Genomic DNA, 134,757 nt, shown 5'->3' with positions numbered 1-134,757 from the left:
TTCCGAGTTCCGGCCTGTAAGGCGAGGCTTCTCTTCCGTGTCCGTCACGTGATCATGGGAGTGTTTGGGACAACATTGACGCCATGTTTGTTGTGGCTTACAAGATACTCTTGATAATAAACACATTATTATTACATTACTTACAATACTTGTGTGTAAAAAAAACCCACTGCGGCGTCTTTATACCGAAAAAAACACACTGTAACCGTCAGCAAGGGCAACGTTACATGTAATGACGTAACATCAAACTAACCGCCGGGAGGCGCTGCAGGAACCAAAGTGTTCAGTAATAAATCAGTCCTCCTGTTGGACCAGTTATCAACATTTCTATATTAAAAAGAATTAAATAAAAATACGGGTTACTTTTCCAACCAAATTACCGAGAAAATAACATGGATGGTTCCAGGTTCTCAAGTACAGTTAATGATCACTATTACTGTCATCGAATTTTGGGTTGTTTTATTCAATTTTGTAGCATTTGAATGAATGAAACTGTTTCTAAACAGTATTCTGACTCAACTTTGAAATGCACTTGTCTGATTATCCATCAACATACATTCCTATAATATTAGTCAAAATAATAATAATAATAATAATTTATAATTTCAGTTTTTTTGACTCAAAAATTAGGTATAATTTAAAAATCCAACGAGGTTTATTGACCATGAATTCCGAAAAAGAAGTGTAACACTAGTGGTAATAAGTGGATGTCCGTGGCGTGTAAAAAACACAAAAAACAAGCGACAAAAACATTGAAAAAAGTGTCAAAAACGTCAGAAAAAAAGTTAAAAAAAAGGGGCAAAAACGTCAGAAAGAGGGTTTAAAAAAAAAAAAAAGACTAAAACATAAGAAAAATGTCAAAAAAAGAAAAACGTCAGAAAATGTGTCAAAAAAGGGACAAAAAAGTAAGAAAAACGGTCAGAAAAAGGGTCAAAATCACCGGGAAAAAAGCGAAAACAAAAGTGTTAATTTTCTATTTTGACCGAGAGGACAACAGGTGCTTGGTCGGCAGGGGAAGACAACACGAGGGTTAAACATTCATACAAAGTTGTTAACTAAAATAGTTGACTGTGAAATAATCCAATACATCTTAAAATCAGCTTCATTTTCTGAAAAGTTTGTTCATTGATCTTCAAAATAACTGTTTATAAATATAAAAGGAGGTCATTTCAGTTTTAATCCAACGGTTTCTTTCTTATCTTCAAAATTTCCCGTTTGCTCAATCAGATTTCCTGATCGGTCGAACGAGCCCGTTGTTTGTCTCGAGAGTCCAAGGTAAGAAAACTACCACACTGTTCGGAAAAATGTTACAAATGTATTTGCACAAAAGAAGACGTTCCACATAGTTTCTTTACATACATATTTACAAACTCCTGGGATACTTTACACTGTTACTTTACAACCTTGTCCATTATACAAAAACACAAATGTTTGTATAACACCTCTCAAACACATTATTCGTTTTATAAAGATTAAAGTTAGGAATCATTGAGTAAGTTTACATGCACGCTAATATTCCACGATTATTTCACAATATGACAATCATACAGGTCACGTAAACAGCATATTCGGTTTGGATATTCCAAAAAAAAAGACCTTTTTTCCAAATATTTTTAGATTAAGACGTTTGATATTCCGATATTATTCATTCTTTGGACATGTATACAGCGTATTTAGGATATTTGTGTCAATCAGAGGTTTTTAAAACCACAGTTTGTGACCGTTTACGGTCTCTTGTGCGTTTACGGCTTACGGTGAGCTCTGTGCGTTGCTATGGTTACTGTACATAAACCAACCAAAACCAACCAGCCAGAGGTGTATAGTCCAGGTGCCAGAAAGTAGAAATCCTGTCCAGCAGCTGTCCCAACCATCACTAAACCAGCTCCTCTACCAGGTAGATGAGCTCGTTAGTGAAAACACCTGTTCTAGATGTAGAGGCAGATCCAAAAACATGGCAGGATTTTTACTTTCTGCCACCTGGACGATACACCTCTGCAACCAGCCAAGCGTTTGCAAGGTTACGGTAGAGAGGCACGGTCAAAATATGAAGACAGAGAAACACAGCTACTTTTTGAAACGGTATGAAAGACTTGGGATATCTACAGGTTTTTGAATATGCGCACTCATCACATCGTCAACGTTTTCAAGAAGATGGTTGAAGGGATCAAACAGGGAGGCTGTGTTCACGCTCTCCAACAAGCCCGCCACCGGTGGAACACTTGGTGAAAAAAATCCTATTTTGCACGGCTGCATGTAAGCAGGAATATTAGTTTTCATTAGCCATGTGAACAGCATATTCGGAATGGTGTCTTTTTTCGTATTAAGGGAAAAAAGCGCAATATTATGTGCATGTAAACGTAGTCAGTGAAGAAAAAACTAAAGAAGAGAAATTAAAGAAAACAGACTAAAGAAGATACCTCAGGGAGATGATCGACTACATGCCACTTTAACATTTCACACCATTACGCCCTTTTTCCACTCATGCATAAAAGTCTGTGAGGTTTCATAGCTGAGCTTCGGTTACTGGAAACAGCTACCAGATCTATCTGTGGAAAAAGAAACTTTCTTTTGGGACTGATTGAGTCGCAACATTACATTAGAAAGAAACAAAAGAAGAAAAAAAAACTGTTATTTCAGTTAATATTTCAAAAAGACTTTTCTATCAAGTTGCTAGAATAATATATATAATAGCATTAATAACAATGCAAACATGTTCAAAATCGCAGAGCTGCACTCTACGATTCCTCTTCTTTAGACAGCGCCTGGGGACGAGAAACACGACATATGTGAGAATTGGTGAAACGACGATAAATAATGGGACTATTCAGCGTATTTCACTCAAAATTCAAGTCACCTGTTTGAGGAACTGTCGCCCAAAATAATTTGTAGCCATATTCTTTAAGCTGGTCCTGCTTCCCACTTTACAGCGCACGTAGCCGTAGAGGTTGGCGCCTTGCAACACCACGCCCATGATCACCACAGGCTGCATGGGGGGGGGAGACAGTCAGTCAGGGTTTAATAGTTAGGATTTGAAAACACTGGAACATTACACACTCATAACGCTCTCTTTAACTTCCTCCCCACTGCCATCACTCTCCTGAACTGAGGATAAGAGGAGTCATCCCCACTTTGGCCACTCACCCACTTCTACACACATTACATACTTATCATACCAATATGCATCTTGTTATTTTTGCGTTCTAGCTTTGATACATCTACAGACATCCATACATTACTGATCAACTGATTTCACGTTTATCTTTGTTAATTTAAATAAATTTGATTTAATTGAACAAACATGTGTGTCTCCACCTTTTGTCGTGCCTTTGAGCCAGGTCATGACATACACTACTTTTTGCACTCTACATCCCACTCCATGTGTACTTGTCTTGATATTATGTCTTCTTTGTCTATTTGTATATTATGTTGATATGTGCCTATATGTATATTGTTGTCTCTATTGTACAGTATGTGTCTATATCACTAGTTGTCTACTGAATGTTTACTACTACATGTCTATTTGTTGAATGTATATAGAGTTAACACCTACCAAAGTCAAATTCCTTGTGTATGTAAGTATACTTGGCCAATAAAACCGATTCTGATAAAACTGATTCTGATTAAAAATGGCCCGGTAATATTCCATATTTCTCTTATCAATAGGTCCCATCAAAAACCAATAATGAATGCATCTACTAACAAGTATTGTGTTTGTATAAAGTCTGATATATCTTCTTCACTCCTCTGTGCCATAGAGCTCCATTGTTGTCCAAAAAACTGTCCAAAAACACATTAATGAGCCACACTGTTGCACCGGGGGACATGTTCCTTCATCACCATCAGGGTTCAACAGTAAGGGTAGCCTGATGGCCCGGGGCAAGTAAAACGCCACGTTGGGCAAGTTAATACAACAACCGATAAAGAAAAGTTTCAATCATTTTCCCCCTGATCATTATCTTATCATAAATTAACTTATCGTTCTCTGTCCCTCTACGAGGCTTTTGTGAAGTCTGAGTCCAAGGCAGATAAAAGTGGTTGATTTTTCAAAGGAATTTCTTTCATTGAAAATAAGAAAATGACAAAAGAACAGCAGTTTAATCCTTTAAAGTCAAGAACTTACCACCCATTTAATCTTAAAGGAAAACAGGGTGCTGAAAGCAAAGACGACCCAGAGGACCGGACAAACAATCAGTCCGATCCAGAAGATTCGGGACTCAGAATCTGCCGCCTGTTGCTTCCCGGTACCCTGAAGAAAACAGGATAAACACAGTACTATAAAGCCTGATGACAAGTAAACAAGGGTATCTATCAACTCCACACAGTACAACAGGTCATGTGAGGTTTAGGATCCCCTTGTTGGACCAAACGACTACTGCAACACCAAAGCAACATGGAACGAGCGAAGGAGCATCTTACCTTCCTAGACTCAAACACCCAGTGGTTGCGTCCGTCATCATCCACCTGGTTCCACCACCGCAGACTAACCATCAATCTCCCAGTGATGTTCTGGAAATACATCAGGGTTTCCCCCAGAAAAGTTGTTAGGCCCGGTGGCAAGTGGCTTTTTTTTTTTTAAAAGAGGGCCCGGCCCGGTGCCAGTCATAGCCTGATGGCAGCGCTAACGTAGCATGGCTCCAGAGTCAGGCTAACTTTTTTCACTAGGAGCACAGTGGCCTAGCCTCGTGAGACCGTCCTGATCTCGCGAGCTCCAGTTTTCCACTCGCAGATCAGTCTGGCATCTTGAGATAGAGAAAATTTGGAGCAGTTCGCCAAACGAACGGGCCAATCAGCGTTGTTTTTGAGGCGGGTTAGGTGGTGATAGACAGATGGTTTATCCAATCAGCTAACCAGGATTTTCAGACAGCGGTCCGGGAACCTGAAATGGGGTCTTTTATTCCTAAATTCTCGTTACACAAACGGCAAATATCCTTTACCGACATGTTGCTTGCATGCTGAGCTAACGAGCTATGCTTTGCCTGCAGCAGCAGGGGCGGGCTTGTGGTTGTATTTTCATACGCTTCGTGGATCTGATTGGTTGATTTGGCCCGTCTATCACCAACATAGGTGATAGACAGATGGTTCATCCAATCAGCTAACCAGGATTTTCGCCCCTTCCCAAAAGTTCTCCAACGGAAAGTTCCCAGATGGATATGCCGAGCAAATGCGAAGCAATCCATCTGGCGGAGTCAGGTTAACAGTGGCCCCCAACTGAAAATTTTAGGGGCACAACCAGAAAATTTAGGGGCACACACCGTAAATCAACATGCAAAATATTCACATTTCTACTAATTTCCACTGTGTTACTAATAAATACTTAGATAATAGATGAAGAAATTACAATGTGCTGTTTCAAATTCAGTGTCACTTTTGAAGATGCAACATATAAGGTAAAGTGACATCCCCATCGCTGTCATGACAGTAAAAAATATATATTTTGTTTATTATTGTATTTGTATATTATTTTTTAGCCTGTTTTATTTTCATCATGACCGTTTTTAATTGCTCTTTAATGTTTCATGTAAAGGACTTTGAATTGCCTTGTTGCTGAAAGGTGCTGTAGAAATAAAGTTGCCTTGCCTTCCAACCTCAGCCTGTCAGACAGTCCCCAGGGCACAGAAACCACTGTTGTGCCTGGCTGCTCGTCTCCGAGGAAGTGTAACATCAACAGCACCGCGACTGCTTTCGGCTCGCCATTAATATCATATCACAGCAAACGCTGTCTGTGTGAAGTTATGGAAAACTGTAACCACTTTATCGGCATTAATGTGACTCACTGTGACTTCAACAAAACTGCCGAGCCGATGTAGTTTGCATCGTCTGCAGCTCTGCGTGTGTGCGAGTGTGTGTGTTTGTGTCAGAGCTCTGCTCTCGGTCAATTTTCAGAGGAAAGATAAGCTTGGCTTACGCGCTCTCAGGTACCGACATTTCAACGTTTAACGTCTAAAAAAGGGGGCAAATTTACTGGTCGCACATGTGCGACTGGATGTAAAATTCAGTCGCACACTCTCAAATTTTGGTCGCAAAATGCGACCATTTGGTCGCAGTCTGGAGCCCTGCGTAGAGCCCAATAGTTTCTGTGACAACCGAAACATGGATGGAATCGCGTAATTGAGAATTTAACAAAGCTATAAGACAGATTCCACAGGGCTCTACATTAAGTGCTAAAAGCTAACTGGAGATGTGAAAATATGACTACGTCTAAGTTTCCAAACGAGCCGCCCCACTGTAACTAGTTTAAAGATATAGATAGAGATATGGACTATTGGATAGTATTGTTTTTGTTTTGTTATTTAACATTATAACAAAATAAGGAATGTAAAATGTTTCTGTTTATTACAGTGTTTGTGTTTCTTAAAATTAAAACAAACAATGGCTATTTGTGGAACACCGGTACTGTGCCTACCTGTTGTTCTTTGCTGAGCCAGTAGGCTACACTGTTGGTTCAATTTAAGGCTCTGGTCAACAGGATTTGGTAATCCTGAAATTTGGTATTTGGATCACAGTGATCCAATCCAATGTTCCTTTTAAAAAACTGGCATAAAAGTAAGACTGATCAGGTGATCCTGGATAGCAAAACATGGGAAATCAATATTGTCCAGATTAAAGGTTTTGAAAAATAGTCCTACTGAGAGATCCAGAGAGAGTTGTGTGGAGCTGATAGTCTTAATTAGCTTTGTAGCAACTCATTTGGCAACGGCTTGAATGTAACGGACGTTCATTGATATAAAACAGTTACGCACGAAAGCTTTAAATTAATACCAGCATTGATAAAAAGAATTCCTGTTGTTGACTAGAGAGAACGTATCATGTAAAATAATAACAAAAAAAACACACCTTCACTGTCCAGAAGTCACAGGAGAGCAGAAGGATAATTGTGACCATGCAGGCGATGAAACTGCTACTAAAAATCTCACAGAGCAGGTACACGATGATGGCACTCACTCTGAAGAACAGGTGAAAGAAGGACGCCACTGGATGCCTGGTAACAGAACACATGTAATGCAATGTTGAGCATGTTTCATCTGCATGGTAGAACAACTCATACTGTACCGCAGGGCTGATACTTATTATTTGCATCATCTATTATGACAACAGAGACGGTCACAAAATGCTTTACAGTCAAAGAAATCAAATGACATCTAATAAAGTAAAATAAACAAATCAAAGATAAAACACCAGACAAAATATACAAGAACAAACAAGACAAGTTCATAACAAATGCCATGACTGAATCAGAGAATTTTTACTTTTTCCATTTAAAAAAAACAAACACCAGACTCAAACCAATTATTTGATTCTTAAAATAGTCCCCAATATTCATTTAATAGCTGACAACTACTTGATTAATAGATTCAGTCTGCAGCTCAAGTGCGGCGCGGTCGCTCTCTTGTCTTGATATTAGTATAATAGTCTTATTTTTGTATATTATGTTGATATGTGCCTGTATGTATATTGTCTCTATTGTACAGTATGTGTCTATATTACTATTTGTCTACTGAATGTTTACTACTACATGTCTATTTGTTGAATGTATAGAGTTAACACCTACCGAAGTCAAATTCCTTGTGTATGTAAGTATACTTGGCCAATAAAACTGATTCTGATTGCATTCAGCCTTCTTTCTCATGCAACAGTTACTTTGTTTGCATACATTGTTTTTTCTGTATTTATTGTTAATTTCATATTCATGTTTGTGTATGTATGCGCCTTTCACCAAGGTAAATTCCACATAGGTGTACTTATTGTGGCAATAAAACCTTTTCTGATTCTGATATCATATGTATATATACAATTTTTTTTTAAATATGCACAAATGTATGTCCAGTGCACCGCATAGTAGTCACATGTTTTGTTTACCTTGTTCAGCTTTGTTGTCCTTGTTATTTGCGGTACGTCTATGTCTAGCCCGAGTTAAATCCCTTGTATGTGTTCACTTAACTTGGCCGTTAAAGCGGATTTGAGAGCGTTAAATCCACATGTTAACTTACCTAATATTGGTTTTCTTTGACCTTTTCCCTGCATCCTCCTCCGCGTCAAACAGAGACACGTCTTCGTCATTGTTATCCTGAGGGATCAATGAAGGAGATGCTAAACCCTCAGAGACTCGGAACACCAACAAAAAACATTTAAACTAAACCTTCATCTTTGTTTACATACTAGCTAGTCACCTTGCTATCGTCAGCTGGCTATTTGTGACAGCAGTTTGAATGCATGCAAAGTTATACAAGCCGAAAGTAAACACTGTTGTGGGTGTTGTTCAGAAGAAAAAAGAAAACTTCACCGTTGTACGGTTTTGGGAAAAGGGGGAAGCTAAATTAACGTTAGCTAGCTGTGTACGTGAGAAATGTAAATAGCTACAAAAGCTAGCGTGCTAGCTAACTACTTAGCAACATTAGCACGACAGATGTTCACTTTAGCTGGAAAATATTTTGTTTTGACGAGCTCATGTACTGTTCTTAGCTGTATTAGATGACGCTACTTTGGACGCTTGACATATTTCTACATAGCAGATAAAAGATAAACACGAAAAGTGTCACTTACGTCTGTTAGCATGTTGGAAACTGAGCAGGCTCTTCCTGGTTACGTCCACGGAAGGCAGAACGTCATCGTTCTACTGGTTACGTCTTCTTCTTCTTTGGGGTTTTACGGCAGTTGACATCCTATGCGTTGCATTACTGCCTCCTACTGGTCATTACTCGTTATCTATTATTCCATTTCATTATCATCTAAGTAATAATAATAATAACTTTATTCAGGACACAAATGGAAGGTCCATAGTACATTAAAAATGAAAATATTTACTAAGACATATAGCAATAAATATACAGTACAATTAATACAAATTAAAAAAAGGTCAACAACCTTCACCTGTAACATACTGTACAAACAGGAGCGCCAATGTCTCCACACTCTAGATGCAAACCTGACAGAGCTAAAATCAATGTGGGCTAAAGCTTGTATAATTCTGTTTTCTGAGACAGACATTCTACACTATACTATCAATACGTAAAATACGTATAAGTAGTCCGGTGCTCTTCAAAAATGTAAATATGTTTCTATTTACGGAAACCCCACTTTCAAGGACGTCTTTGAACCTGATTTCCACTGGTCCTAATTTATGTAATACTGCTAACATCAGCCCATATTCTTGATTGTATTTCCTCCATGAAATCAGGACATTTCTCAGGACTTTTCCTCACACAGACTGCAGTGCCCTGTTTGGTGTTTTCCTATTATAAAAAGTGTACTGTTCAATCTGCTGGTACCAATTCTCAATTTACTGATAATTACTTGCTCTTTTGAGTTAGGCCCACTGTTTCTCACTCCTTCTTTATTTTATATTGCATGCAAGTGTCTTTGTGCATGTTATAGGTTTACAAAGTGAAAAAGCTCAATGTCTAGCCCAAAGGGACTTACCATCTCCAACAGAAAACACTGTTCACCAACTGCTCCAAACAGCTCTATTGTAGTCCAGCCTTTACTTCAGAGACAGACGTGGTCACTTTGTAACACACGTTATAATGCTCGCCTAGCTGCTAGCATGGCACGCCCTCATACTCTGCTTCTGACTGGCTAGTAGTCCTTACTGCTCATGTGCGACTCCCAACAAAGATGGAACAGAAGTGAGATGCCTCACTCTGTAGCTAAAACAGAGAGCTCAACACACAGGGTGAAAAGAGGAGCTGCAGCAATGTGCAGTAAAACTAAAATATGGTGTTTTTTGAAAATTAAACCATGTAAACCTATTCTGATACAACCTCTAAATACAATGATGAACCTGAAAATGAGATTAATATGGGCACTTTAATGTTGTGGGGAAGCTCGAACTATGAACAAAAACAGTCACTTTTTTGTGTGCATGAAGATACAAAGTTTTATTTGCATACAGAAAAATGAAAACACCTTTAAATTCACAGTGGGATGAAAAGTAACAGTAGGCTAGTCCCAAAGGTACAACGGAGGAGTAGGCTATAAATATGACTTGAGCCCAAATAAACATTCATAATTTATCGCATTAGTTTTACAAAGAACAATTCTGCTGTGAACAGGTTTAATGTGGGAAGACTGTCCATTTTTGTTTCACATAATACGCATTTTGTCGCGAGACAAACATTTCATTCAACAGGGCCAAGCCACCACAAAAACAAAACAATAAAGACAATAACAACGACATAATTGTTGGGTGGTACAGATACATGTTAGCGATGATGGTGCCAGAGCTGCTTTTTATTCGCTTTCGTCACAAATTCATCGTTTCTAGCGCCTCATCACCCCAGGCAATAGAACAGCTTCTGAAATACTCATATTCATGTAACAAACACTACACAGTCAAGTTGCTGCTCTACTGTTCATATATTCTCTGAAAGGAGCCCAAGGGGTACCTAGACCACGATCATAGTCTGGAAGGGTTGAAGCTGCATTCTCCATAGAAAGCAAGTCCAGAAACTCCTTCAACCAGTTCTATTTCTTATACCAGTCTAATTTGCATATTTTCCAGTTCATGAGTATAATCCTGTCACTGCCCGATGTGAGTCGAGTGCAGAGGTGAGTCACGCATGCTCAGATTTAAACTGTTTACAGGCATAACGTGCCTTACTGAAATTTGTGAAATCCATAAAATAATAAACTTCTCTTTACATACAATAAGAGAAGATGGAAATCATTTCAAAAAACGTTTTAGCTATCTATGATTGTTAGATTGCTAACGTTAGCTCAAAACGCCATTCAAGTGACAGCCTTTGTTGTGTTTGATTGCTAACTTGTAGCCAGCAGCAGCAGTCAATTGAAAAACGTTTTAGCTATGATTGATTGCTAACGTTAGCTCATAGACTGTGCGTTAGCTCAAAAAGCCGTTAGCATCTTGGAGGCTACTTTTCGCAAAGTGACGCATGCGCAACTCACATCTGCACTCGTCGCAAAGTGACGCATGCACGACTCAAATCTGCGCTCGATTCACATCGGGGAGTGACAGTCCTCTTCACGGAGAGAAAATGTAGTGCAACTGTTAGCGCTTTTCCACCACATGGTACCTGCTTGACTCGCCTTGACTCTACTCGCCTTTTTTGGTTTTCCATTATGAAAAAAAGTCCCTGGTACCTACTAACAGGTAGGCTACTTTTTTTAGTGCCAACTCAGTCAAGGCTGCAAGCGAGCTGAGGTGATACCAAAAGGTGACGTGAAAGCGACAGAGAAGGGTGTCCTGAACAAACCCGCCATTTTTTAATAGTTTAGCCAGCTGTGGTTTTGTTTTCTGCTGCCTCCAGCTTCCTTTGAAACTAAATGTGTCTTCTGGCCGTGGCGACAACAACACACCTTCGACGTTCTGTGTGTGTGTCGCGTTAGGTCACGCATGGATGATTAAGAGAACGGGTCACGGCAGTTTACTGCGGCGCCGCTATGACGACCAGCCACGCTGAGGCCATTTTCAAATCGGCAATGGAAAACGGACGCACAGTGCGTTGAGTCGAGACGAGTAAAGTCGAGGAGAGTTGAGCGGGTACCATGTAATGGAAAAACGCTGTATACACACTATCGGTCAAAAGTTTGGGGTCACTTACACATTTCCATTCCACTCCATTATAGAGAGAATACCAGCTGAGATCAGTTGCATTGTTTTTTTAACCAGGGCAGCAGTTTTCAGATTACATTATGTGCTTACATAATTGCAAAAAGGTTGTCCAATGTTTTCTCAGTAAGCCTTTTAAAATGATATCAGATTAGTAAAAAGAATGGGTCTTTGGGAAATGGGATGAATGGTTGCTGATAATGGGCAATGTAGATATTGCATTAAAGATCAGCCACCCACTCAGATCAGCTGGTATTCTGTCTTTAATGGAAATTTTTTTGACCGGTAGCGTATGTTGTACAGGTCTTGCTTGTATATTTTCCAATCTGCTTCCCAATGTATATACAATAGGGCATTTAGGAATATGAACATTTAGAATCATTTTTAAACATCTATTACCTCTGTCCAAAATCTATTTAACAATGGACAGGGCCACAATAAATGCATAAAAGGTACCACACCTACCACAGCCAAGCCAGCACAGTTCTGATGCATTGGGTCCATTTCTTTTACACTTATGTGGTGTAATATAAGCCCTATGTAGGATTTCCATTTGTATAACTTTATACCTTACACAATTGGACATGGATGTAGTCTTATAATGTTTAATTGTCACTTAAAAGATTCAGGAAATAATCGGACTTCTAATCATTGCTGTGCTGCCGTTTCGGAAACAATAGCTCTAGTCTCAGGTGGGGTGGACGGAGAGGGTTTTTTGACCTGCAACGGCTCCCCTGGGGCCACCAAAGCAACTAGATTCTCCTTCTTGGACAACCAGAAAGCCGGGTAAAGAGGCTCCAGGAACTCGGCCTTGTACTGGTGGATGGGCGTCATGGTGTCGTCCACACCGTAGAAAGAAAGGAGGCCTTTGCTGTAGTCCAAATAAACGCCGATACGAGTGAACTTCTCCACGCTGAGGGGGATCTCCACGTCGCTGTGCCAGGCGGAGAAGGTGCGTCCGTTCCACTGCAGACACCAGGAGAAGTTGTTCCCCGTGATGCAGCCGTTGCTCTCGTTGCCCTTGCGGTCGATGCTCTTGTAGGTGAGACCGATGTGTGTGCCCTCGCCGCTGATGTCCGCCTCAAAGTAGTGGCGCCCCAGGTAGAAGCTCTCCGTCGCCAGGACCTGGCGCCAGTTCTCGAACCTCTCGGGTAGATCGGGATAAGGATGCTGCCAGGGCGTGGTGTTAGTCACCTTCCGGTTATCTTCTGTCAACCGCAGGAACTTGTGAGCTGTGTCAGCATCGAAACTCACTTGGGCGGCATCTGGGAGGAGGAGGAGGAGGATTGTGAAATGTTAGTTTACGTGTGATGTAAGGGTTACATAAGACTGCGGTCAGGAGTGCAAATAGCACTGAGGTCTCCGAGGGCATAGCCTCCATATTGTTTCTTTTGTTTGCAGCCACTACTACACACAAATGGGTTACGCTCAAAAGAAGAAAGACAAATATATAGAGTGCTCAGCATAAAATCATCTTTTGGAAATTGATCTTAATGCCTTAATTAAAAAAATGAGGACAAATCCGACCTTTAAGGACACCAATTTTCTTTGTGAATGAATAATGTATTGTAAATAAATAAATAAATAAATAAATAAATGTTCTTCCTTAAAATACAGGGGGCTTAAGTAAGTACACCCTATGTTAAATTACCATAGAGGCAGGCAGATGTTTATTTTTAAAGGCCAGTTACTTCATGGATCCAGGATACTATGCATCCTGATAAAGTTCCCTTGGCCTTTGGAATTAAAATAGCCCCCCCCCCCACATCATCACATACCCTTCACCATACCCCCACATCATCACATACCCTTCACCATACCTACAGATTGGCAAATCAAACCAGCTATTAGGCTAACAAATAATAATGCAAGCATGCAGCCCAAAGTGCTTTACAGAACACCATTAAAACACAGATGAGAAAACTAATAAAACTAAAAACATGTAAATAAAAAAAAGACAACAATAAAAAAAATTAAGAAGTGAACCAAAAGAATACAATAAACCCAGGGATAAAAATGAAATAAAAACCAAACACTTATAAACTAATGCTACATCACAAACATTATTCCAAACTAAGACTTGTATATACCTTGGCCTGCATAATAACATATAACAAACATACAACACATGTGAGACTGATGATCTCAGCATTTCTAAAACGCTATGACTGCAGTATCTCAGCCTGATATTCAGAAAAAGACAACACTCACACTTGAGGAAGTCGGCATGCGTCACTGGATCCGGTATAGACATGTTCTGTTTGGCTGCAGCAATTTCACGAACTGTTGTCTTTATCCCCGTTTTGTCTGCAAAGGAAGAAAGTATATTTCATTCTCTGAAAACATAACCTGGATCAACAAAAGTACAATTCCGGGATAAAGCAACGAGGTAACTTTGGACTCAACTTTGGGGGAGGCTTGAGATCTCCACTTTTGAGGAAAATTGAAAAAAAATAATTCCATTTGCTGCATTCTGGTGATTTTTTTCTGCAACAATTTGTTCCTTTTCTGCATCAATTTATGGTGCAAAGGTCTTTAATTGTGTAAAGGGAAATTATTATTAGATATTTGGGTGGGTTGTACTTGCCAGTTTTGATTATAACTGTAAATTACACCTACGGGATAAAGTCTGTCATCATTTCAGGCTTTGTCCCTCGGGGTGCAAATGTTCCACCAAAACAAGTTCCTTCCTGAGACTATTTAGCAGAGCCACTGTCGCTGCGTTGTGCCATTGTGATTGGTTTAAAGAAATGCAAATAACCCAGAGTGTTTTTTTCCCTCCTATCCCAGAATGCATCGGTGGAGTAGCCAGACCTTACTCCACAGCGCTGTGAAGACCGGTCTGGCTACGCGACACTACAGATAACACATCGCAGTACAGATTTGTATAAACTCCGTCATCAGCTGGCACAAAGATGCAGCACAGGGAAACAAATATGTGCTGTCTTTTTAGCTTCTGTAGGTGACACACAAAAGAGGTGAGTCATGTAGGACACAGGTGTTTTTGTAAGCACATTTTTTGCACACACACCACGGCACACCTGAGCTCTGAAGTGATGACACACGGGCAGAAAATTCTTCACATGTGCGAACATGTCCCAGCAGGGCTGGACTGGGACAAAAAATTGGCCCTGGCATTTTTGGCCCAGGCGGCCCACACCCACCGTGATTGGTCAGACACATTCCCTGCAGACAGTCCTCTTAAAATATGCGTGCATGCTATGATACGAGTTGCCTAGTGTTCAGCGTTCATGTGATCGTTTTGGATCCTTCAAGAGGGGTGTCAAGACTTATCTGTTGGTCTTACACTTAAATAATTCATTCATTCTTAGAGTTATGATTTGTATATTTATGGTATTTTTATTAGTTTTTATTATTGATATTGTATTGTCATTATTGATATTATTACTGTTTTGCTTAATATTGGCTTAGCAACTTTAAAAACTGTTTACTGTTAATTTTTAACTATTTTTAACTATTGTAAGATTCATATTTTGTCACTTTGGACATAAGTGTCTGCTAAATACTATAACCATAACTATAACCCTTCCCAAAAGCTACAATAAAGCTGAAAGTAGTATAGTATATGCCCTGGAAAAGAGCACCAATGCAAGAGAAGCTATTTAAGCTATTCAAGGAACACTGATGCTTGTATCAACACTGATTTTATAGATCACACAGACTCTTCAGCTACCCAACAGGCCAACCGTCAGCATTTTCAATGTAAGCTTAAACAGTTAGGTTACCTGACAGCTACTAACTTTAATGTTACAGCCAAACTGCTTGTTATCGTTATGACGTGCGCACGTACGAACACACACACACACACAGGCACACACACACACACACACACACACACACACACACACTCCCTCCCTTCATGAGAGTCCCTGTTGATTTGCCTACTCCTTACCACATCGTCATCTACTCTCTCTTCCATCTTTTCCTCACTCGCTCCCATGGCCCTGTCATGGTCACTCGGCTTCTTCATGATCATGTTGTTTCTGCTTCTCTGCCAGCCACCTCTCCTCCTCCTCCTCCTCCTCCTCCTCCTCCTCCTTCCTCTACTTCAGTTAATGCTGATGTTGAAGAAGCTACTACAGCCCCAAACATGTCCGAAATTTTTGAGGAATCCGCCTGTAGATTCTTAATCTTTTTCTCCTCTAATTTCTCTGCACCTCCCTTGCACTTTGGTGGTCGTTTGTCCATTTTAACGTGAATGCTAAACTTCCAGCATAATATTACAGCTTCGTGTCTCAGGGCCGGGAGGCGTGGCCATAGTGGGATTCGTAAATTTGCGGCCCGGAATGGGGAAGGGGGATCCTGGATTTGATTGGGTCAGGCCAGTGCCAATAAAGAAAATTAACCAATGGGCCGCATTGAGTTCTTTAAGGGCCGGCCCGGCCAAAAAATAAAAAAAGGCCTATTTATATCGGCGGTTCGGCCCAAAAGTCCGTCGGCCCACCGGGAAAAAGCCCGGTATGCCAGATGGCCAGTCCAGCCCTGTGTCCCAGTCAGCTATCTGTACTATCTGTTGGTTGTGTGCTGGAGTTTAGTTTCACCCTACAGCAGGGTCATTTGTGCCAGTTTTTCTTACCGTTCTTGCACGTCTCTTTAACTTTCTCTACGTATAAAGACACGAGCATGGCACACAGCTCCCGCGTGGAGTCGACGATCACGCGGCTGAACGAATTCAGGCGGTCCATCAGACCGATGTAGACCCCAGGCAGAGAGATATCAGTGGCTTCTTTCTTCCACTCTGAATACTCCTGTAGAACAAACACAGCATTCAGGAGCAAGTCAAGTCATCTTTACATACACTAAGAAATATCTGGGTGTTAACAGTTTGACTGTAGGCGATATTTTAACAGAAACTGTCCATAGAACGAGATTCACAGTTGTATTTTTTTGTTTTAACATTTCGAAATGCATCATTTGTGCTCCAACAACTTCTGTTGGCCATGAAAAAAATGTAAAATACAGACGCTTGGGCAGTGGCTGTCAGCATACGATACGACCCGAAAAATCCCCCTTTAACGTGTGTGCCGAACGCAACAGGCAGAGCAGCAGCTACGCGGCGCTGTAAGAACGGTAGCGAGTAGAATGAAAGCATGAAATTCCGCGTAGGGCGGCCAAACAACACAGGGCTTTCACTCAGGAGGCCGTGGTTCGTGTCCTGCTTGTCACGTTTCCGAAAGCTAACTGTTGCCTTCTTCTTTTCCTAAACCCAACCGTCCCGTTCTTCTTTTCCTAAACCCTACCGTCCCGTTCTTCTTTTCCTAAACCCAACTGTCCCATTCTTCTTTTCCTAAACCCAACTGTCCCATTCTTCTTTATCTAAACCCAACTGTCCCATTCTTCTTTTCCTAAACCCAACTGTCCCGTTCTTCTTTTCCTAAACCCAACCGTCCCGTTCTTCTTTACCTAAACCCAACTGTCCCGTTCTTCTTTACCTAAACCCAACTGTCCCATTCTTCTTTATCTAAACCCAACTGTCCCATTCTTCTTTTCCTAAACCCAACTGTCCCATTCTTCTTTTCCTAAACCCAACCGTCCCGTTCTTCTTTACCTAAACCCAACTGTCCCGTTCTTCTTTACCTAAACCCAACCGTCCCATTCTTCTTTTCCTAAACCCAACTGTCCCGTTCTTCTTTACTCCCTTCCGTTCTTCTTTATCCACTTCTTCTTCCATTCTTTCCTATACCTCCCATTTTCTTTCTCCCCTCCTTTCTTTTCCTCCCTGTCGTTCTTCTTTTCTACCCTGTCTGTTCCTCGCTGTCCCATCTGTCCGTTTTCTTTACTGCCACGCTGCGTTCTTCTTTTCCTCCGCTTTTCCATTCTTCTTCCCTAACCCAACCTGTCCCATTCTTCCTTTCCTACACCTGTCATTCTTCTTTTTCCTATTCTTCCACCCTTCTTCTTTCCTCCCCTGTCCGTTCTTCCCTGTCCCTTCTTCTTGTCCGTTCTTCTTTTCTCCTTCCTGTTCTTTTTTCCTTCTCCCGTTCTTCTTTTCTCCCCTTTTGTTCCTCTTTCTCCCGTCCGTTCTTCTTTTCTCCCCTGTCGTTCTTCTTTACTCCCCTGTCCCGTTCTTCTTTTCCTCTATCCACTTCTTCTTTACTCCACTGTCCGTTCTTCTTTTTCCCCTCCGTTCTTACTTCCCATTCTTCTTTCCTCCCCCTCCTTCTTCTTTTCCTACCCCGTCCGTTCTTCTTTCTCCCACTTCTTCTTCTCTGTCTACCTTCCATTCTTCTTTCTCCCCTTCTTCTTCTTTTCCTACTGTCCGTTCTTCTTTTCCTTACCGTATTCCGTTCTTCTTTCTTCCTAACCCAGCTGTCCCGTTCTTTTCTACCCACTGTCCCGTTCTTCTGTACCTACCCACTCTCCCATTCTTCTTTACCTCCCCTTCCATTCTTTTCCTCCCCTTCCCTTCTTCTTCTTTCCTCCTTCTCATTCTTCTTTTCCCCCCTTCCCATTCTTCTTTTCCCTACCCTCCCCTTCTTCTTTTCCTACCCCCCCCTCTTCTTTTACCTCCCTGTCGTTCTTCTTTTCTCCCTTCCCATTCTTCTTTTCCTCCCCTTCCCATTCTTCTTTTCCTCCCCTCCCCCCTTCTTTCCCCTCCCCCCCATTCTTCTTTTCCCTCCCCCCTCCTTCTTCTTTTCCTCCCCTTCCATTCTTCTTTTCTCCCCTCTCCTTCTTTACTTCCTCCCCCTCCTTCTTCTTTTCCTCCCTCTCCCTTCTTCTTTCCCTCCCTTCTCCTTCCCCCCTTCCCATTCCATTTCTTTCCATGCATGTGTGTGTCCATCCATTCATTTCCTGTCATTCTATCCAGTGTTTCCTGTGCTTTCTTATCTTTTTCCATGTGTGTCTCTTCCTTTCCAGTTCTCTTTCTCATTCTGCTTTCCTATCCATCTCTGTCCTGTTCCTCCTATTCTTTCTTTCTTCTTCTTCCTTCTCTACTCGTTCCTTCCTCCATCTTTTCCATACCACCCCTCTTTTCATCCACATACTTCCTTGGTCCTTCCATCCTGTCCTCCTATTCCTTATTTCTTCTTTTTATTATATTTCTTATTAGTGTTTCTACTTCCTTGTATTCCTTTCCTTTTCTATGTGCTTGTCTCGTTAGTTCGTTGGTGTCGGTCTGTGTATTCCATTTGTTCTTCTCTCCATCTTGGTCTTTCTGTGGATGTCATGGGTCTCCATGTCCTATGTCCTTCCTGTGTTCCACTGTGTCGTCTGTGTCCATAGAGTGTCATGTCTTTCCTCTATGTCTGTGTGTCCTCAATTCTGTGTGTTCCTCATTCCATGTATGTGCTTTCTAATGTGTCTCTCTCTCTCTCTCTTTCCTCTCTTTCTCTCTTCTCTTTTCTCTGTCTCCTTTCTCTCTCTTCTTGTCTCTCTCTCTCTCTCCTCTGTCTCATGTCTCTCTGTGATGTGTTGTATGTCATGTGTATGTTGTATTGGTTATAGTTCATATTTTTATTCAGACCTCAAACAAAAGGATATAATGTGGGATTTTTGTGAAGGATCAACACAGTTGGTCAATTATGGGAGTGGGACAGGGATTCATTGGCTATTCAAGCTTTAACAAATACTGAAGGGATGGATAGTGTTCACCCTTGCTCCAGTTAACAAACTCTCAAGGTTCAGTGGGGATCTTAGGATGATGCAATGTTGACCCTAAATGACTAATGTCTGTATGTATCCATCCTTCTCCTCCATCTCACCTTTATCCCTTCGATTTCCACTTTCTCCAAACTCCCCTCTATTGGTGCCCCGTTCCACTCTTTCCTCCTTTCCAGCTCCTCCATCCACCATCCTGTCCACCCCGACTCCTTTCCCCCTCTGTTCCCTTTTAACTTTCTATCCACCATGTTCTCCTTCTCCATCTTCCTCCTCCCCTCTTCCCTTTCCCTTTTCTTTTCGCCATCCCTCCATCATTTTTCTTTTGTGGTGCTGTGGTTGCTTTGGTTATTATGTTTCTTGTCCATCTCTTTCCTTTTCCCCTCCCCCTTCCATTTTCGTGTAGCCTCCATCGTTCTTGTGGGTCTTTGTTATTCTGTGTTACAAGTCCACTGCAGGGCCGTTTCTTTCCTATCCTGTTCCTGTTCTTGTGTTTTCCTTGTTGTGTCCTTCTGCTTTGTTCCGCCTCTATTCACTCCATGGCTGGGGGGGGGGGCTCTTCTTTATTTCCTCCACTCTCTGTGTGCTCCTTTTCAGTTGTCTCCTTCCACCCATTCCTTCCACTCGTTATGTCCACTATTTTTATTTCCATTTTTCTTTACTGTTTTTTCACTACTGCATACCACCTACATGTCTCTCTCTCTCTCTCCTCTCTTTTCTTCTGTCTCTCTGTTTTTCTCTCTCTCTGTTTTTTTTTTGTGTGTGTGTGTGTGTGTTGTTGTTTTCTGTGTTTCTCTTGTTTCTTGGTTGTGTGTGTGTTTCTCTTTGTGTGTGTGTGTGTTTTTGTGTGTGTGTGTGTGTGTGTGTGTGTGTGTGTGTGTGTGTGTGTGTATGTGTGTGTATGTATGTATGCATTGTGTATGATACATGTATGTATTTGTGTGTGTATGTATTATAAAGGATTTTTTGGGGCAGTTGGCTAATGGGATGGGACAGTTGTAGACAGGAAAGGGGGGAGAGAGAGAGAGAGGAGGGAAGACATGCAGCAAAGGGCCACAGGTTGGATTTGAACCCTGGGCCGCTGTGGTAAGGACTGAGCCTTGGTACATGGGGCGCACGCTCTACCAGGTGAGCAAGCAGGGCGCCTCCCATTTTTATTTTTACTAAAGATTAATTTTTTTGGCATTTTTAGGCCTGTATTTCTGAAATAAACAGGGTAGAGAGAGGGGGAATGACATGCAGCAAAGGGCCACAGGTCTGATTCGAACCTGCGGCCGCTGCATCGAGGACTGAGCCTCTGTATATGGGAGTGTGCTCTACCAAGTGAGCTACCCATAACTACTTTTTAATAAAGAAACACCTACACATTGAATATTGAATAACAGAACTAAATAATGAATGACTGATCAGGCTATTTATACGCCCATCGTAGGTCTGTTTCACCCTAGGCCTCCTTGCATAATGGGATATAATCATTAGCTCGTTTGGCGACCACTTCCTGCAGAAGTACCTGCACTTCACTTTGGAGCCTTTTGTGTGGGCATTCTTGACTTAATTCTCTTAACTTTCAATCTCTGTGTGTGTGCACACGGCCCTGAGGTTTCACGCCCTTTCATGTGGATCGACAGGGCGTTTACGTGCTACTTTGAATCTAACTGGCACATGCTTTGAATTTACCAGGACAATGGGATTCATCATTGTGAGGACACAGGTGCGACCAGTTCTTCTGTTTAAGAAAAACGTCATAAATCTGATTTCTTTGGAAGAAAAGAACAAATTCAGGAAAAAAAAAAAAAAAAAAAACTTGGCCCATTGTGTGGGTCCAGCCCATATTTTGCATTCTGAATGTCGGCAGTGATGCACAAGCCCCGATAACAGATAACAGGTTGGGAATGCATCGGGGTCACATGAAAGGAATGCTTTGTGCAAGAAGGAGTGTTACAGCAGCAGTCACTCTTTATTAACATCATAACGTAGCACGGCTAGCTGATTCTGCCACATGAGCCACAATACAATATTACAATATTCTGTACTCTTTACTTTTTAATGTGTCACCTCCCGCTGTGTAATATCCCACTTCTTATTCATCTGCACCTTATCTCTGTACACCTGTATATATACTGTATGTTTATTATGTTTCACCTCTCTGTATATAATAGAGGTGTTTATAGTCTACATATTATTAGTATTCTTACTCCTATTCTTATTCTATTTCTATTTAAAGTGTATTTTTTCTTTTTCTGTTGTGTTTGAATTTTTTGAGCTGCTGTAACAGGGGGATTTCCCCAGTGTGGGATCAATAAAATCTTATCTTGTTGCCTCACCACCACCACCTTTGAACCGTGGATTTCCTCCCACGCCTCAGGAAACCTGTCCGGCAGATTGGGTGGCTCCAATACCTCAGTGATTACTGGCTGCTCAAGCCAAAAATAGCAGCTGCTGACAGCTGTTATCTATTAAGTATTGTGAAATTCATATGACACACAGTGAGCTCATTCCAGATTAGTCACACAGTGTGCAGGGGCGGGACTAGAAGGAGGGCATGGGTTGGCACCGGTCCCCCTTGAAATATGATTGCCTCCCCCCCCCCCAATCCATAGGGCTAGAGTGCTGTCAATCTGACAAATGCAATTCCCATTGGATCAGAGCACAGCACTGTTACTTGGCTGCCTGTTCTGCCAAATCTCCCAGCCCTTAGCGGTGTTCGACACCGTTCCCTCAATCACTCACTATTCCCTATTTAGGGTTTATTAAACTATATAAGGAACGACCAAACAAGATTTCGGACACTCACTGAAAACACGCCATTGCGTGGCTTCCGTCAGGAGATGCGCCGGTTATTTGTGTGACAGAGGCGGGTGCGCCCAGCATCATGTAATGACTGATTATTGATCCCCTCCCTTGTGCCAAAAAAAAAATCCTGGAATCGCCCCCGACGGTGCGTTTACCTCAATGTTGACTGTGTTGAGTTGAAGCTTGTTGATGGCGTTCTCTGCTGCCGTCAACGTCTTCCCCATCTCCGTCTGCTTCTCCTTCAGTTCCCTCTGTTGAGAAGAGAAGAGAACAGACTTCAGCTCCACACAAAACACACAAAACACACACACACACACACACACACACACACACGTCATGCTGGAAATATTTCAGATCCTAGCCGACGCCAAGTACTTGAGCAAGTATTTGGCAGATGTCAACATTTAGGGCTGCTTCTTCAGGAAAACCGTGTTGTTGTCCTAGTTTCCTCTACTCCCTGCGGGGGCAGTCACACATCCTATTCTTCTTCACTCTTGACATTTTGAAGCTTTAAAAGCGTGAACTTGTTTTTAAAGAATCCAGTCTGACTACTCAGGCAGGCCCAGACAACTCGGGAGATGAATTGTTTTCCACAAAAGGTTCGACCCTGAGGGCAACGCTACAAATCCCTTGTGTGAAACTGAGTGAAAGAGGATCAAGTCCTCATGTCTTTATTAGGGGTCGACCGATACTGTTTTTTCAGGGCCGATATCGATACCGATTATTAGTAGTTAATGAAACCGATAGACATTTGGCGCCGTGTTGCATTCACAGTAAAAATTTAAATCTTTGAGTCAAAATTAACATTTTGGAATGATACAAACTCCAGCACAAAAGTTTGATTAAATGCTTTAAAGCTTTAGTGCATAACTTTTTGATATTAATGAACGTCCGTTACATTCAAGCCACTGCCAAATGAGTTACTACAAAGCTAATTAAGACTATCAGCTCTGGAGGAGGTGAGGGATTTGGTGCATGGTCACGGAAGGCTTGTATCATGTGGACGCTCCAAGAGAGAGAGATAGAGAGATAGATAGATAGAGAGATAGATAGATAGATAGAGAGAGAGATAGAGAGATAGAGAGATAGATAGAGAGATACACACACACTGTTTGCTTCCTTGTTTTCTTATTTATTTAATTCAATTTGATATGAGGGATTGTTTCTGTACAGCTGCGATGATAAACTGGGAGTGTGCGAGCGGCGTTTGTGGTCTTTTCACCGACATTCACCGACATTACGAGCCTCCCTGCACTGTTTGCTTTACAGCGTTAATCAGGCAGTTTCAGGTTTTGCAACACACTCTGCAAATAACAGGCGTGGGCTAAAAGCTGCAGAACGCTGCAGGAATTCGGTCTGGAGCGAGTAACACAAGGGTCACGGACCGTCATAAAGAAAGACAAATAACACTGTAGCTGTGGCGTGAGCCTTGTCTGCGTCAGAAGGGCTAAATCGAGTTTAGTGTTGAGTGTCCAGCCTGCTAGACAGCATAATTATCCTGTTAATCACACAGATTCCCTTTGCCGATCTTTACAGTGGATATGAGGTCAGAATTACTATCCTGACTGGGCTTGAAGAGATCAGAGCTGCATTGTCTGTCGGACATATGAGAACAACTCTGTGACGTACGAAGTACTTTGAAGATACAGCTCATCCCCTCTCCACTGGTGCTGAAGGTTACGCCCATCAAAGCATCTAAATATAGCTATATGAAAGCAGCAGTGTGGATGATGATGATTTAAGGATTATTGTAAATTCTTGGCACGTGTGCTGTTACATTTTGTTCTTTTGACGTTGAAAAACTTGATTTATTACTCAACAAAAAATGATTTGAGCCCTGATGGGTCTGCTCAAACTTTCATGGACTCTACCTTTGCCACTAGAGCTGCATAGATGAATAAGTCAGTTTAGTCAACTATTAACTTAATCGCCAACTATTTTGATAATCGACTAATCGCTTTGAGTCATTATTTTATGAAAAAAAAAAAAAAAAAGTATGAATTCTTTGATTCCAGCTTGTTAGATGTGAATATTTTCTAAATTTCTTCTCTCCTCTGTGACTGTGAACTGAATATCTTTGAGTTGTGGACAAAACAAGACATTTGAGGATGTCATCTAGGGCATTTGGGAAACACTGATCCACATTTTTCACCATTTTCAAAAGCATGGTTCATACAGCAGCAGCAGTGTGATCATGCCATATGAAATGTATAGCTGTGTGTATGTGAGATGTGCATCTGTGTGAGTTCGAGTGAATGTGTTTATTTACTATACTTATTTTTAATTTTCGCTAACTGGTTTCTGGACATTTTATTGTATTTACTGTAAAAATGTGATTCCATTATTGTTTTAACTGTTAAAAGCCCTTCTAGGGACAGGTGTTGCGAATTAGCCATGGCTATAAACACTGTGATACAGGCATTGGATTGTTCTTTATGTAATAATCTATGTTTTTGTAATAATCTATGTTTTTGTATCTGTCCCTATTCAAATAAACAACAAATAATTAAATAATAGTAATACTAAAGAATGACAAAAACATCCTGCGACAGAGTCAGATACGATTGATATTTAAATGACTGTTAATCGATTACTCTAACACTTGCCGCCCTAGATGTCTATATTTAAAACATGCACTTTTTGACTGAAAGGAAAACAAAACAGAGCATCTGAGAGCACTCGCCTCTATCCGACTGCGAGCCTCCACCACGGGGACGGTGTTGTGGCCCTTGTGCTCCTCCGTCACGCAGTCCTGGCACACGCAGACGGCGTCGGCGCAGCAGAAAAGCTCCAGGGGCCACTTGTGGCTCTCGCAGGTCCGTCTCTCGATGTCCCTGAGCGGCTCCACCAGCCGGTGGTTCTGAAACTTGGGCTTCTCCAGGTGAGGCCGCAGGTGGGCCTCGCAGTACGACACCAGGCAGGTGAGGCAGGACTTGAGGGCCCTGCGGGGGCTCTCGATACACGAGTCGCACACCACGTCGTCGGGGCCCAGTGGTTCCTCCTTCACCTCCTCTTCTTTCACCTCCTCTTTTACTCCATTTGTCACAGGTTCTGTCAGCGGCTCCCCCTCTTGCTTCCCCTGCTCGGGCTTTTCGGGGTCCTCAGCCTCCTTCAGGTCTTCTTGGATTTTGATCTCCTCTGTCGCTTTTATAACATCCTGCTCCTCTTTGCTCTCGGTCCCAGGGACTTTAGCCTCTGTCCCGTTCTGTTTGGGACAGTCAGCAGGTTCACGCTTGTCCTTCTCGGGGCTCTGCAAACACTCGGGACATCCTTTATGTTTGTCCCCGAGGCAGGGGCCACAGACAGAGTGACTACAGGCTGCCGGCATGTCTCCGCTTAAAACACCTGAGCAGACACCACACAGCTGCTGCTGCTGCTGCTGTTTGGAGATGTGAGCTGCTTCTTCAGCGGCCGTGTTTGCCATGTCTTCCACTCTCTTATGCTTTCTGAAAAATAACTGGCTCGGCCACTTTTTTTTCCTCAGCCCTCTAGTTCCTGGAACACATCGAAGAGCCTGGAAAGCCACACCTAGAGAGGATGTGAACACTAGTCAGGGCCCATAGTTTGAGTCAAAAAGCTCTCCGCCCCTTCAGCACTCACATGCCACCAGGCAAACATTGATTCACCCTGACACACGATCACTGCCCTCCCCTTTTTCTGAAGGTGAAACCACAGGGAGGGGCTGGGACTGCAGAAGAGGAACAGAGAGGTGTAGAGTTGCATATATTGTGTCTGAACAACTGAAACATACAAGTTTCATTGTTAGCAAACTTTTTTTTTTAAATCTCACCCCACTGACAGACTCGTTACCTCATGTTACAGCATTATTGTTGTGATTAATGTCACATTTCACGTAACATTCTGTCAAAACTCTGAGGAAAGTCGCTCTCATCTGATTTTATTTATATCCTATATTGCAACACTGTTTTCCTATCGGTGTGAACAATCCTTGGGACAATCCTTCTGCCCATCCTGACTCTTTCCTATCTCACTAAACTCTACTGAATGAATGCAGTGATAGTTAGAGTATATGTATATCGCAGTTTTCCATGGATTAGTGTGTCACCTAAATCATGGTTGCAGCTGCCGCCGTGGTCCTGCTCAGTGCCCTGCTACATCCTGTAACTCCTTGCAGTGCCCTGCTACACCCTGTAGCGTCCTGCAGTGCCCTGCTACACCCTGTAATGCCCTGCTACATCCTGTAACGTCCTGCAGTGCCCTGCTACACCCTGTAATGCCCTGCTACATCCTGTAACGTCCTGCAGTGCCCTGCTACACCCTGTAATGCCCTGCTACATCCTGTAACGTCCTGCAGTGCCCTGCTGTCCCCTGTAATGCCCTGCTACATCCTGTAACGTCCCCCGTTCCGTCCTACACCCTGTAGCGTCCTGCAGTGCCCTGCTACACCCTGTAATGCCCTGCTACATCCTGTAACGTCCTGCAGTGCCCTGCTACACCCTGTAATGCCCTGCTACATCCTGTAACGTCCTGCAGTGCCCTGCTACACCCTGTAGCGTCCTGCAGTGCCCTGCTACACCCTGTAATGCCCTGCTACATCCTGTAACGTCCTGCAGTGCCCTGCTAAACCCTGTAATGCCCTGCTACATCCTGTAACGTCCTGCAGTGCCCTGCTACACCCTGTAATGCCCTGCTACATCCTGTAACGTCCTGCAGTGCCCTGCTACACCCTGTAATGCCCTGCTACATCCTGTAACGTCCTGCAGTGCCCTGCTATACCCTGTAATGCCCTGCTACATTCTGTAACGTCCTGCAGTGCCCTGCTACACCCTGTAGCGTCCTGCAGTGCCCTGCTACACCCTGTAATGCCCTGCTACATCCTGTAGCGTCCTGCAGTGCCCTGCTACACCCTGTAATGCCCTGCTACACCCTGTAGCGTCCTGCAGTGCCCTGCTACACCCTGTAATGCCCTGCTACATCCTGTAGCGTCCTGCAGTGCCCTGCTACACCCTGTAATGCCCTGCTACATCCTGTAACGTCCTGCAGTGCCCTGCTAAACCCTGTAATGCCCTGCTACATCCTGTAACGTCCTGCAGTGCCCTGCTACACCCTGTAGCGTCCTGCAGTGCCCTGCTACGCCCTGCTACACCCTGTAATGCCCTGCAGTGCCCTGCTACGCCCTGCAGTGCCCTACAACTACTAGTTCTAGTCATAGTTCAATTATCTTTATTGTGACTATTATCGCCACTGTTCATCACACCCCCAACCGGCACCGTCAGACACCGCCTACCAAGAGTCTGGGTCTGTCCCAGGTTTCTCCCTAAAAGGAAGTTTTCCTCGCCACTGTCACACTAAATGCTTGCTCTTGGGGGGGGGGAAATACTGGAATTGTTGGGTCTTTGTAAATTATAGAGTGTGGTCTAGAGCTACTCTATCTGTAAAGTGTCTTGAGATAACTCTTGTTATGATTTGATACTATAAATAAAATTGAATTGTGTGTCTCGTTAAACCTTTAGAACACTGTGAACTGAACCCTTGCTTCGTGTTGCTTTGTTCTCCGAGATCTCGCCACCGCTTTCAGAATCAACTCACGGGGGTCAAGCCAGCAGATGATAGGATTAGAACCCCAAAACCCCCCTGATTGGATTGTTTCACACCAAAGATTGAACTGTCTTGATGACGGAACTGACATAACCAGGGCAGCAGCCTTTAAGTCTGCTCTGCCTCTCTGGCGTCATGTGAGCACATCTCTGCTGCTCCAAAGTTCATGTGCAAATGCAAATATTGAATCAGCAAGATCCCAAAGCAAAACCAGAGCAGATACTGCCACCCAGTGTCCAGAGCCTGGTTATCACCAGCGTTTTCCCTGCCAATTTTAAGGTTTAGGTGCAGCACTAAAGCCCTAAGAATGAATACAAGTAAAAGGCTTTTCACAGATCTAATTGACTGATTGTAGATGGACTTTTTTGGCAAGTTTTGTTTTAAAGTGCTCATATTATGCTTTTTTGGCTTCCCCCCCTTTCCTTTGTGTTATATATCTTTTTTGTGCATGTTATAGGTTTACAAAGTGAAAAAGCCCAAAGTCCACCCCAAAGGGACTTACCATCTCCAACAGAAAACACTGTTCACAAACTGCTCCAAACAGCTCTACTGAAGCTCAGCGTAAATTATTCCATCACCCATAATGATCAGGGGTCTCATTTATAAAACTGTGCGTGTACGTGCGCCCAAAAGCCCAAATTGGCGTACGCCGAAAAAAAGTCAGATTTATAAAACCGTGTGTACGTACACCTGTAAGCAATGTTCCCTTTATAAATCACAGATTGACTACAAGTGTGCGTAAGTGGATCAGCCTCTTATCCCGCCCTGTACACGCCCATTTTTAACCATAAATGTAAAGCACCTCGTGAATGCTGATCAGTATGTTAATGACCCTGGCAGTTGTTCTTCGTTACACCGAAACATGCCGAATCATGACGACGGGCGGAGAAAAAGCAAAAAAAACTCTCAGACGCTCGGGAGTTGCTGCAAATTGAATTATAATTTCGGCCTGTTGTCGCACAGCGTATGGAAACCGGATCTATAGACTACCTTTATTAATAAAATCTTCCAAAACGGCAGGCATTACGGCACTGGGGGACAGCTTCGATATACCAGACGTATATAATAAGATTTAACAGAACTATATATTATATCCAAACAAGCCTTAGTGATGAAGTTGAAGATTATATATAATATTTATTTAAAAAAACACTTAGCTGTCTGACATTTCCCTCTGGAAACAGCCGGTTTCACCCAGAGTGGCGAGGACCTGTATTTGGACCGGGATGGCACGGTTCCGGCGCCTTGCCCTCTCTACTGGACCCAATTCAGTACACAGATCCAAGAGCGCAGCTATATTACTATTACAGCTATATTAGGGAATTTAAATCGGCATATGAGCCAGTCATCGTCATGGTCCCTGAAGTCTCTTTCTCTCCTGATTCTTCCATTAGGGGAGTCCTCCTGCGGGGCCAGCAGTGCGTCATGCAGCATTACGCACGGGTTCACCGCAGTATTTATTTGTTTACAACAATTTGGGATAGTTAACACCTTCACAGCAACAACTAGTGGTATCCTTCACCCCGAGATACATTTAAAATCGAAATGTAATAGGCAAACAAACTTTTCTTCATGCAGGTTTTGTTATGAACAGTATTAAAGTTCGGACTGATAACGAGGACGTAGAGCGTAACGATTGCGCGAGAGCTTAACGGCTGTATTTCCAGACTTTGACATTTGATGATATATGCACAAAGTTTTAAAGACATATATTTAGTTATTTACACAGTGTTCTGCAGCTATCTAATGCTAGGGTATTTGATGCTATCCTGCATTCCATGGAGTCGGGCCATCTCCTCCTCCTGCGCTCCGTAGCGGACAATGTGACGGCGAGACAGCGCTGATTAAATATTAAGAACGAGTTTTGATTCAAGATTTGAGTTGGAGGTGTTCATGGAACAGTTATCACTCAGTACAATTATCACTCAATTATCACTCAGTACAATCTTCATGATATGGTGTGAAAAAATGTGCGTGAGGCATTAATACTTAAACATATTAAGAGTAGCCTAATCGTTATTCCCACATGTACTTTCTGCAGTCTGACTTCAGTTCACCACCTCACCATCTGCGTCGCCAATTCCTATTTTGTCTCCAAAATGTGCGTATGCATGGATCAGAGTTTGCGTGGAGGACCGCACATTCTCCCGCCAAGTTTGTTTTTTTTATAAATCACAACCTTTGCGTGGGAAGTGGCGTACGCACATTTTCAGCCCCGTTTTGTGCGTACGCCACGTTTATAAATGAGACCCCAGCTGTTTCATGGTACGTCACTTGTCAGTAGTAATCAGATCCAGCTGTGTCGTTGTTAGTTAAACCAATCAAAGTCAGCCATTTGTCACGAGCCTATCACAGCATGACATCCTGCTTTAAAGCTGCTCTCTCTTCCACGGTTGGCAGTTGTCGTTTCAGGAAATAGAGTGCGTCCCGCCTCCTCCCCTTCTACCACCGGTGGTCACGCCCTCGGGTGTCGTCTGCGCTAGGCTGTCGATGGTTCCTCTGCTCCTTCATCGCCACATATGTCACTTTGTAACATACGTTATAACGCTCGCCTAGCTGCACACCCTCATACTCTGCTTCTGACTGGCTAGTAGTCCTTACCTAGGTACTGCGCATGTGCGACTCCCAACAAAGATGGAACAGAAGCGCGATGCCTCACTCTGTAGCAAAAACAGAGAGCTCAACACACAGGGTGAAAAGATGAGCTGCAGAAATGTGCAGTACAACAAAAATATGGTGTTTTTTGAAAATGAAACCATGTAAACCTATTCTGGTACAACCTCTAAATACAAATATGAACCTGAAAATGAGCCTAATATGAGCACTTTAACCCTTGTGTTGTCCTTCGGGTCCCAGTGACCCGAAGGACAACACAAGGATTATGTACTTCCGTTTACTTTGTTGAGAATTGCTCTCTAAACCCTGTTTTTTGTAAAGTAAGTAAGTAAAGTTTATTTCTAGAACACATTTAAACACAGTTTAAGCTGACCAAAATGCGGTACAAACAAGAACTAAGGTGCTGTATTAACCCTTGTTTAGAGAGCAATTCTCAACAAAGTAAACGGAAGTACATAATCCTTGTGTTGTCCTTCGGGTCACTGGGACCCGAAGGACAACACAAGGGTTAAAAGCTTCTTGAGTGTGAATTATTTATTATCTGCTGTAGCTTTTCCAGTGTTGTAGACACAGATCTTGCGATAACGGTCTAAAACGATATGAAAAAAAGATGCAAAAACTACCACAAAAGGACACAAACCGACTACAAAGAGACGCCACATGACCACATAGACCCAAAACAACCCCAAAGGAAATAAAAATGACCAAAAAGAAACACGACTACAAAGAGACAAAATCCCACAGAGACACAAAATGTATGAAAAAAATTAATTTTTTCATGCACCCAAGTCTTCCACAAAGCTAGAGTAAACACTGATTACGTCTGTGTGAATAAGAACTCTCTACTCACAGGAGGAACATTTAGAGCAGCGATACACAACCAGGGGTGTTAGGCCCCAGTCTAGGGGTGCCTAGGATGAAACATGAAAAGGACCCATCTTCCCCGTCTCCCAAATAGCCACAAACAATTACTTGTTTAAATATCAGAAAACCTCATTTAACAAGAAAGAAAATATATAGATAAACAGATATAGGTAACTTATACAAGACTTCAGGGTGACTACCACCAAAATAACAAACAACACAATTCTAAGTAGGAGATAAGAAACTAACCTAACTAAAAGAACGACAAAAGCCTTACCTCCCTAACTAACAAAACAGGAGAAAACAAGATTAACACACCTGGCAGGCCACCCTTACTAAACAAACAGAAACAATATCTAATCTAAACCAAAGTCACACAAAGCAAAAGTGTGGCCAGTTGGGAGCTGAGGAGGATGAGGAAATGCCTGCTGCTCACAGACATGCTCCCATCTTGGCTCCTTATATCAGGTGGTTTCCCCAGCTGCAGCCAATCACGGATTTGGGCATGAGCGCTTCCCACCAATGAACTCCCGGCTATGGCACACACCTATTTGCATGAGAAATTGAAACAAAAGAATAAAACCACAGGGCACACAAACACAGCAGACTGAAGGAACAATATGACCACAGTCATAACCAGGGGGCACGTAGAAAGTTTGTAGAGTAACTCAACGAATTTGAAAAAATAAATACAAATTTAAATTATGATACGATTAAAAAATATATAAGATGTAAGACCTGAACACTAGATGTTGCAGTTATGTAAAAGTGCTTGAAAACTAGTTAGCAAGCGAGCACAGAAGTTCAACTAGTTAAAAGTAAGGAATAAAAGTTAGGAATAAATAGCTAAAAGTATTGGCTGAACCAGTTAAAATAATTTGCCTAAAATATTGCATAAGAGGCTGAAATGGTTAGCTAAAAGTAATGGATACATGGTTTAAACAGTCAGCAGTCTAAATATTGACAGTTCAACAAGTATGGAAAAATCTAATTAGCAATATCCACTATTAAATAAGGAATAGTGTTACACATTTGGAACATACATTATGAATGGATGATGGGGTACATGAGGTCATATGACAGGACTGGGGGTGGGGGGACCTGTAATGGCAAATTTACATTTAAGCATGATTCTTTTCTTTTTTATGTTTTATTTCTGTTTTAGTTTTTCCCACAATACTGAAAGGGGGTTTATCTCATTCCCAGATGCTGATTTTGATTCTGCTAAACTAAGGAGCCACCGAGTCTGAAGACGAATGCGTACGGCCTTTTGTTTGAACCGATAAAGGAACAAGGTCACAGTAAATGATCTCTCTCTGCAGATTCAGTCCTCCCTTACCAGTTGAGATGTACGGGGCATGTGACGTCAGGGTGAAAGAAGGGCAGGGGGGGAGAGAGAACGAAATGGCTCCATGATGTCTCTTGAGCTTTAGCATTATCTTTATTGTCTAAAGTTGCCTGTAAGAAATGCAAAGTCATGTTTAGACCAAGAACGTGTGTAATTATCACTCCCCTTTTCCTGTTGTGCATTTAAGCTCAGTGTTTTATGTTCACTCATTGAAAAAACTTTTCCACACTGAGCTGATGTGCTTTTTGTGAAACTGTATTACTCCTATATTTGCAAATATATATAATAAAATACAAAAAAACAACTTGGTTTAGTCTTCGACTGTCTTATTTGTTTCACTTTAATAACTTTCAAAACTTTACCCCTGCTGCAAAGGACAACTTCCACAACAGACCTCTGACCAAAAAGGTTGGGAAGCACTGCTCTCATAATCACGTGTGTTCAGCCAATCAGAGACCTCTGTCTGCCCCATTCATTCATTTTTTTTCTAACTTAAAGGTACAGTAAGCGATGTTAATCTAATAAACCTTTTTATCAAATTCAGCGAATGTCTCCTCTCGTCACCTAGCTCTCTATTTTCTGTGTGCTGAAAAAGAATCCGGTGTTAATACCCAGCCCTGGCTGTGTGTAACTGTGTGTACATCTAGGCCTATATCAGTTTAAGTGTACGCTATATTTAGAATATTTTCAGTATTTTTTAATTCACAGACAATGTGAGTGAGTGTGTGAAGGATTTTTACTCTTGTCCACATTTTGAATCACAGCTATCTGTAGCCTACTGTATGTTTCAAAGAAATTATGGATGGTGTAATTTTTCAAATACACAATCATTTATCTAATCAGGAATGCCACTTAAAAAATGTAATATAGGCCGCACAGACGATTGAAATATAAGACAATCCAGATGTGTCAATAAAGGCAATAAAACAAAGTTTTATTCATGGAAATTCCAGTTAAAATGTGTTACCAGAAAACAAAGTCATTTGTCAATGTATCACAGTTAGTATCACCATCAAAACCAGGGGCCTGTCTCACACTGCAGCAGCAGAGGGTTGAGTAATTATACATTTATGATAATTTTTTTAAACATGTGTCCCCTGCCTCTTTACATCCTAGTAAAGGAATAGTTCAGCATTTTGGGAAACACACTTATTTGCTGAAAAACAGCCCTGTTTCCAACTTTGTTACGATGCACTTTCCAGCTGATCCTTGAGGCATTTCTCAAGACTTTATTTAGCTTAAAAAGGGAACACTTCATCCTTCAGTTTATCACAAACATTTAACATCAACACATCTGGAGATACGTGGTTTCCACTGGACAGGACGGGGATTAAAAAAAAATAAAAAACTGTCATTTGAACAGTAACTAAAGCTGTCAGACAAATGTAGTGGATTAAAAAGTACAATATTTTCCTCTGAGATGTATAGTAGAAGTATACAGTTGCATAAAATGGAAGTAAAGTACCTCAAATCTGTAGCCTACTTAAGTACAGTATTGAGTAAATGTACTTAGTCGAATCCAGGACCAGCAGATGAGTTAAATCTACTTCATGAGACAGACCTCAGGTCAGTTCCCCCTGTGATTAATCCCCCCCACTGGGACTTTTAATATAGCACCCATGAAATCAACTCAGCTTTTGGGTGAGCGTTTGTCTTTGTGCTATTTATTAAATTACCTCTAAAAGTGTAGAACATTCATTAAGTTCATATGTCTAAAAAAAACATTTATTAGGTTTAATTATTGTTACATATACATCCATCTTTAATGTGTTATTGATTATAAACCTTATGGAGCTCAACAGAGTGTTTCCGGACGTGAAACTCACGTTCATTTTCTCCATAAGGGTTTTAAATATCAGCCATAATGTAGCTACGAGATTGTGAAACAAATGTTTCTGCTCCTGCACTCTAAGAATAACAAACAGTAGTGGCAGCTCAATACACCGGACTTTACCCCGCAATTACAAAACGGCAATTTTGTGCGTAGCTACAGTTAAAATACAGAACATTTTCTGTTAGGACCCTATACAATTCTCTCATACAAGGCTGCCCAAAATGTGGGGGAAAAAAGCTGGCCTTGCTCCGCCCTCCTACGTACTTCTGCTCAATTTTCATTTTGCCGGTCCAATCAGCGGACAGAGGGAGGGGCTGAGAACGATGACGTTGAGGTTCGGTAACCTTCGGTCTGTTCCATAATGGCGGCGGAGAAAGATGCGAGCGAAGCCATTCGGTCCGTTGTGGCAACGTTGCCGATTATCCAGAAGTTAAAGCCCGAGCAAGAACAATCTTTGCTGAGTTGTGTTGGTGGCCATGATGTTGAGGCCCTCCTCCCCATATGGTTCGGGAAAAGTTTGATTTTCCAGCTCGCTCCGTTAGTGGTGAAGGAGTTAGCTAAGGCTAACGCTAGCGATGCTAAGCCGACGTCACGACCAAACGTTAGCGATTGGTTATGGCAGATCCAGAGTGGCTCTGGGCAGATCCAATAGTTTTAAACTTCAACAGAGGACCCGCCTTCAAGGAAGTTAACACTTGTCAATGTAGAGTGGCCAGACTCTCTGGACCAATGAAATGTGCCAGAGTCTGGTAGGACCAGGCTAGTGTACCAGAGTCTGGTAGGACCAGGCTAGAAAAAAGCGCCAAACATCTAAAAAAATTGATTAACGTCGGAAAAATCAGAAACATGCACTTCTATAATCTCCCAAAATCAATATCTGTGGCCTACAAAAGTTGTCGGAGCACAAATTATGCAATTCGAAATAAAAATAAAAAAATCAAATATAACTGTAAATCACATTCTACGAAACAATTTGTTAAAATATACAGACATACAACTGTTAATACACAGATATTTCTTACAGTGTGTAGAAGCTAGAAGTTGGTATGAAACCTTGTTTTAAAAAAAGAAAAACAGGTTTTATTTGCGATCTTATGGAGAAAAACTACACTACCCACAATCCTAAGTGTAACAGCGATGTCTCTTGATTGGTGAAGATTGCTGTTACTATGGAAATGTTAACCGCAACTGTGAACGGCTAGAGTGAGCTACTACCATTGAAGTTTATGATAGCTTGTGTACACTGTGTGTGCAATACGTAGGCTATTGGGGTTGTGCAATATGTTAGTTGTGCAATATCTCATTGTGAAAGGGCTGTGCTACACTTATTGCGGAGAATGCAGCCGACAGGGTTGTTCAATTAAAAACGAGGCGTTAATGTGCTTACTATATAGGTACCTGTCTAATGTATATGAGAGCATGAGAGTATGTGTTGAGAGATGCTTATTTTCTGTATTTTGTGTTGTCTTTGTAAAGCTGCGAAACGGACAGAGTCCAAAACAAATTTCCCTTCAGGGACAATAAAGTATATCATATCATATCATATATATATAGATACAGACTTGTACTTTTGGCTTTTTTAGCCGTTTTCAAAATTTTCTTTTGCGCCGAATCAAATGTTTTAAGGTCACGATTCATCTCGTAGCTAGTGGCTTGGTCTCAGGCTTAAAACTCTTCATATCAGCATTTAATGAAACGTCAATGGAGATATTGAACGGGTAAAATCACTCAGGAACCAGAGCTGTTCAAAAAGTGGGCGGTCACTGTTGTCCACCTTCCGGTGGACCACCATCGGACCTAATTTCGGAAGAAATATGTACGGTAGTGAATGGGGAGAGACTAATCATTTTTTGATCCCATTTGAGTTGAGCCATGAATTACACATATGATGTTCGTCAATTTTAAAGATAATGTTGCAAGTGACTGTGCAACTGAAAAAAAGCAACAAAACGTTGAAAGAAACAGCAAAAATTTCAGAAAAAGCAATGAAAAAGGAAGAAAAACTTCGGAAAAAGACCAGTTTTGATTATTAGGGGTGGTTGTAATCCCCCCCATCCCCCCTGTAAATAACGCCTATGGGTAAGCCCACTCATTTTACCTGTGCTAGCTAGCTAGCGAGCAAGCCGAGCATCAAGCAAGGTGACGTATTTTGTGTGAGACGAGAGATGTAGTTTACTGAGCAGTTTCACATAAAAGTGGTACTACGACAAACTGAGACTTTCTTCACTTGCAAAATTCTCTTTTAAACTGATGAACATCATATGTGTAATTTGTCTCACAAAAATACGTCGCCAAACTTGATGCACGGCTTGTTCGCTAGCTAGCTAGCTTAGCTCTGTTCCACAACACACGTAATGTTATCTCACCTGATGTGTTTTATCAAGCTTTTTTTTTTTTTTCATCAGCCGGGAAGAGAAAGAACGAGCAATATCCGTTGCTCGTTTGAGTAACGTTACATCCTGGATACGAAACACACACACAGACGCCGTAGCTTCAGCGGAACGTCACCCATGTGATTTTGAAGTGTGTGGTTTCTAATTAAGTTTTTTTACCATCTTGTATGTCAACAGTTTTACGACAAACTGGGACTTTCCTCACTTGCAAAATTATCTTTTAAACTGTAAACTGTAATTCATGGCTTAATTCAAATGGGATCATAAAATAATTAGTCTCTCCCCGTTTACTACCACACATATTCTTTCTGAAATAAAGTCCCATGGTGGTCCACCGGAAGGGGAAGGACTTGGCCACCTACTGAGACTGTTCAAAGCTGGAGCGTGGCGGTTGTAACATGTCACTCAAACACTGAAGCTTTTCGAGCAGAAACAGTGCTCATTAGTTTTTTCTGCTTCAGTGCTTCCTTCATCACTGCACCCCCACCAGCTCGGTGATCGGCGGGGCAAACACCATCAGCTCCTGGTATTTGTGGAAGAAAAAGCGCAGGCGGTTGAGGTAGCTGTCCTCCTGGTACGGAAGCTGCTTTTCAGTCAGGTACCTGGACACAACAGGCTTCACCTGGAAGAGAGACACACAAAGTAATGAATGCAGTGGGCAATAAAGTAGCTTCCTGTTTGTTCCCACCTCTAAACAATTCTTTCTGTGTTGTGCCATAAAGCAGAAATCTCCCTTTGTGCTGCAAAACAACCCAATGAATCTGCAGTTAAAAATCTACCCAGTATAGAACTGATAATATGTGACGATTCAGGGTTCAAACGTTACCTTTAGACACATGTTATCAGACAGAAAGGGGAAGAGATGGTGCTCCACGTGGCAGTTGATAAGCGAGTGTCCAAAAATCCAGTCCAGAAAGGGGTTACGAGGCAGGTTCAGGACTCCGTGGGTCATCTGGTAGATCCTCTTTGGTCGGTTGTTCGGAGAGAACATGTGGAGGCCGATGTGCTGCCAATTACACACAGTTTTATTATGGTTAACTGTTGTGCATCCCTTTAAAAACTCTGACGTCCTTAAGAATGACAAAAGTCTGCATCAAAATATTAGTCCATAAAATACTAATATTATATTAATACTTTTACTTAAACGTCCAATATGCAATTTTCTGCCGCTAAGCGTCTCTCGATGGAAACCTATGGGTGTAAATACAGACTTTTGAGGACAACGTGAAGTTGCGTGGGATAATGGAAGTTATTGTTATAACGGTCGAATCATCCGTTTTCCCCATCAAGTTGTGTTAATGTTTTATCTGCATCTTAAACGTCTACAAATGTCAACGAAATATCAACGGTGAATAGCGCCGAATTACGGAGAGGGCTAGCCGACTGACGGGGCAAAGAAACGTCGAGGCAAGGAAGGCAGGTAAGCCCAAGGGCTTAACTTTGGGTTGAACATTGGGGGGGGGGGGTTGAGATCCCGGGACATGTCTGCATGTATTGATAAAAGCCCAAAAACATCAAAAGTTGGTGACAAAAAAACATCAAAGGTACAAACGCGCCTGGCTTTTAAAGGGAATGGGAGATGACATTCTGATTGGTTTATTGCACGTTACGCCCAAAACACACCTATGATTAATTAAGACACTAAGTACAACCCTTTTGAAGCATGTGCCTGGCGAACGGACCCTTTTTCCCGCCGTTAAACTAGCAAAATTCATGATTTCATACACGCCCTAAACACACCTGCGCCAGGCGCTTCACGCCCTGCGCTTAGATCGTTAAAATAGGGCCATCAGTCTATAAATGACACATCAGAGAAAAGCTTATCCACGGCTAGAAGTACAGGAACACTGAGTTTAGGGGGAAAAAGATAGAACGCTGGCCAAAAACAGCAGCAGGATCCAGGGGAGAACAGGTTTTCAGTGTGAACCCCCACAGAGAACAAACATTTTTCCCTTTGACTTCACATCAAGAACCTGTGTTTTCTAATCCGCCTTCAAAAACACTTTGATCAGAACAATGCACAATGAGCTGCAGCGCTGGGAAAATCATGCATGAATTGTTCCTCTTTATCCCTCTTTATCAGCTGATCCAGACTGCTGCTGCCAGAGAAGGCTGAGGATAACTCCAGCTCTCAGATCATTACATTGGCTACCAGTTCCTCACAGAATCAACTTCCAAATTATATTGCTTGTCCATAATTCACTGAACGGTCCAGGTCCAAGATACAAACCTGGCATACCTCCCAGGTCGGCTCGCTGTTCCCAGAGTCTGAACTAAACCCAAGCTGCCTTTAGCTTCTATGCAGCTCAAATGTATAACACATTGCCAAAAGAGCTTAGACTTGAGACAATGCTGATTTATTTTAAATATAAGCTACCTTTTTACCATGGCTTTTAATTAATTATTTTCTATGTTTTTATTCCATGTGCATTTGATCGTTTGTTTCTTTTTTGATTTACTCTTTGTAATCTGTAAAGCACATTGGGTTGCCCTTGAGTATGAAATGTGCTATATAAATACATAAATACATTTGCATGACCTTTAGTTCACCAACTGGTCTGATCTACGAGAACACAATGTTGCATTATCATTTGGTGCCAGCAGTCTTTACCAAACCTGTGAGAGATCAACACATTCCAACACAAATTTGTGTTTCCTAGAATGGCAAAATGCATGTCCCGCCCTGTTCTGCCTTACTTTGCCTCTGACTGGCTCACCCTGGTATTTTTACCCTAACCATAGTCTATATCCAAGACGACCTTCCACTTCCGGGATTGCTCCGGTGCCGCCGGAAATTCTGCCAGATGTCACTCTTTTCGGCCGGATGTACGTCACCTTCCTTATTCTTATTCTTTATTTTATAAAGGACAGCACACATTAATAAACATTTATGTAAATGTGCCAGTGTTAGCCAGCCGGCTAATTTTCAACTGTAGTCCTTTGGCCAGATGAATTTAGACCAGAGCAGCAAGAAGCAGCAAGACATTAGTACAGGTTACACTCTACAGACAGAAGTCAACAAGACATTAGTACAGGTTAGACTATACAGACAGAAGTCAACAAGACATTAGTACAGGTTAGACTATACAGACAGAAGTCAACAAGACATTAGTACAGGTTAGACTATACAGACAGAAATCAACAAGACATTAGTACAGGTTAGACTATACAGACAGAAGTCAACAAGACACCACACAGACAGCTAGAGCAACAGATAAGCTGTCTCAGTTTGCCATGCAGAGCTACAGGAAGCAGCAAAACATTAGCATATCTACACATCAAACAGTATCCACATTCAGTATAAGAAGCCATGCAAACATCGAAACACAGCCAAGCAACATTGGCCATAAGCCATCTTCTAGCACCGTTCAACCATGCAAAGCAGTAACAAGCAATAATGAAAAGATGAAATAGGCTACATCCTCTGTCTTTGTGTTGGCGTTCTAAACTCCGGTGGATTTGTGAGGACTATGGTTAACTGCTCCTCAGATCTCTGCAGGGTAAATCCAGACAGCTAGCTAGACTATCTGTCCAATCTGAGTTTTCTGTTGCACGACTAAAACTACTTTTGAACGTACACACGTTCCACCAAAACAAGCTCCTTCCCGAGGCTATTTTGCAGAGGCACCGTCCGTCCTGCGCTTAGCGCCGCCTATGAAGATTGTGACAAGAAATGCTGTGTGGACTAGCCAGACCCTCCTCCGCAGCGCTGTGGAGGAGGGTCTGGCACTGCCTGACTTAATCCATCTAACGAAGCCAATCAGAGTAGAGCGTGTCATGCCATCCTAGGAAACGCAAATGTGCTTGCCTCACAGAGCTGCTAGCATGTCTGCAGACTCTCGTTCTTGTTTGAGAACATGTCGCTGCTGTACACGTCTGCAGGTACGGTATATCTCACCTGGAAAATGTTGACATGGATGTAGGGCACAGAGAACATCGCTCTGCACACAAGCATACAGAGCAGAGCGCTGAGAGGCGACAGGAACCCGGAGACGTGGATCAGCAGCCAGTACTGTGAATACAGGCCCAGTGTTACCATCAGGACGGTCCGGACCACGAGAGCCAGAGAGTGTCCTTTGAGATGAGCTGCAAAACCCAGAGAACCACATGGGTGAGAATAAAGTCACACCTCTAGAGCTGCAAAGATTAATGGATTAGTTGTCAACTATTAAAATAATCGGCAACTATTGTGATATATCGACGATGAAAATAATCCTTGGTTGCAGCCCTAAAGCTAAACCTGCTCTGTATTTAACACACAGACATGAGAGTGATATTGATCCCTCTCTCAGAAATAAAGCAAATATATTCCCAAATTGTTGAGCTATTGCCTTGAAATCTGCTCTCTCTCTCTCTCTCTCTCTCTCTCTCTCTCTCTCTCTCTCTCTCTATCCCTCCGTCAGCTTCTGTCCATCATGTCTCCATCTGTTCTCATCATCTCTCATCTCCCCCCATCAACATTTTGTGTTGTGTTGTACCAATTGTCAACCGTACAATATCGACATCGAAGCATTTGGTCAAGAAAATCGTGATTTGTTTTTCTCCACATTGCCCCCAGCCCCAGAATCACATTTAAAGTTCAGTATTTGAGTGAAGCGTCTGTCTCTCTTTGGCCCCTTTGGCGCCTCTTACCGAGTGCAACAAGTGGCGTGATGATGGGCACGGCCAGGGGAGCTATGAACAGGTAGATGGTGCGAGGCAGGAAGGGCACCTTCCACACGCTGGAGTCGCCCAGGCCAATGACATTAGTATGAGCATGATGCATCTTAATGTGGCCGTGAACGCCGGCTTGCGCTGAGAATGAACCACAGATCTGAGTGGATGAACACAAGGACAGATGGGACACGTTTATGAACATTCAAACAACAAAACTGATGCAACACAAAAACCAGGAGCATATATGTTTATATTGATGGACTTTCCTGACTTCACCATGTTTTTTTGAATACTGAACCTTTTTATTAGAGCTGTCTCCATTGATGATTACGGCATGGGCAAAGTGGGCACGTGGTCATGGTAACCCGTCCCCGGCTGTCCCCCCACTTAAGAAATTCTTAGTCATGATTTTGTCGACTAATCAAGTAGTTTAATTGACTGATCTTTAGAATCTAGAGTTTCTTCACAAAGAATCAATCAAAAGCATCTTCCTTTACTTGAGATGTGCTCATAAGTTTTTGGGAAGTTAGTCATTCAGCCAGCGGTGGCCTGTACATACAGTACAGGCCAAAAGTTTGGACACACCTTCTCATTCAATGCGTTTCCTTTTTAGTTTCATGACTATTTACATTGTAGATTCTCACTGAAGGCATCAAAACTATGAATGAACACATATGAATTATGTACTTAACAAAAAAGTGTGAAATAACTGAAAACATGTCTTATATTTTAGATTCTTCAAAGTAGCCACCCTTTGCTTTTTTATTAATAGGGGGAAAAATTCCACTAATTAACCCTGACAAAGCACACCTGTGAAGGTAAAACCATTTCAGGTGACTACCTCATGAAGCTCATTGAGAGAACACCAAGGGTTTACAGCGCTATCAAAAAAGCAAAGGGTGGCTACTTTGAGGAATCTAAAATATAAGACATGTTTTCAGTTATTTCACACTTTTTTGTTAAGTACATAATTCCATATGTGTTCATTCATAGTTTTGATGCCTTCAGTGAGAATCTACAATGTAAATAGTCATGAAAATAAAAAGGAAACGCATTGAATGAGAAGGTGTGTCCAAACTTTTGGCCTGTACTGTATAGCTAGCTAGCTAGTTACCGTTAGCCCCCAGTCAGCTATCAGCCAGCTACTTTCATTACAGCAACCCCCCGGCCAGAACTTATCTCCAGTGCCTGGTGCTTACGACGCTAACGGCAGTTTAATTAAATGTCGGGAAACGGACCATATCAGACCCAGCACCGAGTCACAACAGCGGCCATCCATAGCGTTAGCTACATCTCCGTAGCGCTACCGGTGTATGTGCCGAAAATCTCCTCCCTGCCGAATTTCTCCCCCCTTCGCGTTCAGCTGTCTTTACGGTTAGCTAAATTAACCCGACAAAAGGTGGGTTAAGCACCAAAACGAAAAGATAAGATTACTGAAAAGTAAAGGGGAGATAACTCAGCTGGGAGATGTTCTGCTGCTGCACAACAGGCATCGAACGTCCTCGCTGTCGCGGAGATTTCCCCGGCAATCCCCACCCACACCTGTCTCTCAGCCTCGTTTAGTAGCTAGCTAGCGTTACAACACACCCCGTCCGCCCCGGTGTTGAAACCATCCAAAAGGTGACATTGATATGTGAAATATTTTGTGTTTTAGCTGCTGGCTACGGTTAGCTTGCTAACTGGTCAGCTACAAATAAAAATCTAATCAAGAAAAATTTAATTATGTTGAGGAAACTGCAGCTATTTTCTTAGAATAACATGAATAAACATAACGTGAATAAACTTGAATGGGTAAACTCGTCCGTGAACTGATGCATTCTAACTGGCAGCAAAGGTCTTTAACACGAAAACTCCCATAATTCCACACAACTTCCCAACGTCATCAAAAGTCCAGTTTTACCGTCCATTGTTTTGGTTGAGAGACCCCTAGCGGCAGAAAGTTACATATTGTATGTTTAAGGTTAGGATAGCTGATTGGTCAGGGGATAGGACCTGTAAAAATGGGGTTACGTTACCTTGCGTAAGCATGGACGCCTGGCCAATAGTAGTGTGTGAATGCTATTGAAAGGCGGGTCTTGTTCTGGTCTGTTTTAGTATTTCTGTCTTTCATGTGTTAATCATGAAAGCTGAGTGACCTTGCAAAGGGCACAGGATGTATCCCGAGGGCAGGTGCCGGGCCTGACCAGAGTTAAGAAGAAAAGCTACTGATCGCATGAACCGAATGACTAACTTGACTCCCAAATCCTTTAAAAAGACACTGTTGTGAACAACCTACAGTCACTTTCTGTACTGACGCTGAAGTGCTGTAAACTGACTCTACTCGCTTAAAGTAACCAAACTTTCAAGAGAACTCCAGTGATTGGGTCCATTCTTTGATAAATAATTATACTAACAGCGAGCTAACACACAGCTTTAATAACCTGGTAGTCAAACACGTCACTCAGCTTTAAAGCTCACTGATTAACACTTATCATCTTGCTCTGTTTGATTTGTACAAACAACAAAGCCTAGAAAAGACAAGTAGTGGTTTTACGAAGGCTTATTTTTCTATCAGTGACTTCCTGGAGTCTTGTCGCTGTTTGTTTGCCAGACAACCAGCTGAGCCATTTATGAGCCATAAAATCCCCCGTAGCACGCACGTCTTTTTGTGTGTTTGTACGGATTAAACACACGAGATAGAGCATGTTATTGATATTATTGAGCTTTAAAGGTCCTGGTTGGAGGATTTTGTTCCCCCCTATAATTATGTTTTCAGGCTTTATGCTAAGCTAAGCTAACTGGCTGCTGGCTTTTAGAGAGCGGTATCAATCTTTTCCTCTCGGCAAGAAAGGAAATACATTTCTTAATAATCTTAATTTGTAGAGCACTTTGAAAAAAGTGTTTCACAAAACAGCATGGTGGCCCAATGCTGATGGTGGACCCACCACCAGGTCCTCCAGTCAGTGGCCTTGATGGCTCAGATCTGGAGTTGGTCCCCGGGCGTTGTAAATGTAAAATGTAAATGGCTGCCCTCTGCTCCCTTGAGGGATGGGTTAAATGCAGAGAATGAATTTTGCTACAGTACCTTAAAGTACCTTTAATATTGGCTGGTGATTAAAAAAGTTAATTTAAAGCTCTGGTGTTATCTATTAGTTTTTTTTTTTCCTATTCACCTGCAGGTGTCTCCCCTTAAAAATAAATAAAAGACAGTTCAAAGGAGGTTCAAGCTCAAATAAAATTGGGAAAGTCTTCAGTTTGTTTTCTGAACATCTCACCTCGATGAAGAAGACGGCCCAGAACTTGCCCCAGGCCTGCGACTCGCTCAGCGCCCCGTGGCTGGCCAGATGTGTCCCTTTAACCGTGATGGCGGCGTGAGCCACGCCCATCAGTAGCATCCCCGCTGAAAAGCTCAGGAGCTGAGAGGAGCCCAGCAGAAGGAAGGCTGCAAGACACAACACAGCAGGGATTCAGTCTGAATGCGCTCATTAGTTAGGGGTGTCAAACTCAACTTCCTTAAGGGCCACACAGGAACATGAGAAGCACATCAAGCGCCAGACATGTAGAGTTTATTGCTTTTATTTAATCAAAATAATCAAATATCTTTGACTGTATCATTGCATGTCTCATACAGTCTACTCACTTATACCTTGGTAGACAAAAATGTAAAAAGAAATGCCAAAAAGCTTAAAAAACGTTGACTAAAGCAAAATACATACCGTAAAAAGTGTCGCAACAAGCGTCGCAAAAAGCGTCGCAAAAAGCATCAAAAAACGCGGTAAAAAAAACGCGGTAAAAACCGGCAAAAAGTGGCGTACAAAATTTCATAAAAAACCTCTGAAAAGTAAAAAGTGAAAACGACAAAAACTTGGTAAAGAGTGAAAAAAAAACAGGGCGGGCCAAAATTTATTGTGAATCTAAATATATAAGGGGGCTGGATCAAAATTTACGAGGGGCCCAGATTTGCGCCGCGGGCATTGAGTTTGACACGTGTGGTCTAGATCAACGGAAGGACGTTTCCAGGATAAAGCCTGGACATTGATTGTTCGCTCTCTGTGTTGCCGTTAGCTACGGGAAACACCAACAACCTGCGAGCTACCAAGCTACCAAGCTAGTTTTGATGAACATTTGGATGGTGCAACAAGGCCGGCCTGCTTGGATCTTTCAGGGAATGATTGTAGAGATTTACTAAGAATATGTTTAGGGTGTTTCCTCTTTAAATGGGACGTTTTGGGGCCGATTGGTGGGATTGCTGTGGACAAAGTACACATGGAGATACACTGGTAAGAGCCAATGAGGTTTCACCATGTATCAGATAATTTAAAAAGCTCACGTGACTGTATTGTGTCAACAGTTAACTACATTTAATATTGTATGTGACGTTTTCTTTCACAGGGTGCAAATGTTCCACCAAAACAGGTTCCTTCCCGAGACTATTTAGCAGAGCCACCGTCGCTGCGTGCGGAGCTTAGCGCCGCCCAACAGGATTGCGATTGTCCTATCCCAGAATGCATCTGTGGTGAAGCCAGACCTTACTCCACAGCGCTGTGGAGACAGAGCTGGCAATGCGAGACTATTAATGAATTAATTAGAGGTATTTGACTCTTTGCCAGTGGGGGGGTCAACTGACCACACAGTGTTGTATCTGTTATCTGTGAGCAGCAGCGGTGTGGCTTTCAACCATGACACACCGGAAGATCAGGTGAAAGAATGAAACGTGATCCTCCAGGTGACTGGGGGGGGGGGGCGTTCCTCGCATGATGACATCACCCGTACTTTTTCTAATTTATTAAAATGTATCTGTTTGGGTTCTTCTCTTACGCTTCCATCAAGACAAATAAATACTAGGTCATTCATTTGATACTGTTACTCGCTAAATTTCATATTCATAAGACTACATTTTGCAAACCACAAACCATCTTTTTTTTAATATTCGAAAATGACCTCAACATTACATTTCATCAATTCTATATCCTGAAAACAAAAAAGCTGTTAACCCTCTGAGGACAAAAAGACGCACCGGTGAGTCCAAGCGATGCTCGACAACACTCCTACTCGAAAAGCGATATTACAACATTTCATTTTAGAGATATATTTACTATTTCATTCATATATTACGCTGCTATTGTGAACCCAAGACTTATGTAAACTCATTCCAAAACAATTGAGCGTAGGTATGTTTTCACAAGAGATTTGAGAAATTTTAACAACCTTTTAGATTTAGGGCCAAATTATCTCTTTAAACAATGCCCTGGAACAAATTTTGGCCTCACTTTACAGAAAGCTGAGTTTGTTCTGAACATTTTGATATGAAACACACAGGGATCAGTTATATGCAAATACCCTTAAAAGGAGAATTCAAGAAGAATATCTAAAAACTCCCTTAAAACCATCAATCTATGTACTATATAAGATCTTCGTAAAGTGATGTGTACTGCATAGGTTATGTGGAAATGTGTCATTTGTGCTATAGGCTATTTGGGTTGTGCATTATGTCATTTTTGCAATACGTAGGCTATTAGGGTTGGACAATATATTAGTTGTGCAATAAATAGGCTATTTGGGTTGCGCATTAGCTCAGTGCAGTGTCATTTGTGCAATATGTAAGCTATTGGGGTTGGGCAATATGTTAGTTGTGCAATATCTCATTGTGTAAGGGCTGTGCTACACTTATTGCGGAGAATGCAGCCGACAGGGTTGTTAAATTAAAAACTGCCACTGAAAGGAGGAGTTAATGTGCTTACTATATAGGTACCTGTCTAATGTATATGAGAGCAGGTTTTCTGTTGCATGAGAGTATGTGTTGAGAGATGCTTATTTTCTGTATTTTGTGTTGTCTTTTTAAAGCTGCGGAACGGACAGAGTCCAAAACTAATTTCCTTTCAGGGACAATTAAGTATATCTTATATCTTATCTTATTTGTTATTTAATTGCAACCCCCCCGGTATAATGTATATTCGTGTTATGTTTATTTATGTTCTGACTGCCTTTGTCTTTGAATGTTTAAATAAAGACCAAAAAACAAAGTATCTGTTGTTTGCACTTGACTTAACTTAATTTTTTTTTGCTGTGCTGTTTCTAATGTTTTGAGTTTGTTTTTTTCAGCTTCTGGTCCAGTGTAGCAGGTGTACCTTCTTTTGTGGTGTTGAATTTTTCTGTATTTGTCGCCATTGCCAATATGTTGCGTTTGTCGACATTGTTGGGATTTGATGCCTGCTTCAGATCAAATTCCTTTCTGGATGATAAAGTGAAAGTTGAGCTGAAATTAAGCCGTTTCTGCATTTCAATTCTGAGGATCTTCTTGCTTAACTTCGTCCTGCATTCGACTCTGCCTCTGACCACATTCACAAACATTCAAATATTTATACGAACAGCTGAACTTCCTGTCAGCAAATTCAGGTCGATGATAAAATGACCTCACTCTGATCACATTAAATATGAATGAAATGCAGCACTGATGTGGATGGTTTTAACTGCAACAACTCTGCAACCCAAGCAACCAGTAAGGCTTCTCTGGCTCGGCCTTGCAGCCGGGTTTTAGATGACACGTTTCCTCCCTAACCCAATAAAGCAGTGCTCATATACTGCACCTCCTATTTCAAAGCGAACTATTTCGAGGAGATAAGTCACAAGCTCTCATATACCCAAAGACAGATGCTTCCTCAGGCGCACTGTGGGACTAAAGTGAGTATTTATTAATCACCCTTATACAGTCAGGGATATACTGTGTGGCTTCAAATTATAAAAGAGCAGCTGCAGTAGGAATCTGTTGAAGGGAAAACTGAAGCCGTTATCTCTGCTCTCTTCAAAGCCACCAGACTCATTTTACCTCGCAGAACACGGGAGTTGCTGCTCTACCGCTGCCTCCATCGGTTAGTTACTCACAATTTAAATGGTAAAGGGCCATGTGCAATATTACGATACGAGTACGATAGACAGATCATTAACTGGAAACAATTTTGATTATCTATCAATAATTTAAGCACACTTTCACTAGTTTCAGCCTCCGAAATGTGAATGTTTCATGTTTTTTTTAAGTCTTCTGTGACAGGAAACTGAATATTTTGTGGTTTTTGACTTTTGGATCGGACAAAACAAGTGAACTGAAGACATCACATTGGGCTACGGGAACTTATGACGGTCATTTTCCATTTCACATTTTATAAAAGATCAATTGAGAAAATAATTGGCAGATTGCAGCCCCATTTCAGACAGACTAATTATTTAATTGGGCTCCAGGAAATTTTCTGACAGTTTATAGTCTCAATAATGTATTCAGTTGAAAATATTTATTGACAGATTAATAAAAAGTTAAAGCCCTGTAGATATAATTATCTTATGATGCATGGAGCAGTTTAAATTCCACATTGTTGTGGCAATATAATAAATATAACTCAACATGATGAAAAGGTTAATAATTTTCATAATTTAATAAAAAAATGTTTTATTATAAATTACAATTTACACATTGTTTGTTATAAATCACTACACACAGGCCTGAAATACACACACACACATGCTCAGGACCTATTCATGCACAAATGGAGAGATGTCAGCGTGAGGGGGCTGCCAGTGCTGGACCAGCGACCTGAAAGGCTGGGGGGGGGGGGTTCGGAGCCTTGCTTAAGAGCACCTTGGCAGTGCCCAGAAGGTAAACTGGCATCTCCAGTCACCAGTCCACACTCCATACTTTGGTCCGTACAGGGACTTGAACCAGTGACCCACCGGTTCCCAACCCAAATCCCTACGGAGCTACTGCCACCCCCAAATATATATATAGACCCTGCATAAGATAACTCAGAGACATAAACAATGGTGTGGATAAAGAACGGAACAAAAGAATTGAATTGCAAATACTTTATATATTTTTTACATTCTGCACTCAACCCATTCGGCCTACTTTTTCTAACGCTTAATTTTGTATACATTTGTTTCTGTTTCAGTATTTAGTGTTTATTCTCATTAACCCTCTGAGGACGAAAGACACACTGGCGTGTCCAAGCGATGGTTGACAAAATTGTATTTAGAGGGTGTACCTGAATAGGTTTACATGGTTACATTTAAAAAAAATAATAATATTTTTGTTGTACTGCACATTGCTGCAGCTCCTCTTTTCACCCTGTGTGTTGAGCTCTCTGTTTTAGCTACAGAGTGAGACATCTCACTTCTGTTCCTATCTTTGTTGGGATGTGCAGTACCTAGGTAAGGACTACTAGCCAGTCAGAAGCAGAGTATGAGGACATGCCCTGACAGTACCTAGGTAAGGACTACTAGCTAGTCAGAAGCAGAGTATGAGGGTGTGCCCTGACAGTACCTAGGTAAGGACTACTAGCCAGTCAGAAGCAGAGTATGAGGGCGTGCCCTGACAGTACCTAGGTAAGGACTACTAGCCAGTCAGAAGCATAGTATGAGGGCTTGTCCTGACAGTAGCTAGGTAAGGACTACTAGCCAGTCAGAAGCAGAGTATGAGGACATGCCCTGACAGTACCTAGGTAAGGACTACTAGCCAGTTAGAAGCAGAGTATGAGGGTGTGCCCTGACAGTACCTAGGTAAGGACTACTAGCCAGTCAGAAGTAGAGTATGAGGGCGTGCCCTGACAGTAGCTAGGTAAGGACTACTAGCCAGTCAGAAGCAGAGTATGAGGGTGTGCCCTGACAGTAGCTAGGTAAGGACTACTAGCCAGTCAGAAGTAGAGTATGAGGGCGTGCCCTGACAGTAGCTAGGTAAGGACTACTAGCCAGTCAGAAGCAGAGTATGAGGGCGTGCCCTGACAGTACCTAGGTAAGGACTACTAGCCAGTCAGGAGCAGAGTATGAGGGCATGCCATGCTAGCAGCTAGGCGAGCATTATAACGTGTGTTCCAAAGTGACCACGTCTGTCTCTGAAGTAAAGGCTGGACTACAATAGAGCTGTTTGGAGCAGTTGGTGAACAGTGTTTTCTGTTGGAGATGGTAAGTCCCTTTGGGGGGGGGGACTTTGGGCTTTTTCACTTTGTAAATGAGCCATGTCCACCATTGTGCCAGCATCCATCAGACTGTTGAACAAACAATTATCACCCCCCATCGATCGATCCAGACTTTGACCTATTCTCCCTATACTACCCACCCCTCTACTCCTACCCTCAGGGATTTTAGTTTCTTTTAGTATTTTAGTAATTAGCATTTATTTATTCTCTGGTATGATTAATACGGACTTTGTATTGTTGTATGTTGTGTTTGAATGTGCCTGACCACAAACGAAGTGCCCTCACGGGAAAAATAAAGTTCTTTTGTTTTTTTTAAACCTATAACATACACAAAAAAGATATATAACACAATAAAGGAAGGGGGAAAAGCCCAAAAGCATAATATGAGCACTTTAAATGACGAAATATGGACAAACAAGATTTCTGCCGGACAGAAATGAATAATATAATTTGGTAATAAGCCTCTGTCGTTGGACTGGACTGTGTTTGATAGGGTAAGGAAAAGGAAAAAAGCATAATATGAGCACTTTAATCAATCAGGGACATTTATTATCATCAATATGACGTAAATGTATTTATTTTGGATCTGCTTTTTATCTCCTTGAGCCGGTTGGGTCACAGTAACTAGTCCACAAAGACATAAACAATAACTTAAAGTACAACATGTACTTTTTTAGTTTCTGTAATAACTTTATATCAGTTAGGACATTTGAACTGTTAATCCCTTCTGTTGTCTTCCCGGGATCCAAATTGAAAATAAACTATTTTTTATTGCTTTTTCCAATGCTTTTGGCGCTTTTTGTCACATTTTCAATGCTTTTCTTGTTCATGGTCAATTAACCTAATTTATCTGACATTATACCTAATTTTTTACTTAAAAAAATCCCCAGAAATGATGAATTATTTGAACTAATAGCTAAGATCAGAGGATGTTGAGTGGATCACAGACTGGTATCTGTCGAAGTTTAGTCAGGATATGTTTTGAAACCATTTTAAACCTTTGTTTTCAAATGCTACCAAATTTAATACAACACCTAAAGTTCAATAGAAGTAATCATTAATTTTACCTGCCAAGCACATCCATGCATCCATGTTATTTTTGGGCAATTCGGTTAAAAAAGAAACCCATATTTCTGTTATAAAAAAACGGTTACACTTTACTTGAAGGTATCTACATAAGAGTGAAATGACACTGTCAGGAACGTGTCATAACCATTAAAAACAAGTCATAAATGTTTATGACATAACACTTCTTTTAGTAAGTGTCATTCAGTTTTTTTAAGTTAGGGTTAGAGTTAGGGTTAGTGTTAGAGTTAGGGTTAGGGTATCTACATAAGAGTGACATGATGTGTTCATGACACTGTCATGTCACTCTTATGTAGATACCTTCAAGTAAAGTGTTACCAAAATAAACGTCAAAATTTGACCCGAAGACAACAAAATGTTTAAAGAAAAGCTGTATACATTCCCCAGTGTGTGCGCGCTAGTCTTACCCGGTGGCAGACAGAGGAAAGCTGCTGCCAGGATGCTGCAGTCGACCCCCCTCCTCTCCCACCAGCTGCTCTCCTTTATTATCTTCTGCACGCGCCTCGTCAGCTCCATCATCAGCGACTCCTTCTCCGCGACTTCCCCTCCGCTGCCTCCGTTCTTCTCCCCGTCTCCCTTCATCTCGGAATCCACTTTCCTCTTGACTAAAATCTCCCCCATCCTCCCATCCTCTCCTCCTCCTCCTCTCACCTCCCGTCCTTCCCTCCACTCCTCCGGTACATTCTGCATGTCAGCTGCCGCCCGTGCTGGTAAACCGGCTCAAAACAAGGTCACCATGCGGTCTGTGTCGTCCTTGCAAGCCGCCCGGTGCTTAACGCTGACTACACACTGCACCCTGAGCGTACAGTCCACATCCTTATTGAGGAGAAGCATTGTCAGAGGCCCAGCCCCCTTCCCTGCTGCTTCAAGAGCCCTTTTTCTGCACCCTCCTCTTCTACCTCCTTGTCTCACCTACTCTGTTTCCCCTTTTGTCCCCCCCTGTCAGCTGACTCCTGATGCAACCCAGAAAGCAGTGGAATTTTGTTATCCCACGACCCAAAGATGTAAAAAAAAAAAAAAATGTGTGTGGAAATGATGTGATGGAAATCCTCACAACAAAACCGCAGCAGCTCCGCTCAGAGTCGCCTTCTCCCTCCTCTCTGGTGTCTCATGTATTCTGCATGTCGCTCACAACAACCCCCCACACACACACACACACACACACCCCACCCCCCCTGTTGTGTTCCTTTGTGTCGCTCCACTCCCCTCCCCTCGCATCTCTGTAACCTTGGCAAGTGTCCTGGGAAAAGAGAGGGAGAGAGAAGAGCAGAGGAGTGGCTAAACAGTGGCCGTTCTGTTGTTTCTTCACCAAGGGGAAAGGTTCAAAATTTAAAAAAAAAGGAGAAGATGCTGCGTGCACGAGTGTGCCCCTCGCAGTTGGGGTGTGTTTTTAAAGCTGGGGTAGGGGAGAGTTTATGTGTGCATATATATCTGGTGTCAGCGCTGCTATTTCTTCTGGAGACAGGCCAGTGTTCTGGGTTTGAGGCCATGCTGACTATTTAAAACATACACTGTGTATTTTACTCTTAAAGGACTGCAGATACTGCAGAGAAAGAACCAGGCGAGGCAAGGCGGCTGCATTTTGTATAGCACAGTTCAGCAACAAGGCGAGTCAAAGTGCTTTACATAAAACATTAAAGAGCTGTCGAAAAAACATCAGTTGAAGAGAATATAGAACAGCTAGAAAAAGACAGGTATGAAACACAAGAATAAAAGTCACAGGGCAGTGTAATAAATTAACAATTAGCGTCACAAATAGGGTTGCAAAGGGGCGAAAATTTTCTGGTAAATTTTTCGAAAACTTTCCATAGAAAGTTGAGCTGGGGAATTTTGGAAACTTTAATGGGAATTAACGGGAATTATCGGGAATTAACCGGATATTTTTAATACTGCTTTCCATGCAAAGTTTAGCTGGGGAATTTTGATTTACTAAGGTTAGTGGGCTATACAATTAACACAGATACAGTAGGTTAATAATAGCAATGGGTTATGTATTACCCACCCCCCAAAAACAACTTTATATATATATATATATACCGTATTTTAAAACTAAATTTTGGCCAGTATGTAGTAGCCTATGCTGATTACTGCGTGTGTGCATGTCATTGACGAACAGGGAGGACATTCAACTGAAGTTGCATTAAATCAGGTTGTTTTAACCAAGATTATGCTACAATATGGGTTTCAACTACATTTAAGTTCCCTGTTATAGACTAACAGCATTATAACAAGCAATATTAAAAATATCCACTTCATTCCCATAAATTCCCGTTTATTCCCGTTAATTCCCATGGAAAGTTTCCAACTTTGAAAATTCCCGGAATTTTGCAATCCTAGTCACAAATAAAAGTCTTCTGCTGGATTAAAGAAGTGAAAAGATAAGGTTAACCCTGTCTGGTACAGCTTACACATATGAAAGGACCTGGAATCTCTTCTTGTCACATGTCAATAGCACAGCATGTCCCAATATTTGGGATTAAGCATTGTACTGGATTGCCCTGTTTTATCCAATCCATGGCTTTCATTTTGTGTGTTTGCTCTTAATTTATTAAATGTATCTATGTATAAACGCACAAGCATGGATGTCTTTTGAATATAGTATTACTACTGACTTTCAGAGGGGAGGTGGGGCATTGGTGGATAGAGGAGAATTATGGATGTGCAGGCACACACATGTGTGTTTATCCAGTATTTGTGGGTAACAGTGTGTATGTAATGCATGGGTATGAGGATGCTGCACGAGTTCCCTTTTTGGCTGCCTTTTATTTGTTCTATTTTATTTCATTATTATTTTATTACACATTATTGTATTATATTTGTATCATGTATATATGTGTATGGAGTTGGGTCTGAACTGACAACTGTAACCATTGATTGACAGATTTAAACAGTTTTTTTCTACATTGAAAATCAATAGACTTTTTTCATGTCATAGTAGGAAAAGCACAGGTGTATTCAAACCCATTACTGATGGCTGCATTCCACTTAGGAGAGGTCCTGGTATTAAACCATTACTGATGGCTACATTCCACTTAGGAGAGGTCCTGGTATTTAACCATTACTGATGGCTGCATTCCACTTAGGAGAGGTCCTGGTATTAAACCATTACTGATGGCTGCATTCCACTTAGGAGAGGTCCTGGTATTAAACCATTACTGATGGCTGCATTCCACTTAGGAGAGGTCCTGGTATTAAACCATTACTGATGGCTACATTCCACTTAGGAGAGGTCCTGGTATTAAACCATTACTGCTGGCTGCATTCCACTTAGGAGAGGTCCTGGTATTAAACCATTACTGATGGCTGCATTCCACTTAGGAGAGGTCCTGGTATTAAACCATTACTGATGGCTGCATTCCACTTAGGAGAGGTCCTGGTATTAAACCATTACTGATGGCTGCATTCCACTTAGGAGAGGTCCTGGTATTAAACCATTACTGATGGCTGCATTCCACTTAGGAGAGGTCCTGGTATTAAACCCTTACTGATGGCTGCATTCCACTTAGGAGAGGCCCTGGTATTGTGCATGCTGACTCACTGAAATAGCTTACTGGGACACTTGTGCTACATTTACACGTGGCCGGCTATTTTCATAAATGGACATTTCAACCTCTCCGATTTCAAAAATAACATTGTGCACAGCTGTCAGTTTTCAGAAAAGTGTTCGTTTACACGTACCACGTGTATATATGCCGTCAATGCCGTCAAGAGCACGCCAAATCTGTAGGTGGCGGTGTAATGAGAAGCTCAAGCCCACGTTAGCCAATCAGAATCCCGAAAATAGCAACAACAGCAACGAATCACTTCCTCTTTCTCTCTCTCGGCTGCCTAAACCTCCGTATTTCTCAGTTTACGTGCAAACGAAGATTTCCAAAATCTCCACTCTGGCCGGAGTTTTTAGAAAGACTCGGTTTCAGAGGCGAATTCTCCGTTTGCGTATAAACGAAGGGCACAAACGAAGGGAAATGTCTCCGTTTGTAAAAATAAGCATGTACGTGTAAACAGGGTCTTGATGGAACTGAGGGTCAGTTTCAGCAAATATGATAGAAAAACGTAATTCAATGCATAATCAGCCAAAGTCCGCATATTTATGCAGGGGGGGTGGGGGGGGGCGCATTTTTACAAATCCGCCGCACTTTCAGCGCATAAATTGCAGATTTCCGCGCAAAATATGCGGGGCTTGCATGATTTCATAATCCCCACATTTTCGTAGCAAAAAAGTTACATATATCTTTTTAAGATTATTTTTTGGCATTTTCAGCCTTTATTTATACAGGACAGCAGAAGACATGAAAGGGGAGAGAGAGGGGGAATACATGCTGCAAAGGGCCGCAGGCCGGAGTCAAACCTGGGACCGCTGCATCGAGGAGTAAACCTCCATATATGGGCGCCCGCTCTAACAACTGAGCTATCCAGGAACCCAAGTCACATATATCTTAACAGAAATTTGAAAAATGTTGCGTTTACTTCACACAAGAGCGGCCATTTTCCCCGGTTGCCATGGGAACGTTATGAAGTGACGTAATTACACGACGTGAACATCTTCGAAAAGCAGGGTGTTGGTGGGAATCACTTTTTCTTCTCTTTTTCATCAAACCGCAGTTTTTGCAAGTTCCCGCAATTTTTGCAAGTTCCCGCAATTTCATCGCATAAAATTGCATAAATATCATATATAGCATATTCCATCGCATTTTTTAAGAAAACGTGCCGCATAATCAAGGATTTTTGCCTGCAACAATCACAAAAAAACTCTGGAAGGACTGTTTATAGTGCAGTATTAGTACTTTTACTTAAGTAAAGGACCTGAATACTTCTTCCACCGCTGGAAATCAGCATATATTTTGAAATCAGTTCTTTGAGAGACAGGACATAAGAGCACCAGGCGGTCTGTCCCCTTCCATATCCTCCCACAGCCTTGAGCTTGTTGTTTTTATTTATACTAAGCCCTAATCAGCCGTCGGTGTCACTCATTTTGCCGGAGAATGGCACGTGAAGGGTGCAAGGGCGAAGCTTACATTCCAGACTGATCTCATGAAGTGGCGTATACATGTACGACACGCCAATTCGTATGCCATTATTGGCGTGTTATCAAGATGCATACTTGTTTTTTAGCGTGTTTATCAACGCAGTATGGCCTCCATTGACTTACATTACCTTACGATTGCGTGTGAATTGACGCCGTAGCGAGTAGTATGAAGGGGCGAAAATCTTAAACACCCAGGAGACCAGGGATCGCGTGCTGCATGTTAATTTTGGTTTTCCTGAACCCAACCACTTCTTCTTTTCCTAAACCCAACCAGTTCTTCTTTTCCTCAACCCAACCAGTTCTTCTTTTCCTAAACCCAACCACTTCTTCTTTTCCTGAACACAACCAGTTCTTCTTTTCCTCAACCCAACCAGTTCTTCTTTTCCTCAACCCAACCAGTTCTTCTTTTCCTGAACCCAACCAGTTCTTCTTTTCCTGAACACAACCAGTTCTTCTTTTCCTGAACACAACCAGTTCTTCTTTTCCTCAACCCAACCAGTTCTTCTTTTCCTCAACCCAACCAGTTCTTCTTTTCCTGAACACAACCAGTTCTTCTTTTCCTCAACCCAACCAGTTCTTCTTTTCCTCAACCCAACCAGTTCTTCTTTTCCTGAACACAACCAGTTCTTCTTTTCCTAAACCCAACCAATTCTTCTTTTCCTCAACCCAACCAGTTCTTCTTTTCCTGAACACAACCAGTTCTTCTTTTCCTAAACCCAACCAGTTCTTCTTTTCCTCAACCCAACCAGTTCTTCTTTTCCTAAACCCAACCAGTTCTTCTTTTCCTCAACCCAACCAGTTCTTCTTTTCCTCAACCCAACCAGTTCTTCTTTTCCTGAACACAACCAGTTCTTCTTTTCCTAAACCCAACCACTTCTTCTTTTCCTAAACCCAACCAGTTCTTCTTTTCCTAAACCCAACCAGTTCTTCTTTTCCTGAACCCAACCACTTCTTCTTTTCCTAAACCCAACCAGTTCTTCTTTTCCTAAACCCAACCAGTTCTTCTTTTCCTCAACCCAACCAGTTCTTCTTTTCCTCAACCCAACCAGTTCTTCTTTTCCTGAACCCAACCAGTTCTTCTTTTCCTGAACCCAACCAGTTCTTCTTTTCCTGAACACAACCAGTTCTTCTTTTCCTAAACCCAACCAGTTCTTCTTTTCCTGAACACAACCAGTTCTTCTTTTCCTCAACCCAACCAGTTCTTCTTTTCCTAAACCCAACCAGTTCTTCTTTTCCTCAACCCAACCAATTCTTCTTTTCCTCAACCCAACCAGTTCTTCTTTTCCTCAACCCAACCAGTTCTTCTTTTCCTGAACACAACCAGTTCTTCTTTTCCTAAACCCAACCACTTCTTCTTTTCCTAAACCCAACCAGTTCTTCTTTTCCTAAACCCAACCAGTTCTTCTTTTCCTGAATCCAACCACTTCTTCTTTTCCTAAACCCAACCAGTTCTTCTTTTCCTGAACCCAACCACTTCTTCTTTTCCTCAACCCAACCAGTTCTTTTTTTTCCAAGGCACGTTTATGCTTATGACGTTGCAGACTGCCTTCCGCTGTATACAGCGTAGACATACGCGCAGCTAGCTCAAAATGCGTACAGATAACAAAATGGCATGTATGTTTACGTGAAGTCATGATATCACGTTGTATATTCAGTAAACGCTGCTCAGTTATATCAAAATATATTCACACACAAAACGATAATGGTTTTCACTTTATTTTAATAAAAGATAATTATGGTTGTGGGTACATCTATTGATAAAAAAACAAACAATTTTTTTAACTAAGATAAAATAAACATTCATGCACAGTCATACTCTCACAGAGTTCGCAGACAGACGGACCTTGAGTGAAACCATATACGCCCCCGGAGCAACCTGAGATAACAGTGTTATCTAGCACTAACTCACATAACCTCACAGCAGCACCCTTTAGTTTCACTTTTGCAGCAGTGTTTCCCGAGCAACAGTCAGTCTGTGGCTATTTGCATCCATAAAATAATAGTCATAAGTCGCCACTGTGTATGTGCCGTTGAGTAAAATAACATGTTTAAAATAAGAAAACTGTACAACGAAGACATAATAAACACTATATTCAAAGGGTTAAGTACATTCACTGATACATGAATTAATACAGTATGCAAAAATAACATGTCAGGCTACATTTATTGGAAAGGAATCCTTTAAAAAAAAAACATGTATCCATGTGTACAGTTTGTGGCAAAGCTTTTCCATAAAGCATTGATAACTTCTTTTCCAAATTTCAGTCTGGACAGCGAGCATCAAGTGTGTTTATCCTGTAAATAGAGGAGGAAAAAAAAAGTAGATATGACTTTCTTGTGATAAAAATGTATAATGAAATATCAACATAAGTGTCATGTAGGCCTGCACGATAAATCGTTATTAAATCGCGATCTCGATTCACCCCTGTTCACGATTTAACTTTTAAATGGAGCTGGGCAATATATCGATATTATACCGATATCGTGATATGAGACTAGATATCGTCTTAGATTTTGGATATCGTAATATCGTAATATGGCATAATTGTTGTCTTTTCCTGGTTTTAAAGGCTGCATTACAGTAAAGTGATGTCATTTTCTGAACTTACCAGACTGTTGTAACTGTTCTGTTATATCCACATTACTGATGATTATTGATCAAAAATCTCATTGTGTAAATATTTTGTGAAAGCACCAATAGTCAACACTACAATATCGTTGCGGTATCGATATCGAGGGATTTGGTCAAAAATATCGTGAGATTTGATTTCCTCCATATTGCCCAGCCCTACTTTTAAATTTATTGAAAGCATTTGACATTGACATTAACATGTTTTAATTATGTAAAAACATGTTCAAGGAGTTCAGATAGAGCCGGTATCAGGGCCATATTTAGTTCAATGTGTTATATGTCACTATTTATGGTAGCCTACTGTACTTAAATGGCCAGTATGTACTTTATTTTCTTTATCCATTGAAGCCTCTATGTTTACAGGCTTGTGGTGATGCGCAATGTGCTATTGGTGCCAAAGAAAAAGTCTATGTTTGGTACTGCCAATTTGTTTTGTTTTGTCATGGTTCATGTGTGCAATAAACATTACACTTGGTGAGAAAAAAATCGTGGCAGAGAATCGTGATATCAATTCTAAGTTAAAAAATCGTGATTCATATTTTTCCCCGAATTGTGCAGGCCTAGTGTCATGGTACTAAAATGATTTACAGGCCTCTCGTTGTAATCATAAGTCGCCACTAGATGGTGACTTTTAGCTGGTAAAAAGGCTCTGCTGTTAACCCACACAGTTGTTCTCAGTTACTCTGGCTGATTAGATCTCTGCTCAGGTTGAAGTTGGGTGGAGCCATGTTTGGAGGAGATTGCTCTGGTAACTAAACTCTATGCACTTAAAAAAAATCATCCAGAGTTAAGTGCAACAAAAGTATGATAAAGTTAGTTTGATGTCAAACATGCCCACATGAGGACATGGTCTAATCAACCACATTCAAGGGAAAGATCTTTGTTGGAGAAATATGCAACTGCAGGAGCTTGAAGTCTAATTTATTAGGCACGCCTTGGTAAATCTGTGCGGTCGTTTTGGAAGCTGTAGTCCGTGGATCTCCATTAGATTAACCTAGGTGCAGCTAGAGGTGTGCAATATGGAGAAATGATATCATTATATAGTGAATGAAATAAATACATCTTAATAGATGGAATTATCATATGGGAAAGTCTGCTTTTGAGCAATTCAACAAAGTTAGAGACTAGCTGGTGAACATAGCTGAGCATTTAGCAGCTAAAGAGACCGCTATTTCTCTCAGGAGTTGGTAGAGACCAAATACAGAGCTAAAATAAATGACAGTGTTGCTCTGTGTCAGCTGGATGTGTAAATAGAAAACTGTTTGTCAACAGGACGTCACACAAATGGGCCATTTAGTGACACCCCCACCGCCTCACAACCCTGCGGTGAATCGCCTGATCACTTTTCTAGTTTTTGATTGGGCCCTAATGCCTGGAAACAGGAGGTGCACCAGTCTAGTTTTATCTCAGACCACTTGAATTGCAATATGCTGAAAGATTTGATGGAATTTTTGCACCAAAAATAAAGTGCCCACCACAGCTTTAAGGCCATCTACACCTATTTATATTCTCACAATTCCGTGATGTCTGTCATCTCCACTAAAAGTCTTCTACACAACATGCGGATTCATGCAGAAACCGTAGCTTATGTGAGACATCAACGGTTTCTCTGAAAGGAGAGTGGTGCTTCCCATTGAAAACAAAATGTGGATTCCTTCACACTGACCTTCAGAGCTCAGTGTCTTCAATGGCCTCTGGTTCATCTATGGTGTCCAGACGTTTCTTGCAGGCATCCAGAAGTTTCTTCCTGGGGCCCAAAGGGATGTGAATGCTGGCGAGGTCCTGATCTGAACAAAGCAGCAGAGCCTCCAGGTCGATCTTCTCCCGCCTGAAGATCGCCATGAACTCAATGAGGCTTTGAGAGGCCAGGAAGGTCTCCAGCGGACTGCTCTCCGGCTCCAAGTCTTCATCCAACCCAACATCAGCCTCCTCCCAGGGCAACTCCTGAAGGTTTCTTTCTTGCAGGCTCAAGGCGCTGCCGATACTGTCCTCATCGAAGCTGGGCGAGCGGCGGGGCAGACGTCCTCGTAGACGAACATTGGGTGCCCGGCCCACAGGTTCACTCCCTACTACACTCCCTTCCTCCCGTGCCCCGGTACCAAACATGCCTGCACTCAAATAGTTCCTCCTGAACACCATGGTGCCGAGCCCTGGGCGGTTGAACAGTGAATCGCGTCCGGAGTCGGCACTGATCTCCGAATACGCAGCCTCGTGGAGGCCGGGGTCGCTCATGGCACGGGAGACACCGTCGTCGTCGTCGTCGTCGTCATTGTCATTGTTAGGGTGGAACATGTCGCGGATGTTGAGGCGAGAGCGCTCCTTGGGGTTGGCGTATGTACCCTGTTTGAGAAACATGACGTCGTTGCCGAGCTGCAGGCCGGACAGCGAGCGCACACTTTTCCTGCCGTCCTCGTAGATCTTGAACGACCCATCAACCTGCTTCTTCTTCTCCAGCTTCTTCTGTATCTTGGCCTTGCCCTTGGCTGTAGAGAGCAGGGTGGCCTGAGAGGAAAGTATAGACATTAAGAATTAAGAAAAACTGCTCAGTTTCATTTAGACCACTGAATGAATAAACCCACATGACTGTAAACAATCACTGTAAGTGTTACTACTCAAATGAAGTCAAAGTCTTGCCCCCTTTTCAAGCTGCTCTCTGTTCCACCAGACCTCGGCAGAAAATCAAGGGTTTCTTTCATTTGTCTTTCTAAAGAATTGAAACATGATCTTGGCGTTTTATGATTCATTTTCTAAAATAAAACAGTATCTACTACTTTACGAGACAGTAAAATGCGAGCACCTCATTGTTTTGACAAAGAATTGAAAAGAAATTATTTTATTAACGAATAAAGACTACAGATACGATGAGGTTTGGCAAAGAGTCCAAACGACAGACAAAGTTAGTTACTAGCCGACTCTTAAAGATACAGATATCTCCCCTAAGCAGATGGAGACCAAACTAGAGCTTTAAAAGGAGACTGATTTTTCAACTTACATCCATCAGGTGGTCAGGAACACGACTGATGAAATAAATGCTAATGTTGCTCCGTGTTTGCTGGATGTATGAATAAGCAACTGTCTGGTAACAAGTCGGGCTGTTCAAATTCACCGTTTATACTTACACCCTCGAAAAAGTAATGCACTATTTAATTTGTATAACCCACATAAGCGCGAGCCAGGACGTACAGGGCTGTCTCAAGGAGGAAGTCAGGCGATGTAGTATAAAGAGCGACAAAGTCGGCGTAGGGAGGAGGTCGGGGTGGATTGATGGGTCAAATACCACAGGACTTTCGCCCAAGAGGTCGCTGTTTGCGTCCTGTGTGAAAAAAAAGTCAACTTATTTTAACATACTTTTGTTACGTAACATACGTAAGTACCGCCACGAGTAAGTTACGTAAAAAATATACTCATTTGAACCCAAACCCCAATCTTTTCCTGAACCTAACCAAGTAGTTTTGATGCCTAAACAGGTTCTGCACCGCTCTTGTTGCTGGACATCTGTAGGATAACGCAGAAACGTACGCCTAACTTGTTATATCATACGAACCGTTGTATGAGGATATGTTTAAAGAGTTTACAATATCAACCTTACGAGCTGAACATCATTGCTGTGTTTACAGGTTATTCTGCTGCTCCCCACTGGCCAATAACAGTTAATGCTGGTTTCAAGGAAGGTGCTTGTTAAAACTCTTTTTTTCATTATGTTTTGTCAGCTTTTCAGAAAGAGTGATTAAATAAACTTTCAGTGGTATAATATGTTGAGAACAAGGAGCAAATGGAACAGTAGCTAACCCAGAGGTGATATTCCACTTTAACACAAAGTCAAAGAGCAACCACCTGCGAGTATGGCATGTTGGAGGTGACAGTGTTGAACTTGCTCAGTGTGCTGCCGCTGGCGTAGCTCGAAAAGCTGATAGCATCCAAGTTGTCTAAAGCCGCTGACTCCTTCATGAACTTCCTCTCCATATGTTCACGGTGCTTCCTCTGGAGCTTTGCGCAGTCTTTGATGCGGCGCTCGGCGGCTCGAAACGCCCGGTCCTTGAGTTTGTTGACCAGCTTTGGGTTGAGGGTGATCTGCTTGGCAGCGATGGAGTCCAGGTAGCGAACACAGTCCATGTGTTCCTTGGTGGCGGCCATGTCCAGCGGTGTGTGGTAGTCGTTGTCCAGACACCACACGTTGGCACCGAAAGCCACCAGGAAGGACAGGCAGTTGTGGTGGCCATTGGCAGCTGCCAGGTGAAGCGGTGTGTTGCCCCAGATGTCACACCTGTCCGGGTCGCCCCTGGAAGACAGGGGACGAGACAAGATGCCATGTTACCAGATTCACACATACGTATGATTTATGTTACTCATTTTAAAAAGGAGCACACCAGTGTGCTGCAGGTTTTAGCCAATTTATGTCATGCACAATATCCCTCACAATGTTTAAAAAAACACTGTCTTAATTGATACTTTTATTGATCCCCAGACCAGCCACCAGTCCACACTCATACTTTGGTCCACACAGGGAATTGAACCGGCAACCCTGCGGCTCCCAACCCAAATCCCCACGGACTGAGCTACTGCCAGCATAGATAATCCCAGAACTGGCATACACGTAAGGGTTAGGCTTTGTTCTTCATTCATTTAATTTTTTAATGAAGTTAATAGTTTGTTAATCTCTTTTATTTAGATAAAAAAAAAATCTGTGATTTCTTTAAAGCTATAGTGCGTAGTTTCTGTCGCCCCCCTGAGGAATTGTTAGTAGTGACAACAAAACTGTCGGCGCGTCCACATGATACAAGCCTTCTGTGACCATCCATCCATCCATCCATCTTCTTATCCGGGGTTGGGTCGCGGGGGCAGCAGCTCCAGCAGGAGATCCCAAACTTCCCTTTCCTGAGCCACATTCCTTGCGTGACCACGCACACATAACCTGGAGACACTTGATAGGCTTTTGGCCTCCCTTTGCATATTCTGTTATTATTAATATTGCTTTGTTAGTGTTCTTTCTTCATGTGCTATTAAATAATTAAAAGGAATGAAATGAACTATATAGACACACCTATCCACGTGTTGTTTTTGTGCGGGATTATTTTCATGGTTTGCTCTCCCCTCAAGATTCAATAACATAGTAGCATTACTTTGTAATATGACACAATGGAAGAGTTTAGAATAGAGCTGGGCAATATATCGATATCGTAATATGGCATAAGTTTCTTTTCCTGGTTTTAAAGGCTGCATTACAGTAAAGTGATGTCATTTTCTGAACTTACCAGACTGTTGTAACTGTTCTATTATTTGCCTTTACCCACTTAGTCATTATATCCACATTACTGATGATTATTTATCAAAAATCTCATTGTGTAAATATTTTGTGAAAGCACCAATAGTCAACCCTACAATATCGTTGTGGTATCGATATCGAGGTATTTGGTCACCAAAATCGTGATATTTGATTTTCTCCATATCGCCCAGCCCTAGTTTAGAAGGTGCAAGAAAGTCTTAATTTGTCTTGATCCTGTCTACACTGACAAAGAGAGTAACTCAATTTATGACCCATTTTCTGTATATACTGTATAAGGATAAATAGGTCATAAATTGAGTTACATACTGTATAAGTTTCTAATCTTCAGCACCAAACGGAGGTTTTCTTACAGAGAAAGATATGGCACACTGCAGACTTAACCCAGGTTCACTGAGAAACTCAACCTCCCTTTGCTGATGGGAATGACTCAAATATCCAGCAACTATATGAGTTCATCTCCTACAGTGAAAAAGATCCTTAGGTTTAAAATGTCATTACTTAAGTTAGGTAATGTAACGGTAACATCAGTTTTTTGATCCATCAGAGCAAAAAGGGGCTCGTTGCATGGGTGGAATACAGACTCCAAATCAAGGCACACTGTAGGGTTTGTGCTAAATGAAAATGCCTTTATTTTACAATATGCATCAGTGGCAATAAAAGGTAAAGTGACCAAATAAAGGCATTTTAATTTTGTCTCTAGGTACAGTGAAGACCCTTATAGAGTGTTTTCACTTCACGCTCTGTGGTTGGGAGTAAAATGTTCAAAGGTACAAGTGATGATAGGTCGAGCTACATATTAGTAATGCTAAAGTGATTAGTCGATTAATTCAATAAACCAAAGACAGAAATGTCACCTGCAATGATTGTGATAAGCGATTAATCGTTTGCAAAATATTTTTTTGGGGGTACCACATTTATGGTTGTGGCTTCTCAAATGTGAGGATTTGCTTTTTCGGTCTGTTTTATTTGATTGTAAAAGAATATCTTTGGGTTGTGGACAAAATAAGCAAATTTTTCTGACCTTTTCCAGTCTAAATGTATGATTATGATATATAATTTAATTAAAAACATTATTGATAGATTTCCAGAAATGTACAGTGCAATCTTGCGCAAGTTTTTGCAGTCTTCTTCCACCCTTGTCAAATGACAGTAATATTAGCTGAAGTTAATCAGTATAATGATTTGATTCAAGAATGAAATATCACAGAAATATTGCAGTGATATCAGTCAAGCACTACCCACAATGCTGTGCAAGCAATATCAGGACAAACAACAACCACAAACACTGGACTCTAGGTTTTGGTTACATATTGATTATAGTTCACAGACACACAAGCAGCATGTCGACTCTTCCACCGTGCACAGGACAGTTTGTATACACGGATGGACTGTGTTTGCATCGAGTCCCTCCTCTTCCTGTTTTGGCCGAGTCGCGGCGAAGTCCTGATCAATAATTGAAACGCTGCAAGTTAAACAAGACAGAGGTGACTTTGCATTATTTATCCCACACACCAAGAGCCTTTTTTCTGCAGACACCCAGAGGACACTGTTACCACACTCAGCCCGGCCACCACCTTTATCAGCCTGAACCCTGATTGCACTTCCTGTCAGCAAACCTGGCAGTCTACAATCTGATATTAGAGCCAATTGTTTGTGGTTTATTTTTATGTTCCAGAGTACCATCATATTTTACTCTTATATATTTCCCTGTCAGCTGAAAGGGCAATGCAGCAGATCATATTCCAAAAAGGCACAGGGCAAGAAATGTATCACTGTAGTAACACGAAGGAGGTATCACGCCGAACTGTCTCACATTGTAACACAACCGTCTGCTGCTCTGCCAGGAGCTCTGACTCAGAGATGATTCACAAACGGCCACCTGTTTACTAGCAACATATAAGGCTGGGTTAGTCTGCCTATCACCAGACCAAGCTCAATCTTTTAAGATTGAACATTAGTCTGGGGAGTGTGCTCTGTATTTTCTACTGCACAAGAGATACCTGCAAACTCAGAAGGGCTGAGTTTGTGCCCCCCCCCCCCCCATCTCTCCCGATAAGAAAATAAAGGGAAAACACAACATTTTCCCGGTGCTAAAACGATACTTTTAAAGCGGTGCCTGAACCGAAAGATTTTAATATATACATTTTTTTTTTTTTATAAAGAGCACCTTGTTCAATTGCATTTGTCTGTTAAAAAATATAAAAAATAAAAAATTGATCTAAAAAAAAAAAAAAAAAGCACAAAATGACAAAAAATGCCAAGTGTAGTGTTAACTAATGTGACATGCGGTCGATGTTTCAGTTCCCTCTAACGTCCGTTTTCGGAGAATCAGAGAGAAGCACAGGCATTTAAGTGGCACCTAAATAAGGCACCGAAATCCGCGTTGCTATTCGGTCCGGTAGATAATAGTCGTTAAGGCACCGGTGCTGGACCCCGCCCCCCCCCACCAAATAAAAACTCTTTGCGTCTACACGATTCACGTGGATGACATTTTCCCGTTCAAAAAGGCGATTTTCACCCAAAAGCGACTAGTTTGCAGGTATGACAAGAGGCGTGATCAACGGGCATAGTTCAAATGACTCTGTACACAATTGGATAGTCCTTCAACCAATCAGAGCAACGATCCCGGTGAAGTAGCAGTGACTGCAGCATCAATGGGTCGCTACGTTTCAGTGGCCGTCATGTTGAATGTAAACAAAAAGCTGCTTGGTCGCTTCTCTATCGTCATCGTGTTAAACCCGCCAATAGCGCGCCAGGTGGATAAGCCAGTTTGTGATTGGTTCCCGCAGATTTGTAACGGAAGCAGGATAGATAAACGTACAGGGCGAAATCAAATCGCCGGCAGATCGGGCTGGGTTTACCCAGTCTAAGACTGGTAGTAACTGAAACGTGTCTGTATCATAAGTACAAACTCGATTCAAATTCCCAACCTCTTAGGGGCCCTTTGGACAAAAAAAGTGCTTGTTGATCCCACAAACTTTCCTGTCCTCTGGTAATAGTTGCCTTCAAGTTCCCATCCCGTACAGGGCACACAGCAGACTGCACATCAAGCTTCATTATTCTCCTAGAGGCCCAGAAACCAACCACTACTATTGGAAGAACATCCTGTTTTTAGCCAGTGTGGATCTGAAAATGTAGGTCTGCTTGTCGGTCCGCCACTTTGATCCAGACTGAAATATCTCAACAACCGCTGGATTTATTGCCATGAAATGTAGTGTAGACGTGTATGGTCCCCAGAGGATGATGCATACTGACTTTGGTGCTCACCTTTCCTCTAGCGCCACCACCAGGGGAAAATATCTATTTGTCCAATACTTTTGTTTTTGACCAAATCTGTAGTGTAGTCTACTATAAAAAAAAAAAAAGCTCCAGGATTTCCATATGCACACTTAAAAATGCCAAAGGATACATGACAACATATTGTAGTTTTTTTCTGACAGACAGCTATTTGTTTTCGCAGATATGGGGTCGAGAGATTTGACAGTAAACTGAACAAACACAGCAGAACACTGCAGAGAGACTGGTCGTCTTTACGCGCCCCCCAACCTGCAATCGGAGCAGAGAAAAAATGAGCAGTAACGTGTTCCTGTGTTAGTAAATTAGTCTATATTGATGACGTTTCATTTCCGGGACTGTTCAGGTGCCACCCGAAATTCCGCCGGATCTGTCCAATCGGAGTTTTCTGTTGCACGACTAGAAAAACTTTTGAACGTACACGTTCCACCAAAACAAGTTCCTTCCCGAGGCTATTTTGCAGCGGCACAGTAGCTCCGTCAGGCGCTTAGCACCGCCCAAGGCGATTGTGATTGGTTTAAAAAAAATGCCAATAAACCAGAGCACGTTTCTCTCCCATTTCACAATGCTGTGTGGACTAGCCAGACCTTCCTCCGCAGCGCTGTGGAGGAAGGTTTGGCAATGCGAGACTAGTAAATTGACAGTGTAGGTTTAAGTTTGTCCATGAATTTATGCAGCTCCTCAAGACCCAGTAAAATTCCTGAGTCGTCTCTCAACCAGGGGGGCAACTAACGATTATTAACATTGTCGATTATTTTCTAGATTCATCGATTAGTTGTTTGGTCTCTAAAATGTCAGAAAATGGTGAAAACTGTGGATCAGTGTTTCCCAAAAGCCCAAGATGACGTCCTCAAATGTCTTGTTTTGTCCACAACTCATAGATATTCAGTTTACTGTCACAGAGGTAGGGCTGGATATCATTCAAAATCTTTCGATCCGGTGCCAATTTCGATACCTCAGTTTCAATGCCGGTTCCTAACGATACTTTTTTCGATACCGTATGTTTTAAAATCCATTTTTAACATCAACAAAAATCAACACAAAGCTTTTATTTTCTAAATTAATTGTGAATCAAAACAGTTTAAAAATTTTTTTAAAAAAATTCAAAATTCTGGTAAAACTGCTCACTCGGAGTAACATTATTAAAAGTGCCTTGCTTTGCAAGCTCAGCCTGTCAGTCAGTCATCAGGGCAGAGAAACCACCGTTCTGCCTGCTTGTCTAGTAAGAGGAAGTGTAACGTCAACAGCACCGCGACCGCTTTCGGCTCGCCATTAATATCATATCGCAGCAAACGCTATCTGTGTGAAGTTATGAAAAACTGTAACCACACTTGAAACCAACCGTGACTCTCTGTGACTTCAACAAGACTGCAGACAGTTTACTCTGTCCGCACCTCTCCGTGTGTGTGTGTGTGTGTGTGTGTGTGTGTGTGTGTGTGTGTGTGTGTGTCTGTGTGTGTTGGTCAGAGCTCTGCTTTGTGTCAATATGCAGAAAGGACAGATAAGCTTGCGCTTACGCGCTCAGACGCTTTTGGAACCGAAATTTGGCACCGAAAGATAAATAATTTTATCAGTGCCACAAAAGTATCGACGTTCGGTACCCAGCCCTACACAGAGGAGAGAAGAAACTAGAAAATATTCACATTTAACAAGCTGGAATCAGAGTGTGACTCAAACTGATTATCCAAATAGTTGGCGGTTTATTTAATAGTTTACAACTAATCAATTCATCTTTGCAGCTCTAAAAGAAAGAAAATAAAATGTTCAAATGTTTCTGAAAGAAAAAAACTGCCTATAAAGCGAGATGTAGCTCTTCTCTTGTCATTTACCTTTTGCTGTGAACTTTGATCTGCAGCTCAGCTCTAGTCGTCAGTCTTTGCTTCATGCCCACTCTGCACTGCCTCCTCCAGGGACCGCAGTAGGAAGATGTCCTATCCATCACTGTGACCTTTCCCTGTGTCTCCACTTTACTCCTCGCCTTATAAACCTGCCAGCAGCAGCGTGACATACAGCGTTCTACCCTCATTTTAATCGTCTGCCGTAGAGAGAGCAGGCAGTAAATATCACGCTGCTTTGTCTCATAACGCTTAAACAAAAGACGTCTCGGATACAATAGCTACAACTTATCTCACAGAATATAGACTTACTCCCAAACTCATGAACCTTTTTATCATCATCTCAGTTTTCTCTTACTAATACACAAGGCTTTCAGAGCATATCATATCGTTGATCCGCCGCTTGTGAGTTCACAATGGCTTCTATATTGTAACAGAATCAGATTTAGATCATTATACCTGCTGCTCCGGCTCTGGCCTGCTATGTAACGGATTAGCCCCATCTGTGAGACAAAATATATAGTTATCACTCTTCCAATTCATCAGCACACACTCTTTCTACGAACTATAGAGTGTTTATGTTTGAGCATTAGGGCGTCAAGTGACCTTTTCTCTGTAATCAGGCTGTTAAAATGTAAAGCCCTCCGTCTCCAGCAGCACTGATTACAACCGCGATGGGGGCAGGAACATATGTGGCAAAATGTGTTAATTATATTCATGCTGATATTTTATATCACTGAAAGTAATATAAAATATACCCTAATGTTTATTTCTGTGAAGCTGGAGGATTCTCGAGAGTTTATAACAGGACATTTTAACAAACAGCAAAGTGGGGACATAGAATGTCTTCATCTTTCTGTTTAAAGAATATTCAACTCTGACTTGATTATAGCTTGTCTCAAGTTAAATAGGCTATTTAAAGGGTTTTTCTTAAAATAAGTGAGTTTGTATCTAGATTGAACAAGGTAAAACCAACATAGGCTCCATTGAACTTTCACTTCTGACAAAATGGTCAAAATAATAGAATAGAGATAGAGAATAGAGAATAATACAAATTAAACTAAAACTGTCACAAGAGAGAATACATCTCCTAGAGAGTTTATATATAGGTGATAACAAGATGTCTTATATGAACAAACAGCAAACTGGGGACATGATGTCTCTTCTTGTAAAAAAGTATACATTTTAAAATCTTACTGTTTACAGAATAGTCAACTCTGACTTGATTTTAGTTTGTTTAAAGTTTCAAATTTAAAGCCTTCTTCTTAAAATAAGGGAGGTTTTTAATTGAGCAAGGGATGAATCCACTTAGGCTATTTTCCAGTAAACTTTCACTTAAAGAAAAAAAGAATAACATAAATATTTTATTTTATTTTAAACTGTCAAAATATTGTCACAGGAGAGAATAAGTCTCCCTAGAAAGAACAAAAATAAATAAATAAGAAGGAAAGAAAGACTAACGTTGGCTAGTAAGCTTAAAATAAGGAAGAAAATCAACTTAGGCTATTTCCGTTAGCCTAACCAGCTCTATAAACAGACAGGTGAATTATTGTAGCCCCACTGGAAGCTTTCACGGTGACTCCGGTCAGCCGATGAAATGAAACAAGTTGTGGATGATTTAACTGTCTGGTCGGATGCTCGGACTCACCCTCTCGCCACTATGAGCCGGAGCGCCTCCAGGTTGCCGTGGTACGCGGCCCATAAGGTCGGTGTCATCCCATCCTCATCCGGGCCGTTCAGCTCCTTCCGTGTGGCCTCCTTCAGCACGTCCAGGTAGCCGTCCCTGGCCGCCCGGTGGTACCGGTCGTTCATGGCGGCGCCCTCGGCTTCTGCAGCCCCGGCTCACTCTCAGTTTGATTCCATGGAGGTTTCTGGAGGGTTTGCATCGGTATTTAGGCAACTTTCTGTCCGGGTAGCGGCGGGTCCGGACGGGCGGACGGCCTGGAGAGGCACGGAGCGGGCTGACAGGCTGGTTGCTAGGGGACGAAAACGTTGTCGGGAGGGGGCGGGGCTATGACGTCGAGACCCCGCCCCTTTTCAGAATATAACCGTTAAAAAATGGAATACAATACAGAACAGTGTTTAGAACAGAACAGAGGCAGTAGCGTTTGAAACGGTAGAGTGCAATACTGTAGACCACTGAACTGGCATACCAAATAGATGTATGGCGGCCCTGAAGTGCAAAACACAACAGCATTTTTACCCGATTAGGTGAGTAGAAAAAAAGAGCGTAAAAAACTAAATAGATCAGCAGCATGGCCTGCATTAGAAGATCAAAAAACACTGGTCGATGCGCACCATAACACATGCAAAAAACACACAAAGGCAGTCCCTCCAGGATTTGTTTGAGATTGTTGCGGCCCAAAATGGCTGATTTTGCGGGACTTTTTTTTTTTTTTTTTTTTGGTGCAATGAAGTTGTGGAAGACCGTGAAAGAGCCTGGAGCCTTTAGGAGTTAAAACTTGCAAACACACCCTTAAACACCCTCAAATGACACATTTATCATTCTTATTGGTAGAAAAGATTTATGACCTAATAAATTCCCATCAAAGCTCCGACCAACCTTCACCATGAGCAGAGGTCTAATCAGATAGAAATCACCTGTGTGTGTTCAGAGCATGGTTCAGAGGCTTTAAATTCAAATCACATAGATTATACACTTATGCTGACACTTCACAAACATTTTGCAATACAATTTCAGACTTTTGGATGTATTTTGCAACTGGTTTCCATTAATTCCTGTGTGTGTTAAAGAAGGAACTTGAAAGGTAATCATTAAATGATAAATGTCTCCCCCTCACTCCTCCACTCCCACACTGTGTGTGTGTGTGTGTGTGTGTGTGTGTGTGTGTGTGTGTGTGTGTGTGTGTGTGTGTGTGTGTGTGTGTACTTTCAGCCACCTGCTTTTATGCACAAAATAACCTGAGTGGGAAAAAAAAGAGTTGAATTATTGCAAGACATTTTTTATACTTGGCTAAGGTTGTTATATCAATGATATATAAAGCTTAAATTAATGATACAGTTTACTTAGTACTGATAATATTAGTTACTATTAGTTTATTTTAACCGGTTGTAATCTTTCATACCGTTTTTTTAACCGACTCACAATGCATCGTTACGCCCCTAATAAAAACTACAAAATAACAGCCAGACACAAGAGTTAAACTCTCCAACAATAGAAACTACACAGGAGGCTCAACACACATTGCAGGACAAAGTGCCAAAGACTCTGCTCGGGTCATTCTGGGCCTTGAAGCAAACTTTGTTCAAGTGGCACAGCTGCTAAAACAAAGGTCAACATGTAAAGTAAACATGACGGCTCTCCTTTGCGAGGTGTGTTAATGTACTGGATTGTGACCACACCTTGGTATGTGAGAAGGCGGATCCAAAATGTGATAAGTTTTCAGATGCATGCCTTCATATGTTGAATTGCAGGATTTCACCTTAAGTACAGAGAGAACCCCCGGCTGACTGAATGGAAGAGAGGAAAAGAAGACGGAGGGTGTAAGAATCTAAAGAGTGAAGGACAAAAAAAGAAGAAGGGGTGAATATGAATCTACATCCAGAGCTAGATTCCTCCTCGGAGGCACCTGGAAAGCCCGACAGTGATGAGAACTCAGAGGATCAGGAGGACCCGGAGATGGATCCGGTGGTGGTTTGGGTTCCCAGTGGGAGGCGTCTGATCTCCGGGATGCTGGGTCTGAATGTGGTGCTACTGGGAGCGGCCCTGGTGGCCGGAGAGGCTTTCCCCCCCGAGGGCCTGACGCACCAGGAGCCCCAGGTGTTCGTGCTGCTGCTGATCGGGGTTAGTTCGCTCTGGATGCTGTGGTACCTGCTGTGGGCCCGGAAACAGCCCGGCATCTGCCCGCACAAAGACCACCATGCCGGGGGAATCCCTGTCACCGGTAAGCTGTTTTACCATCATGACCAAATATAAGATACACTGTAAAAAGGGTACTATTCAGGCAGCTAGGGCGCCCAAAATAATACTGGAAAAATAAAATAACGTTCTCGTAAAATACAGTTTGTATATTTCTTTTTACATTTTTGGAATTTTTTGTATATTTGATTAAAATATAGTTTTTAGCTTTGACTTTACATTAACTCTTGTGTATTTTCTTTGGCTTTTTAATGTTTAATTGAAGGATATTTACACCTGTAAAACCTAATGTTCTCTGTTTATCTAATTAAGTTAATAGTGTAATGAAATGTCTCTCCTCTCTCCTGCTCTGGTCCAGGGGTCCTCATGCTCTTTGCTGCCTTCAGTCTCCTGTTGCATATCTTCAGGGCCGGTTATTTGATTATAATGATGGAGTGTAAGCCTGTCGTTAAAGTGATCTCTCCGTTCATCGAGGCTCCTTATCTCGCACTGCAGGTAATGACATTTGTATTCTGGTAGAGAGAAAACAGTTTTGGTTGCTACTTCACGCTCTGTAAGTGGTGCTAAAAACCAGAAGAAAGAAAGAAAGATGTTTAGCAACATTTGATGGTAGAATGAAAGGAACTTGAACCTTGAGACACAGCTTTTATCTCACAATTTTATAGAATTAATCATCAGATAAAACATGTGGAGATAAGTGGACAAAGCCTGCCATAAGTGAGGTTGGTGACCTTTTTAAAGGGGAACTATTCTATAACATTTCCAGGTTCTTGTATTTTGTGATTCTAATAAAACATGTTTACATGCTTTAACGTTAAAAAAACACTTATCTTTCATACTGCCCATGGCTGCTGCTCCTGTATTGACTAGAGCTGTCAATCTTCTTCTGTAATACCATTCAAATTTCATTTATTTTTTAAATATTTGAATATTTAATGCTCAAATGCAGCCCGTTGTTAATATGTACTTCACTACTCAGGCTTATGCATTGCCAATGCCACTATAAGCATGTGGTTGTTACATCTTCTGTCCACTAGAGGGACTTCTAACACCAGCCTTGCCTTGAAGGGGAACTACCAGTGTTGCCAACTTAGCGACTTTGTCGCTAGATTTAGAATAGAATAGAATAAATCTTTATTGTCCACCGGGGTGGAAATTTTTCTTTGGCTCACCAGACATACAAAAAATAAACATACAAACAACATATCAGACATAGTAAATTGAATATATATAAAAAAAAAAAGAAAAATATATAAATATGTTTAAAATCATTAGGATTTAGCGACTTTTCAGACCCCCTTAGCGATTTTTTCTTTTTTTTAAACGAAAGGGGTGCAGAGGCACCTTATTGACAGCAGGGGGAGCTGACTGCTGGGGAGCACACTGTCTGCAACTACTACGGCGACAACACAGCAAGTTGAGGCAGCAGGGCTGTACGGAGGACTTATTTATAAGGCAATGGCTTCAACTTGGTGAATGTATTCTAACATGTCTGACCATGTGGCCTAACACACAAACTCGCCAGGACTCTTTTAAGATTCAGTCATAAGTTACAAACCTACTGCAATCTAATACTCATATATACTGCTCTGCCAAACTCAGTGTGCTCCCCAGCAGTCAGCTCCCCCTGCCGTCAATAAGGTGCCTCTGCACCCTTTTCGTTTCAGACCCTCCCACCAGCCTTTGGGCCATGCCTCCTCATTTACATTGACATCTGTCAAGTCCAAATTGAAATGGAAAAGTTGAATCTTAAAATGTCAAAGGGCAATTGCAAAATGTAAAATTCAAAAGATAAAATTTCAAATTGAAAATTATAAAGCGCAGACTAAAATAAAATAATTTCTTTTTTTTCTATTTGAGATTTTAATTTAAGTATTTCCATTTAAGCTTTTCCATTTTCCATTTTGAGTTTCATATTTGATGTTTCTCTCAATCAATACAAGATTTCAGTTTATGCATTTATATTTAAGCTTTGCTTTTTCAGTTTCCTTTTTCTTTTTTCAATTTAATTATGGCATGATTTTTCCTAGTAGCGTAGTAAAATAATAATATTTTTAATTTGATCTTGCTTCGTTTTCTCTTTGGACTTTCAATTAGAATTATGAATAAATATATCCTTCATATGAAACAGTGATCAATGGCTTTGAGATATGTTTTCTCATTTATTGACTGTGACACAGGTTACACCCAATCAGCAGAGACTTGTCTGTAAACTCATGGTAATGAAAAAATAGAGCGCTTGCACACACAACAGGGTGTTTCAACGCACCCTCATTTCAGTTTTAAAAAACATGTTGCTACGTTTTATCGGGGCTGAACGTGGCCCTGTTGAAACCGGAGCGTTCAGAACAGTTGTAAATCTGATCGTTTTAGCTCACGGGGAGTTCTCTGAAATACATTTACCTCATTATTTGAAGAATTATTTTTTTTGGCCATGTTTAACATTAAAATATGACATAACATATTTGACAGAAAATAAGGAAAAGCATGATATGTCCACTTTTAAAGTAAGATCAAGAAGACATGAAAACAAACATATGTCTATGGCCATAATTAGGATTAATGCTGAAACATTTAACAGGGAAGGAATGGGCTATTTATTATTGAAATAGTTACATAGTCTCACCTTAACACAAAGAAAAAAGTACACTTATGTTAAATTGATTAACACGAAAAGAAAAAGACAAAAAAGGGCAAAATAATGAAGTAGGCAGGCGTAAAATGATCTAGAAGAATTAGAGCTTCCAAACTTGACCACTAGCAAACAAAATAATCTTGTTGTGCAAGATTAAGGGACAGACGGCCTAAATAAACCTTCAGTTATTTAAACTGTTAATGTATGAATGTGAGAATTGGTAGAGGAGTTACATTAAAGGTCTAAGGGATTCATGAAATATACAATCAGCGTTTCTGTTCTCAATCGACTGCAAACTAAAAAAGACTTCTTTCCAACAAGTCCTCCAAACTATACAACGTTTTGAGTCTTTTGTTCCCTACCCTGTAATACGACCCACAGGAGCATTTCATAACATAGCGCCTCTATAGCTGTAGATAGCCAGAGAACGTCACTCGCAGTTTTGAACAGAAAGGTCGCGATTTTCTACGCGTCTTTAACGTTGTGAAACGGTCGTAGTTTAAACAAAACTACTTGTTTACGATAAGAAAAAGATGGTGGTTTGGGTTAAAATCCGACAATCCTTCACTTGCGGTTAGGCACCTGGCGCTGGATGTGCCGTTTGTTAAGTTAAAACAAGAACTCGCCGTTTATTTTTATTTTCCAGTTAGTCTAGCATTGCCAGACCTTCCTCCACAGCGCTGCGAAGGAGGGTCTGGTGAGTCCACACAGCATTTCAGGATGGGAGAAAAATGTGGTCCGCATTCGCATGCGGTCTGCGAATCTCCATAGGAAATGAATGACTTCCGGTCGTTTCGCAGCCGTATCTACTGTGCAAAAAAAAAAAAAAAGGGAAAAAAAAAAAAAAAAAGCCAACCCCCCGGGGGGGGGGCACAAAAGCGGGAAAGAAAAAGGGGGGGGAAAGGGGGGAAAAAACAAAAAAAAAAATAAAAACACCTTTTCACAACAAAAAAACAACCCAACAAAAAAAAAAAAAAAACCCCTTTTTTTTATTTTAAACTAATTACCCTTTCCCACCCCCAACAGTCTTGCAATCTAGTCCATAGCATTCCGGGATCGGAGAAAAACGTGCTCTGGTTTATTGGCATTTCTTTAAACCAATCACAAGCTCCCGACGGAGCAACGATGCCTCTGCAAAATAGCCTCGGGAAGAAACTTGTTTTGGTGGAACGTGTACGTTCAAAAGTAGTTTTAGTCGTGCAACAGAAAACTCAGATTGGACAGATAGTCTAGCCAGCGGTCTGGATTTACCCTGCAGAGATCTGAGGAGCAGTTAACCATATTCCTCATAACTTCATTCACTACTTATTGTGCCCTAATGACTTTTCATATCACAACTTCACTGCAATACTAAGTGCTTTGTGTTCTTGCATTGTTTACACTGTCATATTTCTGCAAAACCACACTGCACATTCCTCTATTAACCAGAGTCTTAATTCATCGAGTGACAGCAGGGGGGTTGGGTGTGTTCGGTGTGGGAATGTTGTTTTTTGGCAGACAATGTACATTGTAAAATTCAATACAAAATAACTATGAAGAAGACTTTTTCTTGCTCTTATTGAATAACTGCTTATTTGTCTTTTGCAGACCTATTTACTGTGGGCTCACTCCAAAGACTGCATTCACAGACACAAGATAATCACCAGGTGCATCACTCTATATGTGTTTTTACATACCTTTTATAAATGTTCTACATTTAAATTTATATTCAAGGATGATAGCTTCAGGTGTATGTTGTTTTTGTCATTTCATGTGTGACACTGTTTCAATGTGACGCAGGTCGGGGATGATGATGGTCCTCTCGGCCGACCTGCTGCTGTGGCTGAATGCAGTGACAGAGGACACCATCCACGAGGAGATTGAGTTAGAAAAAGGTTTCAGCAACACAACTGAAGCTGACACGTCTGATTTAGCAGGTGAATGATCTCCATAGATATAATCATCAATCTTAGGGCTGCAACTGATGATTATTTTCATTGTCGATTCATCTGGAAAAGTCATAGAATTATTAGTCTCGCTTTGCCAGACCTTCCTCCACAGAGATGCGGAGGAGGGTCTGGCTAGTCCACACAGCATTCCGGGATGGGAGAAAAACGTGTTCTGGTTTATTGGTATTTCTTTAAACCAATCACAATCGTCTTGGGTGGTGCTAAGCGTTGAGCAGAGCCACGGCGCCGCTGCAAAATGGCCTCTAGCTAGCTGTCTGGATTTACCCTGCAGAGATCTGAGGAGCAGTTAACCATAGTCCTCACAAATCCAACGGAGTTTAAAATGACAACACAGAGAAAGCTGAAGGTAACGGACATCCGGCCGAAAAGAGGGACATCCAGCAGAACTTCTTGCGGCACCGGAGCAATCCTGGAAGTGGAACGTCGAGGATATACGTAGACTATGGAATTAGTAACATCCTTTAAAGTTTGGGAAAAGTCATTGAATTTGGTTATGTTTAATGAAATTGTTGCAGTTATCTTCCGTGAATAACATTTAACAGAACAAGGCCGAATTTATTTCTGTAGGCTGTCGTGTAACGTAGCTCCGATAGTCGGATGCATGACGTTTTGTGTACCATCACGTACGTTTCTTCATTTTCTCCTGGCCAACTCTCCCTCCGTGTATGCCAATTAGATGAAACGATGTTTGAATAGAGTTTGAATCTGATTTAGCGCTGGAACTAACGATTATTTTCTCGATTCATTGGTTAGTTGTTTGGTCTATAAAATGTCAGAAACATTATTCAACATGTGGATCAGTGGTTTCCCAAAGCCCAAGATGACGTCCTCAAATGTCTTGTTTTGTCCCCAACTCAAAGATATTCAGTTTACTGTCACAGAGGAGAGAAGAGACTAGAACATACTCATATTTATGAAGCTGGAATCAGAGAATTTGTTACTTTTTATCATATTAGACTTGAAAAAGGAAGATCCTGCACTCTGTTCTTGCTAGGCCTATATGGACCGAAACGAAAAAGCTTCTTCAATTAATTGGGATGCCAAGCTGATCTCAGTAAGTGGCGTATGTACGCCAATTCGTATGCCATTTTGGCATGTTATCAAGACGCATAATTGCTTTTTAGTGTGTTTATCAACAGCGTTTGGCCTCCATTGACTTATATTACCTTGCGATTGCGTGTCAATTTACATCGTAGCGAGTAGTATGAAAGCCCGAAATTCCGCATAGGGAGGCTAAAATAAATAAATGGTTTTAAAGAAGAATATTTTGGTCAATTTCGTCAGCTTTTTCATTGAATCAAGAGAAACACTGAAAAGAAGGATAATGGTACAGTCTCTGTGGTACACTAATGATAGTATTAAGGCTTTCCTCTGTGTAGACATGTCCTCTACAAGTATAATTGTTGCTGTATTATTTGTGTCCCCTTCAAAAATTGCTCTTCAGAAATTTTATGTTTGTCTCCCCCCACTGTTAAATGAGATTTACGCCATGTACTCTATAGACTTTTTAAAGTCCATGCCTGCTTCCAGGAACGGCCAATTCGACCCTCTGTGATTGCAGTGCGAGCGCCGCCTGCCTCGCCTTCAGGAAAGGCTACGAAATCCTTTATCCCTTCAACATGGAGTACTACCTGATGGCCAGCTGCATGATCTATGTGATGTGGAAGAACGTGGGCCGCAGGATGAGTCCAGGTCCCCACCATGTCGCTCAGAAGCTGACCCTCCACGTTGTCTACCATGGTGGGGTCATATGCGGCGTCTTCTTTGGCTCCCTGGTGCTCATGGCGGGACTTGCCGTCTTCATTCTGTATCAGGTTTGGGTGAGCCAGGACGAGCTTCGCTTCACCGCCTTCCTCTTATTTTACGGCTACCATTTGGTCGTCATGCCCCTGATGTCTGTGTGCTCCCTGGTCGGGATGCTGGTCCACCGGCTGGAGAGGAGGGCGAACGAAGCGGGACACAACCCCACCCGGAGCCTGGACGTGATGCTCCTGGTGGCGGCGGCTATGGGCCAGTTCGCCCTGTCCTACTTCTCCCTGGTGGCGGCCCTGGCCGTGGGGACGAGCGGGCTTCTCGGGGAGCTCGACCTGTCCTATTCCCTCCTCACCCTGCTGGAGCTCATCCTGCAGAACATCTTCATCATCCAAGGCCTCCACAGGCACCCGAGCCTCCTCGCCAAGAAGAAAGAGAAGCAGCGGAGCATCTTATTCAAGGTACCTGTAGGTCTCCTGTCATACAGAACCAAGAGTAGAAAAACGCTGTGTTCAGACCAGTGGGAAATCTGAGGTTTTGGCTCACAGGCATTTCTTTCAAATTTCTTTACATGATTATTTGAAACTTTGGCCGCGTTTAACATGAACATCTGGGATTGTAACATTAAAGATATGACAGAAAATACAGCAAAGCATAATTCGTCTCCTTTAAATACTCTATAAACCCTCCCACAGCTTAAGAAAAAGATTGTGGTGCCAATAGAAGACGAAAAGAAGACAGATATATCAATGCTGGAGGGGAACACGCCAGCTGCTGCGCCAGAGCATCATGGGAAAAAGGCCTGGACCAAAAGAGCAATACAAGAAATCTGTTCTTTCCTCATCTTTTGCAATGTCATGGTAACATGATATGTGTTTATTGTCTGATTTAAGAAAAAATACAAGTGTCTTTGTTATTTCTTAACAAATTATTTCTTTATTAAAATACATCCCTGTTCCCTCTTCTTGCAGCTGTGGATCATCCCTGCGTTTGGAGTCCACCCCCAGTTTGAGAACGGCCTTGGGAAACAGTTTTTCGGCTTCTCTGCGTGGTTCGTTCTGGTGAACTTGGGTCAGCCGCTCAGCGTTTTCTACAGGATGCACTCTGTGGGCGCTTTAATGGAGCTGTTCATCTCTGCGTGACACCCCTCTACAGTTTGTATTTTACATTGTTCCCTTTAGTTCCAATTAAAGATATAATATGCAACTTTTTTGCCCGATAGCTTTTTTGCTTTTTCCATCTTTTTCCATAGACGACAACTCACTACTGTACCTGCTCGCACATTACGAATCCTACTATGGCCACACCAAGACCCGCCCTTCAATAGCCCGGGTCTTGGCGTGGCCATAATAGGGAGTGCCCCCCGCTCCCTCTATTACAATATGTCAAAATTCTATGATGGAATCTAATAGGGCCTTATGATTTCCACGATGCGGAAAACACGGACGGAATCGCGAAATCTACACATGAAAATGGAATTCTGTTATACGCGCGGAATCGCACGGAATTTGCATATATTTTGTTGACATTAAATAAACAATATTTTTTTTTTACCTCTCATTTTTCAGTTTAAAACAACAAGCGTAGAAATGTCTCAAAAACAAGCAGAGACAGGTCTCTACCTAAACCGTGGCCGAATGGCACAGCCTGTTGCCTAGTAACCATATGTCATCACGTTCACGTTGAGTTTGTTGCGAGGGAAAGAATGTCGAAGCGAGTGGCGCCTCCCGATAAGACAACGGTGACAAAAAAATTAAGAAACTCTGAATTAACTGCTAAATACCGGGCTGAACAATACCCCAACGACCACTATGAGTCTGGACAACGACTGTTAGGTAAGTTTTGTCAACATACTGTTGACTGGACCCGCAAAGACACACGTAACGACCATTTGAAATCAAAAGCTCATCTCAAGAACAGCTAAACAAGCTAAATCTACAGCGGGAAAATCCCTCCAAGTTACCATTGAGGCAACGACAAAATCAATCGATGCAAGGCGTGAGTTTGTGGAAGATTTTGTTGCAATGTGTGCTGAAGCTGACATACCGCTAGAGAAAATGAAGAGGATACTGTACGTCCGTTTCTTGTTAAACATTGCAAGCAGGGAGGCGCGCTTCCAGAAAACACCAGCAGGCAGACCCACCTGCCGCGGGTCTTTGACCAGCACACCCAAAAAGTGCTGCAAGAGATCCGTGGAGAGAAAATCTTCGTTGTTGTCGATGAAACCTCTGACAACCGAGATCGCAGTGTCCTCAACATTGTTATAGGTGAGCATCCAATTAGCTTTTATTTAGGTAATTTTGAATGTGCTTTGCTGAATATATTAACAGTTTAAATAAAAAAGCTGAATTGTGAGTTTGTGTCACTGAGTTTTTAAAGGTCACTACTGCTTAGAAGTGAAAAGAAAACAAGCAAATCCGAAAAATCGAAAACGGCTAAAAATAAAATAAAACACGGAATTTAAAAAAAAATTAAACGGATTTCATAGGGCCCTAATCTTATGAGACAGGGTGCCTACTCAAGCCTGTTAGTCCTCTACAATGTTATATAATAACATTGAGAAAATGCAGAAATGATTTAGAAACGCACAAAAGCAGCTACATATAGAAAATACCCCAAAAAACGTTCTAAATCTTTTTTTTTTACCATGGCCGCATATAGCGCATACCCACTTTTTGCGCCACTGCAGAGGAGAGAAGAAACTAGAACATATTCACATTTAAGAAGCTGGAATCAGAGTGTGACTCAAACCGATTATCAAAATAGTTGCCGATTTATTTAATAGTTTACAACTAATCAATCTTTGCAGCTCTAAAAGAAATAAAATAAAATGTTCAAAGAAAATAACTGCCTATAAAGCGACATGTATCTCTTCTCTTCTCATTTACCTTTTGCTGTGAACTTTGGGTAATACACACTACACTAAATATTTAATTTAAATAAAAATATATAATTAATAAATAACCAGCTTTTCAAAATAACAGTTGCAATGTCCAATTTTACGCTCATTAAACCAGTTTTAAAAAAATGTGCTATAACAGTTTTACTCACATGGCTCCCATTATCCTCCATGACACGCTCTCTTCCACTTCACCTGACAACTCTTCTCCAAAACAAGCGCTGAGATAACAGAGCTCAGCCCATAGCTCAAATAGTATGCATGAAATAAAAACAGGACACGTAATTCCACTGTGCGTAGTGTTAACTACGCTAACTAACCGTGTGTTGTGAACCGTGTAGTGATAAAAAAACAAAAACAGAATAGAAGACAATTATACAATTACAGAATATTCAACTCTGACTTGATTTTAGTTTGTTTAAAGTTTAAAATTTAAAGCCTTCTTCTTAAAATAAGGGAGGTTTTCAAATTGAGCAAGGGATGAATCCACTTAGGCTATTTTCCAGTAAACTTAAAGAAAAAAAGTATTAGCATAAATATGTTCTTTTAAACTGTCAAAATATTGCCACAGGAGAGAATAAGTCTCCCTAGAAGGAAGGAAGGAAGGAAGGAAGGAAGGAAGGAAGAAAGAAAGACTAAGGTTAGCTAGTAAGCTTAAAATAAGTGAGTTTTTTGGATTGAAAAAGGGAAAATCACCAATGTTGTAAAGAAAACGGCAGTTTGCAAAAAAAGTATGTTGAACTCCCTGCGAAGTCATAGGCCTACAGCTTCTTCATCAACAAGCTCGTCGACAAAAGGAAATGCCATGTTTTGAGAAATAAAAACGTTTTATAGTCTGTCTAACATGGTTAATGAACCAACCCTGCTTTTTTTTTATTAATGCAGATAACAAACTGGGCGTCTGATACGGACTGAATGAATGAATGAGGAAATGAGCGCTGTGTCAGAGGGAGGAGCCTGAGAGAAACTGTTCCCGACCAGGTTAGGTTCACAGACTCAGTTACCATAGTAACTGACTCTAAGGTGAAGTTCCCTCTCTTTCTGAAACGGGCTGGAGTTACCTCTCTCTCTCAGGTTTGATTAACCTCCCTTTCTGAAACAGAACACCCAGAGTTTCCCTCATCTCAGGGTTAACAAAATCAGAGTTTTCACTAAACCTGGGGCCTGTACTACGAATCCAGATCAACATGGCCTGGATTTCTTTCAGTTTCCCGGCTTCACCTAACCTAACAACCGCGGTCCCGCAAAAACGACGATGGCTATCAACTAGTTCAATCAACCCAGGGTTTCCCGATCCAGCGGTGCGCACGTTCACATAAAAGAGGCGATGTTTGCATGGCACGAACAATCGCAAGCATCTACCAGAGACACACATTTTACATAAGAAGAGCAAACTATAATTTTACATAAATATGAAGAACACAGACATGGTTTGGTTTTAAAATATAAAACCATATGTGGCCATGTGGTGGTGGCCTGAAGTTTAAAGAAGCGAGCTTGTGACCAGAAGGTCGTCGGTTCAATCCCCAGGCCGACAGGATAAAATCTGGGTGGGAAAGTGAAAGGGTCCCTCTTTCCCTCCCTCATTACCACCACTGAGGTACCCTTGAGCAAGGCCCTTAACCTCCAACTGCTCCAGTGGAGCTGCTCAGTGGCCAGCAGATCAGACTGTGGTTGTACTGGGCAGCTTCCAGGTATGAATGTGGAACTGTGTGAATGTGATCAGGGCGTTCCTGCAAAAGAGAGAGTCTTCCTCACAGTGAACCTTCCCTGAATAAATAAAGGTTAATAAATAAAGCTTAATAAAAATTCTAACCTTTGAATCTTGTCTGCCGTGAAAAAGGTCTATGAGCCAGATTAACTGAATACATCTGTGTGGGTGTTTTCAAGGGTGTGTTCGCAAATTTTGCAACTCCTAAAGGCTCTGAACAACCACACAGATGCATTCAGTTAATCTGGCTCATTAGACCTCTTCTCAGGACTGTGTGTTTAGACTGACTGATTGATTGATTTCTTCCTTTGTTGCACCTGTTAGGTCAGGACAAATGACACATTTATCATTCTTATTGGTAGAAAAGATTTGTGACCTAATACATTCCCAACAAATCCGACCAACCTTAACCATGAGCAGAGGTCTAATCAGACAGAAATCACCTGTGTGTGTTCAGATACTTTAAATTTAAATCCCATAGATTATACACTTATGCTGACCATTTCATAAACATTTTGCAATACAATTTCAGACTGTTGGATGTATTTTGCAACTGGTTTCCATTCATTCCTGTGTGTGTTAAAGAAGGAACTTGAAAGGTAATCATTAAATGATAAATGTCTAAGATATTGTCTCCCCCTCCCTCCTCCACTCCCACACTGTGTGTGTGTATGTGTTCTTGTTTAACTATATTCGTGGGGTCTGGACAGCTTTGTGGGGCCAAAATGCTGGACCCCACAAGTTTAAAGGGCTGTTTGAGGGTTAAGACTTGGTTTTAGGATTAGGGATATAATTAGGTTATGGTTAGGGTAAGGGTTAAGGTTAGGCATTTAGTTGTGATGGTTAAGGTTAGGGTAAGGGTTAAGGGTAGGTATTTAGTTGTGATGGTTAAGGTTAGGGTAAGGGGCTAGGGAATGCATTATGTCAATGACGGGTCCCCACACACACACACACACACACACACACACACACAACACACACACACACACACACACACACAGTGCGTCTAACTAACTTTGTGGGGACCCGTCATTGACAATGCATTCTCTAGCCCTTTACCCTAACCTTAACCATCACAACTAAATGACTATCTTAACCCTTACCCTAACCCTAACCATAACCTAATTCTAACCCTAATCCTAAAACCAAGTCTTAACCCCTCAAACAGCCCTTTAAAGTTGTGGGGTCCAGTATTTTGGCCCCACAAAGTTGTCAGGACCCCACAGGACTCGGTTTTTAGACCCCACGAATGTAGTTAAACAAGAACACACACACACACACACACACACACACACACACACACACACACACACACACACAATTAAATGTGCTGCCAGCCACCTGCTTTTATGCACAAAATAACCTGAAATGGAGCAAAGAAAGAAAGAAAAAAAAAAGTTGAATTATTGCAAGACATTTTAACAGCTAAGGTTGTTTTATCGATGATATATGAACCTTAAATTAATGATACAGTTTACTTAGTACTGATATTAGTTACCATTAGTTTATTTTAACCAGTTGTAATCTTTCATATTTTATTTTAACCGACTCACGATGCAAAGCCGTCTGCTTTCGTTTTCGCCGATTTGACCTGTTGAATCGGTGGGCGGGCAGTCGGACTCAATGACCAATCTGATTGGTGGAGTGCTAACCCGGAAATGACGAGCGGGATGAGCGTGACAAACACCTCTTAAAATCTGACGTAAATCTTCTAAACTGACCTTTGTCGATCTGAAATGAAGACAGATTCAGCAACCACACGGTCTATTTCTCGCTTAAAATGTTTTCAGAAACACGTTTCGGTGAACTATCTTCGTAAAATACAATATCGCATTCCGAACGAGCCGCCATTATGGTCGGTTTTGAAATTCCGGAGAATCCAGACCCACGTGACGGGTTTGTCCAATCAGCTGCCGGTTTTCATTTTTTGGGTAACAATACAGATTAGCACCGCCTGCTGTTATGGAGACGTATTACGTCTCGTGCACGCACAGAACGTACGCTCAAGTCGGTGTCGTTTCGGTGTGTTCCGAGGGACTTTTTTGACCAACTTTCTTTGTTCTTTTCTCAAAGAAAAGCTTAACTCCAAGTCTTCCAAAGTTGCAGCCAAAGCCGATTCGAAAGACCGCTGTTCCCAGCAGCAGTAGCCATAAGCCCGCCCACCGACTCTATACACAATGTGATTGGCCCGGCCAGAGTTTGGTAAATCCTGCTCGCAAGCCAACGGAGAGTTGCTAGACCCCCTGGCTGCAAATTACATTTGCTGCGGCTAGGGTATATCTAGATTTCTAGGCTAGGAAACACAGCCATCAGGTGCACAAACACATGATTGCTTAATCGTAGACACATCAATCAGGTTTAAGCAGGGACGGACTGACAATCTGTGCGTTCGGGAAAAGTCCAGAACGTCTGCACAAAAAAAGTTGAAATCGATATTAACAGCCAACAGCAGGGGGCGCTAATACAGTCAATTACTGTATATGCTACGTGTAAAAGAAACTGAGGAAGAAGAGTAGGCCTACTAGTCTGGCTGTCACCAATCCACACCATGGTCATGGTGAGGGGCAGTGACCCTCAGCAAGATGTACTGGTAAGTGCCAGGAGAAGGCACATTATAATCGGCTGCCTTTATCCCTATCTTAGCGAATTGCATATTCAGCTGTCAACATGGGTGTGCATCATGATTATGAAAATTATCGTGCCATTTAGTAACTGGTTAAACCAGAATTAAGTAATATGACACGTGTGGGTTTCATATGGTAACATAATATGGGTTTTATAAATTAGTGTATAGTTTTTGCAAGAGTGTTTCATTTTGCAAATGGTCTGAGGTCTTCTGCTGATTGGGTGTGTATTGATTTTGAAAACCCGGTCCCTGTTTTCAAAATAGTGGTTAAGCAATCTAAAAAACAACAACTCTCCAACAATAGAAACTACACAGGAGGCTCAACACACATTGCAGGACAAATTGCCAAAGACTCTGCTCGGGTCATTCGGGGTCTTTAAGCAAACTTTGTCCAAGTGGCACAGCTGCTAAAACAACATGGTCAACGTGTAAAGTAAACATGACGGCTCTCCTTTGCGAGGTGTGTTAATGTACTGGATAGCGACCACACCTTGGTATGTGAGAAGGTGGATCCAAAGAACAACAAGTTTTCAGATGCATGCCTTCACATGTTGAATTGCAGGATTTCACCTTAAGTACAGAGAGAACCCCCGGCAGACTGAATGGAAGAGAGGAAAAGAAGACGGAGGGTGTAAGAATCTAAAGAGTGAAGAAGGACAAAAAAAGAAGAAGGGGTGAATATGAATCCACATCCTGGAGTCCCAGAGCTAGATTCCTCCTCGGAGGCACCTGGAAATCCCGACAGTGATGAGAACTCAGAGGATCAGATGGAGTACCCAGAGATGGATCCGGTGGTGGTTTGGGTTCCCAGTGGGAGGCGTCTGATCTCCGGGATGCTGGGTCTGAATGTGGTGCTGCTGGGAGCGGCCCTGGTGGCCGGAGAGGCTTTCCCCCCCGAGGGCCTGACGCACCAGGAGCCCCAGGTGTTCGTGCTGCTGCTGATCGGGGTTAGTTCGCTCTGGATGCTGTGGTACCTGCTGTGGGCCCGGAAACAGCCCGGCATCTGCCCGCACAAAGACCACCATGCCGGGGGAATCCCTGTCACCGGTAAGCTGTTTTACCATCATGACCAAATATAAGATACACTGTAAAAAGGGTACTATTCAGGCAGCTAGGGCGCCCACAAAATTATAGAAAAGTAAAATAACTTGTAAAATACAGTTTGTAAACATGTCTTATATTTTAGATTCTTCAAAGTAGCCACCCTTTGCTTTTTTATTAATAAGGGAAATAATTCCACTAATTAACCCTGACAAAGCACACCTGTGAAGTGAAAACCATTTCAGGTGACTACCTCATGAAGCTCATTGAGAGAACACCAAGGTTTTGCAGAGTTATCAAAAAAAGCAAAGGGTGGCTACTTTGAAGAATCTAAAATATAAGACATGTTTTCAGTTATTTCACACTTTTTTGTTAAGTACCTAATTCCATATGTGTTCATTCATAGTTTTGATGCCTTCAGTGAGAATCTACAATGTAAATAGTCATGAAAATAAAGGAAACGCATTGAATGAGAAGGTGTGTCCAAACTTTTGGCCTGTACTGTGTGTGTGTGTGTGTGTGTATATATATATATATATATATATATATATATATATATATATATATATTTTAAGCGTTTTTTAGCTTTGACTTTACATTAAATATTGTGCATTTGTGGCTTTTTAATGTTTAATGGATATTTACACCTGTAAAACCTAATGATCTCTGTTTATCTAATTAAGAAATGCATTTACAGTATTAAACTTGGATTTAACAGAAGAAACTTCTTCTTTTAATAAAAGAAGAAACTATTTGAAATCATGATACATTTGTGAATGCATTTTAACAGTCCTCATGTGACAACAAATTAATTTTCTGAAAAAAAGGACATTTTATGGTTATTCTGTTTTTTTGTTCTTTTACCATAGACATGTAAATTCATGGTAATTGTTTTTTTACATTCTCGTGTTTTACAAGAAAATACAGGAAAAAAAATCTCTAAACTAAAATTTGGTTAAATTTGTATTAATATTTTGCATAGTGTAATGAAATGTCTCTCCTCTCTCCTGCTCTGGTCCAGGGGTCCTCATGCTCTTTGCTGCCTTCAGTCTGCTTTTGCATATCTTCAGGGCCGGTTATTTGATGACCATGATGGAGTGTAACCCTGTCCCTAAAGTGATCTCTCCGTTCATCGAGGCTCCTTTTCTCGCGCTGCAGGTAATGACATTTCTATTCTGGTAGAGAGAAAACAGTTTTGGCTGCTACTTCACGCTCTGTAAGTGGAGCTAAAAACCAGAAGAAAGAAAGACGTTGAATGAAAGGAACAGCTTCTATCTCACAATTTTATAGAATTAATCATCAGATAAATGGACTGCCATAAGTGAGGTTGGTGAACCTTTTTGAAGGGGAACTATTATATAACATTTCCAGGTTCTTGTATTTTGTGATTCTAATAAAACATTTTTATATGCTTTAAAGTTCAAAAAACACTTCATCTTTCATACTGCCCATGGCTGCTGCTCCTGTACTCACCCTCTGTATGAGATGCTGTGTAGTAGCGCCTGTCTCTTTAACCCCTCCTCCCGAAAATGCCCAGTCTGCTCTGATTGGCCAGTAGGTTTCCTGGAATCTGCGCTCCACTATTGTTTTATTAGTTTAAGCTGGAGCTACTGCAACGGAGTATGTAGCAGGACTTTGTAGCGTGAAAAATCAACACTAAAGGCTTCTAAACGAAATACTACACAACCGGACATGTCCCAGCAGTAAAGTGACCGGAATTTGGGGAGAAATGACCAGCATTGGCCGCCAAGATTACAGTATCTGGCGTTAGCACGCAGCTACTGTTGTTAGTAGTGGATACTAATAGAATATTTATGTGCCATGAAAGGTGCTATATAAGTCCAAGTTATTATTATTATTAGTAGTAGTAGCTTAAAAATAAAAAATAAAACACTCCAGTAGTTCCTGTCTACCTGGAGCCAATGACCAATCCCGATGTCCCATAGAAGGCTGGTTTGACACCGAGCCAAGAGTAGAAAAAACAGGGACAAGTTCAATCTCAAAACAAAGTGCACCGTTTTGCTACGGTTTCCTGAACGTCACCCTGTTTAAACTGGAGCGTTCAGTACAGTTGGAAATCTGATAGTTTTAGCTGACTGGGATTTCTCTGAAATTACGTTTTCCTCATTAATTTGCCACGTTTAACATTAAAATACGACATAACATTGTAGATTTGACAGAAAATAAGGAAAAGCATAATATGTCCACTTTTAAAGTAAGATCAAGAAGACATAAAAACAAAGATACAGTACAGGCCAAAAGTTTGGACACACCTTCTCATTCAATGTGTTTCTTTATTTTCATGACTATTTACATTGTAGATTCTCACTGAAGGCATCAAAACTATGAATGAACACATATGGAATTAGGTACTTAACAAAAAAGTGTGAAATAACTGAAAACATGTCTTATATTTTAGATTCCTCAAAGTAGCCACCCTTTGCTTTTTTTGATAACTCTGCAAAACCTTGGTGTTCTCTCAATGAGCTTCATGAGGTAGTCACCTGAAATGGTTTTACCTTCACAGGTGTGCTTTGTCAGAGTTAATTAGTGGAATTATTTCCCTTATTAATAAAAAAGCAAAGGGTGGCCACTTTGAAGAATCTAAAATATAAGACATGTTTTTTTTAGTTATTTCACACTTTTTTGTTAAGTACATAATTCCATATGTGTTCATTCATAGTTTTGATGCCTTCAGTGAGAATCTACAATGTAAATAGTCATGAATTGAATGAGAAAGTGTGTCCAAACTTTTGGCTTGTACTGTATAGGTCTATGGCCATAATTAGGATTAATGCTGAAACATTTAACAGGGAAGGTGTAGAAATATTTTATTAACACAATGTGTGTATTTGTGTTCGTTGCAAAAGAGCTGTGTGCAATCATTGAGGAAATTGTTGAAGGAAATGGAGGAATGGTTAAGCGTTTAACAATAGTTTAGCCTTTTATGGCATAATAGTGCATTGTGTATACCAGACAGATAAGCAGAAAAACAGGAAAGAAAGTTAAAGTTAAGAGAACAGACGAGGAAGTTGCACCAGACAGAGACCCAAACCTTGGTGTCTGTGTTTGTGAAAGATAAGTTTCTGTCTAGAAACTAGAGGACCCCCGCTCCCCGAGGATAGGATAAAAGCTTGAGGGAGAGAATAGAGGGACGTTCATTTTCGGAGGAGATCTTGGTGGACCGAGCTCTGACTTTATGTCTGTCTCTAGGGAAACGTAGACTCTGTTTGTGAACCCATAATTGTGTAGTAACTTTGATGCTGGACTCCGTAAACTTTGCTTATCTGAACTCTTCGTCACAGATTGATCCTTGCGTTTTGGGTAAACTTAAGTCCAATCAAAGAAGGCGCAGGAATTAATATATTGGAGTCAGATTTGACAGGCCTTTCGGGCCTCATTTGGACAAATTCCCACTACAAAGGAATGGGCTATTTATTATTGAAATAGTTACATAGTCTCACCTTAACCCAAAGATAAAAGTACACTTATGTTAAATTGACTAACACGAAAAGAAAAAGACAAAAAAGGGCAACAGAATGAAATTCTGTAAGTTCGGTAGGCGTTAAATGATCGAGAAGAATTAGAGCTTCCAAACTTGACCACTAGCAAACAATAAATAAAACCATAATCTAATCTCCCCATAAACTAAACTCAAGATGTGTAACGAAATCATTTTAACTCACAGATCTATTTGTTTTCGTCTTCATCAGGTGTCATCACGTAAACAAAATTGTTGAATTTAATAATTGAAATTCCTATAAAAACGTGCAAGATTAAGGGACAGACGGCCTAAATAAACCTTCAATTATTTTAACTATTAATAATGTATGAATATACTCAATGAGCTGTTGCAGAAACAAGCCCAGCGTGAAGCAATAAAGCAAAAGCTGTCAGATAAATGTAGTGCAGTAAACTTAACCCTAACCCACTTACAAATATTAATATATATTTCTACTGGTATGCTTTCTAGTGACAATGCAAAAATATGAAGAAAAAACTGTTCCACTTGTGTGTGCATGGTTATAATTCTGAAGTGCATAATAGTAGGGGGGGGTATGTTTGGTGTGGGAATGTTTTTTATTGGATTTTTTGTGTGTGTTTCAAATCTATTTACATTGTAAAATTCAATACAAAATAACTATGAAGAAGACTTTTTCTTGCTTTTATTGAATAACCGCTTATTTGTCTTTTGCAGACCTATTTACTGTGGGCTCACTCCAAAGACTGCATTCACAAACACAAGATAATCACCAGGTGCATCACTCTATATGTGTTTTTACATACCTTTTATAAATGTTCTACATATTTATTAGTTTATATTCAAGGATGACAGCTTCAGGTGTATGTTTTTGTCATTTCATGTGTGACACTTTTTATGTGACGCAGGTCGGGGATGATGATGGTCCTCTCGGCCGACCTGCTGCTGTGGCTGAATGCAGTGACAGAGGACACCATCCACGAGGAGATTGAGTTAGAAAAAGGTTTCAGCAACACAACTGAAGCAGACACGTCTGATTTAGCAGGTGAATGATCTCCATAGATACACTATAATCATCAATCTTAGGGCTGCGACTGATGATTATTTTCATTGTCGATTCATCTGGCAAAGTCATAGAATTAGTAGTCTCACTTTGCCAGACCTTCCTCCACAGAGCGGAGGAAGGTCTGGCTAGTCCACACAGCATTCCGGGTTGGGAGAAAAACGTGCTCTGGTTTATTGGTATTTCTTTAAACCAATCACAGTCGTCTTGTGCGGCGCTAAGCACCAAGCGGAGCCACGCTGCCTCTGCAAAATAGCCTCTGGAAGGAACTTGTTTTGGTGTACGTTCAGAAGTTGGTTTAGTCATGCAACAGAAAACTCAGATTGGACAGATAGTCTAGCTAGCGGTCTGGATTTACCCTGCAGAGATCTGAGGAGCAGTTAACCATAGTCCTCACAAATCCACCGCAGTTTAGAATGCAACACAAAGAAAAAGGAAGGTAATGGACATGCGGCCGAAAAAGAGTGACATCCAGTGGAATTTCGGGCGGCACCAGAGCAACCCCGGAAGTGGAACGTCAAGGATATAGACTATGGAATTAGTAAAATCCTTTAAAGTTTTGTTATCTTCCGTGAATAACATTTAACAGAATGTAACATAAGGCCAAATGTATTTCTGTAGGCTGTCAGACAAACGCGACGTAGCTCCGATAGTCGGATGCGTGACAATGTTTTGTGTACCATCACGTACATTTCTTCATTCTCTCCTGGCCAACTCTCCCTCCGTGTATGCCAGTTAGATGAAACAATGTTTGAATAGAGTTTGAATCTGATTTAGCGCTGCAACTAACAATTATTTTCTAGATTCATTGGTTAGTTGTTTAGGGTTTCCCAAAAAGCCCAAGATGACGTCTTCAAAAGATATTCAGTTTACTGTCACAGAGGAAAGATGAAACTAGAAAACATTCACATTTAAGAAGCTGGAATCAGAGAATTTGTGACTTTTTTTTTTCATAGTAGACTTGAAAAAGTAAGACTGTTCTTGCTGAGCCTATATGGACCAAAAAAAAAAAAAAAAAAACAGAAAATGCAAAATAGCCTCGGGAAGGAACTTGTTTTGGTGGAACGTGTGCACGTAGGGAGGCAAACTCTGGAATTAAAATGGGTCTTGAGAATTAAAAAAAAAAAAAAAAGAGATGAATATAATTTGATTGTTGGTTCTAGCTTGGAGGATGATTCCCGAATCGACCGGAGTTTAGAATGCCAACACAAAGAAAGCAGAAGGTGAGGGACATCCGGGGGAAACTGTCCCGTGAAATGTTTGTAGATATAGACTAGTTGACAACTGATCGATTCATCTTTGCAGCTCTAATAATCATACACCCCTGCCTTGTACTCTATAGACTTTTTAAAGTCCATGCCTGCTTCCAGGAACGGCCAATTCGACCCTCTGTGATTGCAGTGCGAGCGCCGCCTGCCGCACCTTCAGGAAAGGCTACGAAATCCTTTATCCCTTCAACATGGAGTACTACCTGATGGCCAGCTGCATGATCTATGTGATGTGGAAGAACGTGGGCCGCAGGATGAGTCCAGGTCCCCACCATGTCGCTCAGAAGCTGACCCTCCACGTTGTCTACCATGGTGGGGGTCATCTGCCGCTTTTGTGTTTGCGCTCCCTGGTGCTCATCGCATGACTTGCTGTTCTTCATTCTGTATCAGGTTTGGGTGAGCCGAGGGGGCGGGCGGCTGTTCACCGCCTTCCTCTTATTTTGCGGGGCTACCATTTGGCCGCCATGCCCCTGATGTCGTGTGCTCCCTGGTCGGGATGCTGGTCCACCGGCTGGAGAGGAGAAGAGCGAACGACGGACACAACCCCACCCGAGCCTGGACGTGATGCTCCTGGTGGCGGCTATGGGCCAGTTCGCCCTGTCCTACTTCTGCCTGGTGGCGGCCCTGGCCGTGGGGACGAGCGGGCTTCTCGGGGAACTCGACCTGTCCTATTCCCTCCTCACCCTGCTGGAGCTCATCCTGCAGAACATCTTCATCATCCAAGGCCTCCACAGGCACCCGAGCCTCCTCGCCAAGAAGAAAGAGAAGCAGCGGAGGATCTTATTCAAGGTACCTGCCATACATGTGAAGGGTTATTTCACTGGAACAAGTCAGCCATTAAAAAGGTTTTGTTTAAAGGAGATCTATTCTACACCTTTTACAGGTTCATACTTTTATTTTGTGTTTCTCCTACAACATGTTTACATTCTTAAATGTTCAAAAAACACTTTTTTCTCAAACTGCCCTCCTCCCGACAAAGCCCAGTCTGCATCATGCTTCTGCCCGTTCCTTCTTGAACTCATCCTTCTTTTTGGAATTTTGATGGATTTGGATTTATTTGTATATTCTTTTTTTTTAGGCATTTTATTACACTACTGGTCAAAAGTCTGGAGTCACTTAGAAATTTCCATTCCACTCTATTATAGACAGACTATCAGGAGTGGGTGGCTGATCTTTAATGCAATATCTACATTGCCCATTATCAGCAACTATTCATCCCATGTCCCAAAGACCCATTCTTTTTACTAATTTTATATCATTTTAAAAGGCTAACTGAGGAAACATTGGAGAACCCTTTTGCAATTATGTAAACACATAATGTAATCTGAAAACTGCTGCCCTGGTTTAAGAAACAATGCAACTGATCTCAGCTGGTATTCTCTCTATAATGGAGTGGAATGGAAATTTCTAAGTGACCCCAAACTTTTGACCGGTAGTGTATATTATTAAATTGTTTGGAAAACAGTGCATATAGCTCTTAAATGGAGCATGCACAGTAGCGTGCCTGCCTGGAGCAGATGACCAAATATAGAAAACCGGCTCGATATGACGTCATACAGAACCAAGAGTAGAAAAAATGCAGCGTTCAGACCAGTGGAAAATCTGAGGTTTTGGCTCACAGGCATTTCTTTCAAATTTCTTTACATCATTATTTGAAACTTTAACATGAACATCTGGCATTATAACATTAAAGATATGACAGAAAATACAGCAAAGCATAATTTGTCTCCTTTAAATACTCTATAAACCCTCCCACAGCTTAAGAAAAAGATTGCGGTGCCAATACAAGACAAGAAGAAGACGGATACGTCAATGCTGGAGGGGAACACGCCAGCTGCTGCGCCAGAGCATCATGGGAAAAAGGCCTGGACCAAAAGAGCAATACAAGAAATCTGTTCTTTCCTCATCTTTTGCAATGTCATGGTAATATGATGTGCGTTTACTGTCCGATTTAAGAAGAAATACAAGTTTCTTTGTTATTTCGGCATTCATAAAATACATCCCTGTTCCCTCTTCTTGCAGCTGTGGATCATCCCTGCGTTTGGAGTCCACCCCCAGTTTGAGAACGGCCTCGGGAAACAGTTTTTCGGCTTCTCTGCGTGGTTTGTTCTGGTGAACTTGGGTCAGCCGCTCAGCGTTTTCTACAGGATGCACTCTGTGGGCGCTTTAATGGAGCTGTTCATCTCTGCGTGACACCCCTCTACAGTTTGTAATTGTTTGTTCCCTTTAGTTAAAATTAAAGATATAATATGTAACTTTTTTTGCACTGAAATGTCTACAAACCTATGTTATGTATGTTGTTGAGTTGTGTACTTGCATTCTCCTAAATGTTTCCAACAATGTTTAAACCCAGAGAAATGTTACATTTGGTCGACTTTGTGCATGTGTCAGTGTTGCGATTTCATCCTCAGGGTCAAACACACAAACCACAATGTCCTGATCTTGCTTGCATCTTACATTTGCTCAGATTATCAGCGTGTCTGACTGATGTTTTACAGTTCATTGCGGTTGTCTGCCAGAAGCTAGTCTATATCCACGGCGTCCCACTTCCGTGATTGTTCAGGTGCCGCCGAACATTTCGCCAGATATCCCTATGTTTTACTAGCCTGACGTGGTCATACTCCGATTCTAGTCAGAATGTGACCCCGACCTCGAATGTTGTGGGCGGGGCTAAGTTCGGCTGGCATCCAGGCTAATGTTTTATATCTATGTCCCTAATTTTCGGCCGGATGTCCGTCCCCTTCCTCTGTCTCTGTGTTGGCGTTCTAACCTCCGGTGGATTTCTGAGGACTATGGTTAACTGCTCCTCAGATCTCTGCAGGGTAAATCCAGACAGCTAGCTAGACTATCTGTCCTATCTGAGTTTTCTGTTGCACGACTAACACTACTTTTGAACGTACACACGTTCCACCAAAACAACTTCCCGAGGCTATTTTGCAGAGGCACCGTGGCTCTGTGCGGCGCTTAATGCCGCCCAAGACGATTGTGATTGGTTTAAAGAAATACCAATAAACCAGAGCATGTTTTTCTCCCATCCCAGAATGCTGTGTGGACTAGCCAGACCCTCCTCCGCTCCGCAGCGTGTGGTTGGTCTGTCAAAGCGATACTACAAACGATATAACAAATCGTATACGGACGGAATAACGATAAAATTGCCAAAAACAACAAACGTGTCGCCTTTGATCGCTATTTCGTTTTATAATTCTGACACCAGAAACGTTTGGGGTTTTTAAAACAAATGACAGATATACGTTTTTCAATCTCCAATTAAAAATGAATTGCGGATTATCCAATGACACCCGGTCCGTGTAGCGTCAAACAGTTTGCGTTTGTGCCTTTCCTTGTTTCAACATGCCTCCGTGCACAAAGCCAGCTCCATTAAGAAATGGTTTGCCCTAGGGCTGTGTGGAAGAAAAAGTTCCCGCAGGTCCAGTTTTATTCAGCGCGCGGTGGAGAAAGAAGCTCACAAGCAGCTGGAGGATTCTCTCTGAGCAGAATGAGTTTGTGGCCAGGCTACAGGAAACAACAGAATAAACAACAGCTGAGAAGAAGTCTGCCTGAGCAGATTTGCATAGACTCAATACTGTCTGCTTTGACTAATCAAAAGTGCTTGGATTAGTACAGGAGTGAGTTTCTGTTGGAGCCAACCTAGGCTCGAAACAAAAAGGTCTCACTCAAGCAAATGCTTTGTTTCAACACTAAACTAAAGCAACGGCAGACATACTTCATTTAATCAGGATAAAGTATGGATCAGGACACTAAAAGTAGGTAAAAACAATCGGAACTTAAATCAGTCAACGGGAAAAGAGGACATCAGGATAAAATGAGACTAAAACTGTCACGTAATTCATTTTCTTCTACAGCTGCAGGATATGAGGAAAATATGCAATATGCGATAACGTTGCTGAATATCGCGATCACGATATTACTTTCGATAAATAAAACAGATATTAGAGTGAACTCAGTTCAACAAGTTGCTCGTTCAATTTAAAACAAATGAAAGGAAATCATTTCCACCGTTCTTTGATTGAACAAACTGAACATTAAATTGAATATAAAAAGGCAGCACTAAAAAAGAATGACAGTTCCATTTTAAAGTGCAGTTTTCTACTGGTATTTTCTTTCAACTAACACAAAAAAAATCTCAGAGCGTCTTTTGCGATGCATCGCAGCCTTTCGCCATATGTATATTGCGACAGTTGATAACGATGATGATAAAAAATATATTGTGCAGCCCTTGTTTCCTCAGGGCGACCTCACCCAGTGAGAGCGTGCGCCCCATGTAGGCTGAGTCCTTTGCAGCGGCCCTCTAGCCACTGTCACTACAAAATGGGAAAAATGGGAACAAAAAGGGGGGGAAAAGCCCCAACAAATAATCAAAAAAAAATAAAGAAAATGTTCCCCAGATTTTGTGTGGAAGAAATTTACTGGAACTTAAAGTGAATAAATTAATGTTCAATAAACATCACACTTAATGATTAAGTCAAATTTAATGACCATTTGGCATTGCTCATTATACATATTGTATGTGATACACAGTAACTGATGTTTTGACACATTTAGACATTCTTCTTTTTCTCTCTGAACTTTGAAAGTTGTCCGGAAGAAAGAAGTACAAGATTATCATCCGTGTGTTGTCTTGAAATACCACCAGAGAGTGTTCAGCTGTGAGGAAGCTGAAACCAGCGGATCCCAGTTGTTGGCGAGCGGGTGAAGAGAGAACAGATTCAGCTGGACGCCTTCGACAGCCGCTCTAAACCCTCTGGATCTCAAAGAGCCGTATGTCCGTGTCGTACCAGATTGGAGGATCCACGTTGCTACGGCAACAAAAGTCAAAACAAAGTCTTTGTTTTAAACTCGAGGCGTGGCGGCCAAAGGCTTATGTAACACGTGCGAGTTGCCAGGACAGTTTGAAATAAATGTTTGTTCTTAAGCCCGGTTCAGACCAGAGGTTTGTGTTGAAACTTGAAACGAGCCGGTCTGCAGCGTTTGGAAAGCTGCCAGCTCACACCAATGAGACCAGACGGTGTATTGTCGCCATAGCAATAGGGTTGGCTACCTTTCGCATTTGAACCAATATCAGTACCGATACCGGTACCTGAAACTCTGTTCCCGGTACCCAACGTTACTTTTTTTTCCCGGTACTTTCCCTCTGTAATAACAACACAAATTATTTCAGTTGTAAAAATAATTCCAAACCTATTTACTTAGAACATTGTGTTATTTATTTAGAATATTTTACACTGACAGAAATTAAATTAAAATAAAACCCCTCCCTCTCTCCTCCCAAACCCGTCCCTACAACCTATTAAATTGAATAATTATTCTACTTTTATTATTGTATTTGTATATTATTCTTTTTAGCCTGTTTTTTTTCTTATTTTAATTGCTCTTTAATGTTTCATGTAAAGCACTTTGAATTGCCTTGCTGCTGTAGAAATAAAGTCGCCTTGCCTTCAAACCTCAGCCTGTCAGTCAGTCACCAGGGCACAGAAACCACTGTTGTGCCTGCTCGTGTCAGAGGAAGTGTAACGTCAACAGCACCGCGACCGCTTTCGCCTCGCCATTAATATCACATCGGAGTGAATGCTGTCCGCGTGACGTTTTTAAAAACTGTAAGCACACTTGAAACCGCTTTATCTTTGTCCGCACCTCTGCGTGTGGGTGTGTGTGCGTCGGAGCTCCGCTCGGTGTCAACATGCAGAGAGGACTGATAAGCTTGCTCTTACGCGCTCTCAGGTACCGATATTTGGCACAGTTTGATTTTACGTGAACCAATACTCTGTAATACCGACGTGATTCGGTCGGTACCGGTGAAAGTAACCACTCTTTGTTCTTCCGTCCAGGCTTTTTGTAGCGGGACCTATCTTTTGTCGCGTCTGAAGATGAACGTGGATATTAGTGATAGTTGAGCTGCTTGCTACGGTTCCATTTCTAGTGAGGAATCTGCGAAAACGTTTGATTTCTGGTTCGCCGCTTTGCTCTAATCGCCGCTCGCTCTCTAGCTCGCTTGACCACATTACCGCGCTCGCGGGCACTCCTCGAGCCTCCGTCTCAATCTCTAATTTCCACCAGTTGACAGTTTGTGACATTAAAAAAAAAAAAATGGATTATGGATCATTTTATTTCTATAGTTTGCAGCTGACTTTAAAAGCTGACTTCTCTATTGGCTGTTAGTAGGCTATAATAGACCTTTTTCACAGCAGACATGTTGACATGTCATAGTAGGGAAAGCACAGGTGTATTCAAACCATTACTGATGGCTGCATTCCACTTAGGAGAGGTCCTGGTATTAAACCATTAATGATGACTGCATTCCACTTAGGAGAGGTCCTGGTATTAAACCATTAATGATGACTGCATTCCACTTAGGAGAGGTCCTGGTATTAAACCATTACTGATGGCTGCATTCCACTTAGGAGAGGCCCTGGTATTAAACCATTACTGATGGCTGCATTCCACTTAGGAGAGGCCCTGGTATTAAACCATTACTGATGGCTGCATTCCACTTAGGAGAGGTCCTGGTATTAAACCATTACTGATGGCTGCATTCCACTTAGGAGAGGTCCTGGTATTAAACCATTACTGATGGCTGCATTCCACTTAGGAGAGGTCCTGGTATTAAACCATTACTGATGGCTGCATTCCACTTAGGAGAGGTCCTGGTATTAAAACCATTACTGATGGCTGCATATCCACTTAGGAGAGAGCCCTGGTATTAAACCATTACTGATGGCTGCATTCCACTTAGGAGACCTCCTGGTATTAAACCATTACTGATGGCTGTATTCCATTATGACACCTTATGATTTATTGAGAACGTATGCATTATCAATCTCAGCTGTGCTTTTCCTACTATGACAAGTCAACATGTCTGCTGTGAAAAAAGGTCCATTGACGTGCTGTTCTAAACAACCTCCACTTTACCAGCTGACTTCTCTATTGGCTGTTGAAACAGGCGACGTCTCTTACGTTCTAAAACCAGCCTCTGCGACTCGAGCAGCTGAGACGCGGCGGCGCCATCGGCTGGTTTGAGTTGAGCTGAGGCGGGCCGGTTCAGACCGCTGAAACTTTCTCCGGGCTAAGTTCTGAAACGGCTTCGTCTCGTCTCTAATCTTTGGTCTGAACTGGGCTTAACGGGTTAATCTATCGGAAAATAAAAAAGGGGAAAATAATCTGGTTACATTCAGGCTCGTACTCAAGTCTGTTTACCGTAAGTAGATGACTCCCCACATGTAGGTGCGGAACCACATGGCCGTGCCGGCGTTGGCCTGGTACTTCCTGATGAGGATGGGATGAGGGACGGGCAGCAGGCCGACCAGCGTGCCGTGCTGGAGGAACTTCAGGATTTCGGACTCGTCTGTCAAACCCCTGAGGACGACACCAACAACACTCACACTCATCTGAACGATTAAAGCTTCTATATTCACCAAATGACTGTATGACAGCGTTGCTTGTGGTGATGACGGTGCAGCAGAGGTGTACGGAGCGTTTTTTTAGCACCTTTTTTAGCTCATTATTTGGGTTTTTGCAGGCCACAATTGTAGACCGTGTAAAATAAGTTTCTTTTGAAACCTCGAGTTTGCCATTTTGGCTGTCGCCATCTTGTTTTTGTGGAGCCAGAAGTGACCAGAAGAGGACAGCGCTGTGGTAACGACAAATTTCAGTCCCAATAATTTTCTAAATGAACATCATGCTGTATTGAAGAAGACTCGAAAGTAGCGATTGAGACCATAAACACAGACACACACACAAACACATAGATACGCACACACAGACACACACAGACGTTTACTGAGGTAATAAATATAAGGGAGAAGGAGGCTCATTTTCTAATAGACTTCTATACATTTGGACTTTGTTGTTTTGGTTTTCAGTGATGAACCCGCTGTACACTATCTGCCCAACGCCAAACAAAGTGAGACAAAGTTAGCAACTAGACTGTGAAGGTGGAACATTTAGCAGCTAAAGAGACAGATCTCTTTCTCAGGAGTTGATAGTGTCCCAAACGGAGCTAAAAGAGAGGCAATATTGGACACAAACATGACTCCTTGTGAATGCTCAAGTTGCTCTGTGTCTGCTTGACATGTAAAGAGGCAACTGGTTGCTAATACATTCACCTTAACAACTTTATAATATATGTCAGAACTGTGTGTGACGTTCAGCTTGTTGTGGAGTTCTGCCCCCGAGTGGCCAAAAGTAAGTAAGTAAGTCAAGTTTATTTATATAGCACTTCTCACAGATAGTCACAAAGTGCTTCACAGGCAAAATAAATTGAGTATTAGTGCTGCTTTAGAGGAACGCTCGTCATCTCTTTCATCTATTCTCTCTTTTACAGGTAAAACAAGCAATTACTCAACAGAATAATCAAAAGATGAATCATTAATGTTTGTTGCAGCCATATCCATAAAACAACGGACGTTTTTATAGTTCCAATCCAAAACACCCAGTTTCTTGGGAAAATCTAGATTAATTTTATATTCCCAGGAGACCGGGGTCTGCGTCCCGTGTGTGACTTTTCCTAAATTCAACCGTAGCTTTCTTCTCGCGATAACACGCCAAGTGGCGTGTATGTGTACGCCCGCTCTATACAGCGTAGACATACACGCGGATAGATAACACGCCACTTGGCTTAAGAAAGTTGACGTCATGAGAGCCAACACGACGGAACAGGCAAAGCAGAGAGTGCCACCTTACACTAAATGCAAGAAACATTCGAGAGGAAACTGTAATCTTTGGAGTATACGGCACCATTAACCACCTAATAAAAAGGAGTCGTATAATCAATTTGCTTCCGAGATTAAACGTTGTAGGATTTCTTACTTGTCGATGCAGATCTTCTCCACCTGAGGGACCAGAACTTGTAACAGTCTCATGATGGTCTGCAGAGGGAGTTTCACCTTCCATGACGTCACCTGAGACACACACGCAGCCAGCGGTGGAAGAAGTATTCAGATCCTTTACTTCAGTAAAACAATTAATATCACACTGTAAAGAAATACTCCGCTACAAGTAAAAGTCCTGCATTGGAAATGTAACTTAAAGTGCTCGTATTGTGCTCATTTTCAGGTTCATAATTGTATTTAGAGGTTGTACCAGAATAGTTTTACATGGTTTAATTTTCAAAAAACACCATATTTGTGTTGTACTGCACATTACTGCAGCTCCTCTTTTCACCCTGTGTGTTGAGCTCTCTGTTTTAGCTACAGTTAGGCATCTCACTTCTGTTCCATCTTTGTTGGAAGTTGCACATCCGCAGTACCTAGGTAAGGACTACTAGCCAGTCAGAAGTAGAGTATGAGGGCGTGCCCTGACAGTACCTAGGTAAGGACTACTAGCCAGTCAGAAGTAGAGTATGAGGGCGTGCCCTGACAGTAGCTAGGTAAGGACTACTAGCCAGTCAGAAGTAGAGTATGAGGGCGTGCCCTGAGCAGGTACGTAAGAAGACTACTAGCCAGTCAGAAGCAGAGTATGAGGGCTCCTGACAGTACCTAGGTAAGGACTACTAGCCAGTCAGAAGCAGAGTATGAGGGCGTGCTCTGACAGTACCTAGGTAAGGACTACTAGCCAGTCAGAAGTAGAGTATGAGGGCGTGCCCTGACAGTAGCTAGGTAAGGACTACTAGCCAGTCAGAAGTAGAGTATGAGGGCGTGCCCTGACAGTACCTAGGTAAGGACTACTAGCCAGTCAGAAGCAGAGTATGAGGGCGTGCTCTGACAGTACCTAGGTAAGGACTACTAGCCAGTCAGAAGCAGAGTATGAGGGCGTGCTCTGACAGTACCTAGGTAAGGACTACTAGCCAGTCAGAAGCAGAGTATGAGGGTGCATGTCTGTCTCTGAAGTAAAGGCTGGACTACAATAGAGCTGTTTGGAGCAGTTGGTGAACAGTGTTTTCTGTTGGAGATGGTAAGTCCCTTTGGGGGGGACTTTGGGCTTTTTCACTTTGTAAACCTATAACGTGATCAAAAAGATATATAACACAATAAAGCAAAGGGAAAAAGCCAAAAAGCATAATATGAGCGCTTTAAGTAAAAGTCTGTAAATTTCATCAGGAAAATGTACTTAAAGTATTAAAAGTAAAAGTACTCTATGCAGAAGAATCCTTCCGTTGTAGAAAGAGTAAAGGATCCAACCAGTTGTGTGTTTAATGGTCGAATCATCTCAACTGGTTATATTGTTGGCTAGTTTACTTTTTTATTATAAAGTTATTTCAGAAAAGGTTTTATTGCCACAATAAGTACACTTATGTGGAATTTGCCATGATGAAAGGTACATAAACAAATAAACATATTAAACATGAATATGAAATAAACAAAAAATACAGAAAAACATATATACACAATCCAAATAACTGTTGCGTAAGAAAAAAAGAGGCTAAATGGGTTGAGTGCAGAATTTGAGAGAGTTTATAAACTACATGTCTTTGTGCAGAAATCTTAATGTGTAAAGTAACTAGCAACTAAAGCTGTAACAGATGATGTAGTGGAGTAAAAAGTAAAATATTTCTCCCTGAAATGTAGCGGAGTAGAAGTAGAAAGTGGCATGAAAAGAAAAGACTCAAGTAAAGTACCTCAACATTTGTACTTAAGTACAGTACTGGAGTAAATGTACTCGCTGCATACAGCATGATGGGAGGACAGAGCGAGAGATGGAAGGATAAAAGCAGTAAAAACGACCACTAACCCAGTCTGTACTGGCGCTCCAGGACGCCGCGGAGGACGACACACTTGACAGCCGACTCCTCGCCGCCTCCGACTCTGTGCGGGAGATCTGACGACAGGATGAAAGCACGACAGTCGCTTTAGCTGCACCCAGAACAAATGAAAGACTGAATCCAGAGTGAGGCGACGCCTGGCGTATACCTCGAGGTCTCTCTCCGAGTTGGACTCCGTGTCGCTGGCTCCGGCTGCGGCGCCGTTGTCGGCGGACTTCTGCGGAGAGTCGGGATGAGGCACGGCAACCATGGTGCCGTCCACGCTCACCTGGGTCTTCTCCGTTATCTTATCGATTCCTAAAGGACGCAAGAGAAAAACTGGAATAAAAAGGTTTTTGTTGAGTTTTTGGTGCTTCTTGTGCCTCCGTGGAGGATTCACAACAGTGACAACAGATTTCAAAAACATGCGTTGAAGCTTCTTCATAATTTATTTCTCAGAGATAAGTACATTTCTTCCGTGCCACACTATTTTCTCCTCGCCGCAATTTATTGGCAAAGCGAGGATTGCTTAAAACATCCTGAACATACTTATCAACAGTGGAGAATTAAATTTATATTGTCAAATGATAAAAGTTATGTCAGGACACAGATAGAGATGGTCTAGACCACACTATAATTTACAAAAACCCAACAATTTGTTATTGGTTTTTTTTAGCAAATTTCAAGCATTTGGTGGGACAGTCGCAAGGAAAACAATTATATTATATATATATATATATATATATATAGAAAAAAAAGGTGCCAAAGAAAAGTAGCCTGGGACAACCCTGACGAACTTCGGCAAATTTGAGATTTGCTCTGCAAGTCCGTCTGGCCAAGAGCCCATTCAAACCCATTTCCAATTTTTCCACCAATCACAACCGTTGAGGCGGGCTTTACACGATGACGATTGCGCAGCGACGTTGACGCAGATTTTGAATTTCCGTGAACGGGCTCTGCAGCATGCTCGCTGGTTGAGAGGTTTTTCTGTCGTTCTGCATACGTCGTCCCCTTCATCGCTCCGATTGGTTTTAGGTCTATCCAATTGCGCCCGGAGGCATTTGAGCCGCGTCCGTTGGTGACGCCCCTTTGGAAATGGGCTGTGAATGAACCTTCCCCCAGACCCCCTCTCAGTTACAACTGAGAAGGGTCTGGGGTCAACCAGGCTAAAAGAAAAGCATAGGTGGTCCACAAACTGGCCGCTTCAGTAACATTGACCGAAGGGCGTGTGAATAGATGACTGATAAACGATAGGAGGGACTAATTGCAAATATAAATATTTTCTTTATTCAAGATTGGGTCCTCATAAAGTCTTATTCCAAATTATGGATCTGTCCCATTATCAGGTTGGTCTTTTATTCTGGTTAATACAGTACAGTAGTTATCCGTCTGCCTACCTGGAGAGGCCTCTAAGCTGGCTTTGAGCGTGCCGGGCTCAGCAGGTACAGAAGATCTGGACGCCTCCGTGGAAACGGTCTCCGTAGAGGTGCTCCTGGAAATCCCAGGCTTCTTCCTCTGCAGCGCCCTCTGAATAGACGCCGCGTCGGACGGCAGGTTGGCCAACTGGTGGAAAACGTTGCGCTTTCGGATGATGGCGTACACGAGGTTGAAGTTGCCTGTCAGGGAGATTTCACTTGTTGGAGGTTGGTGCCATAATGGAGCTTAGGTTGCTTTCACACCGGCCTCGTTTGGTCGGATAGTCCGGTTGGTTTGTGGCGGTGTGAAAGCTCATCCGAACTCTGGTGCGGATCAAATAAACAAGCTCTGGTCCGCTTAAAAGGAGAAATCCGGCGCAAAATGACCCTAGGGGTTAATAACACATGTGTACCGAGTCGACCGTTCTCTGGGATATGTTTTCATGCTAATCGAATGTGACCAGTTTTAGTTCAAACCGCTAATTAGCTTATAACGCTAGTCGTCAGGGCAGAGGGTAAAGTAAAAAGAAATCACTATTTCTACACCACTAACAAGGCTCAAAATAGCACCACACTTCCACGGTAGCATAATGAGGGTCCCTACATGTAAACCGAAGCATTGAAAACTTTGTAAGTGTACAGACAGTTTATTAAAAAGATAGTTTAGAAAGACATTACCGTTCACGTATACGGGCGGGTGCCATCTTGGGAAAGCAGTCACGACCAGTCGAACGCCGTGTAACCAGTAACACAGCTCAAGCACGGTGTTCACCTTGTTAGTGGTGTAGAAATAGAGATTTCTTTTCACTTTACCCGTGCCCCGACGACTAGCTGTATAAGCTAATTAGCGGTTTGCACTAAAACTGGTCACATTCGATTAGCATGAAAACATATCCCAGAGACCGGTCGACTCCGTACACACGTGTTATTAACCCCTAGGGTCATTTTGCGCCGGATTTGTCCTTTAAAAACGGGGGTCTTGGTTCCCTTCCAAGTGATCAAGAGTTCGGTTCACTCAATCCGTACGGTGGCCGGGAAGTGCAATGCAACATTACAAAGAATGAAACACTTTTACATTTTGGAAAACAAATTTACATTTTGGAAAACAAAATAACATTTTGGAAAACAAATTTACATTTTGGAAAACAAAATAACATTTTGGAAAACAAATTTACATTTTGGAAAACAAAATAACATTTTAGAAAACAAATTTACATTTTGGAAAACAAAATAACATTTTAGAAAACAAATTTACATTTTAGAAAACAAATTTACATTTTGGAAAACAAATTTACATTTTGGAAAACAAAATAACATTTTAGAAAACAAATTTACATTTTGGAAAACAAAATAACATTTTAGAAAACAAATTTACATTTTGGAAAACAAAATAACATTTTCGAAAACAAATTTACATTTTAGAAAACAAATTTACATTTTGGAAAACAAAATAACATTTTAGAAAACAAATTTACATTTTCGAAAACAAATTAACAAGATGCAAAACACTTTTACCAGTCCCGAAACAAATTTACAAATGACAGATTCTTCACGGAAAGGGAATGTACCACATACCGGAAGTGATGAGGTTTTGTATACATGTCGCCTCCTGACTACGGCAGTTATGGATCGAACGTGCAATAGAGCCCATCTTGGAACAGGGAGGCACTGCCTTATATACTGTCTATGGGCGCCCTTAATGCATCAGCGTCAATGTAGGCAAAGGTCTAACGGAAATAAAATCACTATAAATCGTCAAAATCTCATGCGTGTTCTTGTTTTTAAACAAAAGACAAAGAGACTAATTAATGTGTTAATACAAAGAATATTTATTATAATCAGTTCACAGATATGAGTACAAACGGAAACTTCACCCTTCTGAACTAAGAGGTTCTGCTTCAAAGTGAAGTTTAAACAGACTGAAATGTCCAGGCTCACTCCCCCACTAATGATTCATTTATTTCTGCATGTATTTATTTATTTAACGGAGACTTTAAGTCGTGGTTTCGTCGTCCACAGTCCGAGTCCCGCCAGACTCCCTTTAGGAAACCTGTGATTTAAACTTCAGCAGGCTGTGACAGTCCGCTCCGTTTAGTCCTGGATCTGATTCTCCGGGCTTCCCTTCCCTCCAGCGGGCCCAGCAATACGGCTGGGTCTCCAGCTGCGTGGTGTCGGTTTTGGCTCCCAGGAATGGGCAGTGAGCTCCAGGTCCTGCAGCTGCAGACGGACTCAGCTGCCCCCTGCTGTAGCGCTTCGATCCGGCCGTCGACATACCGTTCCCTGTTTTTCCAATGTTTCCGTCAGGTCCGCGTCATATAAAAACTCCAAACACCGAACACACGTAAAGTCACCATAAACTTCATTCACGCCATATACTCACTCACAACAACACAAATTGAGCGCTGCACCCAACAACACCTCATCACTTCCGGTATGTGGTACATTCCCTTTCCGTGAAGAATCTGTCATTTGTAAATTTGTTTCGGGACTGGTAAAAGTGTTTTGCATCTTGTTAATTTGTTTTCTAAAATGTAAATTTGTTTTCGAAAATGTAAATTTGTTTTCGAAAATGTAAATTTGTTTTCTAAAATGTTATTTTGTTTTCCAAAATGTAAATTTTGTTTCTAAAAAGTAAATTTGTTTCTAAAAATGTTATTTTGTTTTCCAAAATGTTATTTTGTTTTCCAAAATGTAAATTTGTTTTCTAAAACGTAAATTTGTTTCTAAAAATGTTATTTTGTTTTCCAAAATGTAAATTTGTTTTCTAAAACGTAAATTTGTTTTCGAAAATGTTATTTTGTTTTCCAAAATGTAAATTTGTTTTCTAAAATGTTATTTTGTTTTCCAAAATGTAAATTTGTTTTCTAAAATGTTATTTTGTTTTCCAAAATGTAAATTTGTTTTCCAAAATGTAAATTTGTTTTCCAAAATGTAAATTTGTCTCGAGCTTTGTAAAAGTGTTTCATTCTTTGTAATGTTGCATTGCACTTCCCGGCCACCGTAAATCCGACCCAAACACAAGAAGTGAACCAAAAACAGAGCATTTACTAGCCGGCACTTTCAACCTTGCACACAATTTACAGACATATATATGATTAAAGGGATGCCAACTTTCAGATACATCAGCTGTTCTGAGCACACATCGCTGGTTGTCTGTGTGACATCATCGTCTCTCTCTCCTTCACTCGCTGTCTGTCAGCTGCTCATTGTTCGCCTTCATCTAACATATCAGAAACACTAAAGCAGAACCAGAAAACCCAAGATTTTATAAATGTGGCGTTTCTCCATTGTATCTAAGAGCAGAAGTGTCGGCGAGTTTCGGATATTCTGTCCAATAAACGAGCGACCGCAATGTTGCAACTTCACCCCCCCGAATCACACCCAGTCCACCGAACTATAGGTGTGAAAGCGCCCTTATTTAACGCGAGTGCACCTCTGTGTTCTCACCGTCAAACTGATACTGGATGATGTTGTTGAAGACCTCCAGCAGGAAGAAGACCAGGTGGTGGTTCTGGGGGGAGGACAAGAGGAACCAGGGGGTGGTGAAGGCCTCCAGGAGGTGGAGCAGCTTGTTGGCCGCCACCATGGACAGACTCTTCAGGTAAGGTGAAACTGTGGAGGGCAGAAACGGAGGATTTAAAAAGGTCGCATATCACGCTTGGGAAATCACGAGATTTCCATGTCTTTTTTAAAATTATATAGCAGGTTGAGGTCAACAACACTTACTACTAAAATATGTTACAGCTTGAATACTCTAAATGGCTGGCGATTTCTTAACAAGCGACGCCTTTCAGACAGACAGCATGAGAAAAATAATGTGCTTTTTGAACATTAAAGCATGTAAACATGTTCTAGTAGAAACACAAAATACAAGTATGAACCTGAAAATGAGCATGACATGGGACCTTTTTAATAGTACTCTGCAGTTCTCTTATCAGCCACCGGGAAGCGACATATTATCTGTTCTACTCACTGTTGACTATTATTGTGAGCAGGCAGTCAAAGAGAGGCTGCAGGCGCTGGTGTCCACTGGTCATGATCTTGTGGAAGATCTAAACGTGAAAAAGTTAAGAGAATATTTAGAGTGATGCTCTGTGGTTACATATTCATTCACAGCATATCAGAGAATACAACTAGAGCTGCAAAGATTAATCGATTGATCAATTAGTTTAGCCAACTATTAAATTAATAGCCCACTATTTTGATAGCCAACTGATCGGAGTCATTTTTTATGAAAAAAAAAAAAAGTCTGGTTGCAGCTTGTTAAATGTGAATATGTTCTAGTCTCTTCTCTCCTCTGTGACAGTAAACTGAACATCTTTGAGTTGTGGACAAAACAAGACATTTGAAGATGTCATCTTGGGCTTTGGGACATTTTTCACCATTTTCTGACATTTTAGAGACCAAACAACTACTCCATTAACGGAGAAAATACTCAATAGATTAATCGACAGTGAAAATATTCGTTAGTTGCAGCCCTACGTATAACAGAGGGAAGGTATTGGCTGGAAATATCTAAACGACATCAGAACTTTATTACATACATTTTATCCAAATCAACTTACAATTGCTATACATCAGAGGTTGCACACCTCTGGAGCAACTAGAGGTTAAGTGTCTTGCTCAGGGACACGTTGGTTGATGTGTCACAGTGGGAATCGAACCCAGATCTCCCATCCAAAGGCATGTGTCATATCCACTGCGCCATCACCACCCAATAACTCCACTCTTTATTTTAGGCATTTTTAGGAAAGAAAACTAAATATTCTTCTAACCACAATGAGCAGGTCAGCGTGGGTTCCTGTGAAGACAGGGATGTCCATCGGGACGCGGAGGGTGTATGGCTTGTTCAGACGGACACCAAAGTTCCTCTCTCCACTCAGCAGCAGGAGGATGAACACGCCGATGTGCATGAGGCCCACGCGAGCTGCAGGCGCACACAAACAAGGAGTGTGTGTTTTTTAATAACAATCTATGCAAATTAACACTCATCTTAACATGCATGCACACTGTGGAAGAAAATGATATGGAGGAGGGAGAGGCGAGCTAGCCTTACTTTGAACGTCAACAAGAAGTGACATCACCCAACATCGCCTAGAGCACCTTTAAGTTCCTATAATTTGATCAACAAACTTTTAGTGTCTCCTGTAGGCCTGTAACAATTATTACATAATTGCCTAATTGTCAATTTTCTTTTTACATAATCACGGTTGAACTGCAACTAACTGCTAACCTTAGCTATTAGCTAAGGTCTTAAGAGGTAGGACTGTTGATGGTAACGGCTGATTTTGTTTAGATATGCCACATTGTAATTATATACAGTGGCTTGCATAAGTTCACACACCCATGCTAAAGTTGACTAAAAAGAGGAATAAAAAAAAAACATCTTTTGGAAATTGATGCCTTAATTAAAAACATTTGCAAAAATCCAACCTTTAAGGACAACAATTTTCTTTATGAATGAATAATGTATTGTAAATAAATAAATGTTCTTCCTTAAAATACAGGGGGCATAAGTAAGCACACCCCTATGTTAAATTCCCATAGAGGCAGGCAGATCTTTATTTTTAAAGGCCAGTTATTTCATTGATCCAGGATACTATGCATCCTGATAAAGTTCCCTTGGCCTTTGGGATTAAAATACCCCCCACATCATCACATACCCTTCACCATACCTACAGATTGGCATGGGGTACTTTCCATAAAATCTTCTCTCAATGCAAATCAAACCAGCTATTAGGCTAACTGAAATAAAACCATGCCAGTCTCTAGGTATGGTGAAGGGTATGTGATGATCAAGCTTCCTGTGAGCTTCTGTCTGCACTGCGCTGTGAATAAAACTCATCTGAACCAGCCACTTGAAATGGACTTGAGAGAACTTTTTCTTCCCCAACACACAGCGTTTTAATCTGCGTGACTCACACTGATCTGTTCTGGCTTCGTTCAGGCTGAAGAGGATGGGAACCAGCACGTCCAACACGTCGCTGCTCTTCAGCACGAAAAACAGGAACTTCTGAAAACACAAACACAACTGAGCTTTAACTCTTCTGTCCCAGTTTTTGTTTGAGTTTTCAGACATAGTACATGTGACGTTTGAAGTCCAGTGGCTTTGTGTCGCTGTTGTAAATGTGCTCGTTTCTATGCGTCCATATACCTGTTTTTAGGTTATCTGTTAAATGTATTTTTCCGTGTAAATAGCCATGTGCATGAAACCAAATGTGAAAACCAAATTCCCCCACCGGACAATAAATGAATATCTATCCATCTATCGTCACAGTTAAATCGGGCTCCGCACCTTGTTGAAGTCACAGAACTTCCAGAAGAGGATCAGCAGCTCCTGGTGGAACTGGATCTTCTTGTTGGAGTGAGGCAGGTAGGTTTGAACCAGAGGGTTGTTCATCAGCCGAGACAGACCTTTCAGGATGAAGCTCAAGTCCTGATAAACAGAGACAGGGTTTTCCATACCACTATAAGGCTTAAGGTGCAGCACCCAAGACGTTTTGGATTTTGCAATGTAAAAATCAATGAGAGCATCAAAACTAACTATTAACTAAGTGACTTTTCTTAGATCTAATGATTGTAGTTGGACTTCTTTAGCAAGTTTTGGCTTCAAGCTTTTTGAGTGTTATTTATTGTAATTATCTGTTCTAGCTTTTTCAACGTTTCAGACAGACATAATAATGGTCTAAAATCATGTGAAATTGCATATTTATTTTATTTAAAAACGTAACATTTTCTTGAGGAATGGCCCCTAAACCCCAACCCCCAAAATAAGTGCACCTAATTCTTCCACAAACCTCAGGAAAACACTGAACGAAAAACAGACTTTAAAAGGACATATCCGGCGCAAAATGAACCTAGGGGTTAATAACACATGGGTACCGAGTCGACCGTTCTCTGGGATATGTTTCCATGCTAATGTGACCAGTTTTAGCCCAAACCGCTAATTAGCTTATAACGCTAGTCATCCGGAAAGCAGTCACGACCAGTCGAATGCCAAACGCCGTGCAACCAGTAACCAGTAACACAGCTCAAGTGCGGTGTTCCTGGTTCAACTGGTCGTGACTGCTTTCCCAAGATGGCGCCTGCATGTATACGTGAACGGTCTTTCTAAACTATCTTTTTAATAAACTGTCCGTACACTTTTACACAAAGTTCTCAATGCTTGTGTTTACATGTAGGGACCCTCATTATGCTACCGTGGAAGTGTGGTGCTATTTTGAGCCCTTTTAGTAGGATAGAAATAGTGATTTCTACGACTAGCGTTATAAGCTAATTAGCGGTTTTGGCTAACACCGGTCACATTCGATTAGCATGAAAACATATCTCAGAGAACGGTCAACTCTGTACACGTGTTATTAACCCCAAGGTTCATTTTGCGACCGAATTTCTCCTTTAACATCCTACAGTTAGGGCTGTGCAATTGATCAAATCAAATTTTTGATCGCAATTTTGATTTCGGCTCCTAACAATCGCAAAAACAATATAATCAAGTAAAGCAATTATTTTGCACATGACGTTTTGTCTTGTGTTCTGAAGGGGAATTCAAAAAGTTAAAAACGGGAAAAGTATGAAGGTACATTTCATAGTTCAAGGTGTTTTCACTGTTTATTTGTTTAACTGTTTCCCGGGTTTTTTAAGTTCAATAAATGCAACATCTTTCCAGAAGTCAACGAGTAATGTTAAATAACTGTGAGGGGTTAGCTTTGGCGCTTCACCTCTTCTCTGTGTATCCTGGAGAGATAATTCACAAAGAGGTTATCAGGTCCAGCTGGCTGCAAAAAAAACAAGAGGAGGATTTTAAAATTCTGAATGAGTGTCAGTGATTTTATTAGAATAAAAAATAAACCAAACTCCCTCTGACCTCCTGCTGGTCCCCGGCGGAGGGGGGTGCGGAGGTGTCCAGGGCCTGGAGGGCGGCGCTGGCTGCCGAGCCGGCCTCGTGCTCCAGGGTGACGATGAGGATCTGGAGCGCCTGCTCCACCAGCTGCTCCCGGTAGTCCGAGAACAGCAGGTGGTTGTACGGGATGCCGTACCCGGCGGGGTCGTAGGCACACACCACGTTGAGCAGGGAGGTGAACAGAGGCAGGGCGTGTCTGGGGAGGAAGCAGCGAGGTCAGTCAGCGCCGTACATCTGCTTCAAGCCGTCAAGAGTTTTCCTCTCGTTCGTTCTTGCACTTTTGCATCACCTCAGTGTGCTCTACATCAGATTTTCCTCTGGTCTTTAAGCTGTTTGCATCTGTAAACTTTCCATTTCTTTTTTAGACCAGCTTAAAGCTTTAGTGCGTAACTATTTGATATTAATAAACGTCCGTTACATTCAAGGCAAATGAGTTGCTACAAAGCTAATTAAGACTATCAGCTCCACACAACTCTCTCTGGATTTCTGAGTATGGCTATGTTCAGAAGATCGTGGCGTCCGGCTTGTATCATGTGGACGCGCCGAAAGTTTTGTTGTCATTACTTAGAATTCCTCATGGGGGAGACAGAAACTACGCACTATAACTTTAAGCCAATCCAGACGTTTGGAGTTTGGTGGCTAAAAAGCATAGTGGTTTGAATCAACAGAGGCCTCACGATACGATCACGATACTTATGTCACAACGCGATGTTATTGCGATTTTAAACATTTTGGGGTGGTGATGGCGCAGTGAGTATGACACATCTTTGGTGTGAGAGACCTGGGTTCGATTCCCACTGCGATAAATCAACCAACGTGTCTCTGAGCAGGACACTTAACCCCTAGTTGATCCAGAGGTGTGCGACCTCTGACATATATAGCAATTGTAAGTCGCGTTGGATAAAAGCGTCAGCTAAATGACATGTAATATTGCAATATTCTGCGATATATTGCAATGTATTACCTTTTTTCCAACTTCAAATTTTTCACAATTTCAAATGATGTCCCTAAAAGGAAACTTGTCAACATCTGTTTTATCTAAAAAGATAAATGTCTCTGTTTGTTCATGTCACTTTAATTTCACTGCTTCAAAACAGGATTGTCAAGCAGACAAACTGACCAACACATATAATAAAAGATCGATACTCGGCGTCTGTGTATCGATACAGTATTGCCACGGAAAATATTGCAATACTGTGCTGCATCGATTTCCCCCCCCACCCCTTAAAAAGTGACAACCCACCACATCAGAGGGGCGACAGCAGATAAAATGCACAACCAAAGAAAGTGACTCATTCTCATCAGCAGTGTTGGCGTCTTCTTGGTAGAAATCAGGGAAACATAAACAGCAGAAGAGTTAATGACTCTGGAATGTGCTCAGAGGAGAGGGGCTCTTCAGACCACAGTGTACGTTAATGCATAGCAGAGGGTGAATTTTATTTTACTTATTATTATTTTATTTTTTTTACCGTTTTAGGTTGATTTTCTTATTAAAATCTCTCTGAAAATTGTCCTCTTGGCTCTTAGGGCACTTTCACACCTGAGCAGTTTGTTCTGTTTCTAACCAAACCCTGGAGAGTTGGTTCCGATAGTCCGGTTGGTTTGGGGCGGTGTGAAAGCTCATTCGAACCCTTTACGGACTGAAGATCTTAGTCGGTCGGGTTCGGTCTTAATTTCTATCATTTTACACGGTGATGCGTTTCGATTAGTGCGAAAATGGATGCTGAGGAGGTGAAACGGAGGCTGGCCTCTGGAGGACTTATTTTATTTCTTTGTTCCAACTTCCAAGTAGCCTATAGTCTACTTTAGTCATGAATAAATGATGTTAAATTTATAAATGACTCATTCTTGGCAAAAGAGCTGTGTGCGTGCGCACATTGAATAATATCGGGCTCTAAACGGGTTTGGGCTTTTAAAAAGCTGTCAATCAAAATGTACTTGTCAGGCTCGGGCCGCATTCTGTCGGGCTCCGGTCTTGTCGGGCCTAACGTTTAGGGCCCAATTACAGCTCTAGCCTGTACTGTTCACGTGTGTGTGTGTGTGTGTGTGTGTGTGTGTGTGTGTGTGTGTGTGTGTGTGTGTGTGTGTGTGTGTGTGTGTGTGTGTGTGTGTTCTACCTGTTTTCTGTGGAGCAGAAGAAGGCGACCCAGGGATTGAGGTTCCTGCTGTCAGAGCACGGAGGAAGGTACATGGCCTCAGAGAGACAGGTGAGGAGCAGCTTCAGCAGCTCGCTCCTGGACAAACAACAACAGCACAGGACGGATCCACGTTAATATGAAAGTTATGAGAAATCACACACAGGTTTTATACTACAGCCCGGCCGATGTGTGTCCAAGACACGTTCTGAATGGGACATTTGACCGTTGAGAAATTAACTTGTTAGTGCTCTCTGGTGGACTAACCCTGTTGTGCAGGGGTTTTAGACCAAGGACCCATCAGCTTAAAAAGAGACCGAGCAGGGACCTCTTACTATATATTATGTATAAAATTGAGCTGTATATAAAACTGGGCCTACAATAACGTGTAGGGCGGCCTAGAGCCTTTAGATATACCTTTTTATGGTGCATACAATTCTAAGCTATTCAAATAATTGTTGAGATATTCATATATTTATACATCATGTTCTAATGTTAAAATGTGGAACAAAATTATTTAGAAGCTACTGCACACTATATTGACTTTGGTAAGGATATGGATTTTTAGTTTTTTAGTTAGGTACTTGGAATTGTGCAATAATGACAGATTCACACATTTTTCTTTTGTTTACAGTAAATAAATAATAAACAAATAAATATCTTAAAGTCAAGTTCATAAAGTAACTTTCTTTGCATTCATTTGATTCCCAATCAAGATACACTGGTAAGAATTGCTTTCCATTGTTAATATGTACTTAAAAATCAGTTCTGAAATGGAAAATAGAATTTTTAAAACCTAAAAACATGCGATAAATCGCAATTAACTACAGAAATTCAGCGAGTAATCGCGATTAAAACATTTTTATTGTTTGACAGCCCTACAACTAATATGTTGGATTCATATTAATGTATATTTTCAGACAGCTCCCCCTTCACCCGACTGGCTGCAGCCTCACCTGTTGATGTCGTGGGTGTAGTTGAGAGGAGGTGAATGAGCGAAGCCCACCCCGGCCTCCCAGATGTACTCGCAGCTGTCGATGGATCGGATGTCCTCGGCTGTGACCTGCAACAACAACAAGTACGTCATGTCGATGAGATCATTTGAATTGTCATCTGTGTTTTTCTTCTTCACACAGGCTAAATAAAAAGGTATTTCCACCGTAAATTGGTGCATAAAAGTGTATCCGAATACAGGAAATTAAGTCGTTGATGCTCAGAACTTCCCTGGGGAAGACACCTAGACCCCCTCTAGGTTTGGGCATGCTCCATTTTAGGCAGCTATGTGCAGGATTGTTTTTTTTTTTCAGTCTTTTGGGAAAAACATGATAGTTGCCAAGGAAAAGAATTATCCTGTTTTGTGTCTAATTAGTCCGTTGGCCAGACCAGATATCGGTGCCATCTGGGCGGGGAAAATTTTACCGATACTAAATTGTTTGAAGGGTCAATCTAAGTAAATTAATATATAATTAGACTTTCCACAGAAGCAGCTTTTCATATTTTTTGGACATTTTGTTATTTTCCCCTATTAGTGCCTTTGCGTAATTTCCAAAAAGCACACAAACTGCCAATATCATATTAAAAGTGATGCAATCCCAAACCTTAGGCCCCTAAAACACTTATAACAGTTGTTTGTTGTAATAAAAGCAATGTGTTTGAATCTTCATGTAAGTTTTGTTTGGTTTTTTTTTTTTTTTTATGAAAAAAAGCTGTTAAAGTAGACCTAAGTGAATACTAGTAAAGAGGGACACTACAGGTGAACGGGGAAAATATATTTTAACTAATAGATATTATAATAAACTTACAAAAAGTTACAAGTTTTCAGAAATGTTTAAATATGCAAATGATAAATTGTTCTCCAACTGTCTTTATCATTCTGAAACCAGAACACAACAAATGTTGAGGAAGACTTACTTCTCAAAAAGAGGCAACAATTGTGTGATGTGTGGCCGGGTTGGTTCAGTGGTAGAGCAGGCGCACATATACTGAGAGGTTTATGCCTCGACACAGAGGTCCAGGCTTCGAATCCGACCTATGACGAGTTCCTGCATGTCTTCCCCCTCTCTCTCCCCCCTTTCTCAACTAGCTGTCCTTATCAAAATAAAGGTGGAAAAGACCAAAAAAATAATCTTAACCCTTGTTGTTTTCCCGTCAACCTTGAAAAACACACTTTTTCTCTTCCTTTTTTTTTAAATTTAAATTTTTAAATTTTTCTTCTACACATTTTCAAGTGCTTATTTTTAAAAACGTCCCATATTTTCTGATATAAAACAAAAATTGAAAACGGGTCAATTTGACCCGACGTCAACACAAGGGTTAAAAAAATAAAAAATTGTCTGACGTTACCATTTTTAAAGTTACTTAACATAGGTAGGATAGGAAAACAGCATCACTCATCTTGAGAGCTATTTTTAGTAGTTTATTCCATAGAGCATTCTTAAGTGACATTCATATTTCCCCACTGCTACATGTCACAGCTGAAGGTCTAAACAGAGCACTGGGACTGCGTTCACACACCTACTTCATCAAGTGAGGACTGAGAATATCAGCGTGTGACGCCTCAGCACCGATAACTGCAGCGTCGTGAACAGATGGGACTGGTGCTGCCATTGTTCTTCAGAAATTAACTGACAGCAAAGGGTACAGCGCAGTGCCACACAAAACGTTCACTGGGGTTCAGCCAAACCCGGCAGGCATTGATCGGCTCATTTTTTGGGCTTGTGACTTCCTGAAAAGATGTGATTTGTCAGCGGTTGCCAGGGCGGGGTAGAAAATTTGATTACTTTTTAGGCACCAACTGAATTGCCTCTAAAGCAGTATTCCTCAAAGACTGGTCCAAGGACGAGTGCTGGTCCGCGATCAACCCCTGGTGGTCCGTAGATTTGGTAAAATGTTTTTTTAAATTTCAAACTCAAAACAATGTTACTCAAAACTGTCTGCGAGCGACTCCAAAGCCAAAAGACAGGGAGGAGCATACATGTGTTGTATTCAATATTAAATGAACTCCCATGTAAATTCAAACATTATTTGACTTGGCTGTTTTTTCTGTGTTGCCTGACAACCTAAAGACTTTTCTGCCACGTGCACAAATGATCAGGGTGACATTTGAAGGAAATAGGGAGGAATAAAGTTTACGTTACTGTCAACTAGTCTATATCCACGACGTTCCACTTCCGAGATTGCTCCGTTGAGTTTTCTGTTGCATGACTAAAACTACTTTTGAACTACACACAAAAACAAGTTCCCTACGAGGCTATTTTGCAGAGGCACCGTGGCTCTGTGTGGCGCGGAGCGCTGCCCATGACGATTGTGATTGGTTTAAAGAAATGCCAATAAACCAGAGCACGTTTTTCTCCCATCCCAGAAAGTGTGGACTAGCCAATCCCTCCTCCGCAGCACTGTGGAGGAAGGTCTGGCGAGACAAGTGTCAACTGACAAGATGTTAAAGTGGCCATATTATTCTCATTTTCAGGTTCATAATTGTAAATTTGAGATCTTATCAGAATAGGATTACATGGTTTAATTTTCAAAATACACCATATTTTTGTTGTACTGCCCATTGCTGCAGCTCCTCTTTTGGGAAAATCTCAATACTATCGAATCAAATGACTTACTAGAATTGCAATACAAATCCAATCGGCACTCCTGTATCGTGAAAGAATCGAAATCGCGTCAAAAGCGCATCGACCCAGCCCTAATGATTCAATGGTAATTTGGGTGAACTGACCCTTTAACACAGACACATTTTGACCCAATTTTACCGGGAAGTGAAAGCCCTAATCTCAAATGATTGTGTGTACACGCATGCTTCACAGGTCACAGAAGCGGGTGGGAACAAACTGCCAGCCGCTGGTTATTTTCCACCACACACACACACACACACACACACACACACACACACACACACACACACACACACACACACACACACACACACACACACACACACACACACACACACACACACACACACACACACACACACACACACACACACACACACACACACACACACACACACACAGAGAGCAAGGTGTTAAGGACTGCTCTGATCATGGAGGGGTTAATGGGCATTCCCACCAAGAAAAGAGATCCAGATTCTTAAACTCCCCAATGTAGCATAAGTAGACTTTATATTTCACAGTTACTGTTTTCCGTCAGATCGTTTATAGTTCTTCTTGACGTTTCCGATCTCACTTGAAGGCAGCTTCATTTCCCAGGGAGAGACCCTCGTAGTGTTTTAAAACTTACTTACAATATCAATATTGTGGAGATATTGTAGGGTTGACAATTGGTACTTTTCACAAAATATGCACACAATGAGATTTTTGATAAATAATCATCAGTAATGTGGATATAATGACTAAGTGGGTAAAGGCAAATAATAGAACAGCTACAACAGTCTGGTGAGTTCAGGAAATGACATCACTTTACTGTAATGCAGCCTTTTAAACCAGGAAAAGACGACATCAGGATATTATGATATCCAAAATTTAAGACGATATCTCGCCTCATATATCGATATGGATACAACATTGATATATTGCCCAGCTCTACGGGATTCTCGCACTCGCCTCAAAGTACACCGACAAGTCCGATGTCTGGTAACATGATTGGCCAGCGCAGCGTGACGTGGGGTTGCGTTTCTCCAAAAGTAGAGTCGGCCTACATTTTTTCGCCGCATGCCCACTGCATTTTTTGGAGTGTCCCCTCGTGCGGCAACAGCCTAAATGCACTACCCGCACTCAAAATTAATGGAAAGACAAGCGTTTTTACCGGACCGTCTGGCGGCCGATGCAGGCAGCGTGAGCGCAGCCTAATTAGGAGCTCCGGGGCAGCCTCATTTTTCTGTCACCTCCACGTACTCTCCAGCACCACAGGTGTTTGCTCAACACGATCAAGAAGCGTCGGCGCCGTTCTTCTCAGCCCAGTTAACAAACACGGCCACTCCTCCGGCCCTCCGTCTCACGAGGAGTAACTCATTAACTCGAGCTACTCCTGAGAAGGCTGTGTGAGGGAGATAACAGTGCTAACTGGTACCGCCTCGGGGCTCAACAACAGGGACTTGGCTCTATTTTGCATTATTGACACTGTTGTAGCTTGAGGGCTAAAGTAAGTCAACACAGAGCTGAAGAAAGCGGTTTTTCTTCTCATGTGGAAAGACTCTTTAAAGTATAAGTACAAAACATCCTCATCTCTTCGTTGGTTGCTTGTTTCAGCCGGCCTCCTCACCCCCAGGAATGTGCCGCCACATTTTTTAGCTCAAATCCGAGGAGATGGCTGACTCAAGGGCCTAACTTTGGGTTTAACATGTGTTGGGGATCTCCACTTTTGAGCAAAATTGAAATTTTGAGCATATGAAACACATTTCCTGCATTCTGGTGATTTCTTCTGCAACATTGTGTGCCTTTTCTGCATCAAGTTATTGTGCTGATGTCTTTTTTATGTAAAGGTAATAACAGTTTTTTGGGGGGGTTGCACTGGCCAGTTGTGATTATTGAGGGGGGGGGGGGGGTTTCTCAGTTAGCCTTTTAAAATGATATCAGATTAGTAAAACTTAATGGGTCTTTGGAACATTGGATGAATGGTTGCTGATAATGGACAATGTAGATATTGCATTAAAGATCAGCCACTTTCTACAACATTGGAGAACCCTTTTGCAATTATGTAAGCACATAATGTAATCTGAAAACTGCTGCCCTGGTTAAAAAAAAACAATGCAACTGATCTCAGCTGGTATTCTGTCTGTAATGGAGTGAATGGAAATTTCTAAGTGACCCCAAACTTTTGACAGGTAGTGTAAATACTAGAGTTGTTCCAGTACTGATATAAGTATCAGAAAAAGCCCTGCATACTGCCTAAAATGCTGGTATCAGTATTGGCTAGTATGCGAGTCTATGCGCCGATCTGATAGCTGCGTAATTTGGCCCTGAAAAAAAAAAAAAAATCTACTTTAATGAATGAGCCCGAGGCGAAGCTTTGGTAAGTGCTCCTAAATTAGATTCTGAATATTGGCAGGTGTTTGCCTCCAGCTGCACTGCAAGATAACGGGTGTAATGTAGAGCGGTGGTGGACTCACGGGGCTGTTCTTCTTGTGGCTCTGAGCGGTGAAGTCTGGACAGAAGAGCAGGTCAGCGATGGCCAGCAGCAGGGACTCAGCCAGCGGCCGCGCTTCATTATCCTCGCCATCTTCGTCTAATCGCTGGAGGATAGGGAGGTGAGTTAGGAGACGTCACATTTATTATCAGAGTTTCTGCAGGTTCCACCAAGTCAAAGCCAAAACTTTTTAAGACCATTATATATGAAAGTTTAAGGGCAAATCCGGTGCAAAATGAACCTAGGGGTCGACCATTCTCTGGGATATGTTTTCATGATAATCGAATGTGACTAGTTTTAGTGCAAACTGCTAATTAGCTTAGAACACTAGTCGTCGGGGCAGAGGGTAAAGTAAAAAGAAATCGTTATTTCTAACCAACGACGCCGTGCAACGTGCATTCCGTTCAGCTCACGTTGCTCGGCGTTCAGCGTTCGACCGGTCGTGAGTTTTCCCAAGATAGCGCCCGCCCGTATACGTGAACAGTACGGTCTTTCTAATCTATCTTTTTAATAAACTGTCTGTACACTTACAAAGTTCTCAATGCTTGGGTTTACATGTAGGGACCCTCGTTATGCTACCGTGGAAGTGTGGTGCTATTTTTAGCCTTGTTAGTGGTGGAGAAATAGAGATTTATTTTTACTTTACCCTCTGCCCTGACGACTAGCTTTATAAGCTAATTAGCGGTTTGCGCTAAAACATTTGATTAGCATGAAAACATGTCCCAGATAACGGTCGACTCGGTACACATGTGTTATTAACCCCTAGGTTCATTTTGTGCCGGATTTGTCCTTTAAGACCTTTATCACAACATCAACTAAGCCCTAAATTTCAAGCAAAGTATATCGCTAAACTTGCACTTCCCCGTAGCTGAAGATCAAAATCCATTTTATGTTTTTGGTACAATTCGAAAGAGGCTGGCGCCAAAAACACGAAGGCTGATCGGCTGCAGTATAAGTTGCATGTTGGTCTCATTTGTAGTCCTAACAGCGAAATTATATTTGAACTAGTGAAAGAAAGAACTACAACACCACGGAATAAAAATAAATAAAAGTGCATTTAGAGGTAGCGTTACATGGATGTAGGAAAACAAATACATGTTTAATATTATTTAAGACCTAGAACACAATACTTGAACGAATTTAAGACTTTTTAAAAAGGCCTAACATTTTGATTTTAAAATTTTAGACTTTTTAAGACCCCGCGGAAACCCTGAATATCGTTTTTGGACAAGGGTGTGGGTTTTTCTTTAAACATTTGGGGTTGAGCAATCCAACCCTTAATTTCCGGCATTTTTGTTAAGTTTGATGGAACAATTTGTGCGTTTTTCTGCATCAATTTATGCTGGAAGTCTTTATTAACGTAAAAGGATGTTATTATTATAATATAAAAAGTAGGCTTTCGTATTTTTTGAGGTGGACATATCTACCTCTTAAAAATATAGGGGGTGGCATAACCCCCGCATCCCACCGAAATCTACTCTGATGGTTTTGGATACACAACGTTGGACAAGAAGCCACGGTGCATTGTGTTTTTAGGTGGATTTAGTTCCGTTTTTATCAACACAAGTGGTACCGGCGCTGGATTTCAGCAGACGTAACAGATGTTTTATGCAATGGCCATGAAGAGGATTGAGGTTCCAACTGTATATAAATCAGAATTATTGCTGCAAAGATTAATCGATTAGTTGTCAACTATTAAATGAATCGCCAACTATATGGTGATAATCGATTAAAGCAACACTAGGTAACTTTTCCCGCTTCGGTCCCCCTACAGGTTGGAAGCAGAACTGTCCATTACATTACATTATGAAAGTTTGCCACATTGGGTAGCGGATCTGTAGTTCGAATGAACTGGACAATGTAATGTAATGGACAATTCCACTTCCAACCTGTAGGGGGACCGAAGCGGGAAAGGTTCTTTAGTGTTGCTATAATCAGTTTGAGTAAATTTTAAGAAAAAAAATTCTGATCCCAGCTTGTTAAATGTGAATATGTTCTAGTTTCTTCTCTCTTCTGTGACAGTAAACTGAATATCTTTGAGTTGTGGACAAAACGAGACATTTGAGGACTTTTTGGGAAACCGTGATCCACATTTTTCACCATTTGACATTTTGTAGACCAAACAATTAATTGATTAAACAATTGACAGATTAATCGACGATGAAAAACAATCATTAGTTTGCAGCCCTGATCAAAATGTCCTGTTTCCCTGGTTTCTTTTCTTTAAATCAATCGCAGTATTTCCCTGCAGAACCACAAACTGGATTCATACAAACGAGCCATTAGTCCGTCCCAACGGCTGCAGCTCTCTGCGTTTGACTCCAGTCCCACACTTTAATTAAGGGACATTCAATCCCTCCTTAATTCAACCACTGGCCAGGAGGAGGGGAGGGGGAGATACAATATGGGCAGTGTTTGGACGGCGGGTCCCCTGCCGACCAGGTAACCAGAGAACCAGCAGCCGCCCGGAGGTAGAGTGGTGGGGTAGGGTGGGGGGTTTAGGAGAGGTTTCAGACAGCGACCTTCGACAGCAGCAACAGTCTCCTCTTACAGATCCCGCTCTGACAATCCCCTTCACTTCTAACCACTGTGGATATTATACGTGCTAATCTCAAAGGCCTGAAGTCGTCTGATGTCTGGGGAGCCGAGAGGCCGCTGACAGATTAAACTCCGCAGAGAGGATTCCTCCGTCTGCTGTTTGCCCCGCAACGCGTGGGGGCTGCAGGTGGTCTCAGGCAGCAGAGCTGTTTACACCCGTCTCCCTCGGAGAATTAGTCGAGAGTTAGAGAATTCCTTTCTCTACCATTCTTTTTCTTTTAAATCAACCAAAGATGCAAAATAAAGCTTCCCCCCACTCAAATCACAGGTTTCTGGTTGTATTTGTAAAAGGTCTTGAGATCTCCGTTGCTGAGATTTCTGCAAATTAGTATTTTAAAAAGAAGTTTTAAAAAGGAGTTTTCTTGTCAAAGACGCAGACAGTTCCCTGTTGAGTGTTGCATGTCAGAAAGGTCAACTTCGGACAACGTCCTGATTCGTCCGAGTTCAGATGAGAAAACGGCTCGAGGTGGTGAACATGGGAAACATCAAACCTGCTTAAACATCAACATGTTAGCATGGTCTTAGTCAGAAAGACTTGTTTTTATCCCAGTTATAATCTCCAGACCTTTTTATTTTATACCTTTGGGGGTGTTTGTTGTGTGAACCAGTCCTGTACAAATGTAATTAATACTGTATTTTTTTTGCTTTTTTTGTTTAGCCAAAGGCTACGTCAGCATAGCCATGTAATTAGCCACTTTGTGTTCACTTTAAACTTATCACAGCATCAGTACATTACTTCCCGTCAATTAAAGAATTCAAACAAACAGTCATTTATGAGACTGGAGACGAAAGAGACAAGCTTCAGGTCTTGCAGTAAAGACAAGACAAGACAAACAGACAGACAGACAGACAGACAGACAGACAGACAGACAGACAGACAGACAGACAGACAGACACACAGACAGACAGACACACAGACACACAGACACACAGACACACACACACACACACACACACACACACACACACACACACACACACACACACACACACACACACACACACACACACACACACTAACTTGTAGAAACAGGAAATTATTGCTTCCTCAATGCATTCCTTTGCTATTGCGGCCCACTCAGCAGCGTCAACGTGAAATCTTGAAGGGACACCACGTCCACTGAAACAGTTAACAGCCTCAACACTTCCCACTCCTCATGTCCTCCGAGCAGAGATAACTAGAACTAGAACTCTTTCTGTAACGGATTTGGCGTGAGAGTCGTTACCCCCGCTCTGCCAGCTCCGGGCACGGTGGACCAGAAGAAGCCCCTCCAGTCAGCGTCCTCGAAGATGTAGGGCAGGATGCGGGTGAGCAGGCGGGTGCAGTTCAGGACAATCTGACGCTCTCTCTCTGAGGGACAGCCGGAGTCTGCACCCTGGACCAGCCTCTCCACTGCCTAAGGAGGGGAGGGGGGGGGCACATGGAGAGGACATTAAGACTAGAGTGATGCTTTAAAGTCAAGAGGCTACCTATTTATGATTTAAAGAGCCTATTATAGTCCTTTTCAGCATCATATTTGTACTCTGGGGCCTACTAGAACAGGTTTACATGCATATACCTCTTTCACATCACCTACCAGGGTTGGGCTAGGGTTGTCTGATCTGGGTTCAACCCTTCTTTTGGAAATTTAAACCGAGCCAGTTTAACCCTTGTGTTGTCCTCCCGGGTCAAAACTGAAAATCAACACTTTGTCGACACATTTTCCCATGCTTTTTTCAAGATTTTTCACGTTTTTGAAGCTGTTTCAAACATTGCCATCCCCTTTGAAAACATTTTTTGTTTTTTTAAACGCTGAAAAAAGTGACAAAAAAAAAGAAAGAAAAAACATCTGAAAAAGCGCCAAATTGACAAAAACATTTGAAAAAAAAGTGACCTCGCACAGAGTAGAAAAATAACAAAATGTTGAAATTTCGACCCAGAAAAACACAGAGTTGCATGGTCGACGCGACGGGAAGACAACACAAGGGTTAAGAAAAGAAGCCAAAGATCTCAAACGTAGCACTTTGCCCAAATATACTAGTTTGAATCTATCTGATCAAAGAAGAACGATGTTCATGACGCTGACCAGACGTCTGATACTTTGTCTCAAAAAAAAAAACACATTCTAACAGCTTCTTTATCACAACTATGAAATCTCTTCTGATTTGCAGCCAGGTCTACAAAAACTCAAATGACCTTTGGCCTTTGCAAACACTGACGTGTGTAAGGTTTAACGGTTTAAAGTGTGGGAACAACCAACAGCAGCATTCCTCAGACTCCGACTGTATCCAGGATGGAGAACAGCTGAGACCGGACTCCTCGCTGCCTCTAACAACTAACATCTCAAACAGGATTTCTGGATATAGAATTTCTGTTTTTGTCAACATTTGCGTCGCTTTTTTCCCCAACGTTTTGTCTATGATTTTTCCCCAACTTCTATGTTTTTTTAAAAACATTTGTTGTTTTTTTCCCCCTCACTTTCTTCAATGTTTTGTCTAAATTTCCTGCTTTTTCCTGAGGTGTGTTGGTCATTGTTTTTTTTCTTTTCATCTTTTACATTTCTTTACTCATTTGGAGGCCCAAATACCCCCCCTCCGCACCTCCCAGGTCATGGCGTCCCCAGCAGCAGCCGCTTTCTTTCTATAGAATTTATAGATTTTTTTTATAAAAGAAAAAAAAGAAAAAAAAGAAAAATCAATTCACGTATGTATCGTGAGTTTTTTTTTGCATTGCTTTTTAAAAAAAAACAAAAAACATTGATTCTTTTCCACAGAACCAATATTTTTTATTTATTTATTTTTACCACCGATTCATCTTAACCCTAGTGTTGTCCTCGGGCCAAATTTGACCCTTTTTCAAAAGGTTTTTATATCAGAAATATGGGTTTATTTCAACCAAATTGCCCAAAAATAACATGGATGCCTGGGTGTACGTTGTATGGAACCCGTACAACATTCTTCACAGTTAACATTAACGATTACTTCCATTGAATTTTGGGTGTTTTATTAAATGTTATAGCACTTGAGAAAAAAAAATAAGGTTTTAAAACAGCATCCTGACCAAACTTTGACATGAACCAGTCTGTGATCCACTCAACATCCTCTGAGCTTAACTATTAGTCAAAATAGTTCATAATTTCTGCTTGTTTTCTTGAAAATTAAGGATAAAATGTCATTTAAATTAGGTTGATTGACCATGAATTTAAAAAACAAGTTCATGTGGCCGGGTTTGGTCAGTGGGTAGAGCAGGCGCACATGTACTGAGAGGTTTATGCCTCGACGCAGAGGTCCAGGGTTCGAATCTGACCTGTGACGATTTCCTGCATGTCTTCCCCCCCTCTCCCCCTTCTCCTGTCCTGTCAATTAAAGGTGGAAAGGTCCAAAAAAAATAATCTTAAAAAAATACGTTGAAAAAAGTGACAAAAACATTTTAAAAAAGCGCCCAAAAAAATTTATTTTCAATTTTGACCCGAAAAGGACAAGTTTATGGTCGACGGGATGACAACACAAGGGTTAATATTTCCTGTTCATACGGTACAATGACGGCGACTACATCATATCCGTTTCCAGCAAAACAGAGCGAAAGCAGAAAAAAAAAAAAATCCATATTATGTTCTTCTTTAGAAATGAAATAAATGTCAGACGGACTGACTTGTGATGTGCTTTCTTCTTAGAAAACTATCAGATTTTAGAAATGTCTCCTGATATATTGTCTCTCGAAGTGCATTATTCAACTTTTGTTTTTGTTGACGAAGGAAAAGAAAATCACAATACTCAATACTATCGAATCGCATTTAGAGATGCACCGATTGATCGGCCGGTGACCGGAATCGGCCAGTTTTCACGTGCTCGGCCATGACCGGCCGGTCAGTCTGACATATGCCGATTTTATGCCGGTCAAATGCACTCGGGCGCCGCATGATTAACATCGCGCAAGATCAGCGCACCGACGCTCAACCAGCTGTTTATGAAATGTTATAAAGTACTGATCTCAGCCGCGCTCTCTCTCCCCTCTGGGGCTGAATAAGTGGAACATGAAAACCGCGGGTCCCGTGAAATATGATAGCTACAGTTTATTGGAAAATAGCGTTGGGCACCCTGACTTTGATGAATTTACTGTTGATCAGACCCCAGATGAGACAAGAAGCTAACGTTAGCGAACGCTGCGGTTACTGTCCCTCTGCCTCTGACGTTGTATTAAAAAAAATAAAAAAAAATAAAAGAGACGCTGTATTCCTCCGACAAGCTGTATTAGAGTTACTGTTTACAACGCTTTCCAGGTTAGTGGGGGTGCATACTGCTCAAAACCAACATTAAAAACGTACTAATCTTCCCCCAGCGTTTAGTTTGTTGCTAAGCTGTGTGTGTAAAATGAGTGGTGATGTTAAATCATCTGTGTGATGTTTATGTTTTCAGGTAACGTTACTGTTGACGTTCAAACAGGCCTCCATGTGTGTTTTGAGAAATATCTTTATGCTGCAAGGCTATATTTATTATATTAAGTTGGATATTGGATGTGAAAAGAAGCAAATGGTTCTAACATTGCTCTTTAGATGTGTGTGAATTTCCCACACCAGGAGTAATTTATATAGTTCCATTTTATAGCGATCGATTATCTGTTCAAAAAATTTTCAAAAATTCAAAAATGTTCAATGTCAAATTTTCGATTAAAGGAAAGATAGAAAATTAATATTTGTGTGTGCTGTAAAGTGGTTAGAAAAAATGAAATCGGAATCGGCTAAAATCGGTATCGGCTGGCCTAACTCAAAGAAAATGGGAAATCGGAATCGGCCTAGATAGTTGTAATCGGTGCATCTCTAATCGCGTTAAATGAAAAAAGCCATACAAATGTAATCGGCACCAGTCGTATCGTGAAAGAATCAAATCGACCGCTGTCCCGTCCCTCAGACCGGTCCTCCTAAAACGCAGGTTACCTTGTAGCAGAGGGTTGCCAGGTTGGACGGAGACTCCTCTCTCACAGCTCGGATCTCTGCCGCCGGCACCAGAGCGAAAACGTCCTGGACGGTGGTGGTGGAGTCGGCCCAGAACTGATCCCAGAAGGCATCGTCTGTGGCCTCTACCGGCTGCAGGACAGACAGACACGCTACTTCTTTTAGTAGGATTCTTAATAGCATCTCTGCTCTGTGCACCCTCCTGAAGCACGTATCCAACACATATTGTCAAATAGAAATCATGTACTCTATCTCCATATTGGAACTTTAGTTTAATAAAATAAAAAAATAAAAATTCTTTCTTGATGCTAAGCTATCCGTCTGCTGACTGTAGCTTCATATTGAACACAGACAAAAGACCTTCTCCGCCAAAAAAGTGTCAGCTTGTTAAATGAGAACATTGTTCTAGTGTCTTCTCTCCTCTGGGACAGTAAAATGAACATCTTTGAGTTGTGGACAAAACGAGACATTTGAGGACGTCATCTTGAGCTTTGGGAAACACTGAGCCACATTTTTCACCATTTTAGAGATCAAACAAGTAATCAAGGATATAATTGACAGATTATTAGACTATGAAAACAATCGTTAGTTGCAGCCAGGGTCCAAAATTAGCACAATCTACCAGCCAAATTCTGGTAAAATATGCATACGGCTGGTAGATTCACTCAGCTGCCAAAAGAACAATGGTCATCTATTGAGTGGCTGGGAACATTTGAACATCAGTCATTTGGCTGATGGACAAAAAAACCAAAAAAAAAAACATACATTTTGAACCCTGGATGCAGCCCTAAATCAATTTGTCTTAAAATGTCAGAAAAAAAAAGTCAATTTCCTGTAGCCCAAAGTGACATCTTTAAATGTCAAAGCCAATTAGATATCCAGGTTTATGATCACATAAACATTAAAAGTTAAGATTTGTAACAAATTCTAGTTTTCGTACTCATCACTCTAGCTTGTATGAGAGCGTTGGTCGGCCTTCTTTGCACAGTCGCAGGTTGGAGCATTGGTATAGTTCTATATTTTATACTGTCCAACCAGTACAACATGATCTGTTCTGTAGACATGGTCCTTATTTATATATTTTATACTGTCCAACCAGTACAACATGACCTGTTCTGTAGACATGGTCCTTATTTATATATTTTATACTGTCCAACCAGTACAACATGACCTGTTCTGTAGACATGGTCCTTATTTATATATTTTATACTGTCCAACCAGTAGAACATGTCCTGTTCTGTAGACATGGTCCTTATTTATATATTTTATACTGTCCAACCAGTACAACATGACCTGTTCTGTAGACATGGTCCTTATTTATATATTTTATACTGTCCAACCAGTACAACATGACCTGTTCTGTAGACATGGTCCTTATTTATATATTTTATACTGTCCAACCAGTAGAACATGTCTTTTTTTTTTTTTTATTTTTTTTTTTCAAAAAAAAAATTTTTTTTTGGGAAGTGGTTTTTTTTTTTATATTTTATACTGTCCAACCAGTAGAACATGACCTGTTCTGTAGACATGGTCCTTATTTATATATTTTATACTGTCCAACCAGTACAACATGTCCTGTTCTGTAGACATGGTCCTTATTTATATATTTTATACTGTCCAACCAGTACAACATGACCTGTTCTGTAGACATGGTCCTTATTTATATATTTTATACTGTCCAACCAGTACAACATGACCTGTTCTGTAGACATGGTCCTTATTTATATATTTTATACTGTCCAACCAGTAGAACATGACCTGTTCTGTAGACATGGTCCTTATTTATATATTTTATACTGTCCAACCAGTAGAACATGACCTGTTCTGTAGACATGGTCCTTATTTATATATTTATTCATGTTGGACCAGTCCAATATGACGTCCGTTGAAATAAACCTTGTGTTGTAAGAAAACTTGTTTAATTTGTTATGAATCTAGTTTGATGCATTTTCCCGTCACTTTTGTAATTTTACATACGTTTAAAAATATCTACATTAATATCAATAATCGCAACATTCATAACTGATATCGCAATATAAAATTTTGTTAATATCGTGCAAACCTAATCATATCGGCAAATCATATATGACATCCCCCGAACATGAACTGTCTTCGGTGAAAGTGCCTTTAAAGTTTTTGCCCCCCCCCATCCTGGTATAAATCGCAGAATCATCTTAAATTAGACTTCCTACCAACAATGACCCAGTTTAAAATTAGGATATAAAAGGACTATTTAAGTACTAAATGCATACGTGCTGTTACTGAGCGCTGCTGGTGATTATGTTGAGATTATGTTAAATGGCCAACTGTCTTTTTCTGTTTTCTGTTGTCTGTTTTTCCCTATATATTTTAATATGGAACTAATATACTGCTGTCTTGGCCAGGACTCCCTCGCAAAAGAGATTCTGAATCTCATTGGGATTATTTCCTGGTAAAATAAAGGTTGATTAAAAAAATAAATAAAGATAAACTAGCTTTGACTCAAACGATTAATCGATGATAAAGATGTGAACAGAACTGGGTAACAGCGACAGTAGATTTAAATGATCTAGTTAGCTCCACCTTAAATGCACCTGCCAGGAGAAAACACGTCTGCTGCCTGCAGCTAAACTAATTAAGTTCAACAAGTTTATGTTATTCAAGGATCTTTTTACAAAACAAACAAAGACATGTGGAGGACATATTATCCAAAAAGGCCAAAACTGAGTGTCTCCAGTCTCCAAACAGCACTAAATATTGAGGAAAAGTATCAATATTTCAAGAGATGTATGCGTATTTTGTCTGGAGATGTTCAAATATAAACTGATTAGCGTTTGCCCTGTTTTCCTCTCCATTTTGTGTCATCTGGGCAGCAGTTGAGGCTACCATCTGGCACTCCCAACTTTATCTCCACACGCTGAATTTAAACCGCAAACCGAGCACAGCCGACACGTTCTTCGCACGTTTCTGTGTTGTTTTAAAAAAAAAGTGTTTAGTTGTAAAGAACCGACCTGTGTTTTGGTTGTGAGCTGAATCACCGCTTTCCTGAAGTGAAGTTTGGTGTCGGCGTTTCCCATGTCGTGTCACAAACGGCGTCCCGCTGCCCGTTAACACCGAGTCGCAGTTAAAGGAGGATAATCTCTCTCTCATCCACCGCTGACAGCCGCTCTGGGCCGCTGCTGCGTTCAGGCGCTGCTCGGGAAATACAACTCCAAGTGTCTGTCAAATATGTTGTTGTTGTTGTTGTTGTTGTTGTTTTGCTGGTAACTGGGCGGTAACTGAGGTAATTCTTACTTTGTGGTTGTGTTTATTTAAAATAAAAATACAAACTAGTTGACGCTGTTTTGTGGTGCAATTGTGAAACAAAAAGGAGACAAATGCAAACGTGGGACACATCACATCCCAATTAAAAAAACATTATTTTTTTTTATTCTAATTGGAAATGGGAAATTAAAACGTTGGACTGAAATTACTAGAATTACATTGTTGACTGCTTCAGCACAAGTGACCCAAAGTAATGTAACGCACACCTGATCAAGAGGAGGTAATAATTCCGACGTCCCTCAAACGTAGTGTGAACCAAGCAGGATCCAGAGAGACGACTTCCGGGATCTTAATGTAAATATTTGCTTTCATTCAGGTATTTGTTGGATAAAAGTGCCTTAATTTATACAAGACAACGATATTGATTCAGACGCGCGTAGAAAGACTGAAACCTTCATCAGCGGATGGACCCATCATGATACTTCAGGTACAATCAGGATAAATGAGCTGTAGTGTTCACGGCGCAACAGTGACATCCAGTGACTGATTAGGCCTATTGCAAAACAGACCAGCTAAAGCAGCAACCAGTGGTATTGTTGTATTGCCCTGTTTACGAGGACAAAAGGATGTTCGTTTTTACTAAAAGGACCTCTACTTGTGATGATTTATTTGCTGGATTGATTATTATTGATTATTGCTGGATGATTATTAACAAATAAATGAAAATAACATTTTTTGTAAGAGATTTTATTTGCCAAGTTGGAAAGAGAAGACAGAATATTTTGTTTAGGACCGAGTAGTCTATATCCACGATGTTTCATTCCCAGGATTGCTCAGTTTCAGCTGGACATTCGGCCGGATGTCCGTTACCTTCCTCTTTCTTTGTGTTGGCGTTCTAACCTCCGGTGGATTTGTGAGGACTATGGTTAACTGCTCCTCAGATCTCTGCAGGGTAAATCCAGACAGCTAGCTAGACTATCTGTCCAATCTGACTTTCTGTTGCACGACTAAAACTACTTTTGAACGTACACATGTTCCATCAAAACAAGTTCCTTCCAGAGGCTATTTTGCAGAGGCACCGTGGCTCCGTCCGGCGCTTAGCACCGCCCAAGATGATTGTGATTGGTTTAAAGAAATGCCTGAATCCCTGAATTCTGTGTGGACGAGTCAGACCCTCCTCCGCAGCGCTGTGGAGGAAGGTCTGGCAATGCGAAACTAAGGACCGAGCTGTAAAATAACATTTTACAATAAAACTAAATCTGAAATTTTGATATCTTGAGCACTTTGTGTGCATTAAACCGAAATAAAGAATCAAGCAATCAATCAATCAATCACTCAATCAATCAGTTAATCATATTACAGAGTCCTTGTGACTCTACGTTAAAGACATGAAGTCATGTTGACCCTCCTGTTGTCCTCGGGTCAAATTTGTCCCATATTCAAAATGTTTCTATATAAAAATTTTGGAATTTTCTTTCAACCAAATTGTCAAAAAATAACGTGGATGGTTCCATGCAACCATTACTCTTCACAAGTAAAATAAAAGATCAGCTCAGTACTTTCATTGAATTTGGGTGATTTATTCAATTTTATAGCATTTGGAGAAAAAAAATTATAAAAGAACTTCAAAAACGTGGGGAAACAACAACAAAAAAATGTAAAAAAGAAAAGCGCAGGACAAATGTGACAAAAACATGGGTAAGAAGTGACATAAAAACGTATAAAAAACTTTGGTGAAAAGCGAAAGAAGTGTCGAAAAAGACGACCACAACGTTGGAAAAAGAAGAAATAAATTTTGACCCAGAAAAATAAAAAGTTGCACGGTCGAAGGACTGAAACCATTTCTTCTCTTTCTGTGGTCATTATTAGTTGCTCATAGTATCAGTTGCCCAATGGTGTTGTTGTGGTGTCCCAGGTGAGAGACTGGGTGAGGTGTCCCAGGGTGTGGCAGACAGTCAGAAAACATGTCTCACAGCATGAGCTCAGTCTGTGGGGCCTCGCAACAAACTGTTGTTGTTGTTGCTGTTGCTGCCGTCCGGCAGACCATATAAGCATCCGGTCCCGCCCCAGCAGGCTCAGGGACAGCTTCGCCCCCA

At 41.5% G+C, this 134,757-nt stretch overlaps 6 protein-coding genes and 1 pseudogene across 7 annotated transcripts; 2 read left to right on the top strand and 5 right to left on the bottom strand.

The window, feature by feature from the left end:
• Positions 1–1,295: 1,295 nt before the first annotated feature.
• tvp23b (trans-golgi network vesicle protein 23 homolog B (S. cerevisiae)) lies at positions 1,296–8,648 on the bottom strand. Its single transcript, XM_039787490.1, has 7 exons — positions 8,542–8,648; positions 7,989–8,065; positions 6,835–6,979; positions 4,417–4,506; positions 4,121–4,246; positions 2,855–2,983; positions 1,296–2,762 (listed from the first exon to the last, which is right to left on the bottom strand). Exons 1-7 carry the CDS (start codon positions 8,551–8,553, stop codon positions 2,736–2,738), a joined length of 606 nt encoding a protein of 201 aa, XP_039643424.1. The 5' UTR covers positions 8,554–8,648; the 3' UTR covers positions 1,296–2,735.
• A 3,191-nt stretch (positions 8,649–11,839) lies between these two features.
• Positions 11,840–28,195, bottom strand: trim16 (tripartite motif containing 16). Its single transcript, XM_039789083.1, has 6 exons — positions 28,041–28,195; positions 24,663–25,667; positions 22,075–22,230; positions 16,164–16,362; positions 13,778–13,873; positions 11,840–12,831 (listed from the first exon to the last, which is right to left on the bottom strand). Exons 2-6 carry the CDS (start codon positions 25,401–25,403, stop codon positions 12,215–12,217), a joined length of 1,809 nt encoding a protein of 602 aa, XP_039645017.1. The 5' UTR covers positions 25,404–25,667; positions 28,041–28,195; the 3' UTR covers positions 11,840–12,214.
• An 8,338-nt stretch (positions 28,196–36,533) lies between these two features.
• fads6 (fatty acid desaturase 6) lies at positions 36,534–52,379 on the bottom strand. The gene is made up of 6 exons (XM_039787167.1): positions 51,685–52,379; positions 44,504–44,670; positions 41,226–41,406; positions 40,492–40,679; positions 37,420–37,599; positions 36,534–37,215 (listed from the first exon to the last, which is right to left on the bottom strand). Exons 1-6 carry the CDS (start codon positions 51,965–51,967, stop codon positions 37,066–37,068), a joined length of 1,149 nt encoding a protein of 382 aa, XP_039643101.1. The 5' UTR covers positions 51,968–52,379; the 3' UTR covers positions 36,534–37,065.
• Positions 52,380–58,448: 6,069 nt separating this feature from the next.
• LOC120551198 (Usher syndrome type-1G protein homolog) lies at positions 58,449–71,318 on the bottom strand. Its single transcript, XM_039788425.1, has 4 exons — positions 70,997–71,318; positions 62,770–63,214; positions 60,602–61,437; positions 58,449–58,598 (listed from the first exon to the last, which is right to left on the bottom strand). Exons 1-3 carry the CDS (start codon positions 71,158–71,160, stop codon positions 60,604–60,606), a joined length of 1,443 nt encoding a protein of 480 aa, XP_039644359.1. The 5' UTR covers positions 71,161–71,318; the 3' UTR covers positions 58,449–58,598; positions 60,602–60,603.
• Positions 71,319–71,413: 95 nt separating this feature from the next.
• On the top strand, positions 71,414–96,016 carry LOC120551196 (annotated as a pseudogene).
• LOC120551197 (proton channel OTOP3-like) lies at positions 71,989–80,770 on the top strand. The gene is made up of 8 exons (XM_039788423.1): positions 71,989–72,116; positions 72,784–73,253; positions 73,587–73,723; positions 77,451–77,509; positions 77,643–77,779; positions 79,343–80,025; positions 80,260–80,424; positions 80,536–80,770. Exons 2-8 carry the CDS (start codon positions 72,899–72,901, stop codon positions 80,704–80,706), a joined length of 1,707 nt encoding a protein of 568 aa, XP_039644357.1. The 5' UTR covers positions 71,989–72,116; positions 72,784–72,898; the 3' UTR covers positions 80,707–80,770.
• A 2,108-nt stretch (positions 96,017–98,124) lies between the features above and the next one.
• On the bottom strand, positions 98,125–132,573 carry hid1b (HID1 domain containing b). 2 transcript variants are annotated; one of them, XM_039788421.1, is made up of 19 exons: positions 132,409–132,573; positions 129,401–129,550; positions 125,714–125,884; positions 121,873–121,995; positions 116,753–116,859; positions 115,779–115,895; positions 113,626–113,857; positions 113,480–113,536; positions 112,057–112,197; positions 111,684–111,774; positions 110,537–110,688; positions 109,735–109,813; positions 109,209–109,373; positions 105,744–105,962; positions 104,516–104,685; positions 104,337–104,423; positions 102,477–102,568; positions 100,866–101,024; positions 98,125–98,470 (listed from the first exon to the last, which is right to left on the bottom strand). In XM_039788421.1, exons 1-19 carry the CDS (start codon positions 132,472–132,474, stop codon positions 98,407–98,409), a joined length of 2,442 nt encoding a protein of 813 aa, XP_039644355.1. In that variant the 5' UTR covers positions 132,475–132,573; the 3' UTR covers positions 98,125–98,406. The 2 variants fall into 2 exon arrangements, with proteins under 2 accessions (XP_039644355.1, XP_039644356.1); XM_039788422.1 differs by having other exon boundaries at positions 104,516–104,664; positions 132,409–132,572.
• Between the last annotated feature and the right edge of the window lie 2,184 nt (positions 132,574–134,757).

Source organism: Perca fluviatilis, chromosome 21, assembly GCF_010015445.1.
Source record: "Perca fluviatilis chromosome 21, GENO_Pfluv_1.0, whole genome shotgun sequence".
Taxonomy (NCBI): domain Eukaryota; kingdom Metazoa; phylum Chordata; class Actinopteri; order Perciformes; family Percidae; genus Perca; species Perca fluviatilis.
This window is presented reverse-complemented; position numbering and strand designations above follow the sequence as displayed.

Coding starts and splice junctions, on each gene's coding strand:
- tvp23b (XM_039787490.1), bottom strand. Junction 4,507..6,834: donor GTGACTTCTGGACAGTGAAG/GTGTGTTTTTTT, acceptor ATGTATTTCCAG/AACATCACTGGGAGATTGAT. Junction 4,247..4,416: donor GGGTGTTTGAGTCTAGGAAG/GTAAGATGCTCC, acceptor TGTTTTCTTCAG/GGTACCGGGAAGCAACAGGC.
- trim16 (XM_039789083.1), bottom strand. CDS start 25,403: ATGGCAAACACGGCCGCTGAAGAAGCAGCTCACATCTCCAAACAGCAG. Junction 16,363..22,074: donor GGCACAAGGGAGGGGATCAA/TAATCAGTCATT, acceptor TGACTTGACTTG/CTCCTGAATGCTGTGTTTGT. Junction 12,832..13,777: donor GCATGCCGACTTCCTCAAGT/GTGAGTGTTGTC, acceptor TCCTCCTCCCAG/ATGCCGCCCAAGTGAGTTTC.
- fads6 (XM_039787167.1), bottom strand. CDS start 51,967: ATGCAGAATGTACCGGAGGAGTGGAGGGAAGGACGGGAGGTGAGAGGA. Junction 44,671..51,684: donor TTTCCTCTGTCTGCCACCGG/GTAAGACTAGCG, acceptor TGTGTCTTGCAG/CCTTCCTTCTGCTGGGCTCC. Junction 41,407..44,503: donor GGGCCGTCTTCTTCATCGAG/GTGAGATGTTCA, acceptor TCATCCACTCAG/ATCTGTGGTTCATTCTCAGC.
- LOC120551198 (XM_039788425.1), bottom strand. CDS start 71,160: ATGAACGACCGGTACCACCGGGCGGCCAGGGACGGCTACCTGGACGTG. Junction 63,215..70,996: donor CGGCTCATAGTGGCGAGAGG/GTGAGTCCGAGC, acceptor CCTGTCTTCCAG/GGGCGACCCGGACAGGTGTG. Junction 61,438..62,769: donor CCAACATGCCATACTCGCAG/GTGGTTGCTCTT, acceptor CTTTCCTCTCAG/GCCACCCTGCTCTCTACAGC.
- LOC120551197 (XM_039788423.1), top strand. CDS start 72,899: ATGAATCTACATCCAGAGCTAGATTCCTCCTCGGAGGCACCTGGAAAG. Junction 77,780..79,342: donor TGACACGTCTGATTTAGCAG/GTGAATGATCTC, acceptor GCCTGCTTCCAG/GAACGGCCAATTCGACCCTC. Junction 80,425..80,535: donor TCATCTTTTGCAATGTCATG/GTAACATGATAT, acceptor CTCTTCTTGCAG/CTGTGGATCATCCCTGCGTT.
- hid1b (XM_039788421.1), bottom strand. CDS start 132,474: ATGGGAAACGCCGACACCAAACTTCACTTCAGGAAAGCGGTGATTCAG. Junction 110,689..111,683: donor CGAAGCCAGAACAGATCAGT/GTGAGTCACGCA, acceptor GTGCGCCTGCAG/CTCGCGTGGGCCTCATGCAC. Junction 105,963..109,208: donor CATCCAGTATCAGTTTGACG/GTGAGAACACAG, acceptor TCTCCCTGACAG/GCAACTTCAACCTCGTGTAC.